Source organism: Pezoporus occidentalis, unplaced genomic scaffold, assembly GCF_034315485.1.
Source record: "Pezoporus occidentalis ecotype Australia unplaced genomic scaffold, CSIRO_AGI_Poc_V1 ctg238, whole genome shotgun sequence".
NCBI classification, from domain to species: Eukaryota; Metazoa; Chordata; class Aves; order Psittaciformes; family Psittacidae; genus Pezoporus; species Pezoporus occidentalis.
In genome coordinates, this window is record NW_026914264.1 from 297,700 (window position 1) to 440,488 (window position 142,789).

At 42.3% G+C, this 142,789-nt stretch overlaps 2 protein-coding genes and 3 long non-coding RNA genes across 9 annotated transcripts; 3 read left to right on the forward strand and 2 right to left on the reverse strand.

The window, feature by feature from the left end:
- Window positions 1-7,279: 7,279 nt before the first annotated feature.
- LOC134165347 (uncharacterized) lies at window positions 7,280-15,817 on the reverse strand. Its single transcript, XR_009965489.1, has 3 exons — window positions 15,334-15,817; window positions 11,005-11,108; window positions 7,280-8,024 (listed from the first exon to the last, which is right to left on the reverse strand). It is a non-coding gene; the product is annotated as an uncharacterized LOC134165347 (long non-coding RNA).
- LOC134165346 (uncharacterized) lies at window positions 7,964-18,206 on the forward strand. Of its 2 annotated transcripts, XR_009965488.1 has the most exons (4): window positions 7,964-8,058; window positions 11,107-11,233; window positions 11,617-11,721; window positions 17,712-18,206. It is a non-coding gene; the product is annotated as an uncharacterized LOC134165346 (long non-coding RNA). The 2 variants fall into 2 exon arrangements; XR_009965487.1 differs by lacking the exon at window positions 11,107-11,233 and having other exon boundaries at window positions 7,978-8,058.
- An 11,913-nt stretch (window positions 18,207-30,119) lies between these two features.
- Window positions 30,120-34,596, forward strand: LOC134165345 (uncharacterized). The gene is made up of 2 exons (XR_009965486.1): window positions 30,120-31,075; window positions 32,247-34,596. It is a non-coding gene; the product is annotated as an uncharacterized LOC134165345 (long non-coding RNA).
- Window positions 34,597-43,497: 8,901 nt separating this feature from the next.
- BMP2K (BMP2 inducible kinase) lies at window positions 43,498-90,269 on the forward strand. The gene is made up of 15 exons (XM_062622032.1): window positions 43,498-43,892; window positions 62,236-62,354; window positions 63,408-63,513; window positions 63,934-64,076; window positions 64,361-64,482; window positions 65,505-65,586; window positions 66,230-66,362; window positions 66,843-66,946; window positions 68,287-68,366; window positions 69,078-69,238; window positions 70,276-70,451; window positions 71,765-71,860; window positions 72,434-72,621; window positions 75,105-75,262; window positions 88,805-90,269. Exons 1-15 carry the CDS (start codon window positions 43,742-43,744, stop codon window positions 90,232-90,234), a joined length of 3,249 nt encoding a protein of 1,082 aa, XP_062478016.1. The 5' UTR covers window positions 43,498-43,741; the 3' UTR covers window positions 90,235-90,269.
- Window positions 90,270-93,055: 2,786 nt separating this feature from the next.
- Window positions 93,056-101,764, reverse strand: PAQR3 (progestin and adipoQ receptor family member 3). Of its 4 annotated transcripts, XR_009965490.1 has the most exons (8): window positions 101,515-101,764; window positions 101,284-101,446; window positions 100,240-100,395; window positions 99,389-99,586; window positions 98,021-98,111; window positions 97,547-97,695; window positions 96,735-96,963; window positions 93,056-94,940 (listed from the first exon to the last, which is right to left on the reverse strand). XR_009965490.1 is itself a non-coding variant. In XM_062622029.1 (7 exons), exons 1-6 carry the CDS (start codon window positions 101,697-101,699, stop codon window positions 97,553-97,555), a joined length of 936 nt encoding a protein of 311 aa, XP_062478013.1. In that variant the 5' UTR covers window positions 101,700-101,764; the 3' UTR covers window positions 93,056-94,940; window positions 97,547-97,552. The 4 variants fall into 4 exon arrangements, 3 of the variants coding, with proteins under 3 accessions (XP_062478013.1, XP_062478012.1, XP_062478014.1); XM_062622029.1 differs by lacking the exon at window positions 96,735-96,963; XM_062622028.1 differs by lacking the exon at window positions 93,056-94,940 and having other exon boundaries at window positions 96,472-96,963.
- Between the last annotated feature and the right edge of the window lie 41,025 nt (window positions 101,765-142,789).

Consider the following 142,789-nt stretch of genomic DNA (forward strand, 5'->3'; position numbering starts at 1 on the left):
GCAAGGCACTTCTCAGCCATGTGTCTGACCTAGTATGGGACACATGCAAGCATCAGGCAGTGCTCAGGTGAGCAGGCACACAGCCTGGAAGCCCCTCAGAGCATTCCAGAAAATATTCCCTGCAGGAACATGGGAAGACTTGCTGATGCAGGTACCCATGTTGAAACACTAAACTTCTTTGCTGCCAGGAAATTGCATTAGAGGGAAGGCATGTTCATGGCCATACTTGAAGGTCCAGGACTTAATCCACACCCTCCTGTTTTAGCATGTGCCTTGCTCAGTGTGAATTAAATAATGGAATCATTGCAGGTTCTTTTTAATAAAAGCCATCTCCACCATGTTCCCTATAGACTGGCCTTATAAAACAATTAACTTTGCTTGCACCAGGGGCTGCTGTATTTAACTCGGCACAAAATTCAATAGAACAAAATAAACCCTTGAAAAATCAGTGACAAGTTTCTCTTTGTGGGTCTGGCTTCCACCTTGACAACAAATATCCTTCTGTGCAGGGAATAGATTAAAAGAGACAGCTGAGTCTCCAGACAGCACGTGGGAAGGGAAGTTAACACTCTTTGCCAGCATTTTCCTGCTGCAGCTTAAGGGTTGGCCCTCAGTAGGAATATCCTCCCCATCCAAAGTGTGATTTGTATTTCTTCCTGCATGCACTCCCTTTTGGGGAAACAGCTTTGGCTACCAGTATTGTCAATTAACTTCAGCTTGCAGAACTGAAGACAAGATAATGATGCTCAGAAGAGAGCCAAGAAGGGGAGCTTTGCACTAAGCTGCACAGAAAACAAGAGGTCACTAACAGAATAGAATATCTATAACTAATAGAATAATATCTATAACACTAATAGAATATCTAACAGAATGTTTCAGACTGCTTTGAAAATCTTCCACACAAGCTTCTTCATGTCCTGTCCTCCTGTATGTCCATTAACATGTTTAGAAGTGTTCTTCCAGCAACACAGGTAGCTTTATTGGCATATTTTCTCCAGCATACTCCACTTTCCACCAGTTGGAAAGCAATGGCAAGGAAGCAGTTACCAGAATTACGATGACACAGGGTAATATGACATGACACAGAATTACCATGACACAGGGCTACATGACACAGGTCCCAGTTTAATTCCTGACTTAATATTGCAGAATTTAATGACTGTGTAAAGATCATTAGAGTGCACCCAGGAAATCATAGAATCACAGAATAGTTTGGGTTGGAAAGGACCCAAGGATCCTTGAAAGGATCATCCATTTCCAACCCCCTGCCATGGGCAGGGATGCCTCACACTAGACCATGTCACCCAAGGCTCTGTCCAACCTGGCCTTGAGCATTGCCAGGGATGGAGCATTCACCACTTTTTTGGGCAACCCATTCCAGAGCCTCACCACCCTTACAGTAAAGAACTTCTTCCTTAGATCTAACCTGAACTTCCCCTGTTTCAGTTTAAACCTGTTACCCCTTGTCCTATTACCACAGTCCCTGATGAAGAGTCCCTAGACCTAGAGCAAAAGCAAATGTCTGCAGGGAGCTCTCAGGTGAAAAATCATGCCAGCTAGCCGGCTTCTGGGAGAGAGGAGGTTTCCTTAATAATTCATATTATTCCATACTCTCCAAGTAAAGAAATCCCAAATCTCCCCCCTCTCCCTAGTACTTGCCTGCTGACAGAATGTACAACCTCTCGTAGTAAATCACCCCGACTTCCATCTTGCTTAGTGAATACTTCAGATTGCAGGAAACTTTGGTCTGCAAAGTAAAATGAGTCCTAATTGCCCCCTTCCCACACCATGAATACTCGGCAAAGGAAAAGCTTGATGTCATTACTGGGTGAGTGTCAGCAACTTGTTCAAGCAAGCCATTTGATAAGATGTAGAGCTTCCTGCAAAGTTGCTAATGTTTGGAGTAGTGCATTCCCTTCTCACAAGATGGGCATCTAATGAATTATCACTGAGGAAACCGGGTGATTACTCTGCCTAGTAAGTACTTTTGCTCATTGTAGGCCAACATCTGGATTGAGTTATTACTTAAGCCAAACCACTTTACAGGTTGTATCTAGAAAAACATGAAGATGTTACAAGACTGATGTGTTTTGCAATCCTCAGCTATTTTCTGAGCTTCCAAATTTATGCAAGTAATTTTTATATAAATATCATGGTCAACTTGACATAGATACATATTTCTGTAGCTGTCTTTCAGTAAATAATCTGTTGTTTATAGCTTCTGCATAGTAAAAAGATAGCTTATTAATAACAGAACGACCCACCAGCACATCTCACATCTCTCATTTCTCTTGATTCTTACTTTTCTCAACCACATGATTCATCAAGCTCATGTGTGCAGCTCTAAAAGGAAAGAAACCAAGGGACTAGCTAAAACCCATGTAAATTAAAAAGCTTTCAACATATAAACAGTAATGGGGTAGCAAAGCTCTCTAAAGGGACTATAGTCACCTGTTGGATACACCAGCTAAGAATTGTGGTGACAATTTACAGAGCAATCAAATCCTTACTTACAGCCACACTTAAACTTTAAATATATTTAGAAATACAGAGCTACCTTACACGTCATAGAAAGCAGGAATCTGCTTCTCAGCCATTTTATTAAAGCCCTTTTGTTGTTTTGTTGGGTGATATATTGAAGCTCAGCAGGCCTGTATAAAGAAGCAGCATGTACAGGGCACTTAAAAGAAGGCAAGCCAGGAGTTCTGGCCGTCAGCAGGCAGGGCTTTTCCCTCAGCAACACAGAGCACAGTCCCACACTACTTCAAACACCAGAAGCACAACAGGTCTCAGAAAAGCAACCACAGCAAGCCCCAACATAAACTTTACAAGACCATAATTCGAGAAAGCAACAACAGGGCTACTAACTGGATTGTAGTCCAGAAGCATGGAATAAGCTTTGCCTCTGTGCAAATTAGTGACATTCTTTAATGCCTGTCAAGTTTCCACTGTGTGGAAATAACCCTTAATTTTTTTTTATTTTTTTTTTTTTCAGAAATAAAAATGAAAATGTCTTTGTGTAATTTTAGATCTTTATTAAGCTGCTGTATTTAGCAGAAGATTTTTCCAAAGCACTTCAGAGCATTGGGACACTTCATTTCTCTTGGTTTAATTGAGTAGTCAAATCCCCAGACACCTTTAAGAATTATGTCTTTAAAGCTCTGCACATGCATAGGTGACTCTCAGCTGCAAAACTGGGAACACTTTCTCAGTTTATGAAAAGAAGTGACTCTATTCAAAACTCATAGTCAATCTCCTGGGGTGGGAGAGGAAGCACAGTCTTGTGTAAGTATGAAAAGAGAAAAGGGCAGTGGAAAGACTAGTAGAAGCTACAAAAGTCAGAGCGCAGTTACTATGGATTTCTGTTTAAAGTCTACAAGTAAAATGAGTTTCCATAAAAGTCAGATCTTGTTCACAGATGTCCATCTTTGGGCACACACATTCTCCCACAAAAGCAGAGCAAAACCATTTTATGGAGGTTATCTTTCATCTACTTTCTTTAAATATGCAGAGGATGTTTTTGCTATTTCATCAGAGAAAGGAAGGTTTGACTAATACACCAAAGCAAGAAAGGGATAAGAACAGCAGCAATAAAGTAAGACAGACACATGATATTCTATGTCATGATTTACAGGTGCTTTGAAAGGAACATGTCCTTTTCTCTGCTGTCTTAAAAGCAGAATGAAAGTGATGGAGGGGAGAGATTCTTCTGTAGATGACACAAAGTGCCAGGACACCTCCCATATGAGACAGGGTGAGAAAATTGGGGCTGCTCAGCCTGAAGAAGAGAAGCTGCATGGAAATCTCAGAGCAGCCTTCCAATATCTGAAGGGGGCCTACAGGGATGCTGCAGAGAGACTCTTCACTGGGAACTGCAGTGATAGAACAATGGGTGGTGAGCTCAAACTGAAACAGGGGAAGTTCAGGTTAGGTATAAGGAAGTTCTTTACTGAGGGTGGTAAGGCACTGACTCAGGTTGTCCAAAGAAGTGGTAAATGCTCCTTTCCAACTCAAACTATTCTGTGATTATATGACATTTGTCTAGCTGAAAGCAAAAGGATATTTGAGCAATTTGATTTTTCATGCTCCAAGATCTCTCCTCTCAGAAGCAGCTGGCATAGCATGGCTGGGTATCCTTTTAACTTCTAGGTTTATCTGCCTTTAACACACATCCTGACCTCCAGCTTAACGCATTCTAACTTCTTAGTAGGGAACACAAATGTCTCCTGTGGAGACAGCAGCTCATAGCATGTTGACGAGCAGATGGTGCTGTGGAATGACATCTCTTTGAAGCACAGCTTTGGCTCACTCAGGTAGTTCTATTCCTTGGTGAAAATTAGTGCTTACAGACTTCCTCAAGGCCTTGTTGAGATGCAGTCCCTCTACAGAAGTTAATAGCTATCCTATGGTTAAGTGCCCTGTACTGGTGCCAAACATACCAGTTCTGTACTTTCTGGTCTCACTGGCTTTCAGAAATACCCCTTCAGCTTTGTTTATGCATGGGAGAAGTTTTCTATGACTCATATAATGTTCTTTCATTTTCTTTTTTTAAAAAACTAGATGATCTTAAGGTTCTTTCCAAACCGAACTATTCTATGATTCTATGTTTCTATGGTTTGGGAACACTTCTGCACTTTATTTTATCACAAATGAGAGGACATTAACAAAGTGGAGCCTGGACAGGATATTTCAATGTTTTTTTAGTGCTCCCCAAAGTGCTTTTTACCTCCTCCCCTCTCAAGAAGCCAGTTGTGGACTGACTGCTCTGCTAACTTGACTGCCCATCCCTGTATGGTGTAAATATGCTTTCCTCATTATCTCTGTGCTCTCTTCCAAGCAAAGATAAACAAAAGTAAAGATGTGTGCAGTCACTTGGCTGCATGCTTAACTGCTATAAAGGAGGAGACAATTCCCCACATGTGAATGTGCTGCTTTCCCTTCTCCACAATTTATTTTGTTGTGGAAAGAAGCAAACCAGAACCTCAAGGAGCACAAATACAATACAGCCTCTTCCACCAACTTACTGTGTCTTGCTTGACTCTGTGGAGTCTGCCTAGGCCTCTTCGGTTCCATTTTGTGCCATCTTGTGGCTGATTTCTCCTGGACAGTGTTTCTTTCTTCCAATGCCAAAGTGCTGAGCCTGAGCTTTGTAAAATAGTTCTGTTTTCCAGGGGATGTGAACTTTCCAGTGTAACCTTCCTAAAGGCTCAGAAGATGCAATGTAGCACATGAAAAGCTTTTTATTCTTTTTTTTTCAGTGGATCCTGTTCTGCTAGTGCAGAGTCACTTGTCAAGGACAATAGCTGTTGGCAGAGCATTAATATGACAGAATTGGGTGTGCTGCCAAGGAAAGCAAACTCTTTTGTGCTTTATGTAATGTTTTGCTGGCCTGTCAGTTTGAGATCACCAGGGATGAACTGCAAACTGCCTTTCACTATAGGTAGAAAAAGAAAAAGACTCCTCAGCAAAATGGATAATGGACTTTGGATAACAGCAACAAAGGCAGGTTGGGTAGATGATGTGTTTGTGTGTGTGTCTTAGAACAGCTACCCTGTGTTGGAGGAGCTCTGCACGTTAGGTGAAAAAGGTATACCCTCTACAAAAAGGAGGTTGAAGTGAGGTTCTCTTTACATCAGCTTCTGAGAAAACTTGGAAATTATGCTGATTGCCTGAAATAAAGAGCCTTTCAACTTCAGAGATGCTGACTACAGGGCCATCTTTGTACTTGGAAATCCTGCCTGTTTGTTCCAGGGATCATGGGATTATCTAAATTGGCTTTAAGAAGCTGACTTGCTTTTGCACAAGAGATCTGGCATTTAACAAACTAAATGGACAGTTGCAACTGAAGTCCATGAAGTTTCAATTCTTTCTTGAGATGTCTGAGTTAGGAAGAACAGTGCTTATTGATTCTCATCCTGTCATTCATCCATGGGAAGTACCCATAAATGTTTGGAGAAAGGCTATGACTGAAAGGCTAAACTTCTGCAATGATCTTAATTCACAGAAGGAAGGAGCTGTGTGGCTGTAACCATGCCAATGCATTTGTGATACCTGTGACTTATCTCATCTGACATGCAAGCCTATTATACAAGGATTGCTCTTATCTCTAGACACTTGCCACTTCAAGCTTTTCCTTATTGCTCTCAGTTTCAGTCTCCTAACCCTTAAAAAGTCCCCTGCTTTCTCTCTTCTTACATGTGCACTAAAGTAAGGGAAGATAAATGAACTTCATTTCTGAATGGGAATGTCCACAATGGCGCTGTGTGATCCAGTTACTCCATTTTATCTTGGTACCTTTACATCAAAAGACTGTGAGCGTCCCGGGAAAATCAATCTGCTAGTGAAGTGTCAGCTGAGGCTTTCGAGGCTGTTGCTGTAACAGCATCCCCTGTATAGTATCCTGACGGCCAGACTGGAAATGATGCCAATAGCATCACTGGACAACCTGCTTCCAAACACAGGAAGAGCATATGCCACCAAATGATTATGACCATGCCCCATCTACTTCTAGAAACCACCTGAAATGACACATGCAGGCTGTGCATGTGAAATTAAAATGCATGTTCTTTGGGCTTGTGTCAGGAGGCTGGCTCCTTGATCCTGCTGCTCGTACATGAACTGCTGTAAGCTACAGCCTTCTCTTCAGGGAAAGGTGCACCAGTCTGTATGCTGCAGAACATGAGCTTTGGGTCCCTGAATCAGCAGAAAGCTGGATTTTTTTCTCCTCTCTCCAGCTCCCTCCCTTCCTCTTCCTTCCCCTCCTCTTCCTTCCCCTTCCTTCTCCTCCTCTTCCCTCCCCTCCTCTTGCTTTCGCTTTTTCCCTGTCTGGAATGGTTCTTGCTTTCTGCGCATCTAGTGTCAATGTGCTCAGTGTGTGAAGAGAAATGCAACTCCCCCTCTGTCACCCAAAAAAATAGCCCTCTTAAACACTGAATTCTCTGCACAGCAGAAGACCAAGGTGGTTTCAAATGATGAAAATAAACTTCTCTGTAGCTTCCAGTAGATTTTATCATTTCATTGCCAACCATTTTTTCCAGGTATTTGATTTGATAAGAGAAATGTATTGTTATAAACAGGACTCACTGGGACAAGCTGATGGCATCTCTTAGGTTCAGGTGTACAGAAAGACTCTGAGGTCAGAAAGCATGAAACATGCTTCACCCTTGTTCTTAACTGGATGACTTTTCTTTTAGAATAATAATGTATTATTTTAGAATAATAATTTCTTTAAGAATAGAATGCTATAATTTATTCTAGAATAGAATAAATAGAATAATAATTTATTTAAAATAAATGAAAATAATTTATTATTTTAGAATAATAAAGTTTACACACCACTGGATGACACACAACATGCTAACCGATGCGACCAGCAGACTGCCACCAGCTCTGAGGTTGTGCAGATCACTTTGTTTAGCCATGTCCTGTCCAGAAATCGTATCAAGACCTTAGAATGGAAGATTAGGTTACACTTACAGAGTGACTCTGCTGGTCTGATTGACTCTGCGGCTCAAGAGCAGAAGCTACCTTTGGGATGGAACCCCAAATCTGGGGAGGAATCACTTGACTTTCTGGCTACAGCTACCTGTGCTTTAGCCCAAGCACCCTGCCAAAGACTTTGTTACCTGCATAAAATAGCACGTGGGTGTCCGACAAGCTGGTATGAAGGGATGGAAGAAAGAGATTTTGTGTTAAGAGCCAAGAGCTTCAGAGAAAGAGAGAAGCTGGGAATACCACTTATAGGTGTACTGCACTAGGAGGCCTCAGAGGTGTGATTCAATTCAGTTCTGGTTTGCATTATTAAAAACATGCTTTCCACCAGAGAGGGAACTTGTGAGGAACAGCTTATGGAAGTGGAACTATTTGTTTTCAGTGTTCAAATGGGATGTGTTAGGGTTTCTGTTCCTCGTCACCCGGCATGCCAAACAAGCAGCAGCTATCCCTGTAACTCCCACCATGATTGTGTGAGTGCCTTTTTAAAGGCCTGGCTTCCTCCAGAGCAAGGATCAGCCAGGTGCCTGGGTCTGACCCATGAACAATAGAAAGGGACAAAGGAAAGTGAGCTGCTTTCTTGCTCTTTATTTTGTTTGTGGGGAGTCTGCTCAAGGGAAATAAAGTCTATTTGTGACTTAATTCTCTTCTCCTGTAAGCTATTTGTGTAAATTCTTGTTGGATATGGATGTAAGCTTGTGCAATGCCTTCAGCCTGTGCATCATAGCACTGATGGTTACTGCAGCTCGTTCTGAACCAGTAACTTTGCTGGCATGTATTTATTTTGGTTATATTTGTAACTGAAAATTGCTCCATTGAAACCTTAAATTGTGTAAGCAAAAGCACATCAGTGCCATAATCCTAAATTTATTTTAGGGGCAAATCCAATAAGGGCTACTGGTTTCATTACTGCTGGTAGCTAGTGCCTGCTACCCTTTCAAGCAGAGCCTGCAGGAGGCATCAGTTTATTCCTGAACTGGAGCGATTTTTAACCTGCACTAAGCGCTTGGGAACTGCTGGACTTGGTACTGAATCAGCTACAAGATGTTTGTGTATAGTGTCCTGTTTTCCTGAAGGAATGAGGAAAGTGGCCTTCAGCAGAAAATAATGAACCGTAGAGAACATGTGTACTAACAGGGATGTTGGCTCAGGCTTTACTATGGCTCTGAATTAGACAGTCACTCGGTGAAGCACTGCAAGAGATTAGTGAGGTGACACCTAAACCCGGGAATGACTAGTGCCTTAGAGCAGGATGCCTGTTAATGCCGATAAGTCATTATGGCAGGATTCTTCCTCCAAGCTCCACATAGGGCTTGTGCTGTAATTTATCTCTGGCAGAGGGACAGCTAGACTGTGCTTAACAGAAGGTAGAGATTGCCCTGAAGGACTTATGCAAACGACTTGTACTTCAAAGTAACAACGCTGCAGGGACAAAGCTAAAGGAGCTCAGAGAGACAATCATGGAGTTAGTCACACCCTTGATGTGCCCTTATCTTATCAGGATATGCAGATATAAGGCCCCTGTAGAGGCTGGCTAAGTGGCAAGTCGTTGATTGTGTAAAGACTGAGTCGATGGGCCTTGGTTCCTTAAAGTGAGCAAGTCCCGGAGGACTTTCATCCTAAAGCAGCTTGCAGAGTTCAAACAGCCTGCCCAGCATTAATGCTCCAACCAAAGAGTCTGGAAATACCTCGTCTAGCTTAAGACATTTCCCGGGAAGAGTGAGGACATGCATCCATCTGAAGCTACTTTCTGAGCAGGTGACTCTGAGCACAGGGATGAACATTGTGTGTTTTATTGCCACAGAAACATAGCCATCTGTCAGAAGTATAATTTTTGGCAGCCTGATATGGGATATCACTTGCCCTCAAACCTCCTACTTGAGCGAAAAAAGAATGACTGAGTATGGCACTTGTGAGAAGAGAAAGTCCTGGTTATCTATATTCTTTCAAATCAGCTCAGTTTTTCAAGTGCCCTCCAAAGACAGCCCAAGTGTCTCTTGAAACAATTGTGTGATCAACTCTTTAGTGTACAGGGCTCTCTCTAACTGCCTTGACCTTTGACAGCTGAGCTGGCTCAGCAGCTATCAGTTCTCTAGGCATTGTGCTCTTGGCCAATCACTAAGTCCAAGAGTCAAGAGCAGAGGGAAAGGCTCGACACTTGCTGCAGTGCAAGGTGCAGAATCACTTCCTCAGAGCTTCTAATTTTAAGGTTTCTAATTTCTGTCAGTGCAGGCTATCAAAGAGCTTCAATAGTTTACTTTTCTCCTGTTTAGTTCTAAGAGAAAAGGTTTTTCCCTTCTAGTTTCCTGAAGCAGTGAGCCCAGGATGTAGTGGCATGGCATGGCACTCGAGCAGTTAATTGCCTTGTTTTCCAATTTGCATGGGAAAAGGAGTGTTCCTCTAACATTATTGCTCTGTGCAATAGGCTGCTGTCTTTCCTGACTCTGCATCCAGCAGTAACTTCCTCCTTTCAGATAAAATGAAGTTTATCTACAGAATTCTTAGTAACTGGAAGCACAAGCAAGAGGGGCAGTCATGAGATCTGCTAGCATGAGCTAGCTGCACGCAACTGAAGCCGAGCATGCCTTCCCTCACCAGTGCCCACAAGCACAATTTCCTCTTCTAAAGGGGAGATTGACATCTGGGTCACCCAGCTCTGAGTTCTTGCACACAAGTTTGTCATGCAAAAGAAGTTTTAAAAAGCATGTTAATTACAATGCAGTGGAAGTGTTAACACTGTTGTCTCAGGTTTGGTTTGTATACTGATGGTGGGGTTAATAATGGAAGAACTTTGGGATCATGTTCTGCTTGTTACATTTGCATTTTGTGATGTGCTTTACAGTCCTTAAATTGCACTGCTTTAAACACTTACTGTTTGGTCAGGAGTCCCAAGGTCAGGGTTCTGGAGGACGGTACAAGTTCAGCTCTAAATTATGATCCGAAGGACTCCCCTGTACATGTGGGGCTATTTGGAGGTAAAGAACATTAGCTTTTAATTACAGAAGGGGAAAAAATGGAAATTTGGAGTTGATTTTCCAGTAGTGGCATGGACTGCCTAAATCCTCAGAACTCTGGATCTGCCTTTGGTGACCCAGAGGGGTGGAACCAGTTGCCAATCCTGTGCTCTTAGGTCTTCACCCCTCCACCCCCCACCCTTTCCCAACCCTCCCCCACTGAAAGAAATTATTGTCTCTAGGGATGTTCTGTGTTCTCAGCTTTTTCCCAATAATTTTTTTTCACTGCAATTACAGGGCCCAAGCCCCATGGTGGGCAATGGGAAGAGATATGCAGCTTAGTGCACTTTGGGTCACGGTTGTGGTTTACCTGGATTAACTCTGTCCTTGCTGCAGTCATATTCTCTACAAATGCTAATGGAACTGATGGTTGAATTCACAGTACTCAAAGGAGAACACATTATGGTTCATCGGAAAGGTGCCCAAGATGGGGAAGAGGTTCTGAAACTGCCTTCCTGACAGAACAGTGAAGCTAACAAACAAGCATGTTTGGATGGACCTTATCTGATATGGTGTCTTTAGGAACAAGACTGTAGGTGCCAGTGACTCAGGAATTTCAGTTTGGTTTTGTATTCCCGGGACTATTGTGTTTTCTTTGCAGATCTGTAACAGAACTTATCTCACTTAACACCGGTCTGATTCTGCCATTTCTTCTATGTGAACACTATCAGCTCCTTAAGACTTGTGTTTCTTCTGCTGTGGTAGAGCCTTAACATCCTTCTAAAGCAGTAAGCTGTCTTACAAAAGGTAATGAATTTACTTGATGGAAAGATAGTATAAATCAAACAGTGGCATTTTGGTATTGCTTTCCTATGTCTGTCTAACAGAAAAGGAGTGGCTTTGTTCTGATGGTAGAGCACCCTCATACTCATTTTCTGAGCCTGGTGTTAAAGAGTTATACATGACATTTGGTGTTGTACAGTGGATGCTCAGTACCTGCTACACGAGGTGCTATGCAAGGCAAATGAGTAATTAGGTAGGAAATAGCTGAGAGGTTCCTATGACTATGCTCCCACACTATCAAATGACCATTGCTCTCTAGTGTCTGACAAGCTGAGAGCACTTGAGTGGGGACTATGAAAGGATCTCTCTCTTCTCTTGCTCCTAATAGTAACAACAAAGGTGCAGGACCTTAACATCTTTGAGACAGCTGTCAAGTGTGAGTTCACTTTTGAAGCCATACTTCCTAAGGATTTTACCTCTGCTGGCACTCGAGGTGGGGACTTTGGTTAAGTCAGTGTCAATTCAAAGTGGGAAGAAAGCCAAGGGGCAGCTTGTACTTGTTCTTTTTGTGGCTGGGTAAGCTGGATTTGTAAATTACTGCAGAAGGAGGGTGAGGAGGTAAGAAATAAAAATGGCTCTAACCAGCTGGAACTGGATCTTTCCTATCTGGACAGCTACAATTTATCAAGCAGAAACAATGTGTAACTGTTTGCCTTGTGAGTAAACATGACTGGAACAAAGCCTGGCCTGTATGTGTGTGTGTGTGTGTGCTTGTGAACGTCCTTGCACTTACTTTACTGGCTGTCCACGTGCTGGTCAGTGTGTGGTTTGTATCTTTAATCAGAGACAAAAGAAGGGGGATGGGCAGGCAGCAACAGACAAACATAACCCTTCCTGTGCATGGAGACCTGCAGTTTGTCTGTGCTAGGCCTTTGGCGTGCCCAAAAGATTCCTGTATGTAGTTCCACAGGTTAGTAAAAGCAGAGTTGGCAAGTAAGTTCAGATGAAGTAGAACAATTATCTCATGGAGCAATGTAAATAAAGCAGCTATTCCAGTGTGGCTTATAAATGTGGCTAATTTGGTTCCTAACATGGTCATTAGGACTGCAAGGTGAGAGAGGGTGCGATTAGCAGCTTGGTGCTGCCAGTGCACCTTTATTCTGTGAGCACTGCAGCACTGTTCAGGTACCTACTATACCACCTACCAGGCTGGGGAGTTACTTTGCTGTCTGAGTAGTCTGAAATTCCCCTTTGATTTTGTAATAGCCTTACAGCTAGTAAGGCACAGAGCTGGGGTTACTGCTCCTCTGCTTCATTGGTCTTGGCTCACAATACAGTTACTCTGTTCTGATTGTGAAAGTGGTAAATTGAGGTTGATGCCTTATTTTCCAATGTCATTCTCAATTGTGAAGCCTGGAAACTGTAACAACATGCAAGTTGTTTATCACTGCTCCTAGGGATGGGAGGGAAGAATGAGAGGAATGTGTCCCATGGTGCCAGAGTGAATTGGAAACAGAAGAGTGAAGTTCTGGTGAAATGAAATAAATTAGTCTAATTAGCCTGTCCACTTAATTAGAGTTATTTTAGTTATTTTGTCCTGGTTACATGACATGAGAGGTGAAAGAGCTGATATGTGTCTAGGAGCATCTGGAAAACTGTGACATTATTGAGGGAAAAGCAGTGGTCAGGGAGTTAAGTGTAGGACAGGGAACAGGAATGCTGGAGTGAAAAAAAGAAGCATTGGGAATGATGGAGCTTGGATACTCAGTTTATTTTAGTTGCAGACAGTGAAGGATTTCTAATCCAGGGTGTCCTTCTGGATGCAGCACTGAGAATGACATGTAAAGGAACTGCCCTCTCCAGGGGTGCAGGGACAGGCTGTGTGATTAAGTCCCTGCAAACAGAGCATTCAAATCCTTGCTCATTTTCTGTTGGCTTTCCAAGATTCCCGAGGAAGCTGAAGCACTGCATTCTCCAGTTATACCTTAGCTACTCTGTTCTCTTAGAGCCTTTTGGTGCTGAGGTCTCTGCTACAACGGCAGTCTGCTCCTCAGTTGCCACTTTTCAGTTTGCTGTGACCATGGAAGATGATGCCAAATGGCAGCATAAACTGATCCCTGGCTAACAGTACTTGGCAAATCAACCCTGGAACTGATTAGGCTTTAACTTCACTTATCTGCTTAACAGCCCAGCTCTCTGAAGTAAGAGATTGGCACTAGTACCAGCAGGCTCGGGAAGGTGACACTGTATTGGCTTATACTGAGTCTATATCCAAAAGGTTTCCTTTAGGGGTATAATGAAAGCACTTGAAGAAGCTGAAGAATGAATGGCTTATTTTCTGATGTGCATGGGACTAAGCTTGCCAATATACAAAGGCAAGTGAAGTTTCTGAAGCCCTGTATGATGAAAGAAAAGCCTGAGAGCATTTAAATAGCCACAAGTATGCTTTAATGCTGTAAAGTGATCCCAGCACAAGTAAGGCTGACATACCTTGTGTGCACTAGCCTCAAGCCCAAGCTTAGTATCTTAGACCTTGGGTGATGCAGCCACAGTGCTCACGCAGCAAGTGATTAGTCTGTGATCCATCTGACATAGGTCCTTCACACTGTACTTCACTAATTCCCCCGTAGGTCAGCCCCATTCTTTAAGGCACTCACATCCCTTTTCCAGCCTGTGTGTTGCAGGTCTGGAGTTGTGCAGCTTGGGGATTTTGTTCGGCTGATCACTGTAAAAAAGTAAAAAGCTTTTGAAAACCTCCAAATCAAAAGAGGCCATTGTGTCAGAACTGAGATGGGGCATTGCCAGGCTCCTGTCATTGAGGGGATCAAGAGCAGGACAGGGTAGGAGTGGGACATGGAGAGAGAGCACAATGGCAGTTACTGGTGAGTCCTAATGAGGAGCAAGACTGTCTCCTGGCAACGTGTGGCAATCGGTGGATGGAGCAAAAGGAGCCTGAATGAGATGCCAGGGTCCATTTCAAGAGGTCTGGAGAAATTTGCTGTTCTCTTATTGCAGACCTGCCTAGTTTATTATTAACACTTCCTTGTGACGCAATCCTTGCTGCTACGGCAGTGTGGACAACAAGTGTATGTAGGGCACAGATCTGCCTGCAGAGGAGTTGGGCAGCACTTTTGCTTGGCCCTCTTCTGGACCCATTTCTTGGCTGTGACATTTGGTTGCCATGCCAACTTTTCAGCATTAAATCATAATCTAAGCACAGCAGGAGGCCCAAAGCCTTCTAAGATCTACTTCCTGTTCTCTCCCCGCTGACTGTATAACTGGCAGTGTGAGCTGGACTGGCTGGACACTTTGATGTCAGCAACAATGCAGATGAAATGACAGTTCCCTTTGGAAACAGGTACAAAAGTTAATGGGAGTTATGCCTAGGAGATTCCTGGCTTCCCAGCTTTGCCACCTGTCTGAAATTAAGCCCTCTCTGTCAGGCAGCTCAAAGCCTGCTCGGGTGGTGGTGAGCTAGGAAAGGCTTCCATTTCCCAGGTTCACTTCCCTCATTAATGCCTGCTTAGTATTAAGCTACTGCATAGATCCCCTCACAATTAAGACTATTTCTGGGCTACTAAAGACATGCTTCAGATTGTCAAGATTAAAGGTCTTGAAACAAGAAACACTACATTGGAAATGATGTCTATTAGATCATTAAAATGTTAAATATGTTGAATGCACAGTTCATGTTCATTTTCCTTCCATAACGGGTTGACAAAGAGGCACAGAGTTAGTAATGCTGAAATGCTCAAAATGAAGAACCTGCTCTGGAAATGACAGAACTGAAAAGGTGATGCTTACCTTCAGGGCTGAGAAATCAGATGAGTACTAGAGGGGAAAACTCCCTGAATTTTTATTAATATTGTTTGATAGATGTCTTCAATAACTACAGTCTGAAAGGTTGATACTGGCAGTACATGAATGTGAGCCCCTGGAAGAGGCTGCTTGGAATTTTGTCACAGCTTTTGGCATAGAAGAGTCAGGTCTTGGCAATGCCTGACTCTTCAGGACAAGGTTGCCTACTTGACTTTGTTAATTACTCTTCAGCTGTTGTGCAACATAATATGGTGCTGAAAATACAATGAGAGATCAGAAGAAATACCTGTAACACAGCATGGAGTAACCATGGTCTGGACTGGTGTGCATACACTGGAGATCAGTTTATCTGCACTCTTCTTCATTTTTATGGTGCCCAGGATATGGTCTGAGCAGTCCCTAAAGCCAGAGAACAGTCTGGATTACTGAACCCTGGTTTCATAGAATCAGAATGGTTACGGTTGGAAAGGACTTTAAGATCATTCAGTTCCAACACCCTGCCATGGTCAGGGACACCTCACAGGACACAACCTGCTCCAGTGCCTCACCACCCTGTCAAGTGCCTCAATACCCTTTGCTTCAGGGGACCATTTACAGGGAATGTGCTAGGGAAATACATATTAACCAATTGTGACTCTGGAGAGCTCCCAGTCCAAAGCAGCACAACGGAAATGTTCAATCAGTTTCAGTGTGTGGATCTCCTCACTTGCAGACCAGTGTCACATCTCCTAGTCATCACTACTTCTCTGAGTCATGGTTTCCATGTGCTTTAAACAGCAGGGCTGCAATAAAGAGGTAGAGACTGTGGAGAGGGAGGTGCGGGAGTTTTCTTAGTGAGTAAAAAGAAATGTCACCAAGCAAAAATTCCATCAGAGTTAAAAAGGAAGTGAGAAGGAGATTGCCTTTATGCAGCAGCTCTGTTCTGTTTTGCAGAGATGTTGGCATGATTACAGAAGTGTAAGGAGGATCAAAGAGGCAGTCTAGCAGATGACAGCAGCTCTTGCCAAATCCTATTTCTTTATAGCCTTTGTTTCAGGGAACTCTGACAGCAGTGCTAAAGGTCTTTACTTACCAGGTGGTAGGTTAAAGGAAAATTTGTCTTGCAGGCTTCACACTGTAAATGAAGTGCTCTCTTTGCCTGTGGAATGTGGTGTCTGCCTTAAAGTTATACACTTTTATACACCTGATTATAGGGACAAATTAAATAAATTTTCCTGCAGGATTAGGACTCCTAGACATGGGACCTTCTGGAGAAACAGAGTGATGGACAAGAAGCTGCAGGAGGCAGAACTCTCCTGTGGGAGTGTGCCATTTGAATGATTTGTCATTGGTAATCCATCACTAAAGCTAGCTTCAAGATAAACTCCCAAATCTTGTGGGGGCAGAACCAGACAGAACTGGCACATGCTTTAGCTAGAAGAAGTTATCATCCTTGGCATGTAAATCAAGGTGTGAACAGAAATGCCATGTTGAAAAGGAATCATGGCTAACCTAGATGTCAGCTACTGTCTTGGTGGACGGAGGAGATGACTGCAACTGGTTTGCCACCCATCTTGAAATGGGTAGGAAGGCTTCTATCAAACAGGCCCCGGGAGTTAGCAGCAGGCCTATGCCTTGCGTCACTCTGAGGTGGTCCATTCCCCATGGGAAAGAGGTTTTTCTTGATGCAGCATCATCTGTTATGCAATAATTGATCTACGTGGAGATCGGATGATTTTTGTTTTGTTAGCCTGAGGAAGGACTGTCTCTAGCTGGGTGCAAAGTGCTTCCTATACGTTAAGCTCCAGAAGGCTCTTTTGGAAAACAGCTGGTGAAAATATGCACCTATTTTGTTCCCATGTGCTTCCCACTGTCTTTGTAGCAGCTGTCCCTAAGGCTGTGAGCCAGCCCCACAGCCCCACTGCAGAATGCTGGAGAGGGGCAACTACCAGAGCAGGAGCAGAAACACTGAAAACCACCGACTGAGCCTCAATGATAATCACTTAGCAAAGAGGAAGCTCTCGTTGGGCAAGGGGGGGGGTGGGGGGTGGGGGGGTGGTGGTGATGAGATAGTTAAATCCTCCAGGAAGAATCACTGGGAGAAAGGACTGCCTGAGAATGTGGAATTACCTAAAACTAATAGGCTTTCTCTTGAGCTAGGGGAAAGGATGAGGAAGGGAAAGGTCGGGTAAATGAGGACGGTGGGGCTGGTCAAGGACCGTATTCTAAAAACACACTTGCGCTCTTATTTTCACTTGCAGAAAAAAGGAGGAATTGAAGCTGCTCACCATTCTCCGTGCTTCCTGTGGACTACAAGCTAAGTCTCAAAGGGATCTCACAAGCTCATCTTGTTTCTTCACCCACCCTAGAGGAGGATTAACTACACCTGTTTGTCTCACCTTTTATGAAAACCTCCCTTCGATGGAAACATCACTATCTCCCCAGGCAATTCATTCAATACTAATTACCCCTGCAGCTACAAAATTTGTCCATGCTGTTTAACCTATATTTCATTTGGTATAATTTAGGTATATCTTTGTCTGCCCTGATTGAAGGGATCATGGCTGCACAGACTGTTCTCTTCCATTTGCTGTTTCTGTAACTAATAGGCTATGTATTGACTCTTTTCTGGGCTATGTACTTTTCTGTGCTAAGCCAGTCCTTACACTTAATATTTACTTATAGGCATGTGGTCTCCAGACTTCTGATGGCTCTGACTGACATCCTCTGGAGTTGATCCTGTCTGTCCACACATTGTTTTAAAGCACAGTTGCTACTTGGACATAGAGCTCCTGTGGAATAGACAGGAAGGGCTACTTCATACTTCTGGCATCCTCTAGTCTTGTTTAACACAGCCCTTAGCGCCTGCCCCTTGTCAGAACCACAGATACAGCTGACTCAGGTCCCGTCTGTGATCTGCCATAACCACTTACGTCTTTTCTGCAGACTGATGGAGTGACTGGTCCCTTACCTTGCTCCAGGGCAGTGAATACTTCACTCTCGTCTGTACCTAGCTGCACTCTTCTGCTTCAAGTCACACTTAAACCTCATTCTATTCTTCCTGGCTCAGTGTCAGGTTTTAAAGGCTTGATGTCTTTTTTCACTAAAAGTATCACCCAGATTTTCTGTGGAAATATTTAACAGCACTGGGTAGGAAAACACCCCTCTGGAAAAAACCAAACCAAAACAAAAACCAAAAACATTTTTCTACCTGGACAGTAGATTATCAATAACTAGTTTTCTAGCAGCAGTTTTTGCATTCCCACTAAAATGTTTTCCCATGTACTGTTTCATTTGCTCGTTTAGAACACGAGACAGCCAGAGCCCAGGTTGGAAGGGAAATGCTGTCCTGTCCTCACATATCTGTAACCTCTTTATGGAGTTCCCAGGATATGATTCATGGCAGCTGCTGCTCTCCAGGCAGGGCTGTGCTGACTGACCCTCAGGACTTTAACCTGTCAGGATTTTCCTGAGGTGCAAGAACAGGAAAACAGTTGTTTGGGGAGCTGTGGCTGCCTCAACTCTTCATAGCCCAGCTAAACCTGATGGCAATTTTTGGGAGGCTACGGAAAAGCACTTCTTGGGCCACAGGACACATACCCTAACAACTAATTGGAAATGCTGTTGTGCGATCAAAGTGAGAGGTGTTCTTTAAAGATGGATATGCTATTATGCAGTGTACCAGGCCAGCCTGCTCTTCCTTCCCTAGAGATGTGAGTTAATACATGTTCTGGCACTTTTTGCTGTACTGTGATACTGGTATTATTTCTCCTAAGCTTAAAACAAAACCACTGTGTGACTGTCCAAAGTAAATGAGAAGACATTACTTTGCAGCTGGTTCTGAGACTGGTTTTTTGTGGTTGCTGAGTAATGGGTTCAGCATTTCACAGAATCCTTGGAGCTTTTCTGAGCCAGTGTCTCAGGCTCCTCTGGAAGCCAGTTTCTCTCTCCCAGGAGTCTGTTAGTGAGGAGAAAACCTTATGTGCCTGGCAAAGTGGAGCCCTGCACCAGTCTGCTTTGTCACTGGAGTGGCTCTGGGTAAGAAAAGGGAACATGTTGCTGCCATAAGAAACCCACTGCTTTGTACAGATCATTTATCACAGAGAGCAGTATAACTAAGGCAAGAGCCTGTCTATTTAGGGTGGCTGTGTGGGGAAGGAGTTAGGCTTTTTACCCTCTACCCATGCCCATGGAGCAGTAAGAAGGAGTATGCTTGTTATAACTTGTGTAGTAAGAATGATATTAACACCTGCATTTACACACTGATGGGTACTCATCTGGGATTCACCCCTCCTCTGGGGCTTCCCAAGGCTTTATAGAATCAAAGAATCATAGAATGGTTTGGGTTGGAAAGGACCTTAAGATCATCCAGTTCCAACTCCCTGCCATGGGCAGGGAAACCTCACATTAGACCATGTTGCCTAAGGCTCCGTCCAACCCGGGCTTGAACACTGCCAGGGATGGAGCATTCACCATTTTTTTGGGCAACCTGTTCCAGTGCCTCACCACCCTCACAGCAAAGAACTTCTTCCTTATCCTTGTAGGCATCACATATGTATACTTCATCTTTATTTCAGGAACACCTTTTCTATGCTTTTTCAAGGAATCAGTGCTAGGATTTCCAGAAGATTTTGCCCTAGCTGTGTTTATCAAGCTTAGGGAATATAACACCAGAACTTTGCCTGCTTCACAGGACTAGGAACCCTTGTTAAGCCTGGCAACAAATGTACAGTAGGTTGGCTGTTGTATCAATAAAGATGACTGTGAGAGGTGTGTGATGCAAACAATGCTAAATCTGGATGTACATTAAAAAAGTATCACCACTGAGACCTGGCTCTGCTGAGGGGGACGACTTTGACCTCCCTCTGTAACAGACTGGGGAGGAAACACCTGCTCAGGAGCTCTGGAGCTCAGAGGTAGGCTATATCCTCCCTTTTACTTTCTCTCCTCTGTTTAGTGTGTGTTGTTGTCCAGCCAAATGAACTCTAAGATAAAGCCATAAAGGAAGGAAGACACCTATGAGTTCCTGGCCTTCTGCACCCCACACAGTCCTTGTTCTGCTTGCTTTTGTTACTTTCCAACTCCACTGAGTAAGGCTACTGTTGACCTTAAACCTGCCCAGAATTAGGGTTCTGGTTTGGAAATTGCTTTAGGATCTTCTAAAGTACAAAAAGTGAAATCCAAATAAAACAGGTATTTCTGTATCCTGAGCTGCATCAAAAGGTGAATGACCAGCAGGTGGAAGGAGGTGATCCTGCCCCTCTACTCTGTTCTCATGAGACCCCACTCTGAGCACTGTGTGCAGTTCTGGTGTCCTCAACATAAGAAGAACATGGAGCTATTGGAACAAGTCCAGAGGAGGGCCACAAGGGTGATCAGGGGCTGGAGCACCTCCTGTATGAAGATGTGTTGGGAAAATGGGGGCTGTTCAGCTTGGAGAAGAGAAGCTGTGTGGAGACCTCACAGCAGCCTTCTGTTATCTGAAGGGGGCCTACAAAGATGCCAGGCAGGGACTCTTCATTAGGGACTGTAGCAATAGGACAACAGGTGGTCGGTTTAAACTGAAACAGGGGAAGTTCAGGTTAGATCTAAGGAAGAAGTTCTTCACTGTGAGGGTGGTGAGGCACTGGAATGGGTTGCACAAATAAGTGGTGAATGTTCCATTCCTAGCAGTGCCCAAGGCCAGGTTGGACAGAGCCTTGGGCAACATGCTCTAACATGAATCATCCCTTCCTATGGCAGGGGGCTGGAACTGGATGATCCTAAGATCCTTTCCCAACCCATTCTATGATTATATTACTCTATGATTTCTACAGCAATACTTGTTACTTTTAGTCCCGTAAGAAAGTGATTTGTCTTTTCTTTATGGGACACTCTTGGCACTTTCTCCCTGTAAGACTTATGATGGTTGCACACACCTTAGGTAACTGAGTAAGGAGGCTACAGGCTGATTTCCATGCCCAAGATAAAAGGTATCTGCCTCCCAGGGAACAGTCCTTTAATTGCAAGGCAATCAGCTATGTTATCTACTGTGGCTGATACTACCTTCTCTTTTCGGCAGAAAATGAGGTCATGCAGCTTTCACTTCCATTTCTGGAGGATTTTGTGTTTTGCAGAAGAAAAAATACCCTTTGTTATGCCAGTTAAAGAATGTGAAGCTACTGAGAGGAGTGGCAGACTGGTGTTATTGACTCTATCACTGTAAACCACAAATCTCATGTGAGCTGTGTTCCCTGTTCCCTGTTTGAGTAGCAGCTCTGGAAATCCTTTAATTAAGTTAGAGTTTGCTGGGGCATTTTAAATATGCTTCTTTCATGATGATGAAAAAAAAATTGAAAACATGAAGCCTACAAGCACAAAATCCAGCAAGCAGAGAAATATTCCTGCTTGAAAAAAAGAGAAACCATAATTTGGGTTGAAATTGGGACTCCCTGGCTTAACAATTACTTGCATACACAGTCTACATGCGTAAAGCACATTTGAGTCACTGATGTGAGGATGTGTGCATCTCAGAATGAGAGGAATAGACTATTGGTGTAATGCTAAGTCCTCTGATAGGATTTGCCATCTGCCCTCGAATCAGTCCCTCAGTGTGCAGTCCAGCCAAGAGAGCACACCTCACTCTATATTCAAGGGTTATGGCCTTGAGAACAGTCAGAGACCTGAAAAATTTTTTTTTTGCCAAGAGTAACTTCTAGTATGTAGCAGTGAGGATGTAGAAATCTGCACTTTGAAGCAGAGAGATGGCAAGTTAAGATAGTCAGTAGCATCAGGGCTTTTGATGTAGAGTAAAAGATTTCTTGATTTTATTTCTCTTTAAATGAAAAGAGGTAGCTCCTGAAGTATCTACAGAGCCTTTGCTTAAGAAGTCACAAGGGTACCCTGGCTTTAACCATGCAGAAAATGTTGTCCATCCCTTAGGAGCACTTGAGCACCCTAAAGCACTTGAGCACCCTAAATTACTTTGCTGAGGCTGGGCTCAGACCTGAGTTCCTGCTCTGTGACAATGTTCCTCTCTCCCCCACAGTTGCTTCCAGAGAAGAGATTTTGATGCCATTTCCAAGCTGACAGGCAGCTGGGGTGGCCAAAGAATATCTCTGTCAAAACAAGCCTAAGACCCTACCATGTTAATTTTCTCATTCATAGTGAAAGTTGTGCTTTATTAAATAGTTTCTCAAAAAGCCTATTTTTAGTCAGGCACCAATGTTAGCAGATCTTAAAATGCAGTCCTAGTCCTAAAAGAGACTGCCTAAAAAAGAAAAGGGGAGGAGGGATTCAAAGTGTTGAGCAGTAACCTGTGTGTCTCCCTCAAGCAAACCCCAGCATTGACAAGCAGAAAGTTTTCCTTTGTTTTTCTAACTGTCAGTTTTGGAATGTGGAAGCTGACATTTCAGCTAGGCTTTCTCACACATATCCTGAGAGAAAAAAGCCCACAAAACCTTTCTGAATTCATTAGCATCTCGCACAGGTGAGATGACAGTGGAATAAAATGCTGCAAGCTGTGAATAGCAGTACCACAACCTATTTATTCCTTGTCAATGTGAGATGAAAAAAGCTCACTCCTGTTACTATAAACTCTTCAGTTCCAAGAGGAGCAGGGAAGTAGGAGACTCTCCTTTTGGTAGTCAGCTGCTCTAGATGCTCACTTAGAAAATGATTTTGTATGGAAGCAGGTGTCAGACTGAAGCTGAAGTCCATGGTCTAAATAGTTTTTTGAAGAGTTATGCACATTACAACAGGACATGAACAGCTGATGTGCTTCTGACTGGGACCGAACACTTTTGCCTCCCACATGTTGTAGTTCTCAAGAGTTATTTCTGATAAAGGAGTTGTTCTAACTTAAAACTTGCTTCCAAAACAGTACCCCATCTGCAAACTGCTTGAAGATATGAATCTGATTGTCTACTCTGGAGATGATGTAAGATAAAATTTCCCCAAATAAATGGTGTCAGTTGCATTTTAATTCTCTTATTTTCACCAATGTGGGCTTGATGACTGATGGAATTGACATGTATTAAGTGTTTATGTAGATGTTTCTTTCTGACAGATCACTGGAAAAAGCCTCCAAGGAAATGAATCTGGCCCTACTCCTTTCAATGTCTTCAGGCTAAGGCAGGAGACAAGTATTTTTCCTCCTGTGAAAAGTTATAAAACAATTGGGAATCCTTGCAGGGGATCAAACACTGGAACAAGAGCATTCTTTACAAAGGAGAATTTAATTGCATGTCATCAGTCCGTCTTTGCAGCGCTGCTCTGGCCGACCTTTGGTTTATCTTCTGTCCAAATACAATACGGTGTATCCTGCTTGGCTGCACATTTACATTTGCACACGTTCTATAGCAATTAGCTACTTCCCTCTTTTTTTCTCCCTTTCTCCTTCCTTTCCTTCCAGTGTTAAGTTTCCCAAGTTGTCTGCTTCCTGTCCAAAACTCAGGGAATAAACTGTTGTAAAGCACTCTAACAGAAACAGGTATCTGAAACTACTGTGGTCTGCTGCCTTCCCAATGCTACAGCTCTGAGAGCACAAACCTTCCAAAGTAGCTGATCAGATGGAGCACTGCTATTTTTCAACTGTTTTCACTGTGTGTCAAGTCTTGACAGCAAGCCAGTCTGAACTGGCAGCAGAGCTCTGGAATAAGCCATGGGGAAAGCAGCAAAACACAGTCATTTATCTTTGAAACAAAAGCACTGAAGATGGAATGTCTGATTCTATTCTCATTTAGACTGGTGAGAAGCAGACACAACTCCCCTGAAACCCAGAACAGAAGTGCAGGAGGAAAAAAGTGAGCTCCTTCACAGTTTGCACAGCCAGCAGAAGTGAAACAGCAATTTTGTATGATACAGAAAAATCTGCCGCTTCACTGGGTGGGAGGGGGAATATGAAAACCCAAAACTTAATGTCCCTTGGAAAAAATTTTTAGATTGATTTGTTGGGTTTTTTTTTCTTTGTTTTGTTTTGTTTCATTTTGTTTTGTTTTGTGTTTGAGGTGTATGCCCCCTACACTGCTGGTGTAATTCTATGATCAGTGGGAGCTTCTCTGAATTGCTGATGGTGACACTGACAGGGTTTGGTTAAGGCTGTTCAATTCTCCTGGTATCAGGACTTCTTGTCTTAAAAAGCATCAGACTTCAATAATTTGCAGAATGCTGTGTATACTGCTTATGAATGAGTTTGGATGGGGTTTTCACCCCTTCTATCATAACAGCAATCCAGAGTAACTACTGTCTTGGGTATGTTTTGGTGTGAGATCAGAGCTGGAGCATGACACTTCCCTGTGTTCAGAAGGGTGCTGTTTTGAGACAATCTGATTGCCAGGACACACAAAGAGGAAGTGAGAAAATGCTGAGGAAGTAAAACGAGCTGTTGAATGACACAGATCTCATCAGATCTTAAAGGGAAACTCCAAGGTTTCAGAAGAGCTGTTTTGAGCAGCTGATGACTGAGAATAACACCTCTGATGCACAAGTCTGCTAATACAGGCCAGTACAGGGATGGATTTTGCACTTATTCAACTCCTCCTGAAGTCAGTAAATGGCACCTGAGAGATACAGATCACTGTCATTTGGATAGAGGCAGTCAGTGTCTGTGCAAGAAAGGGATGTTTTCCAGTGCCATCCAGTGAATTAGCAGCAGAAACCAGGTAACTGTAGTCTTGTGTCTCAGTAACCTGAGTACGGCATCTGCTGCTTACAGCTTTGTGATCTGAATCTGAGCACAGGATGTTGTGTGGTTTGCAATATTAGTCTGTTTCAGCTTTTGTGGTCACCTTATTATGTAAGAAATTGAGCTTTTCTCCATGTGTATATATGTACATGTGTGTGTTTATATACACACAAAAGGAAACTGAGTACGGGAGGAAAAGAAGAACCCCAAAGCCAATCAAGACAAATTAAAGCATAACCAAATCTTTAGTTCAAATATGCCAGGTGTGTTAGGTTAACTATATCGAATATTAGTGAACAGTCTTAAAGCAATTCTTGACTTTTGGGAGGCTTTAGTGTAATTTTTCTGGCTAGAGTTAAGGAATATGGTGATAGAACTCTGGTGGCAATGCTGTATGTCATCTTTAAAAAGAGAATACTATAAAAATCTTTCTTCTTTTTGTGTCTTGTAGGAAACTGAGCCATGTTTTTAGTGTGTTCCTAAGTCTTATGACCTACGCTAAAGCCTGTGCTGTATGACCCTTTCATCATTTTCAGCGTGGTTGCTTTGTCAAGTAGATGGGAACAGGTATGTCAAAAAGACCAACCACTAACAGGCTTTCTTTTTCTCATCTCCAGCATGGAGAAATTGGTGAGTTTTTTTCCTCCTCTTACAAAAATGCAGTTACACCAATTATGAAATGGGCACTGTGCTAAGTGTTGGACAAAGAAATGCAGAGGTTTTGCCTGAAAAAAAAGAAAAACAACCAAGAAAAGTCCCAAACCACTGCAGGGTGGGCACAGGTGAAACCAGGGGCACTTAAACACAAATTAAGCCAGAAAGGGAGCAGCAACATATATATGTTATATCCTAGTAAAGATTTCTTTACCTCTGCAATTAGGTGGAAGATGGCTTGACTGAGAAAAGGCTGTGCTTCAGGGAAGAAAAGTGGTGTAAGATGAAGGGAGGCAAGTAGGATGAAAAAGACAGAGTAGAAGACAGATGGGGATTCTGTTGTGCATCATGACCAGGATACTTCCATTAGGGATGAGAGAAATAGTTCAGCTGAAAAAAACATTTCAAAGATTTTTTTTTTCTTTCACAGCATGTCCAGTATAATTTGAAAGAAAATTTTGTTTTGTCAACCAAATCAGGAGCTGTGTGGTTCCCTGGGGTAAAACCCCTGGTGCTACTAAAGAAAAGAGGAGTTTTGCTTTGTCTCATCTTTGTGGCAGGCATGGGCATAAGCCTATTCTTAGGTGTAGGCTCTTGGATTAGGTTTGGCTGTCAGCTATGTTCAGCATATTTTGGAAATGCCTGCTTGACCCTGCAGGCTGAGCTGGGAAATCAGAGCTTGCTACTCTCTATTTATACTCTGTGCCTTGCAGGTCTGAGAGTGGACAATACACATGGTGAGAATTAAAAAAGGAAGAAGAAAACAGATCACATGCTTTAGACCTTTCAGACTAAGCAGTTGCATCTGAGTACTCACCTAAGCGAATACATTTCTACTGGTTTTGGCTTCTGGGGAGGGGATGTCTTTCTCTGAGGAACTGTCTGTGGCTTTTTGCATTTTTCAGTCTTGAACAAACTTCTATTTACAATACAAAAATAATAACTAAGCTGCACATTTTTCATTCTGACATGTGAAATTAAAAATAATTGTGCTTTGCACAATTAGGCCAAGATGGTAATGCCCTTCTGTTGTCTGGGTACATTTTTAGTTCAGGTTAAAAAAATTCCTTTGCACTGTGCTGGGTGGGTTGCAAAGCTGTCTTATGGACTTACCTCTGTTCCCACAACAGTATCAGTAAAGGCTGACAGTCATTTTGGCCATGTCTAGACAGTGGTGCAAGACATAATGTTGGCATGTGCCATGACAACCTTCCATTTGAAAACAAGGTCAAAGAGTGCTTCTGGCATTGCTGCAGGTAATTATCTGTCTGAGAGTTGACAGTAATCTCAACAGACACAAATTTTTATATGAAGTGTGTTCAATATAAGTATGTAATTTAACCAGCTATTTATTTGTTTTACTTGGTACCCCTTCCAGGGAATAAAGCAAAACCTGTTTTCTTTTACTCTGCAGTGTGACTAGAACATTGCCCAGTATGGCAAGTGAGTGATAGCACAGACAAGAGAAAACAGAGTATGTTTTCTTTAAGAAATATTTGGCATGCAAAACAGAAAGCCCTCTGTTTGAAACTCTGGCAGTTCGACTTACGGCATCTTAAAACGTGAAAACAAGCACATCAGCAACTTCCTGTTGCTGGCAGCAATGTTGAAAGGTAACTAAGAGTATGGAGAGATAATGCAATGCCCATCTGGAAAGCGTGCAACAGCTTCTTCAGAAAAAGCACTTTGCCTTGGAACAAACCAATCCTATTGCTGTCAAAAAGGAGAGAACTATGAGAGCAAATTGTAGTCAGAGATTCTGTTCCCATGGCAAGAGAAGGCATCTCCTCCTCCTAAAAACACATGACACTTCTTTATTTTTGCAGATTTTATTGTGGTGAGGTAAACTGATGCATAAAATGTTGTTTTTTTTCTCAGTGTAGGCCACCAGATCACAAACTTGTTAGTTTCATGTCACTGCAGGTTGTTTGTGGAAACAGGAAGAGTACCTGGATCTCCTCACTGTTAGTCCCATGCATGGGTCACCACACTAGACACTTCTGTGCCTTAAATTTCCTGTGTACCACAAACTGAGTAAGTATCTAAGTCTTGTCTCTGCAGCTAATATTTTTCCCTGAATAGAAGTCTAGTGACTCTGAGCATGAAAACAGCCTGGAAAGAGCTTGCAAGTGACTACTGCTTCTTTGGTCCCTCTTGCTGAGACCAAATTGTGAATTACTTTCAGGGAAGCAAGAAGTGTCCATGATGAAGTGCTTAGCCTCAGTCAAGATGAGGTCTGTAGTGCTGCTGCAGTTGTCTGTGACAGTTTTCATGCTGATTGGAACCTTGTGGGATAATTTTAATTGGCCTGGGGAGCCACTGGCTGATGGCAAATAAAAAAAGGCAGCATGCTTGACTGACCTCTGTGAACAGATGAAGTCTTTGTAGGATGACTCTTAGCACTGCTGTGGGATCTGATACAGTGGCAAATCATTGTCCAAGTCCTGTGGTTTCAGCTTCTGATGAGCACCTCAATTTGCCTTTGCTGCTGCCATTTGTAGCATGAATCCCCCTGGAGAGAGGAATTACAAGTTGTTAAAGGGGAACTGCAGATTAAGAGCAGAGAACGAAAAAGGGAGAGTCAAGATGAAGGGGTGGAAGTGGAAGGCAAAGTGCAAAACCTAGGAGAATACTAGGGAAGAAGAGAAACACACAACTGAAGAGAAGGATGACAGAAAAGGCTTGGATCAAATGTTATAACGTTCAAGAAGATACAGCTGAGAAAGAATAATGGAGGAGGAGGGGGAGGGAGTGATACTTGATGTTTTTTTCTCCTTGGAATGCTTCAGTAATGAGTTATCCTAAATATTCTTTTAAGGGAGACAGGAAGGGAACAAGAGGAAGGGGTTTCCTTAAGAAGATGGGACATTCGCTTTGCTGTCCCCTTTATGCACTTCTGATCTCCCATCTCTTCCCCACTCCCCATTATCAATGTCCTAATTATTCCCAAACTGATTGCCCTACCCACTGAACGGTTTCCCTCCTCCTTCTTAATGTTACAAGGGATTTTTCCCTGGTAGGCAAAACCATCCTGTCTGCACTTGTAATTGTGTCTGTGTTGTTATGGACAAGGGTCTTTTCATTCCAAGACTCAGTGAGCTATTTTGGCCAAGCACACTGAATGAAGCATTTATTACTTTCCTTCTAATGAAGTTTCCTATTACAGGACACTTCATTTTTAAAAAGCTGAGATTAAATAGCCCAGGAAATGTTGGACCAATATACTACAGAAGTGGTTGCTTGTCATGGTATATAAAATATTCCATGATGCTATCCCATAAGGGACATTAATATTCTTGCTAAGTCTCAGGTAGTTGAGGTTCAAGAGACATACACATTAAAACATACCACTTAAACTGAAACAAGCATTTTCAGATGAAAAGGCAGCATGGAAGGAATCCAGTTCTGGAAAGGACTTTAGAATCCAGAGAATAGTTTGGTTCATCTCTTTGGGAATAAACAACTTCTACGTTGCCCTTGAAACCAGGTTATTTTGGGAAGTATCTGTTTAGAGAGATTTGTGTAGGTGAAGTAAACTCACTTAATAATTTTGTAATAGCTTCACCGGGACTTGATCTTGTGGTGCAAAACACATGCCTAGAAATACAAGCACTAGAAATTAGCAGGGCAACACAACTTACTGGAAGTTACAGATCAAACAAGTGAAATTTGGTCTTCCATCTTCTCCTGGCTTGCATTAGGACTGGTTGGAGTGTTTCATCTGGAGACAGTGAGCCACTTACCAGCTTTGTCCCTTTTTATATGTCCTACTGAAGGCTTGCTGCATTTCAGTGCTAGGGGGTCTTCCAGAGGCAACTGTGCCAACTGTGCTTTAGCTGAGCATATGGACACAGACATGAGGGGAAGTAGTTTGAAGCCTGCTACTGCTGTCCTATCAACTTTTTTAAAGAAAATGGTGTTACATGAAAAACAACATACTTCAAGAATTTATCTGTGGGCATGTTTGTAACATGGTTGCTCCCTCCCCACCCAATCTGAGCCTAAGGAATCATGTTTAAGCTTGCATCAGCATGCAGAGCATCTCACAAGTACAACTACAGTATTACTTTCCCAGATGGAGTTCACTGACAAGTCAGGCAGAAAGATGTGCCTCCAGAGTCAGAACTGGAAGCAGGATTTGTATGTTAATATAAAATTTGGAAATAACCAGGTAGATACGTTGATGGTGCAAACATAAACTGCTGTATTCTACAGCCTTCTGCTGGTCTATGACACTGCAGATTTAATTAGCTTGATTAGGGATAGGTGAGAAATCCTTGTAAAATCCATGCCAGTGGTGTTTTGAGGTCTACAGTAGCAGTATGCCCTCACTGGCATGGAAGACACCTGCTGCAGGACTGCTACTCAGGTTTTATCTCTGGCTGTCTTTATACTGTTTTCCCAGGAGGAGGTCAGCTGAGTTTGTTGTTGTGTCAAAACCCAGTATCAACTGTAAAGTAGGACGTAGGCCTCTGGCTCACGTGGCAGTGTGCTTTAGACGGGAGGTGGCTCCTCCATCTGCCTTTATCACTTCCAGAGCCCTCAAATGCCTAGGGACCACTCTTCCCTATCTTCCTGAACACAGGTTTCCTCAAAGTACTGCAAAGCCGGACAAGAAGCAGTGTCGTCCCTCTGAGACAGCACAGCACGAGCACTTACTCCACCTTGTTTCCTTTCTTTATCTCATATTTTGTGCAAGTAACTGGGACTGAATTCTTAGAAGAAATGAGATTAAGCTGTGGAGTTATTAGTTCAAGTAACCCTGTAATCTTCTTTACTTTCAGCTGCAGGGCTGCTGTCTCCATACATTCTTATACAGAACTCAAGGAGCTATATGCTTTACCAGTGTGAGAAACTATGCTCCTTCTTCAGAAAAGCTCACCTAACAAGGGCAAGCTGCAACATGGAAGTTGGAGAGAAGACTAAATAGAGGATGCTGGACAAGTTAACAGCAAACTGGACTCTGAGACTAACTTGAATATGGAAAGGGTAGAGTTCTTACTTGCACGTATAGCATATTCCATTCCCCTTTATTTATTAAAGGAACTCCTCCTATTTGGATGACTTAGAGCTAATATGATATTTGTACAAACCTGAGCATTTTATATTTCCTATATTTGGGGAAAGAGGAGAGAAAGGGCATCTAATTTTTTTAACCTCAATGTTTCTTTTATGGAATCTGATTTATTTTTTTTTTCCATTTACATTGTGAGGAGAAACAGGTTTTGAAGATACTAAGAACCCATAAGTCTGCAAATAGTAGTGAATCCCTGTATGTATAGACTGTCTGTACAAAATTAATTTCTGCAAATTGAAAGCATGAACTTATATAAACATAAACCTCACAGCAGCATGAAAGACAAATAAAGCCTTACATTTTAAATGGGAAACAAATTAAGAAAACCTTTGCCAACTTTCTCCAGCTCTGCCCAGTTGGTAGGCACTCCAAATTTTCCTTTTGGAGGAGATGCTTGCTGGGGAATGAAGAAAACACTGCGCTGTGATAAACCAAGACAGCTGTTTAAATTGCTTACTGTAGTATTAAGCTGTTCTTTGTACTTTTGTTTTACTGTTTGTGCCTTTTTCTTCCTGTAGCTGCCTAACATTGATTGGTGTATGAGGATACAAAACAAATGGCTGGAATTATATTTGAACATGGCTTAATTCTCTACTTGAGGAGACAGTGGAAGAAGAGAAATTAGAGATGTGCTGCCTGGTTTAATCATTGTAAGTGATAGTTACAAGTAGCAATTTCTGACTTAAAATAATGCTGCACATTTGCCTGCCTTATGCAGACTTGAAACATTCTTTTAACTTCCTATCAATTCAAAGTGGACACTTAGACAAGCTACTGCTGAGCCAAATGATAGAATAAAGGTCACTGAGTTTCAGGGCTGAGTTAGATGGCTCTAGCTGAACCTCTCCCAAAATAAATAAAGAGAATTGATCATTACAGATATTTACTCTGAGAATTACGATACTCAACAGTGAAATTCCCACTGGGTCCCCCAGCAGTATTATATTTATATATACACCACCTCGGGAGGGAAAGCCTAAGAAATGGTAATGCCAAGTTGAGGCTGCCACCTTAAGCCAGTTCTTTTGTGCATTAGTGTGCCTTTAACAGTGTGACATACTGCTTCTCATCCAGAATATATTGGGCAATTCATTCTACAGTTTTAGAGACACTGTGTGTTCTGTACTTCAGAGAACATCAAGCCATTTTTTGTCTCCTTCATCAATGACAGGCAAGCTTATATCCTGTTTTTAATGATGCCGCACATGCATTTTTCCAGAGACAAAGGATGTTTGGGGAAGAACTGTAGAGCACAGCTCAGCAGAAGATTCCTGCTCCCATCAGATGAGGGTATTGTGGTGGTTTATCAGGCTGGTACTCTGTAGCATGTTTTTTACCTTCTCATAGGTTTTAGCTGTAGGATGCTACTATAAAGACTTTGTTGCTAACTCTGTGTTAGATGCCTAGTTCTCCCTTTTCTGTCCCAGGGTAACAGGGAATGTGGGATGACCATGTGCCATCAGTGTCCTTGGGATGGATAGTGGAGGTTGTCCTCTGGCCCTTGGGGTGGGGAGGGCCCCTGCTGATGCATGAAGGGTCATTCGCCCTTCATGACCATGGTTCTATCTCCACTGGCACCTTTCAGAATGCCCAGGCTTAGTATTTATGCACTGGAATATTTCAATGCCTGCAGATGTATGTGATCATCAGAGCTGAGAAGACACACCAGAGGATAAGCTGCACCCCATGAAGGGTTGACGCTGAAGGGTAAACTCACTCTCCTTTTTATGCTAAACGATGCTGATGAACACAAACACCAGTTGGTGCTGTAATAAGAACCTATGATGAACCTTGTGGGAAAACACTTCTTTTTGTGCTTTTGCAGAAAACAGTGCAATCCCTCTGGGCCCTCTGTCATTGGTTAGCAGCATTAATGATTCTGAACAGCAAACCCACATTTATGGGTTCTTTTGTCTCAAAGTTGTGCAACTTACCTCATTTCAGATGAGTCATGATTTCATTTGATAATAGAATGTAACTTTGAACCTCAGACATAATTGCAGAGAAAAGAAGAAAACCTGTGATGCAGCTAACTGTCCCCAGTTGTTCTCATGCAGGTTTTTAGTGTAGGCAGTACTGATTTCTGCCTTAAACATGTACACGTGTTCACCGTGGATATGGAAATGTTTAAGCTGACAATTTGTATTATGCTCTCTCCATTCTTAAAAAGCTGAATTTGTATCATTGCACAAATGGCAAGGTAGCTCCTCACATCTTATTCTATTACACAAGAGTTACATAGCACTAAAAGAAAGAATTTATTTTTCCTTCTCTGGTAAAGGAGGCAACTTGCAAAACTCTATCAATACAGTTAACATCCCACTTTACTTATTTATCCTTCATGACTGGGTTCTGCAAGAATAAAGGCCTGGATCCCATTTCTGTAGACTACTCAGAGGTCGTATCATGAAACTGTGACTTTTGCCACACAGTTGTCAACGTGCATCCTAATGTGCTTTTCTGGTAGACACAGGTGCCTTCAGTGGCAAGTCTCTGCTAAGACAAGCTAGGCTGTATATTCTTCCATGTATTAAAGCATTTTCTGTATAAAAGCATAGTGTTCACAAATGGAGTCATCTGCTCATCAGCAGCTAAAGTTGACAGAAGCATAGCTAGAAATTTCCATACCTTATCCAAGGAATAAGATATTCACTGCTTACTATAAATGAGAAAAAAGGAATTTTTGCAATGCAATGCACCAAATGTCACATCTGAGTGCCTAGTGTTACTCCTTGTGCAAACAAGTAATTGAAGAAGTGAAGGTGATTGTAACAATATCGATTCCCTTTACTGTTGACTTCCCCTACAAGCCACGTGGTTGCATGTGTTCCATGCAAAAAGACCACTACAGCTGAACCACGTTAGCAGAGAACCACAGTTTCAGCGGAAAAGTTGTTTGTATCTTGGCTCTGGACAGTTGTCCATTTTAATAAAGGAGGTATCAAAGGCACAACACGGAAAATGTGCTCAACTGTCCTTTGCACTTTAGCAACATCTCCCCCATGAGCTAGAACTACTAAATTTTTCACAGCTTCTGACTGCTTAGAGACCAGAGCAGTTTCTCAAGCTGTTTGGTGCACCTAGACCAGCAAGGCAGCATTAACAGGCACTGTAAACATTAGCTTCTTGCAGCCTACATTGCAAGTAAGCCCACCTCTGGTCATGCTCAAGGCTGCCATTGCCTTCTTTTGGGATGCTATTTCACCACGGATATTTAAGCACAGATGCGGCTGTCAGTATGCACTTCTTGGTGACAGAGAAAAGCGGGAAGATACTTGGGAAGGTTCTGCTTTGCTCTGTCACACCCCATGTTTTTTATTTCCAGGTAACTCAGAGTTATTAACTGCAAAGTACCTGGCTTCATAGGGACAGTGGGGCTTGAAAATGCTTTTGGAAATGACACTTAATGAATCAATGAATCCAAACTAAATGGAGCACAACTGTGGCTTTTTTTCTTTTTTTTTTTTTTTCTCATTTCTCAAGCAATAGATAATGTAGAAATCTAAGAGAACAGTAACACTATTTCCCTCAATAGAAGAATAGAAGACAAATCCCCCCCAACAGGTTTTGCTTTTAAGTAAATGGGTCATTTTTTGGAAAAATGTTTACTTCTCATTAGTGTTTAACAATTCCAGCACACAGAGTTATGCAGGCAGATAAGCTATTTAGGTAAATTAAAATATTTATACAACAATATTAGAATATATTGTGTATGAAGTCTAATTTAGTAACTGACACTGATTCATCTAGACTTTGAAAGCAAACCACAGCAGATGCTGAAAAGGAGAAAGTAAACAATATATATGGAAATAATGAAGACACTTTTCCCACCACCTGGAATGAAGCACTAAAGTTAATAGTGCTGGTTAGCAACTGAATAATTTACCAAGATGCTTGAGGTAATTATGCCTCTTCTTATTATAAAAATAGATCTCCTTTGCATATACCTAAGCTCTTAATCTCTATAACCTTAGTGGCAAAGAGTTCTACAGGTTAGCCCAGTATTCTTATACATACATAATATTATTTTTCTGTGTATTTATGTATCTATCTCTGTTGTTGTATATTTATACCTTTTTCCAGACACAGCTTAAACCATCTGTGTTTGAGTGTAATTGCCTATCTTAGCTTTCGAATACAAATACAGAGTGTGCTAAATAAATATTCTTATATTATCCATTATTGTGTATACCCATACCAGGGTCCTAGACTTATCGACATTGCCCAGTCCAAATTTTACTGACTTTCTTCACACACTCTTTTCCTGGGGTTTCTTATAGTGATGCTGACAGGTATCAGCTGTGGACATAGCTGCCTTTGATTTGGATGTGGCACTTTGCTGATTTAGTTTCTAGACATGAGAGTTTGATACAGGGCAGGATAGCAACAACTAAACAGCAATGCCATGCTACTCTCTGGGTATACCCACTGCTCACAGGGGAAAGTGGAAATGACCTCTTTGATCACAGATGAAGCACTGGAGCAAGAGTTTGAATAAAGATTTTGACTTGATTGATTTAATTCAATCAGTTTAGAAACTGCTTCAGCAGTGAGCACAATGAAGTGATTTAATTAAGCTCACATCTAAACCAGTGGTGCTACACTGGAGTGAATGTCAGCCCCTAGAATCCCATCACTACAGGCAGTGGCAAATACCGGTGTTGCATTCTTATCATTGCTGGGTGCTCCTGTCAAACCTGGTCTTGGTGCAGTGCACAACTGGACTATCCCGAAAACCAAAATGAAAGACCAAGCAGAAGTTAAGTTTCCCCTTGCTCCCACAGAATAAACAGCTGTGCCAACCCTTGATCCTTTACCTCCTATTTGCCTCTCTGTGCCAATGCTTCTCCGCTGGGGCATGTGTGGGAGAACAGCTGACACTGAATCAGCTCTATTTTCCTATGCACCAGCTCTCCAGTCATGTTGGTAAGAGTTGTAGCCGAATGGAAGCTACTTGTGCCACTGGGATTACTAAACTCAGTGTGGAGGATGAAGCATTCCCTTTATGCCCTAGCTGGAGCATAAAATTACAGATGATATTCATGACTAATCCCGGGGCTAGTTGGCATCTTCTCTCATTCTGTGTTTTGACAAATGGTCAGAAGTTCATAGCCCTGTGACTATGGACAAAATGAACTACAGATGAGGCAGCAAACAAACGTGTAGAATTTAAGTGCTAAAAACCTGTGCCTGGTCAGTTTGACGGTCTACAGGTGAGCAGGAATTGCTCATGAAAGATGAATCATTTACTGCTAGAGAGCCAGGCTCTGGTAGCTGCAGTCTAAAGCACTTACGACTTTTTGTTTCTTTCTGCTTTGCCAGCAGTAACAGTGTTTACACGGCCAGTGCCTAGGTTTTGTCACAGCTCCTTGGATTGCTTTACTCATCTCCTCTCAAGGACACTGCAAAGTCTTAATTCATTACCATTTGTAAAGATTAAAAGCGTTGCTATTATGTGGTGACACTCCAGTTGATAATGACTAGCTGTAGGCATTTAATTATGACTAGTGTAGGCATTTCCTAGAGGCTAATAAAAGGCTGGGGGGAAGTGATAGGCCAAGATCCTGCAGAGAAATTGTTATTGCAATAGTGAGCTGAGAAAAAAAAAATACAGGGTAAAAATGCAGAAAGGATTTTTTTTTTTTTTTTACAGGTTACATAATTTTATTGGCATTGGAAAGTCAACACATGCTCTGAAAAGAATGCATGTCCTGAAAGCTTGTCAGATTGTTTCAACCATTTTTCAACTTCCTAGCCAGGTTAAAAAGTGAACTTGAAAAACACTTTATGCTTTTGCTGGGTTTAGCTCACAGTCCCTCTTTCCAAACATATCCCATCACAAAACTTTATTTATGGGCCAATGTTGGTATGTCTGCTTCATGAGTTGTTCTTCCTTCTGCTGTTCACGCTGATTTTCATGTGTTATGAAAACTAACCTATACTACTTTACTGACTTTTCAATAAAAAATGGAACAATTTCCTTAGTCAAGTCAACATGGCAGCAGTTTAAAGGCCCTGTTCAACCAAGCACAGAGGAACACAAGAGTAAATGAAAGCAGCCAGCACATAGCAGGCTGGAACCACTGGTTGTTAAGTTCTGTGACATCTTTGTTACATGTCACATTAAACTGGATTGAGTTAGTGTTTCTTTGTCCTGAATGCATAGAGTTGAGAAGAATCTACTTTGCTCCATCACCATGCACTAGGGAACGTCATGTGTATCTACAACTCAGCTTTGGTCTTTTCTGAACTGATACATGTCTATTTACCCTTTTAAAAACACCCAAATGAAATGTTGAGAAGTTTAAAGCTTCTACAACCTTTTTGTTAGGGGACTGTGTTTAATTAGTTTTCTTCTATTGCTTCCTTACCCTAATTATAGCAAAGGTTTTCACTGTCTAGTTTAAATGTTCTCTCCTGTAAATTAAGACAAATTATTCTGTATTCCTAGTAGTAAATATTGAGAAACATCTATCATCTTCTTGTAATTTACAACCTTTGCATAGCAGAAAATGAACTTATTCTTTTCTCCCCTTCTCCAGAGGCATAAGACTTGTTTAACCTTTCTTCAGAGGATGTATTTTCTAAACTCCTTATATTTGCTGCATTTCTTTGAACTAATTATGTTAAATAACTTGTCTTAATGTTTCCATCTCAAAGTTGTATATTGTTTCCTTCCTAAACTGTCCATCTTTTCACTGCATCAGAAAATGTGGCTGTTAAGTCTGACTTTCAGAAGTCATCAGGTGTCCTGTACTCCTTTATCCCCAGGTGTAAGTATTATGATACTTAATGAAGTTTTCTGAAGTCCCTCACCTGTGCTTTGCCACTACTACTTTCCTTACACAGTGAAATTGTTTTGTGACTGCTTTCACCCAATACATTTCACTCTTCTACATTTATAGCTACTTTCACCATACTAATCAAAACCAGATCCAACATATTTCTTCCCCTAATAACCTTCTCTGCTTTCTAGAATAGAAAGTTATGCCCATCTTGTGCCAAAAACTTATCTATCCTATTTAGTATGCACTGGGGCTGCAGAGCATGAGATAACAGTCATTAGAATATGCAATAGCTCTGTCACTGTCTTTTTGCACAGTGGAACAATGGACAGCCTATTTCAGGAAAGTGTTGCAAAATTATAAACAATTATTACAGTATTTCTTTATCTACTTAGATCTGGCATAAACTTGCTGCAATTCTCTTTTCTCCATTTTTCCCACTACTTCTGTTGTGGCATGTAACTTCAACCACAATAGCAGCAGATGAAATTCTTCCTTAGCCTGGATGCAAATGCTTTTGGCTAAACAACATCCAAAAGTCTTAATGGTTTTTCTAACCAAACAAAACTAGAACTGGAGTTCACACCTCCACAGTCCTTGGAACATACATTCAGCTAAGAGCTTGTAAGTGGAAATAACCTGTTTGCAAAATTAAACAATCTATAATTAAGATAAAAGTATTTAGAAGTGGGCTTTTACAGATACGAGCCAGCCAGCAATGGCATCTGCAGCCATTGCTGTTGCACCATTTTGATGCTTTAATTTGCACCACCACAAAGGCTGCTCAGTCGTGATCCAAAAGACATTCTTTCTTCCTAGGCACTCAGTTCCAAAGATTTTTTCTCTCCCTTTGAGCTTATAAAACTATATAAAGAAGTAAGTATTTTTAGCATAGGACTGATGACCAAAGATATCATTGTAGTTCTCTTAAGACCAAAAAATACACAGGGAAAAAAAGTCCACTGCTCATTTTATAGAACAACTGTAACAGTAAAACCTATCTCTGCAAATAGGGTAAAAAGATGTGAAATAAAATGATTTCTTGAACCTCAATGGCTGTGGCTTTTTTATTACATTTTACTGCTACAAGTAATTCTGGGCATACCAATGCTTCTGGGGGGTTTTGGTGATGCTTGGATTGGGTTTTTTGCTATAAAATCATGTATTTACATCTCAAAGGGACTTAAATAAAGGATGCTATCTTCCAATTTGTATGGTGCTGAAATTAAGGTACCACTCAGACCTGATGTTTGTGCTTGACCTTTGCCTTTTAGCCTTCTTTTTACCTCAAGAGCAGCTGCAGTAGCAGGAGAGTAGTACTAGTGTTGGAATCTGTGCATTTTAGTTTTCTTGTAACAAAGTGTAGCTTTCACACATGGGAAAGTTGTGCCACATTCAGACCTCTTGTGGACTATCAGCAGTTCCTTTATAAACTGTGGAATGAGGTTTAAAGACTGCTTAGAAAGGCCACATGTTTTGGTCACATGCATAACTCTTTCAAGAAGAAAATAACTTTCTGAAACTTACTCATTAAATAAGTTAGAATGGTGGCCTTCCTTCATAAGGCTGCACAGCGCCCACTTCATTTCTATAGAGAAACCTCTTAGACATCTTTAGGACTGCAAAAGTTAATTGTTAAAGCAAGGGTAAAACTAGGTTTTGTTTGTAAGAGAGAATGAATTAAAACAGACTGCTGGTGAGCTGGGAATAACTAGGCACCTGGAAGGGAGAAGGCAGGAGAGTTTGACTTCAAGAGGTCAAATACAGATCAATACACTCTTACAAAGAAGCAGCAATATGCTGCCCTATCAAACGGAGGAAAAGACCTTGTCATCAGGACGAACATAGGAAACTGTTTTCCAGAAGGGAAACAGACTATTAGTAACATGAAGCAATTTACCAGGTCAGGATGCAAACAATTCTGAGCTTGTAATAACCTCTTTCCTATTTTTTTCCTCCAGGATTTCTAGCTAGTACTCTTACACACGCATCAGCCCTTATGTTTTCCCCACTTGCCATTTCAGTTTTGAACCAGCTGAGGGTTGTCACACCAACAAGCAATTTGTACTTTCTTTGGTCCCAGTGCTGGCTGTAGCACAAATGGCTGAATCTCATGTTGCAACAAAACACTCTTGACCTCAGTATCAATGAGCACTGCGCTCTGTGTCATCACAGCTGATGTCAGCTATTTGTACCTTAAATATTTTCACCAGCATGCTCCTCAGTTTGTTTCCGTTTGAATGTCAGAAATGTTACTTAGTTGTTTTCCACAGCTCCCTTTGTTTCTGTCCCGATTAGAATAGCTGACAGCAACGGAAAGGAATTAAAATCTGTCTCTGTTCACAAGGTCAATGCAAAGCCTTTGCCTCTGCTCAGATATTCCAAACTGGAGGAGATGACAGAGAATGCATTTGATTTCTAGCTCATTTGTGCTATCTCTCTGCATCAAGTGATTTCAGTCTTCTTCCTTACTTTTTTTGTGGGCTTCCCCCCCCAGTCAACATACTTTCCATGCCAACATTTTTCACAACCTATCAAAATCTTTATGTTATTTTGTATACATAATTAAGCAAACAAAAAAAGCCTTTCACTGCTACTACTGCCTCTGAGATGCGGAGCTGGGATACGATTTGATGCTAGAAAAAAGCAAAAGCAAATCAAAACCAGTCGTCTCCTGGGGTTTTCTTAGCTTTTAGTTCATCATAAACATTTTGTCTGGTCTTAGTAACTGTGTCTAAAACAGACTGCATCAGGGTCAGCTGCATGAAACTAAGATATGGCATTTGCTAAGATAGGAAGATTGTATGCTACTTCTCTGTGTAAAATGATGTTTCTCAAGGCTCGGAAAACAAGCATGCAACGAGACAGTAAGAGTGGGGGAAAAAGAACGAAAACTGCTCATTGGGAAAACCTTCTCTCTGGTAGTGCTTTATTCACACTGACTGAATGATTACACGATAGAAAAGAACCCTCACATACCTGAAGGAGAACAAAATTTTGCTGCACTAATCACTGAACACTTGAAAGTATATGTTACAAATAAAAAAAAAGAAAAAAAAAAGTTTTCATGTGTAACCAACATATTTCTAGAAAATCAGATTTCTTTCTTTTCTAACATTCATTACCTGGGTAATAAAAAGAGTTTGTTCAGAAAAAGCAAGAGACATTTCCAAAACAGCACTCACACAAAGAAAGTTTTCTACTTCTATCTTGCCTTAATAACTATTTTCTGTAGGGGATATTAAATGTTTTTGCAGGAAGCTGTTTTAGTCCCATGGGACTGATTTAAAACCAATTTATGTATTGTACATGGGAAAGATTTGTGAGTAGAGAGAGATATAAGGAAAGAAATGCTTAAGAAACAGTAATCAAGGTAAAGGCATTTGATCTATTCAGCAGTTTTAAAGATTAATCATCACGTTTCAAACTCCAAGCACATGTGAAATATCTGATGTTTTATTTTCAAGTAATGTTCTTACCTAGAGCTTTCCTCCATAAATCCTCAGAGGATTTTACAATGGAGTAAGAAAATACTACTAAAATAACTAATTTTATATATGGAGATGAAGCAGCAGACTTAAAGTTGCCTTATCCTGTTTTATAGATGGGAACTTTTTTTGTCTACTGAGATGAGGCAGAAAGGTTGAGGCTCTGGCAGTCAAGAGTCAGGAAGGGGATCTAGATTTCCAGCACTCTGAATAAAGTTACAAATACATTATCTGACCCAAGCTATGGCTCTCCCTGTCCCAACACCATCTTCTCCACCTCTGTAGTTGATCTCTCCTCACTTCAGGATTCATACTTTTGATTTTCTGTTTTTTTGTCGCTGGATTTTATTTCTGACCATCTATTGTTTCACACCAACCAGAAAGTAACTGCATTTGTGGGTACTGTCAAGTTTTTACAGCTTTTTTCTGTTTTGTTTAGGGTTTTTTTAAGTAATGCAAAGACCCTTCTGATCTGTGTGTCACACTGCCAAGCATGTGTTACATTGAATAGGTTGGTTTCACTGCACACATTCCAGATGCAGAAGACTGAAGCATCCCTGCTCTGCCTGAACCAAACAGGAGGTTTCATTTCAGCAAGGGAGGGAAGAGTTTATTTTGGGTTTCATACCCTGAGGGCAAGAAATCTCACAACATTTCCTTCCTGGAAATTAATACAAGTTCTAGAAATGCCAAAATGTTGCTCTGCTCAGGTGCAGAATCAAATCAAAGTCAGTGGGCCCGTTCACATACTCAAAATTATCACTCATTTACCTGCTTGGAAGACTGGGCCCATATTTTTTAAGTGATCTGTCAAAATCTGTCTCTTCATTCACCTGTACTTAATAAAAGGAAATCCTTTACAGGAAACCTCCTCAAACATGCTGGAGTCTTACAGAAAAAGACTATTTGGATGTCAAGTTTGTGATTCAATGGGCTGTGGAACATTGTAAGGTCACCACAGTGTGGCTCGTTGAAATTACTCATGAGAGACCAGTGAGTTCTGCAGCCATCTACATGTTCATCGCCACAACTAGGTGTGCAGTACTGATATACTTGTTTGCCAGTGATGCCTAGTAGTTGACCTCGACATCCCCTAGTATGTCAAGACAGAGATAGTACCATTAAACCCAGTATAACAAGACTGCTTATGCTGTCTGGCCTATAAATAACTCCAGCAATAATTCAACCTCTTACTTTAAAAAGCACAAAAACACATGAGTGGGGATAGGAATCCCCAGAACAAATAAAAATTATCCTGTTGACCTAAAAGTCAATCCTACCCTAAAAGTTGCAGTGACTTTTAGAAAATGCATTATTTTTTCTGATTTTGTTACTCACTGGTACTAAACTTACATGCTTTCAACCTAGCTGCATTCTTCTCAGAGGCCTAATTAAAAGCATCTATGTGAGGAGTGTAAGCACATCGCACTGTAAGAATGCTCTCATTAATGAAATGCTGCTGATCATGCCATTCCTCTCACAGCACTTTGCTCCTTTCATCTGCAGTCAAAATACCATTCTCTTCTAAGGAAAACTGTGAACTGGAGTCTCTGTTCTTCTGGAAAGTTGATCTCTTACTGAAAGGATGTCAATGACTACAGAAACGGGACTCCTGATGTGAATAACTGTATCAGTGCTCTCAATGTACGGCAAGTTGTCACTTCATTAGAGCAATACTGTCATTTTGTTACTGACCAAAAGCAACATGATTAAGTCAAACCTGATTCAGTTATTGAAATGTCATCCAAAAGATTTAAGCTTCTGAATTCTCCAGAAGTTTTACTTAATCAATGGCTGCAACTGGTACCCATTGAAAACCTAGGTATTCAGTGTGAAAGGCTGTGTGCTGTTAAATTCCCACTTTAAATGCAAAAAATGCAACTTCATTCTTTCATACAAAAGAATGACAAGAGATCCCGTGTAAATTTTGGGTTTATTGTATAATTTGGAAATGGAGACAAAAAATGTGTGAGTACCTCACATGTATGTGCATGGGGAGACTACTCAAGGAGAACAGGCTTGGCACAAAGCTACTTTTTCAATGACTCTAATCCCTGGTTTTGGATGACAAGAATCACTGTTTAAGTACAAAAGCCTGGATGTCACTGACATTTTCAGACAATTAGAAATCTGGTTTTGGTCTGAATGTGGACATTTGAGATAACTGGTTTGAAGCTTAGGGTGTTTCCCAACCGTTGTGCCTAGTGAACTGCGACAAGTATCACCTTATCATAGCCACGCTAAACACATACCTCGCGGTCAGCAGCTCCCGGCCATTTAACTGCCCCCCTCAGCGCCCTGAGGGTGCGCGCAGGAAGTGGGAAGCGGGAGGCGGCGGTGAGAGCACGAGCGCGCACTCCATTCAACTGTCACCGCCCGCCCTCCCCCCTAATCCTTGGCTCCCGCTCCACGTGCTCGCCCGGCGCCAACAACCTCACTTCCGGCCGGCGGTGTGTATGTGTGTGTGTATGTGTGTGTGTGTGTGTGTGTGTGTGTGTGTGTGTGTGTGTGTGTGTGTGTGTGTGTGTGTGTGTGTGTGTGTGTGTGTGTGTGTGTGTGTGTGTGTGTCTGTGTGTGTGTGTCTGTGTGTCTGTCTGTGTCTGTGTCTGTGTCTGTGCATCCGTATGGTGTTAGGGCAGCTGCTGCCGCACATGCGCTTTGGCGCCTCTCCCTGGCAAGGCGGCTCCGGCCGGCGCTGCGCTCCTCCCCGTGTCCCGGGGCTGTGGCGGGGCTGTGCCCGCCCCCTTCCTCCCGCTGCCTCCTTCTCCTCCTTTCTTCTTCTTCTTCTTCTTCTTCTCCTCCTCCTCCTCTTCTTTTTTTCCTTCTCCTCCTGCTCGTGCGGCCGCTGCGGGAGCGGGCGGAGGGAGCGGGTGAGGAGAAACTGGGCGGGGGCCGCGGCCGGCATGTGAAGAGGGGCAGCCCCCACCCCGGCCTCCTTTGGGCAGCGGCCGCCTCTCGCTTCAGGCGCGCCGCCTCCCTTCCGCCCGAGCGGCTTCTTCCTCGCCTGCCCCGCGCCCGTCCCGCGGGCCCGGCGGGCCTCCCTCGCCATGAAGAAGTTTTCTCGGATGCCCAAGCCCGAGGGGAGCGGCGGGACAGCGGGTGTGGGCTCCGGCGGAGGCGGGGCGAGCGGCGTCGCCTTAGGCAAGGTGTTGGCTGTCGGGCGCTACCAGGTCACTCCAGAGGAGCTGCTGGCGGAAGGTAGTGGGGGGAGGGGAAGGGGGTGAGGGGAGGTCTGGGGCCGTGCGCGGTGTTCCCGGGACGAGAAAGGGAACTGTGCGGGCCGAGCTCGGCTGTGGGGCTACGCGGGGGCCGCGGCCCCGCTCCCCTTCCTGAAGAGCCGCTTACCCACTGTAAGCCGGTTAGGGGTGCTTTGGTGGTTCTTTCTTGTTTCGGCTGGTGCCTGGGGCTCCTTGGTGGCTTAGAGGGGAGTGTCCCGGCGTATTGTGGCGAGTCAACCGGTCGGAGATGTCCGGGGAGCAGGCCGGTCGTTCCCTGGGTCGGATGAAGCAGCTGAGGTCACTGGTGCCTCCGGTGGGGAACAGTAATTCTGTAGTAGGGGTTTGCAGCTAATCTGAGGAGACAAAAACAAAAACCAAACTAAAAAGCCAGAACAAACAAGCAGAAAACAAACCTCATGGTCTTCCTTGTAGGAGTGCAGTAGGTTTCTGGCAAGGGTCAAGAGTGAAGTTGTACTGCTCGCAACTTCTGCTGTTGAGTATTGCTGGCCTCCCTCCCCCTTGTTGCAGGGTGCCTGACTGATAATTCTTTTCGATAGCTTGCGCTTCGTGTCCTTGGACCTCCGTTGGGTCTTCAGAAAAAGTTGTATGAATTCAGATAGTCGTGTAGCTCGCTGGAATTTGTTCGTTGGGTGACTTTAATAGGCGCTGGCGTGGGCCGTCATCAAAACAGCCATGTTTGAGTTTTACTCGGGGTGGGGGGTGGGGTGTGGGGGGGGGGAAGCATTCCACCCTTGATATCTCTCCTAGTCGATGGCAGCCCATGTTGTAACGTGTAAAGTATAACTCACTTCCTAGGTCACTGAGCACAGCGTAGTCCTGCATACTTCGTAGTGGATGGATTCTGCAGCACTACAACACACAGCTTTGGATGTTGTGGGTAAAATAGCTTATTTTTACCTGTTTTATGTCTGTGCATTGCTTAGAGTAGTTTATCCATAAATGTACTTGTAAACTTTCATTGCTTAGGCACATTCCTCAACAAAAATTTAAGATCCGGTTTTAACAAGTGCATGCAAATACTATTACTGTTTAAAATGGAAACGTATGGGTACTACTTAAATTGTCCTTGCTATCTGGAAAATGTTTTAGTAGAATTATGAATTGGTACTTAATATTTAGATTGCTGTATTTTGTCTTTGGCTTACAGAAATGAGGTCAGGGCTTAGCCAGCTGCTTACCTGCTTGCCTAAAAGATGAGTAGTCTTTGCTGACAGCTTCTTCAGAGTCGTTGTGATCTGACAGAAGGTCATTTCTCTGCAGGGCTGGTCGCAGGATATAGACTTGTGAAATTATGGAAATAGGCTCCTGATCAAATGGAGGAGGTAACACAAAAACAATGTATGTAGTGGAAAGGAGAAAAAAATGTAGTGCTTGGTTCAGTTGAGCGTATTATTGTTTTCTTAGAATGTGTTAAGATATTGATATACATAACTGAGCGGGTTTGTTTGTTTGGGTGTTTTTTTTCTTCTTCTTTCTGTAGCTTGCAGAAACAAATTCATAGCCCAGAAAGGCCTGGGAGCAGGGGGAGTATGAATTTTACCAGAGTGTTGTGCCAGTTGTCTTCTGTACTTTGGAGTATGGAAAACTTAGAAAGTTTTTTGCAGCTTTTATATGGTCTCTTAAATATGCATGCCTCAGGCCAGGACTGATGGGAATTGGGGCAGTGTAAATCTGCTGCAGCTTGGGAAAAGTCTTCAAAGATGACTCCAGAGCTGTTGGGTAGGGATGACCTGAAACGGCCTAAGAGGAATAAAAAAGAGCAGGTACTAGAGCTGCATGTTTGAAGTGGCTGGGGAGTGAGGGAGCCAGGGGCCGATTCTCTTGCAGCTCTGTGACTGTAATGTGTGTGGGGAGCTGACATGTGCCCCATGAGGCTAACGGGAGGGTCATGGTGATGAAGGGCTCATGTGGTGCTTTGGTACTTACAACTGACCATGGTAGTGTGTGAAAGAGAATTGCTTTTTATCTAGGGATTACTTCTCAACGGTCAGTTTTTCCCTTGACTTAGTGACACCGAATAGTAAGTAATTGCATGTTACTGAAGTTATATTAGTCATATTGGAATGTGTTATTAATACTTAACACTTAAAAAATCCTCTGCTTAATACTCTTCCTCTTTGTGGGGAAGGAAGGAACAAACCATTTTAACCCTAGTCCCTTTGCATAAGGCATTTTTTTTCCCTTCCTTTTCTGAAACCCAGTTTTACTGAGGGTCTTAGGCTTGTCATGTAGTTCCTATTACTGCAAGAGGCTCATATCAGAGTTTTATGTTGTGTCACAAAATGTTGTTAATGAGTTAATGAATATAATGAACATAAGCTTATTTCAGAATGGATGTAGAATGTTCTCTCAGCAGTGCTGTGGTATTGATAGGCGTTTTTACTAGCTGTAAGAATTAGTAGCATTATGTCTACTATTCTGTCAGATTCAAATGGTTTAAAGACCCACCTCCCTCCCCTTCAAAATTTTGCTTTAGGAAGCTAGCTCTTGATTTTGCATCTATTTTGCATAATTGTGTATAATGCTGTCTAAAGTAACTGCATCCTTTTGTAGTAAAGCAAGTATAAGGGTTCAAGTGCTGTAGTTAGATGAAACCATCTAACAGCCTACTTGTTTTAAATGAATCTCTTCTCTGGTGACTTCTTAACCTTTGTAACCTGATGGTTAGTATGTTGTTGGATGAAGGTATTTGTTTTTAAGGTTTATTTTGCAGAGGTGGGGAAAAAGCCAGTCAGTTTTGGTTAAGGCTTGAAAATGAGTTCCAGTCCATTTGGAGGGGACTGTAGAAGTATGTGGAATAAATGACTGATGCAGGTGGAATTAAGGCCTTCTCTTTGTATCTTGTTGTTGAACAAAAGTACGTGCAGTGCATCTGAAGTTTGGGAAATTCAGTCTGATAAAAATATGGAGAATTCTGTTTTGAAAGTTACAGTTAGTGCATGGGGAGCTCTAGTTATGGTGAGTCTAATACTGGAAAAAAGACTTTCTAGTTCACATTTTGTGATAAATGCCTTATGTGGCTAGCAAGTAGTTGTAAATTTAGTGGGCCAGTGCTACTGGACTTGGAGCCATTTTCAGCAAAGAACCTTGAAGTAAAGGGAGTAGTGTCCTAGGAACAAGCATGAGGTTTTTTTTTTTCCGTTGTTGATTTGCCTTTTTTGGTCATGTTTTAGGAATGCTATGGCTGTGGGTGAGCTTTACTGAGTTGGATTTCATAGGATTATCCAATAATTACTGTTTGCTTATAAGTGCTAACCCTAGCTATAGATAAGGAATAGCCTTATGTGCTGTCAATATAGCACAAGAGGGTGATGCTCATGCCCCCAAAAAGCTTTGTGTTTGAGGAAGCACTAGGTTGGCTGCATTTGGTGGAAGCAGAATTCTCCTGTCATTAAATCTGTGCTGCTATTACATCCACCCACTGCCCCCGCCGCTCCCCCCCCCCATTTTAAACCTTCTACCAGCAAGTACATTGCTTACAGAAGTGGAGGCAAGATGCTGGAGACCTGAATGGAAAAAACTGGGTAATTCCCTATGCAGCTTGCTCTCAGAAGTACCCAGATTGAGTTTAAACTAGTGGTAGGTAATGTTGCTGTGTTCAGAAAAGGCAATAGGCTTCTCTTCAGCTTTTATGTGCATCTAAACTTGGTTGGGTTGGAGGGGTTGAACATATGTTGCTGCTCGGGCTGTAACTTTCTCTGTTGCCTTTGCCTTAGCGTATGTGGTAGGAAGTTGTTTGGTAGTGGTTATACTATTGTTGTTTTTTTTTTTTTTAATCATTGTGCTTGATAAAATGGTGAGTTTGGAGCAGTGTAGTGTTGAGCCTTCTGTATGTTGTGTTCTGTCTTAGGAAGGTGTTGTTTTTCTTAGTGATTTTACATCTGGGCCTAGAGAGAATAGCAGGAAAGAAGCCATTCAAGTGGTGGTTGCATTTAAGTTAATGAGTTCATGTTTAGATAACACGTTTGCTTCATGTATTTGATATGATGGTTAAAACTCAGTTTTCTGTGAAGAGAGACCTCTTGATAGGATAAATGAAAACCTTGTATCTTCCCTTTATAAAATTGGGAATTCTTTCTCCCTTCTTTTTAAGTCATCTCACTACAGTCTTTTGGAGTCATTACTGGCAAACTCGTGAAGCAATGAGCTGCTTGCAAGCTCTACCATTGGTGGTACTTGGATTAAGCATGCAGTCTTTGGAAGTACTTGATGACATTTATTATTCAGTTGTTCTTTTGTTTTCATACTGTTCAGTTGAGGCCTAAGAAAACTACAGCCTTAATGGAGAAGAACCCAGGTCCTGTTTTGTGTGATCCTGTGCTGTTTGTGGTTGTCATGTTGTTCCATTTTTAGAGCGCATAAGGTTCTTCATGCCCTTCTAGGATGCTTTGGTAAGTTGCATTGCAATTAACCTTTCATACACTGATTTTTAGGTCTTTAGAGTAAGTTCTCTTGTGGGGATTTGCAACTCTGGTAGCTGCTGTAAATCCTGAAGCGTGCTGCTGTACAGCATACACTGCTTTATCTCCTGTGAAGATGTGGGTCATGGGTTGTGCTTTGCTCTGAAGAGGTGAGTGAAGTGCCTTTGTAATGGATGTTAACTTTAGTATCTGAAAGACTTTAAATGTGGTGTGGACCAACTTTGTACCTCTTGAGATTGATTGTACAGTGGGAGAGCTTATTTTTGTGGTAGGTATTATGAGTACAGCTGGTGCATGGTGAATTCTGTCATGATGATGTGGTGTGCCACTGTCCTATATGGTAAGCTGAGATGTTTGTTATTGGCTTTCTTCATTAGTTTTGAGGTTAGGTTGCATGTGACTTGCCACTGCTGGTAGTAGCTGCTGTTTTACTTTCAGTTGGAATCTAGTTCACCTGTTCAGGTGGATTATGAGCTGGAAGGTTATCTGGAAAGATTTAGTTGGGATTGGTCATGTTGATAGTGTTTTTCAGAGTGTAACATCACTGAATCCGTGTTCACACGTGACTAAATGTCAAGTCTGTTATTTTGTCTGAAACAGTTTTGCTTGGATAATATCTGAGTAGCAGAAATGGTTGGTTTGAGTTCAAAAACTAAAGGGGAAAAAAAAGCAGCGTGAGTACTTGAAACTTTCTGTTTTTCATTTTGTCTACGAGTATGACATAATACATGTGAAGTTCTGGCCCACTCCCAATGATGGTCATGGTTGCCTTGCTCCCACCTTAAGAATGGCAGGGTTGACATGCTGACAGAGTTTTGATGTCTGGGTAATGCAACATCTGGAGCCTGTACTGTAGCAAGCACTTGAGATTAATCTTTTGGGCTTCTCAAGCCTATTGAAAGCAGCTAACATCTTGAAACAAGAGTGCTGTGGTTTGCCTATTACAAGATGTGGCTGTGTTCTGTGTCTTAAAAAAGAAAGCAATCCAAGGAAGCAATTTGGATATTTGCATGTGATCCTGGTCTCATCAATATGCAGGTAGAAATTTCTTATATAACGGGGTGCGCAAAATGAATGCTTTAACTTCAGTTTTGTTATCTAAGTGTACTGACAACTGCAGTGGTACTTCTGGAGAAAAGTCATTCTTGCTGTGTTCTCCAGAGCTGTCATGTGCCTTTTTTTCAAAGATGGAGAAATTAACAGTTTAGAAAGCATCCGCAGGCTGACAAAGATGTCTGTTGTACAAGTAAGTCCAAGTTCAGCTCTTAGGGATATGTGGCCTAACACTCTTTGATTGTCGGGTTGCTAGTCTTGTGTCCCCTTAAGGACTCTCCTTTCTGCTTTGCAGTATGCACCAACATGTAATATTACACCTCTGATAATTGCATGTAATTGTTCTGTTCTTTTTCAAGAACATTATGAATTTAACTTTTGTGTGCCCAGAAGTTGTTAAATACTGAGCATGTACTTTGGAATCTAGTAATTCTGAGCAAAGTTTTTGGGATAGTGGCCAAGAGTTAAATGATTATAAATAAGCAACTTATTTGTAGCAGTATCGTATGATGCACAAGCTGAAGCCATCTTTACTATGCCAACTTTTGACTTAAGACAGATGTAACAAACATGCTATCTACTTGCATTTTTTTCTTAGAGCTGTGTTTTGATCAAGTATTCTGATGTTACAGTAGTCATAAGAGGTTCTGTACGCATGCAGGTGTGTTTACTATGAAGCTCCTGGACATCCTCAAAGTGTAAGGCAGTGTGTGAAAATGGAGGATATGTTGGCTTTGTCTAGGAAATACTTAATCTGGCTGGAAAAGAAGTTGCGCAGGGTCTCAATTTGGGGGTGTGTATTCTGTTGGTTTTCTTTTTTTAATTAGATCGGTGTTTTGCATATTAACTTGGAAAAGAAAAACTTAGTAAGCTAGTAAAAGTAGAATTCCTTTTCAGGCAGGTGTTAACTAGAAACTAGTGGTCCTTGGAAGAGGATTTTTATTTCTATGGGCTGTTAGCGTAGTATCAGAGCTGTCAGTCATTGACTAGTGTATTACCCATATGCAAGTAGCTGTACAGTTCTGTACGTGGAGCACTGGAGTTAATGCCAGAGATGGGACTTGGTATTTCTAGAGAAGTGTAATTACAGGCTTACATTCCTTTTGTATCTGGGAAGAATGAGCATGTTGTATATGCGTGTGTTAACAGTGTGAACTTAGACATCTTTCTAGTTGTAGACGTTAGCTTGTTTTAGCTGTAAACGTATGCTGTCTGGTGAATGGCTTCTTGCCAAATAGATGTCACATCTGGTTCAGAGGAGAACTGTTGAGGTAATCACATTGTGGTTCTTGTCTCTGGCACTGTTTTGGTTTACAGTGTTCTTTATAAGACTTCATTCTCAAAACTGTTGAATTTCTTAACCTTGGGCTTTATTTATTTTATGTCTCTGTAATAGTCTAGATGAATAGGTTACCAAAGCCCAACAAGTTACTGTTTGGAAGCAGAGCTGTATTAACTGACACTATGAATGCTCTATGCCTGCCAAAATGTGGGGTGTAAAAGTGTCAGAAAACAGGGGGTTGTAGTAAACAGATTTTATTCTACATTTGGAACCAACCAGGAGCACAGACATGATTAGTCACTGAACTGTAACTTGATTACTTGAGATGCCTTCCTCTTGCTAAGAAATTTAGATTTGTAGGGATCTGTTTTGAAGGGTAGTTTTCCCTTGTGTGTTTTTATAGGTTTAGCTTAAAAGCTGTTAATACACTGGTTGAACAGCCTTTTCCTGAAAGGTTGGGAATATTTGCCTATTTCTAATACCTTAAGGTAAAAGTCTAAGGGTGATTTGCATATACCAGTGATGCAGGTCTCATCATCTCTAGTCTGTCCTTGTGCAGTGGTAGAGATGCTATGTCCTGGGTGTTGCTGTGCAGCTTAAGCAGTCAGGTGGTGAACATGAAACCCCTGTTCTTTTGAAGGGCTTGGTTCTGTTTTCTCTCTTCATCATTGTCTAGCTGCTGACAAGGAAGGAAGATGAATTCCTCTTCTCCTGCTTCTCTTGTTGTCGTGGGAATGGATTTCAGTCTCTTGAGTGTTGTCTGCTGGTTGAGAAGGTAGGAACCTTTCTGTTCTCTGATTCATGTGTTCCTTGCTCACACTTGTCTAGGTTAGTTACCTTTTACTAGTAACAGAGGGATGTCTTGGATGTGGGTATGTCAGTTGTGAAACTGGGTCTCTGAACAGAAGCAAGGTGGTGGAAAATGCATGGGGAAGATGGTTAACAACTGGAAGCAAAGGTCTTACTTGTTCTTGAGGGTCTGTTTTACTTAAGTGGGAATATTTCTTTTGGTTTGAGTAGCAAAAGTCATGCTTTTCTTGAGCAGCATGAACACAGATGTTACAAATTATGGAGTCCGTGTTGCGGGAATGAAAACTAAATAAATTGGAGTGTTCTCCCTGTAAAGGTATGATAGTCTTTTCTTAGCCTTAATTCTTGTTGCATCTGCCTTGCCACTTCTGACACAAATGCTAAAAATGGTTAAGAAATTATTTTGTAGACTAATATGAGAGAGAATACCTCTGAACATTCTTTTGTCTGGCTCTTGAAGAGTTGTCAAAGCTGGTATCGATCTGAAGAACATCACATCCACTTAGGGAGAGTCATTCAGCAGATGGAGAAACTAAGGAAGATGAAGGGTTTTGCCCCAAGTAATACAAGTCTGTACAAGAGGTGCTGGAAGAGTCTGGAGCATCGTGGCTCTGGGATGGTTTCTTCCTCATTGCTTCTGTAATAGGCTATACCTTGATTGCCACATACAAAGAAAGGAATGCTGCTATTGCAGGGCTTGAGGAGGTCTTACTTGGAATAATGTATATATTGGGCTTCCTTCCAAACTTGCATGTTATTTTAATGGATGGATTTGTTTGTATGGTGCCTTGAAACTTTAATGTGCAAGTCTCTAAGAGTTATGTACTAATATGTAAGAGTGGTTCAATTCTTGGCTTAATTGTTGTTCTGTTGTGCTGATTCATTTTACTTGTTTTTTTTTTTTTAATGTGTTATTTGCACCGTGATTTGTATCTGTGCATGTTGGCTTTCAGTAACAGTTCTAATGAGATTATCTTAGTGTTAAGCCACTTTTATTATAAAACAAAAAATAGTTTTAAAAGTGTGTGATTAATATGACGGTTATGTTCTTCCGTAATTCCTGTAGGTTGAAAAACTGAATATAATTTTTTTTAGCTGAAGTGTTGCTGAAAAACTGTGGGGTTTTTGATTTGGTTAATTACTGAATCACATGCAACTATGTGAAAAGAGCATTTCTTTGGAGAGCAAGCTGTGGAGGAACAGAACTTGTAGCTAATCTTCATTTAACTGCTAAATGTACATGGGCTTCATCTGTGCTCTTTAGGAACTCTGGCAGCACAAAGTGCTCTTTTGGATTGCAGTAGTGTAAACACAGGAGAAGGCGATTTCTTGTAGCACTTTGGTTTTGAACTCTGTGTCTTAGATATGGAGGAAATAAAGAATGAAAGGTACTTAATTGCTGACACATGTATAGTGACCTGACTTGAATGCAGCATGTGTTGCAGGAGTCAAGAATAGGAAGCGTGGATGAAATTTGTCATGTCAGTGTTGGACATGACATCAGTTCTGTTCCATGTGTGATGTGCAGGAAAAGAAACTTTTTGAAAAGAAAGAAGTGAAGTAATTGTATCTTTGTGAGCTGCTGTCTCTCCATAGACCTCGGTAGCATGGCCTGTGTCTGGAGTCCAGACATTGGCCTTAAGTTCTGTTTAGATGAGTAATTGCAGGGTACTACCACTTGGCTTTTACTTAATGAGAACTCCTGAAAGCAGTGGGAGGCTTATTTGCTCTCAGAATGAGCTATCCAGAAATTCCTTAGGTGCTCTGAAGATAGAAGAGAAAGCTGATACTGTTATCAGCTGTATTTACTGTTCTAAAAGCAGTATTACGATACAGAAACTCAAAAGCAAACTCCTGTGCCACATCTAATTCGGTTTGGTCATGTAGATGTCTTCAAGTTCCTCCGGTCTTGGTTTGAATTTAGTATTACCAGCTTTGTGCTCTCTTGAAATTATTGTCTCCATTAAACAGCTATTGTACTTCTTCCTCAGGACTTGCTGTTCAGTGAAGCTTCTGTTGAATTGTATAGCTGCATTTGTAAGAGGGAGTTTTACTTGAATGTCTTCTGGCTTTAGGTGGTAGATGGGTCCTAATGTTTTCATTGTCTGAGACAAAGGCTTCCAGACTCGTCTGTTTAATGAATAACTGCCTTGTTCAGAGTTACTGCTGTTGACTGACTGCCTTCAAACACAGTAGGTGTATCAGGTATTAAGTGATTTTGATAACCTTGACTCTGATACTTGGACTCTTGTTGCCATTGCAGCGTAGTTTGCTTATTTAAAACAATCAAGCTGCTTATACCATTTAGAAGTTTCAGTGTCTCTTTGAATCCTCATGTGTCACAGTGTGAAGATTGACAGTATTGTTACCGAATGAAGCTCAAGTGTAAGAGGTGTAAAATAATTCAGATAACAGTCTTAATAAAGAGATGTTTTGTATGTGAATTGAAAATATTCAAATATATTCAGTGTGTACCAGATAGAGCTGCAAGACCCGCCTGCCCCCCTGCACATGCTGAGGAAATATTATTGCCTAAAATATTTAATTCTGTTTATTGGTATAGGCAGGTTGAATCTCAGTATTTTGCTCTTTAATTTATTGATCTCCTGTTGTTTGTTTGGCAGATGGGTCTGTATCTGCTCCTTTGGTATCCTCAGAATTTAAACAAAGACAAATATTTGCAGACGGCCAAAGATGAGGTGAAATAATGAAAATTGTTACACTCTTTGTCTCAAATAATAATATGATATATCTTTAACAACTAATTCCAGTCAGTTAATCCAGTTTTGATCATGCTTGTGTATGAAAAGCTGTCAATGAGTTTAGTGGTGATTACTCTTGGATGTGAAGATGTGAGTCAGGCTCTGTAGACCCTTGTGGCAGTGGAGAGGGACACGTTTCATCTAGATAATGTGGTATGTGTATGGTGTCTTAGAAAAATAGTAAAGCAGAGACTCTTGTAGGACATCTGCCTCAGTCTGGAATACTTGTACATGATGAATTGCTTTGTTCATCTCTGCATGGCCTGGTGACTGTTCTGTTTCTGCTGCAGTGGAAGGTGGCACATCTCCAAGGTGCCATGGAACTTGCCGTTTTGCCCAATCTGGACACCTCATGCTTTGCCTTATTTCTGTGCCATGGGGATTTTGTGGTATTGAGTGGGCAAGTTATTCCTGTTCGAGGTTATAGATCGGTTCTCTGACTTTATGTGCTTTGGATTCTTATGCTCGTGTATTTAAATAGCAACGTAAATTCTAATACTAAGGAAAACTAAAGACAAATTACAGAGCAAGAGATGAAGAAAAAGTTGTGTTAGATCTATTTTGATGGGTGGTAACATTCTGTGACAGTGGAGTTTACTTCTAGAAAACCTGTGCTGATGCATATTAGGTATATAACGTGTCTGTACCCACTGATTTAACCATTCTGTAACTCCTATTTTGACACTTGTTTATTATATTGGGGTTAAAATCAAGGTATCAAGGTGTGTTTTGGTTGGTTGTTTTTTTTTTACTTTTAAAATAAATGGTTGTGTGCATTAAAAATGCTTAGCAAATGCCTTTTAGAGCTGGCTGTGAATGAAGCCCAGTGATTGCAACTTTGTTGCCAAACTTTACAGATATTTCTTACTTTCTGTTAGTATAGAAAATGGACCTGTTTAATACTCTAGTTTCTGTTACAGCATGCTTGTGGAAGGCTTGTTCATCTTACATACTTTATCGTTGAGAAGGATGTTGCCTGATGGGAGGGAAGAGAGCAGAGGCTTTACAGAGAATAGGTTTTTCAGAGTTGAGGCAACTTGTCGAAGTGTCAAAGTATATAAGCTTTGCTTGGGTTAAAGCTTCATAATAAAAACGCTAGTACCTGGTTTCATCACTGGTTTTTGTGGGTTTTGGTTAGGATTGCATGCTTTACCAGTTGATCTAATGATTATTAAATGGTTAAACCCATCAAATATTTGTGCATTTGACATCTCTATGCTCTGCCTTGAAACGTAACTTTTTCTTTCTTTCCCAGCAAGCACATCAGATGAATTTTGTTTTTTCCAGTTTGGTACCTGGGCATGTCTGGTGCATTGGTGTTACTAGATTAAGAAAAATTCAAAAAAATCTATAGCAGAACTTAGTCCATCCTTCCCAGAGCACAGTAGTAACTGAGTGTCTTGGCTTCCCAGAGAAGCTGTGGCTGCGCCATCCCTGGCAGTGTTCAGAGCCAGATTGGATGGGGCTCAGAGCAACCTGGTCTAGTGGAAGATGTCCCTGCCTGTGGCAGGGGTTTGGAACTGGATGAGCTTTTAAGGTTCCTTCCAACCCAAACCATTCTGTGGTTCCCAAAGTAGTCTCAGGTACTTACCTCAAAGGTTTCTGCGGAGTTGGACTGCAGTTGGTGCTATGAGAAATCAAGTGTGAGAAGGCCTACAGGGCTGCAGGCCACTGAGCAGGTAAAAGCATTCTGTCACGTCCCATTGGTATTACTTTTACAGCACTGCTTTCAGAACAGATGCTTGTTTGAAGATGGCCCTGTTTCTTGTCTAAACTAGCCCTGATATTCAGATTGTCACACAGTGGGAATTTGTGTGGGCAGTGGGAAAAGCAACAGCGGTATGTCCCCTTGGAATGCATTGTCTGCATGCTTAAAATAAAGTGGAGGAATATTGAAATCTAAAATGCATGTGTGTAGAAATGGATTATTTTAAAATTAGGGAGCTGTTTCTGCTCTTGCCTTCGGGAGTGCTGAGCTCTTGAGTTTGCAGGCAACATCTGTCAACTGCTCTTTTAGGTGGAGCTGTGTCTCAATGTTGTGTTTGTGACTGAGGCATGGAATATGCTTTACTAAAAACATACAGAAAAGTGTATATAAATTATATACATATACACACATATTCACGGTATTATACAGTTAGTGCATCTTCTTAAGCAGAGGAGCTGCAGGAGTGGAAAGGCAGAGTTGTGGTCAGTGGCTTCCTTGCCCTGTAGAGCTTTTGCCAAAAGCTGAGTGCTTGAGCAAAGATTCTTCATAAGGCTTGAAAACTGCATTGTAAATTTCGATTGGTGTGTAGCTTCTCAATAATCAAGTGGAGTTTGGAATCTGATTTAACACTTGCAAGTGTGTGAGTTCTGTGTGGTTTTGAAAGGTTTTGCTGTTTAGATATAAAATTTGAAGAGCTGAATAGTTCAGGCAGAACCAGAGTATTTGTGTATGCTTTTAGTCTATCACTCCCATAAATGTGCCCGCAGTAAAACATCTGTCCTGATAACAGAAGACAGTTCCTCTGTGGAGGAAGGTCTTCCTCTGTTGCAGGAGGGATGGAGTTTCTGCTAAGTTGAAGTGCTGTGCAATTATCCTCATAGGATGCCAATGAACATACGGAGTTATAGCATTGTAGCAGGACACCACGAGGAAAGAAATTGAGCAGCAGGATGGCAAAGGGGGCTGTGTGGCACAATAGTCTTATCAGGATCATGGAAGTTCTCCCTGAGCTCAGAGAACGTGCTGTTTATTGTACACTCTGTGAAGATGGGATCAAAACTGAGCTGCAGGAAATAGCTCTTGGCATAGGTTCATCTGCAACTGTGGCGGGAAGAAGTTTACTCAGAATTCCTGGTGAAATAGCACATCAGTGTGGTACTTACTGCTTACTGAGAAAGAGCCTTTCCCAGTGCTCTCTATGGAAGTGCATGTGGGTGTTAAGAGATTATTTTTTTTTTGTGAGATCATGCTTTTCTAGTAGAGGAGGACTACTTTCCCCGTTTTCTTCATAACTGTCCTGCTCTTTTGGACACTGGCTTTGGTGTCTTGGCACCTTGTAAAGCTGTTGAAGTCAGAGGTTTTCTTTTCTTTTCAGCAAAGAGTATGAGCTTAAAGCGTTTAATGAGGACTTCCTCCTGTACCCTGTCTGCAGGGCTTTGAGGGGGACTGGTCTAACTGCATTTTGCATGGATTCAGTCCATAAAATGGTTCATCCTTGTGCATTGGGCTTCCAAATTGTGGTGCTCAGAGGCTTCGTGATTTTGGGGGGTGTTGAGCTTGTGAAGGAGGGTGGCTCTGCCTGCAGGTCAGCCTGGTTGTGGGAGATGATTGAGACATCTCAGTGACTTTTGGCTCCAGAATTAACAGTGAGTAGTAGATGTGTGTGAAGTGATCCAGGCATCAAGTGGTATACAGTAAGAGAGCAGAGAAAGTACTGCTAAAGGCAGAGGTTTATTCAGAACACAGATGAGAACACCTGAATTCTTGTTGTATGTTAGATGATCTAAAAGGCAAAAAAAGTCAGATACGGTATTATAACTATTATCATGCGGATGGATAGCCATTTTCTTGTAAAAGGGAAGCGGGAGGGAAGGTTAGCAGCATATGTGTGGGTAGATGGTTCACTGGGAAATAATTTACATTTTGATCACTTTATCCAGCTTTGTGGAGAGAGGGACACACGTTTATCTCCCTGGCCAAGCTGAGAGCTAAACTTGCAAACTTTGAATTAGAAATAAACTATCTTTGAGGTTACTGAGCTTTATTAAGAACAACTTTACACAGTGGTTGTGAAGCCAGTTCTGGGACTATGCTGTAATGTCACAGTCCCAGAACTGTTATGTTGGCCCTACAGCCATTCCCAGGGCTCACAGCTCTAAGGGTTAATTTTGTACAAAACTGTCCGTTGTTTGTTGGTTTTGGTTTTTTTTGTTTTTTGTTTTTTCCCCTTAATGCAAAATGATGCTTAGTTGTTGAGGAAGCTACTAAATATCAAACTGTCCAGATTGTATAGGTAGGTAAAAACCAACTAGAATCTGTTGCTTCCCACATCTATTTCTTCATTTCAGGTTTCTGAAATGTACATGAAAGCTGCATGTAAGGACCATACCTGAAAATAGGCTTTTATGTAATGATGAGCTTTCTAAAAACTTTTCTTGGGTATGTATTTCTGCCTAAATGAAAATAGATGTTAAAACTCAGCAGCTCTGTAGCATGCATTTGTAGAGGAGCTTTTATACCTTCCTGGTTTTGAGAGTGGCTGTAGTAGCTGCTGTTCTTAATTCAGCATTGACAGGTGTGGGTAGTGGTTATTGCATATTACTGTACAGCTAAAACCCTTCTGCTAATGAAGTTCTATTGTTTATCTGAGATAGTATAGAGTCAAATAGTTCACCAGTTGGAGCACACTGTAAGTAAAAGACTGTAAGAGATTCAGTCCCTATGATTCTCCTGCGGCTGAACCACGGACAGCAACTGAGCCCTGCACAGCCACTTCCTCACTCTGTTTGCTGGGATGGGGAGAGAATCAAAAGGGCAGAAGTGGGAAAACTTGTGGGTTGAGATAAAGACCGTTTAACAGGTAAAGCAAAAGCTGTGCAAGCAAGCAAGCAAAGCCAAATATGGAATGAACTGAACTGGTGTTCAGCCATCTCCAGGAAAGGAGGGCTCCGTCACATGTAACAGTTACCTGGGAAGACAAATGCCATCACGCTGAATGTCCTCCCCTTTGTTCTGTTCTGAGGTGGGAACAACATCCTGTTAGCTCTTTGTGGCAAGGTCTGACAGTAACAGAGCTGAGTCTTGGTTGTGAGGCACGTGTAAGTGGATTTTCATTAACCCACAGCAGCAAGGCTGTGGGGTGTTCTTGTTCATGTGGGCCAGTACAGAGTGGCAAAGTGCAGCATGCTGTCATCATGCAAAACAAGGCTTCTCTGTACTTCTGCTTTGCATATGAGTCTCTTCAGAGCAGCAGTCAGTCCAATGTTCAGGTCTGGAGTTTCTAACTATGTTAGAGTCCTTAGTCACTTCTGTATTTTCTCAATTTACGTTTGAGCTCCTGAGGATGTGAAACAAAGGAGAAAACATGGCACTGTGGTGCCTGTGCCTGGTAGCCTTGTGTTCTGTTGTCTTGAATATGTTAGTGCCAATTTTTAGCTAGTATCTGACAAGTAAGTTCAAGGGCTTGCTACACTATCCCTGCATAAGAGCTTGCCTGAATATCCTGAACCAGGACACAGTTTTTGCCAACTGTGTCCTGGGCCTTATCAAAAGGAGCATGACCAACAGGTAGAAGGAGGTGATCCTGCCACTCTGCTCTGCTCTCATGAGACCCTACTTGGAGCACTGCGTGCAATTCTGGTGTCCTTGAAGCTGTTGGAGCAAGTCCAGAGGAGGCCACGAGGATGATCAGGGGCTGGAACACCTCCCATATAAAGACTGGCTGAGAAAATCGGGGCTGTTCAGCCTGGAGAAGTTTCATGGAGACCTCAGAACAGTCTTCCAGCATCTGAAGGGAATCTACAAGGATGCCAGAGAGGGACTCTCCATCAGGGACTGTAGTGATATGACAAGGGGTGATGGATTTAAACTGAAATGGGGGAAGTTCAGGTTAGATATAAGGAAGAAGTGTTTTACTGAGGATGGGGAGGCACTGGCACAGGTTGCCTGAAGAATTGGTAAATGCTCCATCCCTGTCAGAGTTCCACGCCAGGCTGGACAGAGCCTTGGGTGACGTGGTCTAGTGTGAGGTGTCTCTGGCCATGGCAGGGGGTTGGAACTAAATGATCTTAAGGCCCTTTCCAACCAAAACTATTCTATGATTCTGTGAATATGTACAGCACTGATTATTGTGATGCTTTCAGTGAGAAGTTTAACATCAGAAACAACTGAAAACATTGAAAATTTAATTGTTCAGGGTTTTGCTGGATTAAGATTTCCAGAGCAGTGGTGATTAATAATTTTTTTGTAAGTATAAATACAGTTGCTAAAATTTTGTTCTCAGTTATGCCACTTGCCTCTTTGACGAAAGGATTTTTATAGAGGTGATATTTGCAAATGGAAAACCGTTCAAGGTCACCTATCTCACTCCTGGCAAAATGGGGAATTGGCCTGCTTTTATGGCCCTTGCAGAGTTCAAGTATTGGTTAAGATTGCCACCTAATGGCAAGGAAAGTAGTTGGCTGAGTATTTGGATATTTTTCACTAGTTACTACTGATTGGTTTTACCCAGTCATGTCTGCTCCAGTTACATAAAAGATACTAACCAGTTTTCAGGGAAACTTGAAATCCAGCTTTGTCTTCTCCTCCTAGTCATAGAATTTTAAGGCTGTTAAACTGGTTAAAAAGACAGGAAGTGATTTTTGTCTTCTCATCATTAGACTTCTGTGCTTTACCAAGTACTGCTTTATATTTTTGGTCAGGTATTGGTGCTTTAAAAAGTCTCCTCTGAAAGAGAGGTTAGTACAAAAAAATCTTCTGTCAATGAAGGCTGGTGTTAGGGGAGTATATAAGATCATTTCAGCTCCAGCTGGAATTTGGCATTAGAGCTTGAGTAACTTAAGTGCCTGTGTCCTCTTAATGTTTTGGGGAGGCCCTATATAAACTTGGTTAAGTCTAACAATTCTGCAGAATTTAGGGTGTTGTATTAAAATTGTCAGTAATTCTGTTTTGGAGAGCATAGCATCTCACTTGGCTAAATGAGCAATTAACTTAAAAAACAATTAAATATTTAATCTTCAAGAAAAGTTCCTCATAAAATTTAGCTTCTTCAGTTGTAAATTATGTGCATGTTTATTCAAGCACGTGAGACTTGTGTCAGATTATACTTAATAAATGCTGTTTGCAGGTTACATCAGGAAACATGAAGCATGTGCATTTCACTTGGCTGCCTCATTATGAGGGAAGTTAATAATTTTAATTTACATAATTCTGGCCTGATTGTGGCCCTGAGCATTTGCACCAGTTGGAAGTTCCCATGGTAATAGTTGGCTTACAGCAGCCATTTGAGAGAAAGTATTGTTTGAAAGTATGGACTCTTCCATAGGGTGGATTTCCTAATGGCAAAGATGTGCCTGAGAACTTGGGGAGATAGGAATGGCATCTGGTGGATGCCTCCAGCATTAGCTAAAGATAACAGGAGATGAATAAAACTTGAGAGTTGTGTTTTTTCCCTTTAGTTTACCTGTTTGAAAGTACTTTCTGTGTGTAATTCCTGCCTGCGTGATTTTTCTGTACTAGTGAAGAGAAAAAGAAGAACCTCATACTGGGGAGCTGGGAGGTGGGCTCAAGTACATGGCTCACCGTTGCTGCTGCTGCTGTGCTAAGAAGGCTTTTGATGGGTCTGGTTGGGGGAAAACAATTAACTATGTGTTGAAGATGGGTTTGAATAAAAACCCTGCTTGGGAATTGTTTGCTTGAACCATCTGTGATTGCAGGGAGGTTCTACCTGTCTTGAGGCTATGCTGAGAAGTTGCATGACTTCTTTGGTGTCTTTCCAGAGTTTCTGTTTTCTTAGTATTTTCATTTCTGTGTTGTGAAATGTAGGTTCAGAGAAATAATATTAACCTTTATCAAGTATTGGGGGTGTAGTAATTTTGAAGATCTGGAGATTGCTTTCACTTTGAGGTTTCTGGATGACTGTTAAGTGCTTCAGGGTTGATACCTGAATACATAAGAGTTTACTCTAGGCTTTATAAATTTATTTGAATTTGAAAATACTTTTAAAATATTTTGTTCAATGTGCTAACAAAATAGCAAAATTCTTATGTGTTTGTGGTGTGGTTTTCTTCTCCCCCCCCCCCCCCAGTACTTGATCTCTGTGCAACTGATTGAGGCAGCAGATTTTTATAATTCCCAAAGTCCTTGTTACGCCTTGCTCAATGACTGGTGTAGACTTTTTTATTCACTTCTTAGTGTGTAGTGATGTTGGCTAGAGGAATAACAAAAACTTGGCTAACTTCATTTGCTTGTAATTATTTTTTTTCTAGGTGGCTTCTCAACTGTATTTCTGGTACGTACCCACGGTGGGATACGTTATGCACTAAAACGAATGTATGTTAATAGTGTGCTGGATCTCAACATCTGTAAGAGAGAAATTACAATTATGGTAAGAAGCTCATTATTTGTAACTGGAGAATGTATTATTTTGCAATGTATACACCAAATCCCTCTTCAATAACAATGGGTTTTAGACCACCTTTTGACTTTACAGTCCTGATATTGCATTTTTAGCTTCAGAAACTAATGCTGAGTTCAAGGTTAGTGTATGATTAGCTTCTAAAGCAGTTACAAAATTGATGCCACTGCCTATTTGGTCAGTACATCTGGTTCCCAGGCAAAAGAAATTCCTTGCAGTTCTGCAGCGTCACTTAAATTCTCAAGGCCTCTGTATGCCACACTCCATTACCTGAGTGGTGCTCACTAGGCAAGAGAAAATACGTTATATTGCCTTCTGTCAGATACTAGGAAGAGTGTTTGTCTTCATTTCCATCTATTTCTACCTTCGCGTTTTAATCATAGCAGCACCTATGTAGTTACGTGATTGAAGAAGTACTTCTAGGCTTAGCCTCAAGTTACCTGGTAGGCAGGCGCTCTGTAATACAAATGGCAACACTTAAATAGTCGATGTGAAATAAACATAGTTTAATTCCACACTTAAAATGGCTCTGAAAACTTGTTGGGTTGTTTTTTTTCTTTTTTGTTTCCCTTGGGGACAGCTTCAGTTGTTTGTGTGTACTAAATTCTAATCATTCAGACTGCAAAAGTTGTGCATTCGTTTAATAACTGAGAAACTTTCTCACTTCAGCTTAGGATGGGCACTAGTAGCTTGCTTCTTGCATATCTCCCACATACCAAGGCTGTAGCTACTGCTACTTGCCAGTGCTGGCTTAGAGTGGAGTAATTGAGATGTTTTTCCACTGTCCAACAAGAAACACCTAAATGTTCATTTCTGAATAATGATTGTGTTTGGTGTGCAGCAGTCGCTGGCATTGCCAGCAGTGATGAGCTTATGTTCTGGGTTTGTGATGGTACTTCAGGAGTACTGGATGTGGGGCAGAGGCTAACAACTAGAAATCATAAAGGCTTGTCTGAAAACCTGTACTATCTTATTTGTTTGTGCTTTTCCATGCTCAGGTGTAATGTGTATTTTCTTTTTCAGAAAGAGTTGTCTGGGCACAAGAATATTGTGAGTTATTTGGACTGTGCTGTTAACTCCATAAGTGACAATGTTTGGGAGGTGCTCATTCTCATGGAGTACTGTCGAGGTAAGAGTCAACTTCTTTGTTTTTAGAGTAGATGCAGGGAAAATGTTTGCATTGACCACCTGGGATTTATATGTGGAATTGTTCCCATAATACAGACCTTGAATATTTGTATCTCAGAGCTGGAATCCAGATAGTTCTTTGTGTTGCACTGTTACTTAGGCACATAGATGTTGAACACTCTAGAAAATGTATCAGTTGGTTTCACATGGCTTTGTAAGCAAGTATGGTTCTTGAGACAGTCATTCTTCTATCTATAATGGTACAAGAGTACACGCATAGAACACTGAGTTTGTTTTATTGAAATACAGTGACTGCGGAAAGCTTTGTTGCATCTTATTTATGGGCTTTTTGCATATCCTTAAGTCATTACTTCTGTTCATGATAGGAGCTAATAACAAAAAAATTGCCTTGTTTGTTTAGCTGGGCAAGTTGTGAATCAGATGAATCAGCGTCTGCAGACAGGCTTTACTGAGTCAGAAGTAATGAGAATATTTTGTGATACCTGTGAAGCTGTTGCCAGGTTGCATCAGTGCAAAACACCTATAGTTCACCGGGATTTAAAGGTATGAACCTAATAATAAGGAACATATAGGTTAAAATCAATGGTCTACTTAAAAAAGGATAGAGAATACAGGAGGTATTTCACTAAGACTGACTTGTAATTAAAGAAACACTTGCTCTTGGTGGAGAGACTAAACTGTAAGACATCACTTACTGCTAATGCCAAGTCTTTCAACTGATTTTACTGATAACTTCCATGTTTGTGTGTGAGAACATATAAAAGTTAACTTGGAAATGAATGCTGTGTTTTTCATTTGATGTTTCTGTGTGTTAATTTCCTTTGAAGGTGGAGAATATATTGTTAAACAATAGTGGCAATTATGTCCTCTGTGACTTCGGCAGTGCCACTAACAAATATCTTAATCCTCAAAAAGATGGCGTTAATGTGGTTGAAGAAGAAATTAAAAAGTAAGTTCACTTTTAAGTGGCTTATTGTAGGCAATGATTGTGCTGGCAAACTCCATGTGTTCTTCTGCAGCATAGTTGTATCTTACTAATGTGAGTTAAACTTAATTGTTGAATTTGAACTAATGTTGACATAAATAGAGTAAAACTATTTGGTAACATAGATTTCTTCCATTTGCTCACAAATGGTTTTTGCAAAACTGAGACTGCAAAGAATAAAGCTGTTTGAAAAAAAACATGCTGTTCTGAAAGAAGTCATTCAAAAATATGTCTGGCCACTGACCATATTAGGAGTTTGGTGTTTTAAATTAATGCTATTTTAGTACAGCTAATGGCATAAGAGAAAAAGAGCTGATGCAAGTAAGCATTAGAATTGGGTTTATGTAGAGTCTTATTTATAGAGTAAGGTAATTCTCTAAGGCTGAGCATAGAAATATTTTAACTTTTATTAAAAGCATGCTTTTGAAAACATGTATATGTTTGGGTTTGCCCCTTTGGGCTAATTACTGCATAAGATTAAATACAGGCTACTTGTTCTCAAGTTATAGTGATAAGAGTTTTTTGGAGTTTTTTCCAGTTCTGAAAATCACTTTGACTACCACTGTAGTAATTATTTTGAGATATTAGTTTTTTGAAGTATACATACATATTTCAATATGTGGTGGAAAATGCTCTTGTAGGACTCCTCCATTACATCTTCTGAATGATTGGCTAGTGCAATACTTAAGTGTAGTGATTCTTGCAAAAGTCTATGTGCTAGGGAAACAACATTAAAAGCAAATTTATGTGACTCAATGTTTATTATTATATATGCTAATATTATGTTGCTACCCCAAATATTCTCTGTGGTGATGCAAATGCAGTAAGTGACTTGGACTGCAATTCCAGGCACGTATCTGAAACTTGAGTGTGAATGGGGGGTGTGTGTGTGTGTGTGTGTGTGTGTGTGGCAGGTGCAGGAAAACACGCTTTCAACTCCGGGGCATGCTGTTCATCAGTGTCCTCTTCTACTTACTTATTTCTAGATATACAACACTGTCATACAGAGCTCCTGAAATGATCAATCTTTATGGAGGAAAACCAATTACTACCAAGGCAGATATCTGGGTAAGCAAGAAATTGGGTACTATGAAATACGGAGCTAATGAAGAGGGGGGTGTGGGAAGCTAAAAGTGGCATACACTAAATGAAAAACTAATTATTTGAAAGGGAAAGATGCAGCTTTACAATACAGAATAGAGGTATCTTTGGTGCTTAGCTCTCCTGTCAATACAGTGAATGCCATGTGTCATGTTTAGTTTGAGATAAGTAGGACATGATTTAAAATTTGTTTCCTTTTTGTCCACTCCAGCTACTGTTTGATAGTTACTAGTGACTTGGAAGCCTGTTGGCAGCATGATAGGGAAAGGTGTTTGTATTAGGTAATGTGCAGTGAAGTAAATGAATATTAAATTCAGCAGAAATGCTAGTGTTATTGCTGGGTGATATGACAATGTGAATGCAGCTTTGGGGTACTCTCTGATTTTGGTAATTTGTTGTTTAGCATAGGAATCTGTGGGAAAGAAAGCCTTTCTAGCGCTACTTTATATATCAGCTTGTCACATCAACAGAGTGTTTCAGAATGTGGCTTCTACATAACAGTGGAAGGGTCAGCTGGTAGCTAGGATGCAGTTTATTTCTTGCTGGTGCTGCTTTATTGTGTTTAAGTCTAACTGTCATCCCTTTACAGTGCCTGTATTTGTTTCTACAGGCACTTGGCTGCTTGCTTTATAAACTTTGTTTCTTTTCACTTCCCTTTGGAGAAAGTCAAGTTGCTATTTGTGATGGAAGCTTTACTATTCCAGACAATTCCCGATACTCTCATAGTATACACTGTTTAATAAGTAAGTATCTAGGCAGCATGACAATTCTTTTGCTTTCTAAGTCAAATAAAACACAGATCGTTATAAGAGATGATGTAGAAGCATAGCCTGATGTAGTTAGATATGTGAATCATCTCTTACCTACTTTGAATTTTGTATTAACCCTAGAAAATTCTAGCATCATGGGTTGGTTATAAGTGGTTTTTCTCTGAAGCTGTTAATTACTACTTCAGTTTATCTACCCTTTCTATAACTGAGTGTCAAAATATCAAACATCTCTAATTGTATTTGACCCGAGAAACTACTGATTTGACAAAAAGTATTAAAAAAACCCAAACACAACCCCCAAAACAAAACCCCTACCCAATGTAACAATAAAACTGATTTTCTATGGTAAGCTCATTTGGCAGAGCTGATAAATTTCTTCCTGCTGCTAGCATGCTGACTTAACAGGCTTTTTGATGTCCAACAGTGACAATTTGGTCTTGCCAATTTTTGCAGGATATATGCTTGAACCAGATCAAGAACAGAGACCTGATATCTTTCAGGTATCTTACTTTGCCTTTAAACTTGCCAAAAAGGATTGTCCAGTATCTAATATTAATGTAAGTAATAATAATAAATTGTAAGTCTTTAATGTTGTCTGTATTTTTAGTGTATTTTGTAGGTAGCTTTGAGAAAAGTGTTATCAAACCATCTGAGAGATTACATCGATTTCTTCATAAACCTTGTTCCTAAGTATAAATCCAGTGTAAAACACAGCACACTTCAGGCTGCTGGTGCATACCTGCAATATTAGCTCTCTAAACAAGTAATCTTTTAATTTGGAGGGCATAGCTTCATAGATTATGTTGATTATGCAGGAATACCTGACTTGCTGTCTTAACCATTATTCATCTCTGGTGTCTACACAAAATACACTCGCTACAGGTCTTGTTGACAATTGAAGGTTTAATGTTGTAACTGTAGTGTCAAGAATGTTTATGTTTGTTCTCGACTGACACCTTTTAAGCATCCTTAGGAATTATGTTAATCCCTTGGAAGAACTACATTGAGCTAGAAGGTGAATGGGATAGTGCCTTAGTTGGTCTGCAGTCCTACCCTTACTGTCCATGTGAGGCTGAACTTTCTCTCCAAGATGATCTCATTCACAGATCTAATTGTGGAATTTGAGGGCACATCACTGAGTTTGACAGCAGCTTAATTTTTCCAGGGAAAGTCAGAAGTATGCCTGTCTTCTCCTAGACTTTTCTTGACTAATTCCAGTACTGATAGTAATCTTCAGAAGCGATTTTTGATAATTAACTCTCTCTGCTATTTGTGACCAGGTGTAGATTTGCATCCTTTTTGTAAGGAGGTAGTTACGTGTGTAATTAGTGATGCATCTCCTCCTCCTTCTCCCAGAATTGTGATTTCCGCCTGCCCTGGCCCTCCCCCCCACCCTGCCCTTTGGTAAACTGTGGTTTAGGTGAAATGTAGTTTGTTCAGGAACTTGAGAGAGATGCTGCATGGCTTTTTGGAATTAGCGTTGTGGTGGAAGAGCTGAGCGAGCTGAAAAACTGCTGTTGGTACATGCAAAGCTTAGGCCTTAGTTTAGTTCTTGAACTTGAGGAAGAAAAAAGTCTTCTGTGCAATCACAAGAAGACATTTAGAGAAAATGTTTTACTGTTGTTGGTGGTTGGTAGTGTGTAATTGAAATAGTTAACTGGTCATGGTTTTGTTGTACTTATGTGACAGATGAGAGAACAGAGGTACTGTTAAATTACAGCACTTCTAATCTACAGCCTTGTGAATTCTGCATGAAGCCTTGTAATGTGAAAAACTTGAACCCAAGTGTTCCTCTTCAGTTTGTAATGATGTTTTTCTTTCAGGAGTTTGTTTGTGTTTCTGTTTGTTTTGTTTTGTTGTTTTTTTTTTTTTTTAATTCAAATTTATTTTTCCCAAGAATTCTCCTGTCCCTTCAACTCTCCCTGAACCCATGACAGCTAGTGAGGCAGCTGCTAGAAAAAGCCAAATAAAAGCAAGGTGAGCAGTGAATGTGGCTTCACTTCTTTTTGCTAATATGGTCAAGCAAAAAAAAACCAAAAAAACAGAAAAAATCAGTGATGAATTAGTTTTTCTTAAGCAGTTGTACAGTTCTAAAAAATACCTATACTATAACCTGATAATGGGATTAAACCTCAAAAGTAGTTTGGTTTTGAGCATCTTTATTACCCTGGCAGACTGTTATACAGCTCTGAAGTACCTCAGGGAAGATGCACATATTTGGAGCACTTTATAGGCGTTACAACTGCTAGAGGCAGTTTTTCTAGCAAAAAGTAGAAATGAGTTGATTTAGCAGATTTTCTTAACCTAGTTTCCTGTGCATATGAACAGTAATCATATTTCTAGTCTTAGGATTGCTGGCTCAAACACTGGCCCTAACTTCCACTCAGTGCTGTGAACTGAGTGAGGAAAGCTTACACAGAGAAATTTCATGTAGTGTCATGGTCCTCTTGGGAATAAGGCTGTTGCACAGTTCTGTCTGAATCATGTTCTGCAGCAGTCATATATCCTATGGCTGCTGTGGGTGGTGAGTGGGAAGCTGAGGAAGCAAATTTTAAGTTATTAAAATGGAGCTCGGAAGTCAAGTAGCACATGGTTAAGACATAATTAAGCTATTAAGAGAAACTGTATCTGATTTGAAGAAAGTCCTTTTTTACCAAGTCTCTCATATGGGAAAACTTGCCATTTCAGAATAACAGATGCTGTGGGACCAACAGAAACCTCAATTGCACCACGACAAAGACCAAAGGCCAATTCAAGCACTGTCACTTCTAGCGTGCTGACCATCCAGAGCTCAGCAACTCCAGTCAAAGGCCAAGTTCCTGGTGAATTTGGTAATTGTGGGCAAAAAGGTAATATAACAAAGTCTAAGTGTGGACCAAAATAAATGAAAAAAGCATTTTATTTATTTTCCTTCTTGCTCTAGTAGGGATAGCATTTAAAACTCCAATTAATCTGTTTTTTTTTTTTATCTGCCAAAAAACAACTTTTGTGCTTTCCAAAAGACTAAATGTGCGAATAGTAAGCTTGACCAGGTGCCACACAAACTGAATGCAAATGGTTGAGAAGAAAAGGGCGTTCTTTCATTGTGCTTAACACTGATTTTGACCTAACTTTTCCACTGTGGACATGAGAAGTTCATGCTCAGTCTTGGTTTTCAAATAATTCATGGAAACTGCTGAGCCAATTCAAATTCTGTAATAAACTGCTTTCATTGTAGTAGGAAAAATACTTTCCTTGTACCTCAAAAAGTCATGAGATACCAACAATATGTTGGTGGTGTTTGTAGTCTGAAGCCATGTTAAAACTTCACTTCTCTCATGACTGACTGATGCATTTCACATTGCACTGGGAATGCAGTAGAGGGGCAACAGGGGAGTAATTGAGGGAGAATGGGTTAAATGAAGTGAAATGGGTTTTCAGTAAATCCTTTGAATTTGTCTTTATCTCATTCAGAAAGAGTTATGGCTCTGATCAATATTCACTTAAATAGTTATATCTTGAATACTTTCCCAGTTGCAGTTGATGTTGTGTGTCTACTACAGTACAGGAAGAATGCCTTAGGCATGGTATTGGGAAGGCATCCAATCAGTGTCCCAGGTGTAAACAAATTCTACTAGACAGTGGAGCATTAGGGATTAAGAAAGTAGAAGGTACAACTTCAGTGTTAGTACAGCATAAGTCTTGAACCCAGCTTGCTTTGTCGTGACAATGAAGGAAGGTTCCCACAATTGTGCATTGACAGGCCTGCAAGTATATTGTCAGTCTTGGAAAAGATGCTGTTAAACTGTTTCACCTTGAAGCCTTATATAAAGCAGTTAACTGCCAGTGAGCTCTCTAGCTAAACTTTAGAGATCAGTATGTCAGTAGTGTTGTCTGAATATCCCAGGAACAACGGGACCAGGGAACAGACAAAAAATCCTGCAGTCCCAAGAGACCAACCAGCACCCCCTGCAGCAGAACAGAGTTCTCCAGCAGCTGCAGCAGGGTGACTGGAGGCTGCAGCAGCTGCATCATCTGCATCACCAGCACCAGCCTATGATTCAGGATGCTTATATTCAGCAGGTACAAGTTGAATCGGTTTGACACACCTCTAAGAGACACTTCTTATGCCTATTAATAATGCTTTAAATGGTGTGCTAGTTGAATACATCTGCTGTTGCTGCCTAATTTTTTTTCCTGCTATGAGAGAGAGCAAGGGATTGTTGCTCCTGCCCCTTCTTTTACCTCTGATTTGCCTCTTCATAGGCATTGTACTGCTTATCCTTGGAAGTTGCTTTTGCAGTTTGACCCTGAACCCTAGCTTGCTTTGAATTACCCCTGTGGCCCAAATACAGGTTTTGTATATGCATAAATGTGCTGGAGATAAATCACAGAATGGTTTGGTTTGGAAAGGACCTTAAGATCATCCAGTTCCAACACCCTGCCATGAGCAGAGATGCCTCACACTAGAGCATGTTGTCCAAGGCTCTGTCCAACCTGGCCTTGAACACTGCCAGCGGTGGAGCATTCACCACTTCTTTGGGCAACCTGTACCAGTGCCTCACCACCCTCACAATAAAGAACTTCTTCCTTATAACTAACCTGAACTTCCCCTGTTTCACTTTAAATCCATCACAACTTGTCCTGTCACTACAGTCCCTGATGAAGAGCCACCGTCTGGCACTCGAATGTTAGGGATTATCTAGGTGATGATGTTACACTTGCAGTATGTGGTTGTACGTACACCATCTGAGTAGGATTTTGGTTTTTTTTTTGCTTTTTTCAGTTTCTTTTGGTCAGTGAAGAGCTTCCTTTTTGTAGTTGTTCTCTCTGCCTGGATGTTTAATGGGTACCACATGTGGTGACACTGTCCAGCTTGCATGCCATCAGGTGTAATTGCTTAAGTTGTGTAGCATAAATAACTGTAAACATTGCAAAGGAGTAGCAATGTCAAGCAAGAACTTTCACATCCTTCCAAGATGCCTACTGCTGTGGCTTTTTTGATTTTTAACCCTATTGAGAAGCTGTGCTTCTTTAAAGCACAGCTGATGTGTTTTCCAAAGGGGCTTAGTACTGGTGAAGATGGCAAAAGCTAGGATGGCAGTTGGCCTGCCTTAGAAAAGGCAGTGCTGAATATGTAGTTTAATTTTTGGTTAAACAGGCTGGTATTAATTGTGGGGGGAGGGGGAAACAAACCCAAAACAGAAAAGCTTCCAAACAGTCATTAAAATGCAAAGGCTAAATTGGAAGCTGATTCTTGATTATGTGATATCTTAACTGGAAAATGCTGTTGAGTCACAGAAGTGATTTTAATTGATGCTTCTTCTAAATATCTGGGTATTTCCAATGGGGGGGATTATGACTTATTAAAGCTGTTTTCTTCTTTCTGCCTATAGTATCAACAAGCAATGCACCAGCAGATGGTCCAACAGCAGCTGTTGATGCAGTCTGTGTACCAGCAGCAACCTTCCCAATCTCAATACCCTGCCATGGTATGTCAGGAATAGACCATAAATGGTACAGCTTTAAAATACAAGCTGTGTTTGGAGGTCTGTTGTGAATGTTCAGTAAGAAAAGTTTGTGAGTAGTTGTAATGAGCTGTGGATTTGGTTAAATAGTGTGAAGTTCAGCATCTAAAATAAAAATTCAGCTGGGGGGGTGGGTCAAGTTAACCCAGAGTGATAGAAGGCATCAAATCCTACTTTAAAAGGAAGAAAGCTACCTGGCATAATAAATTTCTAAAGAAATTGTCCTGAAATTTTGGTTATTAATATTTAAGAATAGGGTATGATGAAAACTAATGACTTAGTGCTTCAGTAGGTTACAATAATTGCAGAAAGCTAAGTGGCAGTATGTTGAAAGAGAAAAATGGTATCACTGACTTGTTACGGCTGTTTTTCACCTGTATAATGGACAGATCTGGCTTCTTGCTTTAGCTGAAGCTACTAAGCTTCTCTGGAGTGTGGTGGCTGTTAGAGCATTTGGCTGTAAGAATGGTAGTGTTACTGAGCAGAACAGTTTTACACTGGCCTGTGTGAATTTTAGTAACACAATCATTATCTTAGGTGCAGCAATATCAGCAGGCTCTGCTACAGCAGCAGATGTTTGCTCTGCAGCAACAGCGGTCGCAGCAGGCACAATCTCCTGAATATATCGCTTCTCCTCAAGATTTCTCACCAGCCTTAATCTCCTACCCTGGGTCACTGCCAGTGTGTGCTGGAACAGTGGCAGATTCTCCCTACCCTCTAAGCAGGCAAGTATTCTGACATAGGTGTACCTAAGGGTTACTTTACTGCATGTATTCTTAATTGTGATGAGCACTGCTGAATCCTTTCCTCAGAAATTACTTGCTTCAGTAGGAAGCAAGTTATTAGGAAGTAGTGAAAAGGAGGAAGTGTTACTTAAGAGCAGTTGGATAATTGATATTTAATGGTAAAGGATATTTTGGGCAGAAAACGGGACACAACTTTTTAACAGATGAATCTGGTACAACTTCTTAAAGGACCCATCTTCCACTTTTTCTTCTTCATGGACTTATTCCAGGAGCTGACTGCTAACCACTTTGCTTAGGATGGTCAGTTGAATGAGGTTGAGTGTGTGGAAGCCTTTCTTTGAAGAAAGGCCTTATAGCGGGCAATTATCTGCTAGGGCTTCTAACTCTTGTGCCTGTTAATCAGAGGTCTGACTTAAACACTCCACATCATGGAGTATACCTCAACAAAGAGACAGTCCATTTGCAGGGGTCTGCAGACTTATGTTAATAAAGAATGTATTGTCCATTAATTCTTATGAAAAACAAAGTGTAGAGTAAAAGACCCCTTCCATTACTGATTTTAAAAATAAATCACAGCTTTGTCCAGTTTCACTGATGCTATGAACTAGGTTATAGATCGATACAGGTTCCTACTCTACTATATTTAGAGAGAAGTCCTCTGCAAGTGTAGGAATGCTGCAGTCTTTGGTGCAGTCAATTGTGAGACAGGCTTTCAGTGAGTAGGGTGGCTTAGGTGTTTTGGGATGCTGCTGTCATTCTTAGTATCTACTAGATTACAGTGTGTTGAAAGAGTAAAAGGCAAGTTTTTTTCCTGCTGTAGGCTGGGTTGATATAATATGTATCACTGTGACCACTTTGGCTTCATCTCACCAATTATGCAGTCTAATTCTTAGAGAGTGTTGTCCTGCACTTCGATGCCCATATTTGAGACCTACCAGCTGTACTTTGGTCAGGTCAATTGCCAGAGTACTTTGGGCAAAACTGACTTCTGAAAGGGATTCTGTTCCAGTCTGGCAGTAAATGTGTGTATTTCCAGTTGCTCTTCTGTGTTTTTGGCTGAAGATTTTGACCCTTATGTTCAGTTTCAAGTCAATGACTGAGTTAGCAATGGTTTGCAATGTATAAAATTGATCTTGCAAACAAGAAATATGATTTCCTATCTTAGAATCATAGAATGGTTTGGGTTGGAAAGGACCTTAAGGTCATCCAGTTTCAACCTCCCGGTGTGGCCAGACACCTCACACTGACCATATTACTGAAGGCTCTGTCCCACCTGGCCTCAAACACTGCCAGAGATGGAGCATTCACCACTTCTTTGGGCAGTTTGTGCCAGTGCCTCACCACCCTCACAGTAAAGAACTTTGTTACATCTAACCTGAACTTCCCCTGTTTCACTTTAAACCCATCACCCCTTGTCCTATTGCTACATTCCCTCATGAAGAGTCCTTGCCTGGCATCCTTGCAAGCCCCCTTCAGATACTGGAAAGCTGCTCTGAGGTCTCCATGCAGCTTCTCTTCTCGAGGCTGAACAGCCACAACTTTCTCAGTCTGTCTTCATATGAGAGGTGCTCCAGCCCCTGATCATCCTCTTTTTCCAACAGCTCCATGCCCCTTTGGAAGGGACTATGAGTTTCTTTTCCCTTGACATAGTACAGTGTGTTGCACTGTATGTTGTCCATCTCACAGTAGCAAGAGCCAGTAGTCTTTGGGACAGCAGAACCCAAGCTGACAGGAAGAAGCCCCTTCCCCTTTGTCTTGTCTTGAAGAGATGGTTCCTTTGGAGATGGGCTGCAGCTGTGGCCTGCAGAACCTGGCTGGGCACACAGAGAAACTGGTTAACATGCAGGAGCTTGTTGATTGCTGCTTTTCTAGTCCCCTTCAGACCAGTAGGTAAGCGGTAGGTATAGTTTGCTAAAATATACATGAAAGGAAAAACTGATCTAGTCAAAAAAGATTTCCTTGGTTGTGTAGATAAGGCTAACACAACCAGGAGCTGTTATGTCAACTGGTTAGTTACATCAGTGGGATGGAAGTGGGATTCAAAGATGCTTAATGTGTCTGCCAAGAAAAAAGTAACTTTAAAATGAAGAGAGCTACTTAAAACTTAGTAGGCTTTTCTGAGGCACACAAGGGCAGTCTCCCATGGCAATAGAGAAATGACCACAGGTGAAATACAGTTTTTGCCCTTGCATGTCACCTTGATGAAGGATTCTGTGCTTTAGCTACAATTAATAGAGTAGAAGGTAAAAGTCCAAGGGTTGTGTACAGAAATGATATGCTCAAACCACATTTCAAGCATCGTTTTGCTCTTAAATTAGCTTTCAGATGCTTTTGGGCTAAGCTGTTAAATGCGTATGTTTTACCTGTGTGTAGTGTTTTGGGATAGTGAAACATGTCATAGATTGTCACCCTGATAATCCTGTAATGTTTCTCTTTATTTGCTTCCATGATGGACTTTACAGGTCAGGTATTCCTGATGCTGAATCAATTGCCAGTTACCCAAAGCAGAGCATCAGTAACCCACCTGATATGTCAGGCTGGAATCCGTTTGGAGAGGACAATTTTTCCAAATTGACAGAGGAGGAGCTGCTGGACAGAGAATTTGACCTGCTAAGAACAAGTAAGGGACGCTTGAAGGCTTATTTTGCTTCACAGTAAATAAGGGCTCTGTAGTTGCTCAGCCCTTCCAACGAGGGCCTGCCAAGGGCCATTCAGGCTGTGTACAGAACATTCTTTCTGAGCATTTGAGGGCAGAGTTGGGCCTGTCTCTCTCCTTTCCCTTTTGAAAATGTGTGCAATAGGAACTCACAGTCTAAAATCAGTAGTTACTGATTCAAATACTGCAGAAAAGGTAATAGCTCATAAATACTGCTTGTGTCACCTTGGTTGTCAGAGGCTCTTAACAGCAGAGGTATGTTGTCAAACAGGAGAAAAAGTTTGGCTGCTTGCTTTATTCATTTCCAGCTTTTTTTTTTTTCTTTCAAACCAGAGCAGAAGATTTTGTGGTTTGGATCTGTCCTTTGAAAATGCCTGAAAGAAAATTGATCTAATACATTATGTTAATGTTTTGTAATGTCCTTTTTGATGAGTGGCTAAGTGTAAGGACTGCTTTATTGTTCTGATATGACAATAGTTGAATAAACTTTTTGCTCTTAAATTCAGTTATCTCCATGTTTTTTACTTCAAATTAATTCCTTTTCTTAATTGCTTAACACGTGCTTATTTTGGATGCTTTCTAAGTGCCACATATATCTTTTAACCATGCAAGAGTTTAGACTTGAAGAAGGCTTGAATAACTTAAAGCTAAATGCTGGGAACTGCTGTCTCTAAATCTCCAGCGGAAAGAACAGTTAACTACCACTACAATTCCATTCTCCAGTTTTTGTACTGCATGTATGAAAATAGTCTGGAGTTTTAAAAGACTGAATCTACTTAGGCATGATTTTGGCTCGGCTCTTAGTAAAGGTAATTTGATGCATGGAAGAGCCAGATGTGACAATAAACTTCATATACTGTATCAGAAAATAAATCTGACAGCATAGTTCTGCTTAGTAATAACCACCATTAAGGCTTTTTAGTCACTTGATTACAGAAAGTGCAGAAATTTAAAATGACTCTCTAGACCAGTAGCACACTAGGTGGCAGGCTTGGTCGTGCATACTATGAGGTGTAGTTCCAGCCTCTTAGGCCTTCTGGCTTGAGATCCAGGGAAGGGGGAGTGTTGCTAGTTTTAATCTTGGAGTGTGTGTGTGTTGTGTTTACACATAAATACATACATCAAAGACTTCAAGACTTGTTTTTTGTGCCGAAGAGGTATGAATTTGCAGAAATATATATATTTTGTCTACTGCTCTTTTCTCAAACTTAGGTGGATTAACATGAAATTGGGGGATTTATTGCACAATTAAGGCTTATATCTATAAAATTGTCTTTAATTGTATACTACTTCCTGGAGTTTCCTCAGATGTATTTGAAGGATCGAGGCTTTATTCCCTTTGGATGTAGGTTATCTCTTATGAGAGAAATCTTTTGTTTACTACTAGCTAATTTTTTTTTACTCAGTTTTTGAGTTTACTGTGAATCATTTTGCCATCTAGAGAAAGGAGAATTGAAGATACAGGTTTAATAAATGCTTCAATCTGTTACTAAACCTGGTTGCTGTCCTGTACTTTACGACTCATGTACAGCATTATGCAAGTTGTCTTTCTGTGATGCGGTGTGGTACTAAGTAGCATTCAAAACACTAATCCTTTCTTTCTGCTTCCTAAAGCCTGGTTTGTATTGTTAAGCTGATGCTTTATCCATAAATTATTACTATTTTTAAATCTCAAATATTTCTAAAGCTGTTGTATTCCTGACAGTAATACATGAGTAATGAAATCTACACAGCCTTTGTTAGAGGATCCAGATGTCATGAGTTTTTGTTAGGCTGACATTACTGTTGGATGTCATGCATTTAGTAGCTAAATGTCATAGTGTGTGTAGTGATGTATATTGCTGTGCTGATTAATCAGTTTGCCTTTAAAAAGGGAGGTAATTCCTAGAACAGAATACCTTCTTACACTTTGTGGAAATTTTCATATTAAAAAGATGACAGTTGCAGTAAAATGTAATGTTCAGTTGAATGAAGCTTTCTAAAACTGAGTGCTTTTGTGGAGAGCTTTGATATGGAGTTACACGATGGGAGTTTCTGGTTCTTGTGTACACTGTTGTTTCTTTGGTTTTGTTGTCATCATTTGTATTAAGGATGATCCAGAAGCAACACATGATGCTGAGATTCCGACATCATTGTGAAGAAATGGATTTCTTACAAAGAGCTCCTCTAACCACTTCATAGTCTTTGCAGAGTTGGGAGCCAAGAAAATGAGTTGCCTTTCTCACCAGGGCAAAAATACGGCACAGCCTTCACACTGAATTGCACAAAGATGCTTATTGGGTCCAGAATCCTCTGGGTGCCTCAGCAGAGACATCTATGGGTCCAAAGCCTAAAAGCTTGGACGTCTATGGGTCCACAGCCTACAAAGTCCATCTCCTTTGCAGTACGTACAGTATGAAGGAGCTACCTGAGCCATCTGTGCAAGGAAGAGCTGTGGTTCTTAACAGGCTTTCTTTGTGCGTAAGTGCTGCTTGTACTTCTGAAAGTCCTGAGAGCTGTCTGCTGAGGAACCTTGTGCCTCTCACTTACATGGAGACAGCTGGATTCCTTGTTCATGGATTTGAATAACTGCACTGTTCTATAGAAGAGTCTGCTGTGTGACACGGTGCATGATTGTGTCTCTGGCAGCAGTCTGGGCTGTGTTTGTGTGTTTGCTCACTGAGGTGGGGAAGAAAACTTGGCTTTTTATTTTAAGGAGGTGGTATCTGGAGCATAATACAGTAATACTGACACTCCTACACATCTGCTTGTGTGAAGCTGGAGGACCCATCTGTCTATCTCTCAAACACTCTCTGATAGAGAAGTGGATCTTGTTACAAGGTGGGCAAATGATGTGCCTCAGAAGACTGAAAAAGTGGTTCTTCCTTTTCCAGTAGCCTTAGAGCTGATGAATTGACAATTTTTAAATTTTATTTTCAAGGGAAGTGTATCCTCTTACATATATACTTGGTTGCCATGGAGGAGCTGAAACCTTCTGTTTACTCACTTTGCCTTATTTTTCTTGTATGCTTAGCACTTGAATCCATTTTGTTTTCCACTATCCCTGGCCCTGCTGTTCAAGCTGGGAGATCTGATCATCATCTGGCAGCTTGAACTTGCATGGTCTTGCATGCCAACATTTGCATGGACTCTGCAAAGGGTAGTTGTTGCACCCTTAAAAGTTATTCTAGAGTTTGGCCTGCAAACTGTGCAGCAGTCAACTGGGTTTTCCCCTGGAGGCAAGACAGTAAGGATAATAGAGCAAAAGCATCTTTGATTCAGTTTGCATTTATAAAGCAACACACACCCGCAAATAAAATAAAATGCCACCAAACCAACTCAAAACCCCAAACTGTTCCTGAGGGGAGAGTGCAGTGTGACTTCAGAATCGGGAACAAATGCTGCTCTTGGATGTGACACTCACCAGTTTTCTGTTGTCAGGGCTCAAAGCTGATTGTATAAAACATCCAGCTACCAGTTGTTGGTGCATCTCTGCTAGTGTTCTTGGCCTCATGGCTGTGTCACTGCAGGATAATCTTCATGTTGGTTAGTTGCTACCTATTCCATTATGTGTATGTTGAGGTGAGAGCAACTACTTAAGCTCTACACTAGGAGCGCCCAGTTGGGATTCTATTTTATGCCAGCAGTAGAACAACTCTCACTTGCATTTCTTTGGAGAGTCTACTGGTAGGTAAAAGTCAAGTCACTTTATGGACACTTGAATATGAACAGAACACTTTTCTGTGGAAAAAATGGTGAATAATTCCAAAACTCCTGGGCTTTGTACAGAGGGTTAATAGGCATCTGTCTGAGGGAGATGGGCTTGCCATCGTTCCTGGTGGTTGTCTTAGTAAAGCCTACTGGTTTCTGTGTTGAAGGACTGGATAGAAGACATGCAGGTAGCTTGATATGTCAGTAGGGTGCAGTTGAGCTGCTTCTCCACAGTGGCAAATTGTCAAGAAGGTTGTGCTGCAAATGGTTTGGAAGATCAGCAGCTTGCTGTGGGAAAGGGGGAAAGTGAAAAGCTGTGTCTTCTGCATAGTGCACGTAGGATGTTTGCTGAAGGTGCAGTATGTTGTCTCAAAATATGTTGGCTGATGGGCGTTCCAGGACCCTCCTGAGTTATGGTGTGGTGGTTGAGCTGGATGGGCTTGATCTTTAGTTGACAGCGATGTTAGAATCTGACCTTAGACAGAAAGACTTGTGTTTACCATTCCTAGTGCTTCAAATATCTGTGTTAAAAAACGTTTTGTATGTCACTTTATAAAAGGAAAATAAAATGAAATTGTGTTTTAAGGGTTGAAGATGGTACAAAACTGATGCTATGTTTCTCTATATTATGACACTCAAATTGGTTTTGATTACTAACAGATGTTACGTGCTTAATAAAAAGTATTCCCAGCTGTTTTGCTGTGGTTGTCAACTTTCCTCTTTTTCTGGCAAAGGCTGGCCAAAACTGCGATAAAATGGATGATTCTATGTTTGAACTAAGTGTAGTGCTTTTGACTTGAAAACCTCAAAAACACAGAGGTACAAAACCTCAAAAGCACAGAGAGATACCTTTTGCATAGGCATAAGACCTGCCATTTTTATTTTATGTTTTGTTCTGTTTTGTTTTTGTTTTATTTTACAGGCAGGCAGCAGCCAGGACAGGACAGGACAGCATCTTCAGATAAGAATGTGGAGCCACATTCTGTTCCACAGAAAAATCCTCCTGAAGATCCCTTTGGTTCTGTTCCTTTCATTACTCACCCAGGCAAGTTACATCTGTAACATCACTACCTCATATATATGCAGTCATATGTATGTATCTGTTGAAGTATTTACATCCAGTTAAATGACCAAAGAATGATGCTGCCTTATGACAGTAAATGAGTTGAATATTTTTTTAATAATGTTGATTATCTCAAAAACCCACTTCTGCACCCCCAGCTCCTGGTACATGTACAGTGTACAGACGAGGTAGTCTGCACAGTGCATTTACATTGGACCAGTGCAGCATGAATCACTTGCATAGAGCTAGAAGTGCTTTTGCTAAAAGCAAGTTACTTACCAAGACCAAATCTTGTTATTTCCCTGTAGTCTGCTTTCAACTCAAGTTCAGTTCTCCAGCTAAGCTAAGACTGTAAAGCTTCTGCTGCATTTAATGTATAGTTTCTGTCCATATCGAGTCTAAACAAATTATTTTGTGATCTATATTTTGAGGGGAGAGGGGGATTTATTACTGTATTTCAGCTCAGCTTTGGTTTGGCCAGGGATGGAAGTAAAAATAACACGGTGTGTGAATGTTGTCTGTGAACATGCAACCATGCCTCATCCTGCAGTTTCATTGCCAGTTTTAACATTTGCTTGGTCGACCCTTCAGTAATTGCTTTTGATACCTGTAGCAGACTGGTACTTGTGGCAGACTCAAGCCTACATGACAGTTAAATGGTAGAAGGAACTTCAGTAACTTACGGAGCCACTTAGACTCTTCCTAAGTTTTGCTGAGAGTGCTTGTGTGATAAAGGTGCCTTAACATGACTCGTAAAAACTCTTCTAGTGGAAGTTCAAAAGCTCAGATAACACGCCTTAAAATAAATCACTTTAGGTCAACCTAAGTTAGCCTCTCTATTTCCTTTTGCTTTCATCTTGCATTCCTGAAGGTCATGTACTAGGGCTGCTTAATGCTCACAAGTCTTCTTGTGAAGAGTGAATAGGATAACACTGTTGTATTCTGCAAGGTAATTTGTGAAAATACCTCTGCATCCGTGTCTGCTCCTGTTGTTAGGAAGACTTGAATTGATTCTAGTTAGTATGTTACTCCATTCCAGTTTCTCCTTTTCTTCTGTTTGTTCATAAAGGAAAAGTTTGCGTTTTGTCTTCTTGATATTCAGTAGTTCAGTACAATGTGAAAGCAGTTCTGAAGTGAAAGAATGTTTGCTCTGTTGGTGCAGTTTCTAGTTTGAAAGGGTTTTACCCAGGAGTCTTTATTAAGAGGTTGCTTTATTGTATAAGTGAGCCTAAATTACATGCCAAAGGAACAGTAATAGTTATAATTAATCTGAGATGGTGACTTAGTCTCCTGTTGTGAGTATTCATAACCATGTGTCATGGGATGATTTGGTTTCATTCCTTGCTTTAAGTCTTATTGCTCATTGCTGTTTTTCAGATAGTTACAATATAGTTTATATTGTAAATGAGTGGCTACACTGTAGCATGTTGCATGTTTTATTTTTGTTACTTGGAATCCAAATTTTAATTCTTGACATACTAAAAACCAAGGGGAGATGCCTTTTCAGGAAACAAGGAAAAAAACCAATTGAGTTATGCCTGAAAAGAAGACTTCTTGGAAAATGTTGAGTTGCTCGTGAATTGTTAGCTCTTTTACTGGAGGGGGAAAAAAAGGTATGTTTTTCAATAGCCTTTTTTCTGCTGACTTTGGAACTAGAGTTTAAGTGTACATACTGGCTTGATTTCAAGGAAGGGATTTTTAATTGTGTTAACAGCGAATTACACTTAGCAACCAAATCAGATTTGAAAAATGTTCAAATCTGAAGATCTGTCTGTTAAAAGCTGGTTTGTTTTCCCCACAGAATTCTTCAAAATGTCTTGCAATGAGCTGTTGTAAGACAAGGAAGAAAAAGGGAGCAGTGTTGACTTAGACATATTTTATTTCTAGTTGAAGGCTGTCTAGGACAAACTTGGCAAATGTCCCTAAGATTTAATATTTCTTCTTGTACTTCACGTCTTTGTATAATATGTTCTTTCTGGTTTGTTCCTTGTGATAATAAAAGATTTAACTGAGAAGTAAGCTGCATGTGTACCTTACTCAGGGTGTCAGGGGGATGGGCCTGAATAGGAAGTGGAACAGAGGTTTAATATCTTGAGCACAATTCTGGTCTTTGGGTGAGAGCCTGTCCTGATCTAGTCTGAGCAGAAGTTTCACCTCCTTGCTAACGATGCAGATAACAAAGCATTATCATTACTCACCCAGATTTAACTGTACTGAATCTTGACTGCTTGAATTGTGATGATTGGTGTTACCAATACGGAGTATTCATAATAATAAGAAAATTCTGCTTCATTAAAACGATGACAGTTTCTATTGAAGAAGTGTTCTACTGTATTACCAACCTTGGAGCTGGAACTCTGGTCTTTCTGCTTTGGTTATTTTTGCTGTGCAGCATGGGTCTCGGGTTCATAAATGTTGTTATGGGAATGTAGCTTAGAGTCATCTAGAGTACTTATTTTGTTTCTTAGGCCTAAGGGTTCTCTGCTAAAAGCAGTTAAATACAAAACTAATTTCTGTCATCTGAGTGAGACAGCAGCAAGAAGAAGGAGGTGGTGTATCATCTTTTGACTTAACTTCACATGAAGTGCTGGTAGTCTAGCAACGTGCTAGCAGGTAACTCTTACATGTGTCTCCGGGAAGGTGATGCAAGGGAGATGCAGAGGGTGACGTTTGAAACCTTTTATCATCGCTGGAAAGAAATGTGGGATGCTGCAAGTGGTGAGCCCTTGGGAGTTTCCCTGTGGAGCTGAGAGGGCATTTCAGGCCACTGCTGCTGCAAGGTTCACTGGGAAGGAGAACCTTGAGCTGGATGGACTAAGGATGGACCAGTGTCTGTGCCTGTTCTTGTAAAGCCAGAAATGATAGCTGTGTCACTTGATGTGCTGTGCAGAGGGCAGTGGTGGGAAATGAATTAGCATACTATTGGGTTCCTCATATTGGAAAACAGTTGATCGTGTAGAAGCACTTACTGTTAGCCACTTGCGGTGTATATACTAATAAAAGTGTTTTCACAAGGACTGCATGTAAACTCGCTATACACACTATTTTATGCGTAAATGTGGAAAATAGTAATGACTTAGAACTTGAAATAGCTGGAAATGAAAATTGGCTTGAGAGAGAATTCCAGTGCTCAGTCTGGTAGAAATGAAAGTAACCCTGCAAACACATTGAGAAAAAGAAAACACAGCTGAGTAGCAAGTTAGTGGAGCCTTGAGGACAGGAACCAAACATGTGGAAAACAAGATCTGTTTCTTGAATGCCTGAAAAACTAGATGGTGACACTGGAAGAACTGGCTCCTGTGGTCAGCATTTTGGAATGGAAGCTTTTGATGCAAGTTTGTGTTAACCAGCTGTGTTGTAACATCCTTTGTTAACATTGAGTTTCAGAAACTCTGAAGACAAATTTTCTGCTGTTTTCAAATTAGAAGAAGGAAATGTCATCAGTGTAATATACTTTGCTGGGTGGTACTCAGTGGCCTTTTGCCATCTTATGTTAGCTTACACTAATAGTTTCCACTGTTTTTTCTAACAGTGGAAGGTAAGGTAACCCCTTCCCTGTCACTGCATGCATGTTTGCTGTGCAGAGACTGGGGATAAAAAGTAAATTTAGTTCTGTAGCAGCTTCTTTGGGACTTCCAGGCTTCCTGCACTCGAAGACTTGATTGTGTCTTCATATGATCTTGGTTTCTGTCTTGGAATAAGAGCACTTCTGTGGTGTGATATGTAATCTGCTACTGGCAGCTGCATGGACTGTGGTAGAACAATGGAAACTGGCTGGGGACTTGGCCACAACATGGCCTTGAAAGGACTCTGCTGCAGTAGCTGATTGTGAGCATTCACTGTTAGACCAGGGAAGTGTGTTGTTCTGGCATGAAGAAACATGGCTGACAAGTAATCATGTGGTTACTTTTTCATGTACTACTTCTAACTCCGTTTCAAACCACTGCTGCAAATTTCTGTGCCATGACTTTTGGAGTAAGGCCCTTTCCAGCCTGAACCAGTCTGTGATTCTGTGAACAGGCTCTGCATCAGATGAGGTATAGAAGATGGCATGAAATCTGCCTGACAGAACTTTAACTGAAGTACAACTCATTACAGTTGAGGAAGAAACTGTAAACGTGAGAACAGAAGAAATGGAAAGGCTTGTTGAAGGCCTTTTCCTGTGCAACACTAAACCAGCTCATGTCATCAGCTCATGTTTAATTTGGGTATTTATGTACTAGAGCTGCTTATTAAAAGATGCCCAGACCTGCAACTTGATGTGGCTGTTGTACAATGTCCCAGATGTAGGTAACTTGAAAATTAAAAGTAAGTTCATATCAATATGAATGAAAATACTGCTCAATGAAAATGCTGTGTATGTTATTTCATAACCTCTCCTTGGCTATGGTTTCAAGTATTCATACTATTTGCTGACTGCTGGTTCAGGCAGATAATTTTTAGACTTAAGCTTTTCTAGCTAGCATTTCAGAAGTAACTCGAACTTACTCACACATCAGAAGACAAAATCTGTGTGGGCTTCGCCTAGGGCAGTGGTGCTTTGTCACTCCAAAATGATTATTTCTTTCTTTGTTTCATATCTTAGGACAATCATGATCACCATTCACTTCTGTTGTGTAACACTCTTCAAGCTGTAGACTAATTATTTGAAAGAATATCTAAGCAATAGCTATTTTATTCACTCCTTTTTGTTCTTGAAAATAAAGGTGGTAAGCAGGGACTTAGCTGCCATGTGGCCTTGAATGGCCTAACCACTACACTATTCAGCAGCTGCTGCTCTGGCTGCTGTCAGAACAACAGTGCAGATTTAGTTGCAGCAGGTCTGTAATCCTTGGGCCTGACATGTGGCAAATTGTTGTGCAGTGATGGTGGCAGTATGTTACCAATTCCAAGGAAGCTTAAAGCTCCTCGCCACCCCCCTCCAATGCCCTAAAATGATGAACCAGCAGAAGGCATGTAATTACTGCAGTTGTTCAAGGGAATTCATCCCCTTATAATCGGATGTCTCGAAAAAGAACATCAGAAGAGAAAATTTCCTTGAAGATTGGGATCATCTTATATGATTAAAGATGTTCCACCTGGCTCGCATTTGGGCAAAGAACAATTGTCTCCTAGGGCATATAAACCTGATTAGAAGTGTAGCAATCTGAACAGCACATTACAAACAGATGTTACTCAACATTCCGTAGCATTTTTCTATAAATACGTATCTGAACATATACATCCATGGCAGTGTTCAAGGCCAGGTTGGGCAGAGCCTTGAGTGACATGGTCTAGTATGAGGCATCCCTGTCCATGGGTAGGGGGTTGGAACTAGATGATCTTGAGGTCCTTTCCCACCCAAATCACCAGTCTGTGGTTCTATAAACAGGCACTGCATCTGATAAGGTATAGAAGATGGCATGAAATCTACCTGACAGAATGCTTCATTTTTGACATCTACTTGGTCAGAGCATTAAATAGTCATTGGAGACCTTTTTCCTTTTGGAGCATTGTTTCTATTTGTAGTGTTCTCTGTGTTTGTGTAGTTTGCTAACTTCTTTAGAAGAGGGGGAATGGTGGTCTGGAAAAGGCAATTATTGTCATAGGTTTAAAACCTATAGCTTAGCACAGGATAGTGTTGTTTTGTTTTGTTTGGATACCAGTTTGCTGCTGTTTTCTCCCTGTTACTGGGACTAAACCAAATTCATTGTGGATGAGATGTGGTGGCTGGAAAAATCAATATCCTTGCAATATCTCAAAGTGGCTTTAGAATGGGGATACTTGAGAAGACTTTTTCTCATGCGTAGGAACAAACATTTACGAATACACAGGCTCTGTGTCTACTATAGAACAGGAATCTCCAGCAAGGGGGATTGCTCAATGAATAGTTCCTGTCTTCATCCCAGTTTCCTAGATACAGTAGTAGACTTAAGAGAGGAAATACAGGATACTAATATAGATTCCTTAAAAACTAGGCTGTCTGCATGACTGATTCCCTGAATCTTTTGCTGCATATTGTCAGTAATGACAGTTCTAGGTGTGTCTATAAAGACCTGTTGCAGTGGCTTTTGTGTCAGTATGAGTACATTGTGTATGTTTTGGGAACCGCTTTAAGGGTTTTGACATGTGCTGTCAAGTCCTGCTTGATCTGTGTTCTGTCCAGAGAGATCTGCTACTGTGAGCTAAACATCCTGTGGCTTGAATCACTTGTTCAGTTAAGTCAGCAGCTCTTGGTAGTTGGGGTTTTGCCTTGTTCTTTGCAGTTTGTTTTCCAGTGAACATGACTGTGACAGCAACTGAAAAATATTTAAACCTTTTAGGAAGTCAGGTCTATTAGGTATACTCTAATTCAGTTCTTGTTTAAAAGAAAATCAAAACTTGTTTTCTGCATACGTATTACATACAAAGGTCTAATCATTGCTTGGGAGTGCAGACTTGTGGATATGGCCCTACAGAAAAGGCTTGGGGGTCTTTTTGCCTAAGTAATGTTAACATCTAGCCTAGAAATACTTCCTTTTTCTTCTCCTTTTAAATCTAATTGCTTTTATGTTAACGTTAGCATCTCAGTAAATATTGGGAACAGCAGGGTTTGGAAGCTAGAGGGTTATAGAGTGCAATGTGAAGGCTGTACCTTAGGGAAATCTAAAGTAAGCAGCCAAATAATCCAGGTTCTAATTTAGTGGGTAAAGCAAATTTGTAGTGTGTAAAATTACAGTAGATAAGAAGCAATCTGACACCAGAAACAAAGAAGAAACAACTCAAAGCCTTAATCACTGGATGGTTTTAGTCATTCTGGTCATCTTGTTTTTAAATCCATACATAAAATATACTGCTGAGCAGTTTTTATTTTAAGTGTAATTGCAACAGAGCAGAATGGTGACTGGATGAAGAAATCAGCTGTTAATTCCTTTAAAAAAGGAAAAAATACTTCCTGTAAAACCTAGTATTCTGGTCTAAACTGGAGCATATAAAGAAATAATCTGACTTGGCCAGGAACTTGCCTATTAATTTTCTTGTGAAAGCAGAAATTACTTGAGAAATTATGTTGGATGTTGTAAGAACAAGAGAGTAAGAGCTGGATTCTGGCTGAGGATTTGTTTCAGGGAAATAACTGGTGTACACATCCATTCCCAGCTTTTTCAATCCTATGAACACATGGAATGGATTACATTTCAGTAGTTGTTTTTCCAAGCTGTTTTAATTTTGGATAGGTGAGAGGGTCAGCAGTGTAGTGCTGTGCTGTGGGCAGAGCTTGTTAGTAACTGCTCTAATGAGGAGCAACCCGTGCCTCAGGTTTATGTCAGGTAGGAGAGGTGTAAGAAGTAAGTACCCAGAACTCGGACTGTACCATTTGGTGCAGCGTGTTGGTACGTGGCTGTTCCTAGCTGGATCACCATGAACTTGGTGCACTTGTCAGGCAAGCATAGGCTGTGGAAATACAATTGGTTTTGCTGTTGTTCTGGTTCCCAGCTGAAGGTTGGGGCCCACATAATACTCAGCCTGGAGTGACTATAATACCGTCTTGCTTCAAGGATCCAGAGAAACTACTGAAAATTTGAGTGCAGAGACGTCAATTATCATTGCTGTTACTAGCATTAATTGTTCACCTACCTGAAAGGAGGTCGTAGTGAGGTGGGGTTGGTCTCTTATCCCAAGTAACAAATGGTAGGACAAGAGGAAATGGCCTCAAGCTGCACCAGGAGAGGTTTAGACTGGAGATTAGGAACAATTTCTTTACTGAGAGGGTGGTCAGGCATTGGAACAGGCTGCCCAGGGAATGGTGGAATCACTGTCCCTGGAAGTGTTCTCAAACCGTGTAGGTGAGGCTCTCAGTGACATGGTTTACTGGCCTTGGCAGTGCTGGGGCAAAGGTTGGACTTAATGATCTTAAAGGTGTTTTCCAACCTAGCTGGTTCTTCAGTTATGCCTTCAGAAAGTTGTGTGGCTGCCTTGTGATCTGTGTGCTACAGAAACATACATCTCAGGAGCAAATATGCTTTCCCCATCGAAAACCAAGTGTTTCTTCCTTCTCTTCAAATAAAAACCTGACAGTTAACACTCCTGAAAATATCTTTGTGCAGCAGCAGGGCCCCAACATAGGGAAGAACTTGTTTTGCCTGAGTCTGAGTGCCATATGCATGCTCTGCATGGTCTTGCTCACTGTTTTGTCAGTTGGTGCAAAGTATTTCTAAGTCAACCACCCTTCAAAAGTCATCAGTGAATTGTTCTTTTAGCTCTAGTTTTCAGATAATTATTTACTATATGTATATAAAAAAAAAAGGAGATAAAAGTGTCAGAGTAAAATAAATAAATTCCCTTCCTGTAGAGAAACTGGGCTGACAGATCCTGTTCAGAAACAAACAAGAACACTCTGCTCTCAAACTGAAGTTAAAGCAGTAGGGTTTTTGTTTTTGTCTTTGCTTTTTTTTGTCTTTTTTTTGCTTAGATTGCTACACTAGAAGTTAGAAGGGGCTAATTGTGGAGGTTCAGTGTCACTAAGGGTTTGAAGCTGCATTGAGTATGTCAGTATTGCCTCACTTACCTGACTGTATGGTAAAAAGCTTGGCGCTGTGGGTCAGTCTTGAAGGATCTCTTGAAAAGGCACCTTAATAGTTTTCACTATTGTTTCAAATGTTAGATATGGGTTTTAGCTCATTTCTCTCAGCACAGAATAGGTGTTTGCTCTGTATGTGTGGCTGTGGAGTGTGTGGAACAAGTACTGACTTTGAGTGTATTTCAAGTTGTGTTTTGTGTTTCTCTTTGACCTGCAGGTTCCCCTAGAAAACCAGCTGATAACTCGGCTGGTAATCAAGGAAATAACTTAGGGATGCCAACCAAGGCTGGAAAGCTGAGCCATGCTTTTAGAGATCCCCAGCCAGGGAGGAAGACTGCAGAGGGACAAGTGACAAAAGGTGGCGATGAGTCAGAGAGTGATTTCGAATCTGATCCTCCTTCTCCCAAGAGCAGTGAGGAAGAAGAAGAACAGGAGGATGAAGAAGTGTTGCAGGGAGAGAATGGAGACTTCAATGATGACAATGATACAGAACTGGAGAATTTAGGCCACCGACCTCTCCTCATGGACTCTGAGGAAGAGGTGGAGGAAGAGGAGGAAGAAAAGCAAAGTTCTGACTCTGATTCTGGTCGTACTAAGCAAAAGTCTGTGGAAGAGCTCCTGAGTGGTAGGTTCAGAGATGGTATTAGCAGTGGTGAAATCAAAGAACCCACTTCAATGCATATGTCCTTGTCTGAGGTGCAAAGTACTGTAATCCCGGTGAGCCCTGGCCAAGAATTTGATGTGTTTGGGGCAGTGCCCTTCTTTACTCTGCAGCCCCAGGCAAGAGAAATGGACAAAGATGTCTCTTCTCAGGCAGCTTTTCCCAGCCTGAGCCAAGAGCAGGATGACTTTGATGTTTTCACAAAAGCCCCCTTCAGCAAAAAGGTGTCTCGGCAAGATGGCCATGTGGCAGGAACTGAGCCTCTGCTCTCTCCCACCTCTCCACGGAGCCTTGATATTTTTGGCTGCACCCCATTTCAGCCTTCCCTTCTCCCCAAGACTGGTGGGAGTAGAGAGGACCTGTTTGGGCTGGTTCCTTTTGATGAGATCACAGGGAGTCAGCAGCAGAAGATGAAACAGCAGCGTAACCTGCAGAAACTTTCTTCCCGCCAAAGGCGAATGAAACAGGAGGTCTCAAAGAACAATGGGAAGCGGCACCATGGCACCCCAACCACCACGAAGAAGGCTCTGAAACCCAGCTACCGCACCCCCGAGAGAGCCCGCAGGCACAAGAAAGCTGGTCGCAGGGACTCACAGAGCAGCAATGAATTCCTGACCATCTCAGACTCCAAAGAGAACATCAGCGTTGCATTGACTGATGGCAAAGATCGAGCCAACCCTCTGCAGGCAGATGAAAGTCTGCTGGATCCTTTCGGAGCCAAACCCTTCCATCCACCAGACTTGCTGCGGCATCCCCAGCACCAAGGTTTTGGTGATGGCTCTGGGGATCATGGAGCAGTGGTAGTGGCTGGCAGACCAAGGCAGAGTTCCTTGCACAGAGCCATTCATGGTGGTGAGGGGCTGAAAACAGATGACTTTGGTGCAGTACCCTTCATAGAACTGGTTGTGCAGAGTGCGCAGAGCCAGCAGCAACAGGCACTCGAGTTAGATCCCTTTGGAGCAGCTCCATTTCCTTCCAAACAGTAAATGCTTCCAATGGGTTTCTCCCCTGCTCTGCCTCTCCGAGTTACTTACTAGAGGTTTTAATTAGTGGAGTAATTTATCTGTTACAGGGACCTGTGTTGTACAGTTTGTTCAAGTTCAAGGAGGCAGGGACAGCTTGTACAGTGAAACTTGAAACAATGGCAAATTCTGAATTTTTTTTTTTTTTGGTTTGGTTTTATTTGGTGTTTTTTTGTGTTTTTTTTGTGTGTGTGTTTTTGGTTTTGTTTTTTTTTTTTTTTAAATTAAAACTGATCCAGGAGCATCATTTTGTTGTGGCAGATGGCTCCTGGAATGAAAAGAGAAATTGGATATGAATAAGACAGACATTGTCTGTGACTGGGCCCTGGGACATACTGTTATTCTGCACTTTTGTGTTGCCTTTTCAATCCTCTGTGATATGCTGGGGTGGAGGGGAAGGGGTCAGGCAGAGATCACACAACCAACCTTTTCTGTATGTACAGGTAGGTTACCACTGTGGTGCTTCACGTCTTGGTCGCAGTAGACCTGAGAACCAAAATCCAGCTTGATTTCCTGGAAGCAGTCAAGTCTCCGATTCTTAAAAGAAAACTAGCTTTATTAATCATGAAAATCAAGAAGTCACGTCCTCAAGGGCCTGTGGCCCAGAGTTCCAGAGCATGGCTATGGCTCAGGCCCTAGCAAACACCTATGCAGCTGCAGAGATGAAAGGCAGATTTTTTTTTTTTCCTGTGCCTAAATGTTCAATTTTTATTTGTATTTTACAGTTAAGTGCTGTTAATGTAAAATAGCCAACTGGAAGTGTAGAGTTAAAACTGAAGATACATAGAATATCTCTTTGTGAGATGAAAAGCCTGAATGTGGGGGAGTAAATCAGCAGGGATGCAGCCAGTGTTTGCAGCATTTTGGAGACTACTCAGTGCGCTGAGGCTGGTATACACCGGACGTCATTTGGCACATACGGACTTTATCAGATGACTTGTACAGTTGTGAGATGCAACCATCAGATTTATTTGATTACAAATTCGGATTTGTGTCTGAAAACACCTTTTCCTCTCAGATTTTTATTGCCAAGAAAACGTGTATTGGTTCAAATCAGTTGGCTTTTTTAAAACAATTTTATGAAAGGACTAATTTCTTTTAAGTTCTAATGAATCTGTTGCTGTACTTAAGCATGTTTTCTAAGAAAGTTTTGCTAAATGCACTGAGCTTTGAAGAAACTCTCTGCCCCCAACTCTGGGAGCAGAAACAGGAGGCAGCTGGACCAGTGCACTGCATTTCACACCACAAAGCCTTACAGGCAGGACCCCATCCTGCTTCACCAGACACCTGGTGCTGGGAGCATGTGTTACCCATAGGTGAGGGGAAGGTGATGTGAACAGCCGTGTTGAGGACAAGTTGTTACCATGCTGTTGAAGTGGGTGCTGTGTGTAGGTGCAATGGCTTTTTCTCTGCTACCCTGCAAGTTGTGCCAAGCACGTGTGACTCGAACAGTCCATTTGTCTGCCTTTATTCCATGGCAGTTCTACAGAGGAAGTGGAAGGAGATGGTTCCTCTGCTCGACTCAACTTTATGTCCTGCTCCGCTGAATGCTGATGAGTGGATAACTGGATGTTTATATACAGAGGACATAAGTGTTTGTGGTAGTGCATTCCCATGTCATCCCCCACCCTGCCTTTCACAGTGAAATATTTAGGGTTGTACTTGATTTTTCTAGAGAGTCTCCTGTGAGTTATCCAGGTGTCCTGAGATGTGTGATGGTAGGGGTAGATCCCTGACAATATTTGTTGAAAACAACACATAGGAGCAAGTCATTTGTCTCCTTTGGGGGTTGGTTTCTTAAAATGCTCCCTTGAATATATGTGAGATTGCTTCCTCTGATCCTGGAACTGGAAGGTATCTCGTCTGTATCTGTAGGTCTTCATTACCTTCATCCTCCTTGGTTTTGTGTTCTCACAGGGTTGATATGAAATATTTCAGTTGTGCTTGAAGGCTGCCTTGTTCAGGCTTAGAAGTTAAGCTCTTAAGAGGTTATGAGTAGAAATATTTCAACTCCATTTGCACAGGAGTGTCCTAGGCTTTACTACTGCTGTTCTCACCTGCCTGTTTGGTGCCAAAGGCTGTAAGAAGCACAGGCCAAGTTTTGTAGCAATTTCTGATACTCAGGTTAACTCTGATTTTCCTTGTTTTCTGTTCTCTGTGTGCTTATGAACTGCTTTCCTACAGTTTCCTTTGGAGCTGTTCCTTCTCTGCCTAGATAGCTGTTGGAACAGAGTGATATGACAAATGGAGCAGATGGGAGAAAAAAAAAAGATAAGAATACAACAGGCAACTGACCCCTGGTTTTTAAATGGAGCTTTCCCTGGTGGAAAAGCAAATGGCTAAGGAGGCCCTGAACTTGGAGACAGAGGAAGGGAACAGTGTGTGTGGGGCTGAGATGTAGCTCCACTGCCCAAAAGGACACCCAGGGAAAAGGTTTAGTGTGGGCCTTAATGTCTATGTGAATGAAGAGTAGGAAATGTGTTTGGTTTTTGTCTGCTCACCCTGAGACTTCAGGCTGAGGTATGCTGCAGGTTTTCCTCGCGTGGCTGGTTGGTTTGGGTTTTGGCAGAGGTTGTGTTCCAGCACAGGAAAGTGAGGATGTCAGCAGAAACTAGAGGTGAGGTAAAAGCGAACTGCAAACCGGAGTTGCTCTTAAAACTGGCAAGTTTTTCAAAAACATGCAAGTTGTGGCTGATGAGACTTGCTTTCTAATGGCCTTAATAAACCTTGTTCTGCAAATTCTAGTTATGAAACAGGTTTTTGCATAAATAAGTTTTATTTCTAGAGTTTAAATTACTGTATCCTTTCTTGTGGCTGAAAAGAGATCAACATACCTGGCGAAGTTGATTTTGTAGGGTATGTATTGTTTATACACAGCTAAACCCAAGTTTGGGTTGAATTTCAGCCAAGATCCACTGGTCAAATGTGGTCCTGTCAGGGAACACAATATCCTTCAGCCTTTGTTTCTGTGCTTGTGACCTTACCTTTAGTATAGGCAAGACCTTGCTGCACTAGACACATACCATATGAAGCCTTCACATACCTGTGAAGACAAGAATGGCAAGGTAAGTAGCTGACCCTTCCCTTCCAGCTGACACCACTTACTGATTTTTATAGCTCTCCTTTCAGCACATTGAATGACTGAACCCCAGGCCTTTTAGAATCAGCTGCTTGAGAGAGATTCGATTGAAAGATACGAAGAAGTCCTTAATGATTGTGGTTTTGGAAAGAAAAGGTAGTAGTGTTTCCCTGCAGACTGTCCCATGCTGCCAGATGTGTGCAATGGCTTTGACTGACCCGCATCACCATGAATACCATGTTGGGGGGATGGAAATTCTCATTATTCGGGGTGTTCAAACTTAGAAAAACCAAGTACTGTGAAAATAAGTTGATATATTTGCTACTGTGAGAATAAGAGTTTATCTGGAGTTTTTTTTATACTATATTGTGTATTTTTATATATGAAAAGTATATATAAAACATACACATATTCGCACACGTCCTGTATCTCTTGAAGTAGCTGTGTTTTTAGTAACAGCAGCCACAATCACTTCTGTGTGACTTGAGGGAGTGATCAGGAGTGAAAGCACCAAGAGGAAAAAGAAGTCGGAAGGGTGGCTGCTGCATTACTGCTCCGTAGTGCTTATTTCAAAAGGAAAAGCAAAGAAATTGCGTGTGTAGCTCAATTTGTGACTAAGGCATCACCTAATATGAAAAGAGCATAAAAACTGTTTTTAAATTGCTGGCATTCAGCTTTTAAGTGCACTTTCCTGAACTACACTTCCACTTCTTGTTAGATTTCAAGTTTCTGAAGCTTTTTTGTGTACCACTAAACAGAGAACTTTTAACTTTTTTTGTGCAACTGATGTATGTCATGAAACACTTGCAGTTGTCAAATAAACAAATGTGGTAACAGTGACTTTCACATCTCGTTAGAAGTATTCACCTTCAGTCTGTAATTCACTTGCTGTAAGCGGTGCTGCTTCTTCTGCTTTTTGTAGCTGCAGGATCCTGTCACTCTTCAAAAAATGTTTTAAGGTACTTTTTTTAGTTCGCTGCCCAGCCAGCTTTCTCTGTCCACCTTGTTAAAAACCTGTTGATCAGATTCTAGTTGCAATTCGTTAGGTTCAGTATTACTTGCTAATGCCTACAAAACACTGTACCACTAGTAGAATACACTACATGCAGTGCTGGAGTAGTGCAGTTGGAACACCCGCCCTGTGCCTCCATGCTGTGGGAATTCAAGAGCTGGTCCACCTGTCTGTAAAACACAGGGGAGGTGACAGATGTTGTGTGGTTGAGCAATTTGCATCTGTGGCTCTGCTGTGTGAGATGCAAGAATGATGTTACTTCAAGGGAATGGCCAATGAAGTGGAATTTATTTACAGGTTCAGTACATACATAGAAGACCATCATGCAGCTTGATAAAGTTCAGGGTAATAAAAATGTATATCTTGGCAGTCAGTTTCCTGATCCAGTGAAAACTGCTACAGTAGGTAAGAGTTGACATAAAAATACCTTAGAACTATCAAGTCAGTATGCTCTCAATACACAAACACGTTCTTAAAATTTATTTTTTTTTTCACATGACATTGGAAATCGTTTTTTCTACTTGCCGGTTCCTCCTCAGGCTTCAGCAGTAGTAATTAGTGCACTTAGAACTCGCTTGGCTGTCAAATTAAAAATAAATAAATAAAAACAGTGTTTACACTGAAAGGCTCAAGGTCAGGGAGCTGATTCTCAAAGGCAAAGTCAGTTCTCACTACTTTTTCCTGGAGTTGGAAAAACCCCACAACAACCCACTGAACTTAAGAGATGGTTGGCGTTACACTCCAGCACATCAGGAGAGAAGTTGGTGTCCTGCCTTCTCCACCCCTAACTAGATTTCAGGTGCCTGACAGTAAGATTTCATGAGTTTTCTGCGTGTCACTGGCACAGCCCTGACAGGGAAGGCTGGGGGGAGCTGGGCTGGTGAAGGCTGGAGAAGAGGCAGCATTGGTGGACCCAAGAGCAGCCTGTCTACCCCGAGGAGGACACTGCACCAAGGCAGCCCTCTTCCCCTCCCTGTGAGCTAAAACATGGTGGAAATCCCTCCCTAAAGGGAAGGGAACAGCAATGACAAAGGCAAGAGTGCATTAAGGGCTTCTCGTGTGTTACAGAGCTCTTAGCATGTTGCCTTAAGGGTTTACTCCCCTGTGTTTTGGCCTCAGGAGTAAGAGAGCTTGTCTGAAATCCTGCCAGGCCATATCTGCGTGTTTTAAGAGGGCTGGTGTCAGAGGATCACAAAAGCTGAGAAGTTTGCTGAGATGCTCTCAAAGGCCACCCTGCAGGTAACAAGGGCAGCTGGGACACTTAATCTCAGACCAGAATGTTTCTGCCTGGCATTAAAGCAGAAACAAGGTTATCTCCTGCTTTCCAACACCAGCCATGCTGATGCCACCTCATCCTTCCAACAGCTCTTCTCCTAAACAAGCCACATGGTAACAGCACCTTGAGGCAAGCAAAGGACTCTCCACAGGGCTAGTGCTGACTACTGGCTGGATTGTGTGAAGAATCAGCATTTGCTACCACTATTCAACTGGACTATGAACACAAGTACAACTGCTACACAGAAGCCGCTTAAAAATGCTGATTCTAATCCCCAAATCCAAATAATTCCAATCCTGTTGGAAAAATGGCACCCCTCAGGTTAATTATGCTACAGCTACTAATAACCTCCGCATTCTGTGTTTCCCTAATGTTTGTAAGTTATAAACTCCCTAAAGTTTCTAAGAGTTGGTTTCAGGACATTCTAAAGCCAAAGGCAACGTTTTTACTGCAGCAGGCTTATGGCAATCAAGTTATTTTCGGTAACAGATTCTGCAAGTACAGTACTGCACATCCCACAGTAAAAGGCCAACAGACAGTGATTTGAATCCCCAGCAGGTTCCCCACTTGGGATGTGTTATTTCAGCCTATTAAACAAATGTAACTTTAATTCTTAGCAACTCTGCTGATGAGCACACAGGTTTAGCACTGCTCCTGAAGTACTTTAGAACACTTGATTCCAAATTGCTGGAGGGATCTAGAGAGATCTCTTGAAGTTAATGGCACTATCTATATTGGCAAGTTTTAGGATCTGAAAGGAAGGGGTGGCTGTGGTGGATAACACCTGATCTTATCTCCCAGAAAAAGAAGAGCTTGTCCAAGGAAGTAAAAGAGATACTCAATATGTTACTGTGCTAATGCTGAAGAAAGTCATTCAGATAAAGATGCTGTGGTTGCAACACGCTGTACCACTGTGATTTAGATCCAGCACCAAGCCCCCCAGTTACTGTGGGCTTACACGCACACAGCCAGGAGCTGTGTCTTGATGATGCACTTGAACCAAACCTCCGTACTGGGTTTGTGGGCTGGGGAGCTCAGCAGGTTTCACTCAGTTCTGTCGTTTTTGTCTCCCAAGCAGAACAAATGCTGAGTCTTACAGCCCATCTTTCCATTGTCACACTCCAGGAAGACCTATTTTATACTGGAATGCAGAACAGGAAGGAAATGCAGCTCAGATCCCAGGCCACGCTGTTCGTTTTTTCAAGCGTCACCATAACCCAACAGCAACCAGGCAGCAGTCCAGAAGTCAGAAAAGGAACTGCCTCAGTGCTTCACCTCGTAACAGCTCAGCAGGTAAGGTGCAGACCTCAAAGTCAGAAATTTCATCTGAAATACAGTGGGAAACCAAGTTCAGTCACCATCTATATGGAATCACGGAATGGTTTGGGTTGGAAAGGACCTTCAGATGATCTAGTTCCAACCCCCTGCCATGAGCAGGGATGCCTCACACTAAACCGTGTTGCCCAAGACTGTGCAACCTGGTCTTGAGCACTGCCACAGATGGAGCATTCACCACTGATCAACTCTTACCCAATTAACAAAAAATCCAGCTCAATACTTAGTAGACTGAAAACCTGACAAAACCTGAGGACAAGACTACTTGGGAACAAAGGCTAATGACAGTTTGAGGCTATTACATTGTGGAACAGAGCTGAAAGGGATCTGGCAGAGCCCTGTCCAGTCTGCTCTAGGACTGTTCAAGGATACTGCAGCCTCATGTAACACAGCAGTAGAAATGAGCAGGCCCTGGCCTCAAGATCACCACTTTTTTCTTTACCACAAGTACTACAGCAGCCATCATTTCCTTTGGGGAAACTAATGAGGGAGATTAACTGAAACTTGGGACAAGAGTACTTAACCCTACGCTTGTTAGAAAACCCTATTCCCAGTAGTATGAGAGCCGCTGTACCTTCACTCACAAGCCTGGGCTATACTCAGGACAGGGCTGGCTGTGTCGGTATTGCATGATGTACACTGTGGACTGATGCCACCAGTACAGCATCACCACCGCAAGGATATGCCACACTTGGTGACTTGAGCCGAGGTAGTTCAGCTGGCCTGTGGGCAAGAGAAAGGGCAGTGGTCAAGTCATTCCATTTGGCAATAACTCATGCTATGCAACTAGCAATCGGTCTCCTCCAGACCTCAACTACACAGGTCACTTGCAGGGAAGCACCGCAGTTTCTCTAACGAACTTGATCCCAAGTTGTTGGTCACCTTTGGATGCAAGTACACACAGTGTTTTACTCTACAGAACACTTCATGGGGAATGTGGTCACTCTGTTCTCTCACAAGAAGGTGAGGACTCATAGCAAGGACTGTGACACTGCAGGAAGCTAAACTGCAGAAAAAAACCAAAACCATCCAGAAGAGAATTTCCTACCTGGGAAGTATCTTTCTGGAACTTTGGAAACATAGAAGAGAAAAGCTACAGCAGCGATGAAGTACATGACAACTACACGCGGAGCAAACTCCTGCAAAAGAAAAGGAAGCTCTCCTATTCTTGTAGAAAGTAAAAATAGCAAAAAATAAAGTCCTTACAAATGAAAAAGGCATGACAAAATTGCATCTTACTTTACTGCCTATGTTATCTACAGACAAAATCCAAGAGGAAAGCAAATGCCCAAGTACGAGACAATCTGAATGGGAAGAAACTTGTTTTATTATGCCCTCTCTGCTTCAGTACATAAGCTACTTGGTATTTCTGCAGCCTGCAGACGACATCTCTCAGTCAAAGGACATCTTCCAGTACACTGAGCTATCACAGGATAAGTGAGACTTCAGTGGAAGATCTCATTTACCAGTTGGGATTCTGCTATACAAGGAGACACTAAATGGGGGAAGATGTGGGGGGGACAACTACAGTTTATCTGGTTTTGCAAAAGCCAGTGTCAAGTGCCCTGTCTAAAGACTACGTATATTCATAAATGTTGCTCTTCCACGCTGAAGAGTAGCTCTGGACTAGGCTAAGCCCCAGCAGAGGCCCAGTGACAGCCCTCCAGCAGAACACAAACAGAATCAAATAGGTTGGAAAAGACCTTTAAGATCATCTAGTCAAACCTTCACCCCAGGACTGCCAAGCACAGTTACTACTCACTCTGACAAAATATCTTTTTTTCAGGACAGTTAGGTCCACTGGGGAGCTGCAATATGATTTTAGGGGTATTCATATTGGGGCATAAGTTACTGTCTCCAGCGGCACTGTGCTGGTTGTTCCCCAGAGCATAATTCTAAGTGGCAATAAAACAAGAACAGGAAAATAGTTCGGTTACTTTATGGTGATGTGAAATGATGGCTGTGTAAGAGATAGAGAGCTGAACAGGCAAATACTGATTTTTGCTGCCAACCTAGGCGACAGAAGAGGAAGTCAGTACTCAGTCCATCAGTGTATCTCAGTTCCCCTGTCTCCTCTGGAGCCGTGGTGGCTCCACAGTCTATTCAGCTCTTAGATCCTGCCCCTCTCCCTGGGGTGAGCCAAGGGAGAATGTTCCCACAGGGTATGCTCAGTTCTTCAGGCATATATGCCCAGTCACCCTTGCATCCACTTTTCCTTCTCACAGTGCGCTTTTACATCAGATCTATTCTACTCAACCTGTTCACTGCTTCTCAATAAACTTCTAAGTAATTGCATTTAGATTGGATGGTCTGAAAGAAGTCTGTGCTGCTTCCCCCTCATTTTTCAAAGTGTAAGAGGACTGAAGGAAAAGCAAAAGGTAAAAGGGAACCTTATTTCCCTCTTTTTCTCTTTTACCTGTACAACAGATGCACCAATGCCGCCGTTGAGCCAAACCCAGTGGATGGTGGGAATGATTCCATATCCAGACACAGAGCAGAAGATGATGGAGCGAAGTCTGTGCCACTGTTGTGTGAGGTAACTGGGATGAATCTGAGCAAAAAACACTGCCAAGACCATTGCCAGCACAGTGATTAAATATACCTGACGCCAGTACTGAGAAGAAAGAAACAAAAGCAAGTTTGTGAGTTTTCTCATCAGGTGTAAAAGTAAACTATGGGTAGAAAGCTCACAGTATGAAATATAATGATATATCAAATCTCCTGTCACTGCTGTGAGCACCAAGAGGAGTTTGAATGAATGGACTTGTGAATTGACTGACAGGGAGGGGAAAGGATTCTGTCCCCCAGGTACATATGTCAGAACCCACCTCTCCCTTGGCAGACTCCTTCAGCTGCAGGCATGGATGTAGTCTAGGCCTTCAACAGGGAACCTGTTTTACTTGTCTTCTATTAGATCAAGAGAAAATGAGCTTGTTTCTGCCTCATGCAAGCTATCTAACGGGAAATGATGTTTGAATTACTTGTGATGGGGACACATCCCATCATCAGTCTCAGGCCTGTGACAAAGACACGACCTGGGACCTGTACCCTGCCTTCATATGAATTCAGGTATTTTCTTGAGGCTTATAGAAATGACACCTTGAAAGGAAATCTCAGTTTGCACATCACTTCAGGTTGTGGAGTTCTGTCTGAAAGGAACTGGCTTCGGTTTCCATCACTGCCTCCTGCCTACCGTTCACCCACTTCCTACAGTGTGGAGGCTATGCCACTGAGACCACAGGAACTAAACAAGCACTTCAGACTTACATTACTACAGTAAAATGCATAAAAGACGCCTGATACATAACAGCCCAGGATCCCGACGGAAATTCCTGCATAATCTAATGCCATCCATCGCCGGCTGGTCTTCTCTGAGCGGTGACAACAGAAAAGATGATATCCTACTGAGCAGAGCATGCACACCTAGGCAAAGGTTCAAACAGGGATGCATTAATGTCTTAAATATTAACAGGGGCTACAATAAGTTTAAGCTCTGAACTTTAGAGCATCCTACTGACCCCCTACACGTTTTGCAGTGCAACCTGGTGTAGGCAATTATGGTTCCTGTCCGTAATCGCAGAATGGTTTGGGTTGGAAAGGACCTTAATATCATCTAGTTACAATCCCCTGCCATGGGCAGGGATGTCTCACACTAGACCATGTCACCCAAGGCTCTGTCCAGCCTGGCCTTGAACACTGCCAGGGATGGAGCATTCACCACTTCTCTGGGCAACCTGTGCCAGTGCCTCACCACCCTCGCAGTAAAGAACTTCTTACTTAGATCCTGAACTTCCCCTGTTTCAGTTTAAGTCCATCACCTCTTGTCCTTTCACTACAGTACCTGATGAAAAGTCCCTCTCTGGCATCCTTACAGGCCTCCCTCAGATATGGGAAGGTTGCTATGAGGTCTCCGTGCAGCTTCTCCAGGCTGAACAGCCCCAATTTTCTCAGCCTGTCTTCATACAGGAGGCGCTCCAGCCCCTGATCATCCCCATGGCCTCCTCTGGACTTGTTCCAACAGCTCCATGTCCTTATGTTGAGGACAGCAGAACTCTACACTGTGCTACAAATGGGGTCTCACGAGAGCAGAGCAGGAGCACAGCATCACCTCCTTTGATCTACTGGTCAAGCTCCTTTTGAAGGAACCAACACATGGGTGGTTTCTGGGCTGCGAGTGCACACTGAAGCCGACTCGTATTCAGTTTCTCATTGACCAACACCCCTAAGTCGTCCACAAGGATGCTCTCAATCACTTTTCCACCCAACCTGTAGCTGTGAGCCCTCTTGCCAATGGCTCTCCCCAGCCCCTACCTGGAAGCAGAAGAGGCAGACAGAGCAGATGACGAAATCCTCCCGGGAGGCTCCAGCGGCCGGCAGCACAGCCGTCAGGTCGTAGATTCCCAGCGTGAAGAAAAGGACAAAGCCGAGCAGGTGGCTCCAGATGTTGACGGTCTCGTTGGAGAGGATGAAGAGACTGTGAGGAGACACAACGGGGGTGAGCCGGGGTCTGGGCACGGGACGGGTCGGGGGGTGTATCCTCACCTCTTGAGGCAGAGGCGGGAGGGTAGGTAGGCCCGGTAGCCGTCGGTGATGTAGGGGTTGTCCTTCAGGAAGACGGGGATCTGCTCGTAGGTGTAGAGGCGTATGCCACGGGGCACCAGCACCGGCCAATACTGGTAGCTCCCCAGCTCGATGTAGTGCGCGCTCCGCAGCAGCTTCTGGTGCATCCTGCCCGCCGCACCGGATGGGACCTAAAGCTCCCGGCCCCCCTCCGCGGGGACGGGACCTCAGGGGCACCAGCCGGGCGACGCTGGCAGCGGAGCAGCCGCGGCGACTAGCGATGACGTCACAGCGCCGCGACGGCGCCGGCGCTGTATCGGCAGTGCGCGGCGCCGGGCAGCTGGCACGCGGGGGCGCTGTTCTCCGGGGCACGTGCGGCGGCAGTTGGCAGGACGCCAACACCCCCCCACCTCCTCGGGTCCCGATCCCGTCAGGGCTGCGTGGCACCGGCTCCTCCCGCCGCAGGCTCCCCTGTCCCGGAGCGGAGGTACTGCAAGTAACAGCACTGCTTGGTAGTCATTGTGGGTACAGGTGATGCGGCCTTTACAGCTCTCGTAGTGTGCTTTGTATAGGAAGGTCGCTGTACGTTCCTGCCAGTCCTGTCATGGGAGGTTGTCTAAAGGAGATGGTCTCAAAGGTCCCCGCTGAGCCTTGTCTCTTCTGGAGAAGAGAAGGCTCAGGGGGGACCTTATCACTCTCTACAGCCACATGAAAGGGGGTTGCAGTGAGGTGAGGGTCGGTCTCTTTTCCCAAGGAACAAGCAATAGGACAGGAGAAAACAGCCTCAAGCTGTGCCAGTGGAGGTTCAGATTGGATATTAGGATCAATTTCTTCACCGAGTGGGTGTTCAGGTGTTGGAACAGGCTGCCCCGGGAATGGTGGAATCACCGTCCCTGGAAGTGTTCACAAACCGTGTAGATGAGGCCCTCGGTGACATGGTTTAGTGGTGGCCTAGGCAGTGCCGAGGTAATGGTTGGACTTGATGATTTTAAAGGTCTTTTCCAACCTAGTTGATTCTGTGATTCTGATTGGGAATGAGAGATTGTGAAACTCAGACATTATGTAATCTCTGGTTAATTAAGATAATAATTGTTAGGTTGGTTGGTTTGTTTTGTCTGTACACTCTATGAAGTACCAAAAAAAAAAAAAATCTTAGTAGCGAAGAAGACTCTTCCAATGAGGCCCTGGTACAGGTTGCTCAGAGAAGCTGTGGCTGCCCCATCCCTGGCAGTGTTCAAGGCCAGGTTGGACAGGGTTTGGAGCAGCCTGCTCTAGTGGAAGGTGTCCCTTCCTATGGCAGGGGTTGGAACTGGATGAGCTTTAAGGTCCCTTCCAACCCAAACCTGTGATAGTCTGTGATTCTATGATTTGCTTGGCCTAAATAAGTAAAGTTATTGGTTGGTTGTCAGTTGCTTTCAGGTTTTTTGTTTCCTAATTTTAAAAAGAGTCAGCAGTAATTCACTAGGTGTTGTCTGGCTCTAGTTTTCAGAGTTGGAATCATCTACCTGTGCCTCCTCTTCAGCCATGTGTCATGCAGAATTCTTTGACGGTTTTTTGTCTCATTAAACAACATGTGAGACCATTTCTCCAAGGCAGAGTGACAAGTATGAAATGTTTTCCCATGGAAGGGAGGTTTGTATTGTGAAGGAAAAGATTCAGGGTGATCAAGAGTGACAGTAAAGACCAGGTGTTCAGTACAAACATCTGTGCTTCCTCACCCCCAAATACCCATGTTACACTCTTTGGTTACCCAAATTAAGTTAGTTTTGGTCAACAGCACCTCTCAAATGTATCTATTAATCAATCATGCACTGAGATCTCTCAAAGTCAGTGTTCTGAAAGCTGTATACCTCCTGCCCATGCAGACCTGCTGACAGCACCTTGTGCCTTCTTCCTCCTCCTCAGCTGTTGTGCATGTTGCGTATGGCTTTCTCCTGCATGTACTGCAGTGCTCGGGAGAAACCCAGAGGAATTGTGTTCACTGTAAAAATTCAGCAAGGATTACCTTTAAGAAACTTCCTTGTGTTCTCCCCTTTCTGGGTTGTAGTTGAAGCATGTCTCTGAACTGTTCATTCCTATTTTACTTCGTTTCTGTCTTCTTTTCTGAATAGTTTCGCTGTTTCTGTTTGGATGTTTTTTTTCTTTCATGTGAGCTTGCATTAAGAATAATTTAGAAAAGATACCTAGAGAAAATGCATTCCAAAAGAAGATTCTTATACATAGTTGTTCTGAGAGGAGGGGAGGGACCCCTGGCTATATTTAGGATGAAGCACAGGATATCCCTTCTTCCTGCAGCAGGGAGCCCAGTGTGATAACTCACCTCACAGAGTGCTGCAGAGCTGTGAAAAGCTAAGCTCAGGAGGTGGCTCAGCGAGTCCCACATGTAACAGGGTCACAGAAGGATGAGAATTCAGATACCGGGGATTCCTAGAAATGCAGTCTTAAGAGGCCACAAAGCTGTTGTCTGATAGAGAAATAATTTGACAGGCTATTGATGGTTTTGTTCTGTGTCCTGGTTTGATCAACCTGGTGTACTTGGCAGCTAAAATTCCTGAACCAAACAACTGGGATCAAGCTAAAAGGAATGATATATGTGTGGTGGCAAAATTTTTCCTATTAAGTGTCCCACTGGCTTTTTTCTTTGCAGTGCTCACTGGGAGAATGAGGGGGGTAATCCAGGTTTATGCAGACACATGCATTTACAGGAATAAGAATATAGCTGCCACATGAATTAAGGGGAGTGAATCCTGCCCATCCTGAGGAGCCTCTCACTGTGGTGAGCCTGAGCAGGGGCAGTCCCACTCCTGCCACCTCCCACTGACAGATGAAGAGCATCAGTGCTCACTCCAGTGGTGACTCACTTTGCTAGAGCCAAATACAGCATAGAAAGTTGCTACCAAGTTAAAACCTTATTTAGCCTTAATTGTCCACTGAATCATTAGCTCGCTGAGAACATTATACCTGGAAAAAACACTTTGTTTCTAAGCCCTGTGCAATTTATATGAAATCCCAAGTGCTTCAAAGAGTTCAGTCAGAAGGAATACGAGGAGCTGACAGCACTTTTTTTTTTTTTAATAAGAGGAGCTTTAATTGGCTGTTAAGTTAAAGCTTTGAAGCTTTGAGAGGGGAAGTGTTATAGGTTAAATTAATAGGGGAAATTGAGAAACAATTAGGGCAGCTTTAAAATAATTATTTTCACTATTTATTTTTAGCTTATTGAACAATTGTGTCGAATGTGTGATTGAAATTAGCCATCTGTGCAAGATAGCTTTGACCTAAATTGACCTTCCTGGGTAAGTAAGTAGCTTGACCTAATTCCTGTACTGTATCCCTAATTTTACTGCCAGATAAGGTTAACTGGGAGCGACTGAGAGGTTTCATACTCTGCTGCTGAACGGACGAAATCACCTGTGCAGAGGGAGGGAGGGAGGGAGGGAAGGCTTTCAAAGGAATGGTGGAGATCAGATGTGAGCTGAAGTGTTTCTTGTTAACCCAAACTAAGCACTGTGGGGTTCCCTTCTGTGCTCAGCAGCTTGCCTGGACATTGGGGCATGAAGTGTAACCCATAATTGCTGCTTAACTGCTGTTTGAGGAGGATGTGGGGAAGGACAGCACCTTTAGTTGAATTAACTGTAATCTGACGCTTTTTATGGCCTGCTCCATCCTGCTATGTTTGTTTCATGAAGAAACAGGGGGCAAGTGACTTGGAAGAAATATTGAAACAAAATACCTCAAATGTTCATGACACCATGGGAGCAAAAGAAAAAAGAGGGGTGGGGGTGTTCAATTTTGAAACTGAAAGGGTGAAAATAATTATCGGTGCTGTTTTTTGAGGCATTGAAATATTTTTCTCCCCTCCCCTTTCTTTCTTATCAGCAGGCCCACCGCAGAAGTGCTCTGCCGAAGGAGAGGGGCTGGTCGCAGCGGGCAGCGGCGCAGAGGACCCCGGGCAGATCACGGTCTTTGGCCCCGCTTCTGCCTGGCTCCTGCGCGACTCCTCCCGCTCCTGCTCCGCTCTTCCTCCAGGTGTCAGCCTGGCACTGCCGCCGGGCGCTGCCTCTGCTCTGCATCTATCTCCCAGTTCACGGGCTTCCTATCCTGGCAGGGCCATGGCAGTTCGTGTCAGGTCAGTGCTGGTGTTCCTGAAGTGGCTCGGTGTTTGATCCTCCTCTTCTGAAATGTCCGGCAAAACACCTCCTCCTCATTTTTTTGCATGTGGGGATCTGGCTTTTCGAATGTTTATCACAAGCAAACAAATGGGAAGTGCCTGGGACTCCATTTCCCACTGCTGGAATCTGCTGCCATGAGAGAATTCAGCTTGCTTCAAGTTTTCCAGAAGAGACAGTTTAGTGCCCAGGAGGAAAACCTGTTACTGGTCTGAACTTTATTAGGACAATATATTTGGGAATGTTGATTGAAGGTATCACTTGTGCTTACAGCTGTGTCAGTGTATAGCTCAGTTTTGTTTGTATGTGATTAAAAATAATTATGTCTTCCCTGGGGATGGGAAGGAGGAGGTGTAGTTCAGAATACTCTGTTCAGGAGTATGTTTCTATGCATAGCCTGTGAATAAAATACAGGTACTGATTTATGTTTGTAGAGACCATTTATGTGTATAAAGCACTTGTGGCTCTGTATTGGTGTGCAAAGAAGGCTTGCAAAGGGCCATGTACAGAAATCCCTGCTTCCTGACAGTTACATCAGGAGACTGAGAGATTTAAAGCCCTTTGTCACGTAAAACAGATCGATCCTGTCTCATCCTTTCTTGGAAGTAGCCAAAGCATCTGTGAAATTAACTACCTCGTGTTGGTATGCAGTGGAGTTGCATTTAAGGAAATAAGGTTCATGTTTTCATGGAAGTCAGAGTCTTTGATAGAATGTGTGTGGGGAAGCACAGAAATCCGGGACACCCCCAGTCCACAGACTCCCTTTATGAGAGAGCATTAGGAACATGAGTACCTTGTGTTTGAGAATTAGAGTGACCGTATTCCTAAGCAAGCTTGATTTCAAGACCCTCTTCCCTGCAGACTCAGCTTTCTTCTGGTCACTCTCTCCACTAGGATTTGTGTGGTATATGATTTCCTATAGCGTGTTCCTCAGCGTAGAGCCTGAGTAGCTTCCAGGAGTGCCCAAAAGAGACAGCTTGACATCTGCTATGGGGGTTCAGGCTTCCTCTGCTCTCCCTGTGGAGAGATGTATGTGTGATGTGTGCAGTCAAGTGACTTGTTTTGGTAGGGCTCTTCCTTCTTTTTTATTTTTTATGGTTTTTTTTTGCATTTTTGTTTCCTGATTCAATCCCTCTGGCTTCCAGATCCAGCTTCTGAATCTCAGCATCTGTCAGTGGTGCAATAAATTATCTTTGGTGATAAGAGAACAGCTGCCAATAGCAAAAGCAAGGATGACATTTGGGCTTTTTCCTGCCACGCGAGAGCTCACAGTCAGCAGAAATGCACTGTGCACACAATGGAAGAAAGCTCTTCACCTGCCCAGCCTACTGTTTTTTTTCTGATTTAGCAGCATCTTTTCCCTCTGTGTTAAGCAGATGCACATGAAAAATTGTGCAGCATAATAGAGTCCTGAACCTAAAGAACTGGAATTAATTGACAAATGGCTTTTTTTTTTCTGGATAGGTTCTGAAGGTGAGAGTGGTGAGGGAACATTAAAGGAATTTTTTTTTTTTTTTTTTTTTTAGAGAAATTAGGGGATTTTCAGGTAAAGAAAGAAGCTGTTTGGGAAGCTGCTTAATCATGTGGGATGGTGTTTCTGAGCACAACAACCTGCTCCCAGTGAAATTGGTAGGAAAAAAAATTAACTCCTTCCTGTGGAGTCCTGAATTTTAGGAGCATAGTTTGGTTTGGTTTTTTTCCTCTTATTTAAAGGTCTCTCTAATTTTGGCTTGCCTATAAAATTTTATCACAGCTGGAATTCATGCCATGACAGAAGGCATTTCGAGATAAACTGTTTTGACCACAGAGATTTTGTTTCTCTAGTTGTGGTGAGTTTAGTTGATTTATTTATAATGACAGTGAAGCTCCAGGAACTGTGGACAGCTTTAGTCAATATGGTGATTTCACTCTTGGACAGCAGTGTGTGTTTCTGACTTTATAAAGTCAGAACCAGACTGTTCCTGTGAAAGTCCCCGTGCCTGGTCAAAGTCTGACAGCAAATTTTCCCCAAGGGGATCATGTTTCTGAGACACTGTTAAAAGTCAAAATAGCCTTTCTGTAAAGTAGTCCTGGAGTTGTGGTTTACACAACTGTAATGTCTTGAGTAGCTTCTCAATCCAATGTGAGGGAGAAGAGAGAGTGGTGTTGAAGCCTGTTTTGAGCTGTGTTGTCACTCAGAATGATTTCTGACTGTCATGGGGATTAGGTGCTTTTTCCAACGCTGCTGTTGTAAATCCATGCCACTGCTGACTGACTTCTGTAGGTATTTAAATCTTGTTGTAAATATGACAGGAGATACACAGATATACGTTCTCATTAGGTTCTTGTGAGAATTTGTATGCCTAAATCAATGTGACCGTTTTCCAAATCCCTTCCAAATGTTTAATGTACTCTTAAATTTGATCTGTGAAGTGCTGCTTTAATGCTACACAATGCCTGGCGGCTTGGCATTTGGTATCATCTTGCTGCACTTACTTTTGACTTGATTTTTCTTCATCTGCCAAGATGAGCACATACAAATCATGGTTGTTTTTTTTTCCTGACTGTGCTGCTAAATGCCAAAATCTCCACTAAGTAGCACTGGTATAGTTTGAAAGTTAGAGATGTCAAAATAAAGATTTGCCTTGCCTTCGAAAATGCTTTGGGACAGAATGATCTGGGAAACAAGGAGGAAACGATTGTCTCATTTCACTGATGGCACTGTGGATTTTGTTGCCTATCTACCAGGATTGGATTTTCTCCCTCGCTAGTCAGTTTGTCTTTGGAAAGTTTAGGTTTTCCTCCGTTATCTGGATTGCTAACATTGGAATCCTGTGATCTTCCAAGTTAGGTGTGGTTCATCTCCCCTCTTTCATCCTTGTCGTCTGTCTAGCTTCTTTTAAGTCATTGAGACCTTTAAGTGCAAAGATGTATGGAGGAGACAATGTGTTAGGAAACGCTGGGAAGTCAGTGAAGACTGAAGTACAGTAAAACTACAAAAATCCTGCCACTGTTTTTAATATATTATTTTGTAACATCATTTATTTGTCTACTTTTGGTGCTAGTAGATGTTTCAGTCCCATCGTGATGTGAGGCTGGGAGCTCTGGAATGCTTCTTTTCAGCTATTAATAAGACTAAAAGTTCTCTGTGCAGGAGAAAGGAAAGGGAGCCAATAGCTTGCTTTCCTGCCTCATTTTGCCCCTTTTTTTTCCTCAAATAATTTGGCTGTTTCCTCTGTTAATTCTACATATATAAGTGTTATATATATATATATAATATATATATAATATATATAAGTTATATATAATTCTACATATATAAGTGTTGATTTAAGTTTTGAACACTAAGCAAGGTCCATGCAAGATAGTTTTAGTCTTTGAAGCATTTGTTCTTTTTTCTCAGTTGTTCTCCAGTTGCTTTTCCTTTGCTGTTTCCTTTGGTTCACAGACCGTGCTTTGTACTGTATCATTAACGACTCATCAGCATAGCCCAAAAGGAGTTGCAGAACCCTTGCATTTGACCAGCCTTCAGAATTCTGTTATTCTTCTGCTCCTTTTTCTGTATCCTTGGAATAAAGGTAATACCATGTCTGCTTGCGATGCCCTACTTGGGTGCAGTGAGGCAGTGATTTAGCTCCTTATTCATGCTGTACACATTAAGCCATAAGGAGTTAAGAGTTCTTTTGCTCTTGCCCAAAGCTCATCTTTGTTCTGTGTCATGTTTTCCTACAGTCTGCAAAAGTGATGGTTGCCTTCTGATGGTATTCCTGCCTCTGAGTGCCTGGTGAATTGAAAGCTTTTTACTCCACAGCAGACACAGCACTGGAGCTCCTGTTTTGTCAGCTTCTACTGTGTCACTGGGAAGTGATCTTACAAACATTTGAAGTATGTTTCTTCCCCTTCTAACATCTTTTGATTCTTGTAGACGTGTTGAACATACGGGAGCTCACAGCAAACCCGCTGATCCATACTGCTGGGGAGGGATTTAGAGTGCTAATTGGAGTGCAGCATGGATACTGTGGAGTGATAGGAAGTGAGCAGAGCTCAACAGCTCTCTTGCTTGTCCTATGGCCATGTGTTATGGAGAATGATCGGGCTTGGCTATTATGGGTGTTTCTGGCAAGCCAGGATTTTTTTTTTTCAGCAGCCTTGCAAGGAGTTGAACAGCCACAGATGCTTTCTCCTGACTGGAGGTGGAAGTTTGAAGGGCAGCTGAATTTGCTAATGTTCATGCTTTGATGCAGAGTGTGAGAAATGTTGATGAGGCATGAGGCAGAACAGCTTGCTCTATTGCTGCTGTATTGACTCTGCAGTGCTGACAGTAAAAAAAATGGCTTTGCTACATAAGCTTAGTTAATATATAGAGCTTGGAAGACAGCTAGGAACAGCTATGGGCCATGGCCACAGTCTCTCTCTGTCTCTCTCTTTTTAATAGTCACTTCCCTGTCCAGAGATGCACTTTAGTTTTCAATCACTTTAGTATCATTAGGAAAGGTTGACATTTTGGAAATATTTGCACAGTATAAATACGAATAACAGTATCCATTCTTTGTCTTGCAAGGGGATGCACCCTGAGGTCAGGATTATTTTCCTGGTGTTTTACAAGTGACAGTTTTGTTTCAAGTGTAAAACATGATGTTCTTTTTGCTGAGGAGGTAGCTCAAAGCAAAGGCTCAGCTGGGGACCTTTAAAATCAAGATATACTGGATGGGCTATGCTTTCTTAGGTCCTCAAGGCATATTTGTGTTGAACTTCCCAGGTGAAATCATATCTCAGCTTAATGTTGGTATAGTTCAGATCATTTTCTCAATAATGATTGCAGATGTGCTACCTGTTTCTAAGGTGGGGTCAGGTGGTAAACTTGGTCACTCACAGGAATGCTCAGTCATTCCATCAGTAATCCTGCTGACTTCAGTGGGAGTGCTTGTGTGAGAGAGAGACTTCCACCCATGAAAACTGGGGTTCTTCCTCCAGAGGACTAAGGGCTGTCCTTACACAATGCAGGTGGGTGAGTGGTACAAGAGACAGAGGTTTTGATGGTTTTATTTAGCCTCATAGTATTTGTCCTTGTGCTTTCCAAGTGAGTACATGCTTCAGCTCATGGAAGAGAAAAAAAAAAAAAAAAAGACCTGCAAGTTCATTATTATTTCAATATAACTTCTGACATGAGGAGATCAAGCAATTATCTCTTTTTTGAAATGTCAGTCTCTTGCTGTCAGCATGAAGAGACCAACTGTGGCTCTATGTGAGAGCAAGTTTCTGGGCACATTACCTGAGGGGCACTGGTGAGTTTCTTTCAGGTTGCTGGAATGGGTTGTTTTGAGGGGCTGTTTTTGTTTGTTTTTTTTTGTTTGTTTGTTTGGGTTTTGTTTTGTTTTGTTTTGGTTTTGATGGACTAGTAAATTTTTAGGGTGTGAACTTGTCAGACAGGCTTGCCAGATTTTCAGCAGTCATCCCAAGTGGACTGCCTAAAAAAGGGCTGGCACTGCATCACATGGAATGACCGATGATATGTCATATATTTTTAATAGGCAAATGTTTTAATAAGCATCCTCTCTCCTAAAACACTGGATTTTGAAATAGGTTTTAGCCTTGAGCCATGTAACTACCCAGCTGTGAATTTTATAAGGCAACAATCTCCACATCATTAGATGTTATGACTGATATGCCAGCAATAGCAACAGTAAGTATTGCCATGCATTAGAAAAGTTTCTGATAACAGTTAAAGGAAGTGTAGCTCTGCTTGGAAGATTTTCTCAGCTCAAAATTACAGCAATTTCCTAAAATGATGAAGACAGGCATGTACTTTCTTCTACTGTATGCAAGTAGCTGTTTATTCAAGCCAGCCTGATTTTTGTGCCTGACAGCTTTAGTCACATTGCCTGACAGTTCTTAAAATCAAAATGATTTTTCTTTTCATGGGATTTCTACATCTTCAGCCTATGGAAACACAGCTGAAATGTTGCACAGTGAGGCAGATCAGAGCCCATCTCTATCTCCCATGGTTCTGTTGGTTCATAGGGAAAGCCTGCTTGTTTGTTTGTTGGCTGTTTTTTTTTTTTTTCTTTATCCTGAGTTGCAGCAGTTATCCTGTTTTATTTAGAAGCATGTAGGACCAAATCTCAAGTTAAAAGATGATGACCCAGTGGACCCCTCTTTGGGCAGACCAAGTCCCTCCTCTGCAGTGACTTTGGTGCATGGTCAGTAAATCACATAGCCTGTTCTCCTCTGCCTAAACCTACTACCAAGTTACACACTGCCCCTCTCAAAAAATGGCATGTTTTTATCATGTCTTACCTGTTGCTGAACTGCAGAGTGGAATCCCGGTGCCTTTTTGTCTGAAAGAGAGAGTGGGAGGTTCTGCTTTATCTTTTACTTTCTTTCATCCTCTGTGAATGGTAGTGATCCTTTACATGTGGCTAAGAGTTTAAAAAATTGAAAAGCGATGGTCTTATTTCTGAGCTTCTTGCTGTTTATGGTGGGATAGAAAAGATGTATTTTCTGTGATTTTGAATTATTGAAGTTCACTGACTGGGGCATTCCTTTCCAGAAAATAACCTTTTTTTCTTCAAACAGAAGACATTTTGTTCCAAGTCCAGTAGTCATTCACAAATTCTGCATAAAGTGTTTCTTTTAATAGTTTACAGTTATTTTCAGGCTATAGAAGGAAGCAACAGGCTTTCTGCCCTGTTTGTTTAGGACAGAAAGAGAAGCACAAATGCTGCTTGGAAAATGGGAGCAGAATTAATTTCAGAGCAGCGTTAATCTTTTACAGTGAACATAGTTTCATTCAACATCAGTGCTGTCATCTAGCTAATGAACTGGATATATAGCTGGAGTGAGCAGTGAAACTGTTGAGTTGCATCGTGTCAGGTTTTTCTTGTGGTGTCAGTAGAAGGTACTTGTGTTTCTAGCAATGCAGGAAGAAACTTTTCATTACTGACCACATGGTGATTTTTTTTTTCTACCAGGTATCCAGATGATAGATTTTTTTTTTTTACAGGGCTGGTATGTCTCTGTTTTTGGTGCCTAGGCTGAATAAGAAGACCTGTTGTTTTTTTTTTTTTTTCACAAGTACAAATGCTTCTTCTGAGAGTGTCAGTTTTATAGAGCAAGTTAGATGTCATGAGGACTCATACTGTTCCACCTCTCCCACTATGAATAGGGCAACTTTGGGCAACACATCACTTTCTGTCTGAGGGGTTCTCGGATATGATATGATAATAAGACATGATAAAATGGAAGCACTGAGTAATGGCTTTGGAAAATGGGGTCCTAGAGGAACATTATGACTGGTTGCTGTTAAAGCAGTTATTTGAGATGATCACGCTCATATGAAGAAACCGACCTTTAGGTCAGTTTCTCAAAAAAAAAAAAAAAAAAAAGAAAATCTGAAAGAAGCAAAACCAGAATAGCCTTGAAGAGCAGTCTGAAAATTTCTTGTACAGCTCACATCTTTCTTGCACTTAGATGGATGGTGGCCTCCCTTCCAGAAGTGAAGGTGTTGCTGTTACTCTGTACTTTTGCCATTTTCTGTTGTGGTGCCCAGGCAGAAGAGAAACCAGAGATCCTGGGTGCTAGCTGCTGTAAGAGCAAATGACAGCCAGCAGCTTCTCTCCCACTGGGCTGTCAGTCCAAAAGACCTGTCACAAGAGCATTAACGAAGGTCTTTAAAAGATGTGAGAGCCAAAGTCACTTAATCACAATGCCTCAGGGAAGACTAATAGTCTTGTGCTGTCCTTAACAAAGGAGTGAAAATAACTTTGCCTTACACTGTGCTACAGGGGAAGACTTTGGAAAAGCACGTCCAGATGTGCTTGTTAGTTCCCATTTCATTTTTAGGTAATTCCTGTCTCTCCTATTTCAGAGCTGGTGCCAGCACATCTACAGACCTAAAGCACTGTGGTCTCTAAAGCTCTCCCAGAGAGCTCCCTCACCTTAAATGATGAGAAGGCTTAGTGTTCTGTAGGCCTAGATTTTCACTGACCGGCATAAAGCCTTCCTGCAGGTTATCTTATGATGGGACCTTGTTTCTTGCCACTAGCGAGGTTTCACTCAGTGCTGTATCATTCCTCTCCCTGTTCCTTGTGTGGTGTCTGTAAGGAGCAGTTAGTTGAACAGCAAATAAATCTGATTCCTTTTAGAGGCAAAAAAGGAGTTGGGTAAGTTGCAGCTTGTCTTTGCTTTGATGGCTGGGTCTTAGGCAGTGATTTCCATCATGTTCTCCTTGCTGCTGTCACCCTTCATAAACTCCATTCCCAGGGACCTGACAAAGTTGCATGGCACTTGACGGTAGCGTGACCTCTGCACAGGGGAGTATTCCTGCCCAGCTGCCTGGCTTCACTGCGTTTGGGATGGGGAAGAGCTGGGGAGCAGGATGCTCTGCTCTGGCATTGCTTTGAGAGATTCTGGCAGAGGGGAGTGAGTGGGCAAGGATGGAACTAGAGGCCGTGCTTTTGCTTCTCCTGTGTTAATGCCAAACCGGCTTTGGGGGTGGAGGTGGAGAGGGAAGGGGCAATGTGCCAGGTGAGACAGCAGTGACCTTCCCATGTCCCATGTGTTTCTTTGGTCAAACGTGGGCTGGGGAGAGCCGTTTGCTCTTGAAGACAAGGGCTGGGAGACCCTGCAGATGGGTAAGTATTCCTAAGCAGCTGTCTCTTTCTCCCTAGCACATGAAGTAGGGATGGGTGAATTCTCTTCTTCCTTGGAGGAAGAAGAGCTGCATCTTGGTTTTACAGTACACGAATACTTGACTTCCAGGGTAAGCCAGGGTGGCAAATGCTTCCCAGTGCACTGTTTGGATTCCAGGAGGGGAGCACTGCAAACTATAGCACAGTATTTGCCCAGCCTCCACGTGGATTCGGCTAAGTCTTGAAAGACTTTGTGGGTTATGACATTCCCCTAAATGTGCTGAGCTTTCTTTAACCTTTCATAAAACATTGTGATCTTTATGGACTGTATCATATTGTGCAGTAATGTGCTTTATTGTCCACAGAATAAGCTTTTCTTAAAGATAATTGGAAAGCTGGAAATGGCTGCTATCGGCTGATTTTTTTTTTTAAATACATTATTTCTGAAATGGGCCTGGTGTAATAATGACCCTATCTGTTCAAGATTTAAGATTTGTCTTGGCAGAGAAAATTGATCCATTTCACCTTTGTCTAATGGAAATTTTTATCTGGGATTATCTGTTTATGTAAATGAATGTTCTTCTGAAAAGAGAACTTGAGGGGGCTGTAAATCTCAGTGACATTTTAGTTTCATGGGGGGAAAATTGGAAAGGATTCTAGTATTTATCTGGCTGAAATTGGTTATAAAAACAAAATTATCTTCATGTTCCTGCTGCATCTGATGTTTCCTGGAATTTCATTACCTTTTTGAATAATGCAGCATTATACCACATTCAGGATTCTCTGCCATTAGCCCCGAAATTGTTGGGGGGGGGGTCACTTCTAAGCATTGTAATTACCAAGCAAAGGCAGCCTGTTTGGGGCAGGGGGATTCTGATTCAGTGCCCTAATGGGCACCAATTAGCACAGCCACATTATTCATAGCTTCTGTGTGGAGCACTGAGAATACACCACATGACAGTTTTTTCTTTACCAGTTGTTTGGGTTTGGTTTTTGTTTTTTTTAAATTGAGGAGTGAATCTAATTACAGGGGAAAATGTCTTTGGCTAATCAGCTTTTGTTTACATTTTGCAGAGCAGGACTGTGAATGTAGCATTTGAAGTAAGATTTTGTACATCATCTTTAAAAGTAGTTTCACTCTTAAAGAGATACACTAGTGGGTTTGCCAAGTTTCCTCTTGAGATCTAGATGCCACAGAACTGACCGGGCTGGATCCTTGCTGGAATAGCCATGCTAAAACACAAAATCTGGCTTGTGGTGCTAGCCATGAATGTGGCTGTCGACCATAACTGCTGTGAAATACTCCCTCTTTGCTGGCACTCAGTGAGACTGACAAAGAACAGAGAGCTGAGCTGATTCTGTAACTATTATTGTGTTTAAAAAGGCACTAGACAAGAAGATGCAGCTTTTTGGATTATTTTACAGTTAAACCAGCTGAAAGCTGCACATTGTTTCACATGAAGCAAAGCTACTTTGTAGGTATCTTTGCCACCTTTGCAGACCGAAACAGATTTTGATTTTGACATGATGCATGACCGAAGGGAGAAGAACATACACCAGACATGCATTTAACATCTGAAACTTTGGGTTGCTATCACTTACAATCACACTGCTGCTTTCCTGGAGCAGAGAAGTAGTTTGTATCTTCAGGCTGACTTCAGGGTGACTTGGGCCAAAGGCTTCAATGAAGACAGGATTTCCTCTCTGCAGTTAGAAATCACAGCTGTACTTTGATGGTGTACTGAGGTGCATCAGGACTTCTACAGTCCAGACTAGCATAGCCATTAGTACTAGAAATCATAATAAACCCAAGTTATTAAAAAGGGACAATCAGCATGGCTTTCACTCTGTGATATCTGGCAGATTTCTCCATAATCTTCCATGTCTTAATGTTGCTTTATTTTCTTTCTATCAAACTTGAGGCGGCAATGTTCCCTCCCCAAGTTCTTATCTTCTGTGACTTTCTGCTCGATGTTTCAGGCAGTCATTTCAGTTGGAAATATACATTATTACCAGCTCATTAAATCCAAAAGAAATGAAGTGGAAAATTACAGAACTCTGTGGATTACAGTGCACCCAACTCAAAATAGAAGCATGTGATTAAAACCAAAATGTGCTCCATTTAGAAAATGGATTAATAGTTCGGGGCCCAGCAGGCAAAATATCATGTGAAATGTGTTTTCAGAGTTGGACTAATGGAAATGAAATCTCACTAAGGGTGCTCAAGGTGGGCCCTCTACAAGTGCAGGACTTGCCAGTACCCATGCTCCAGGAAAAAAAAAAAAGGAAAAGATGTATTTGTAGTATAAAGGAATGTAAAGTAAATGTAAAGTTGAGAGAGGCAAGACTTTCCTTTGCCTCCCTTAAAATGTAATGCACATCAAGTTCTTGGCAGAACTTTGAACCCTTATTTGTTTTCTTTGAAGTGAACAATAATAACAACAGTGAGAAATAACAAGTAAATTTCCAGGCAAAAGGTGTCTTTCATTTTCTTTTTTTTAAAGTGTTTCCTCTTTTTTTGCTCCAGTTTATGTAGCCTAAGCAGAATGAAAGTAGGTGAGGCGTGAAACAGGTCTTTTCCATCTTCTGTGTGTCACTCTTTAGTACTGAAGAAGAAAACAGAGAGTTGAGAATGGGGAAATGTGAAAAGACAGGCAGGTATTTTGCAGTACAAATAAAACTAGAGCTTGATTTCCTTGTGGCATTTCAGCACATCTTCCAGGCTTTGTAAGCTGTTCCAAGGTTTGGCTAAATCTCACTGTTCCTCATAAGATGCAGAAAAAAAGAATTTTACAAAGTCTGGAATGAAGTGTATTAAACGCTGAAACAAAAATAAAGATCATATAGTTAACTGTACAGGATTGTTCTTCTGGTTTGACCTACAACAGTTGTACATCAATGTTTAAGTGCTGCTATTAGCTTGTGCTTTGTGTGCGAGCTTGAACCACAGAAACCATCCAGAGGAACCTTGACACGCTTGTGAGGTGGGCTGATGCCAACCTCATGAAGTTTAACCATGCCAAGTGCAAGGTCCTACACCTGGGTCGGAGCAATCCCAGGCACAGCTACAGGTTGGGCAGAGAAGAGATTCAGAGCAGCCCTGCGGAGAAGGACTTGGGGGTGTTGGTTGATGAGAAAATGAACATGGGCCGGCAGTGTGCACTTGCAGCCCAGAAAGCCAACCGTATCCTGGGCTGCATCAAAAGGAGTGTGACCAGCAGGTGGAAGGAGGTGATCCTGCCCCTCTACTCTGCTCTTGTGAGACCTCACTTGGAGTATTGTGTGCAGTTTTGGCGTCCTCAGCATAAAAAGGACATGGAACTGTTGGAACAAGTCCACAGGAGGGCCACGAAGATGATCAGGGGACTGGAGCACCTCCCGTGTGAAGATAGGCTGAGAAGGTTGGGGCTGTTCAGCTTGGAGAAGAGAAGGCTGCATGGAGACCTCATAGCAGCCTTCCAGTACCTGAAGGGGGCCTATAGGGATGCTGGAGAGGGATTCTTCATTAGGGACTGTAGTGGTGGGACAAGGGGTAATGGGTTAAAGCTTAAGCAGGGGAAGTTTAGATTGGATATTAAGGAGGAAATTCTTTCCTGTTAGGGTGGTGAGGCACTGGAATAGGTTGCCCAGCGAGGTTGTGAATGCTCCATCCCTGACAGTGTTCAAGACCAGGTTGGACGAAGCCTTGGGTGAGATAGTTTAGTGTGAGGTGTCCCTGCCCATGGCAAGGGGATTGGAACTAGATGATCTCAAGGTCCTCTCCAACCCTAACTACTCTATGATTCTAAACAGGGTTTTGACATGACTGAGGGGACAGTATTGCAGAACTTGGTCAGAATTTTGGTTTTCCTTAGATGTGATGGATCTTGTGTCTCCCTGGCCTCCCTCGCAGAACACAGTATGCCTTCAGCTCTGCTTCCCTTCTCTGCGGCCTCCAAGAGCAGTTAACACACAATGGGGAAAGGATAAAGGCAAAAAAAAGTGGACCATCTGTAGATGCAGATGGGATTTGTGGATGGTGTGTAAGTTGCAGTCACTGAGTAAGCAGAGATGCCCAAAATATGTCATCCACATTGACCAATCAGGTTGATAAGGGGAGCATTAGCCTGCTTGGATGCTTGTGGGTCTTCCAGGCCCACCCCAGCAACTGTGTGATCTCACTGAAACTCAGGCTCTCTGTCACTTTTCTTCCCTGCAAAGCCAAGCTTCTTTCACTTCAAAAAGAGCTCATCAAACCCAGTCTGTTTTCCATAGAAAGTTTTTTATTTCTGTTGAGTGTCCCAGGTACATGTTGTCCTGTGTCAGGAGAAAGAAGAGCCAGCTCTGCAGTGCTGGAAGATGGTGGTTTGCCAGAGCTTTCTCTCAAAACAGCTTTGATCAGTGCTGAAGGGGCAGGTGGTTTTTCTGCACACCCATGGGCTAGTGTGGCTAGATAGAAGGTGGGAAGAGGAAGAGTTAGCTGCTGGTATGTGAATTCCCTGCATGAGCACAACCTCAGTGAGGGTGATGAGCTCATGCAGAGGTCCCTCAGGTGGAAATTGTACTATCAGGATCTTTTTAAAACCTGGACAGTGTTTCAGGCATCTTCACCATGGGGATCAGGCCAGGGCTGGCAAGAGGATGGACGCTGATCCCTTAGCACATTTTTCATGTTCATATGCTTGCAATGGCTTCTGCTCACGTGAAAAAAGGCAACCTGCGTTCACTCCTATATGGGAGCCGTCAAGTGTTAAATGTTCAGGACAGAAGGTGGGACAAGGCTTATAACATGTCAAGAGTACTGTCCAGGATTGTTGAGTTGCTGAGTCGAATTATGTGCCAGTTTGTCAGCTATAGCCAAACCTGATCCCAGACCTGTCAGCTCTGCAGTGGGGTATCAGAATTTACTTGAATGATTTATATCAGCATAAATGAGATCAAAGCAAGCCATCAAGCATAGTGAGTTGTAAAGCTAGTTCAATACACTGTTGGTTGCCAAGTCCCTGAGAGGTTTTTAGGGTGTCTTGAGTACGTGATATCTTTCTAGTGAACTCTCAGTAAAAGAAAAGGTGTGGAGAGGAGGGTGGAAAGACAGGAGAGGAGAGTGCAGTGCAGCTGTTTTTGCTGGTGTTTCTGTGAAGCAGTGGGCAGACACTTGCCAAATGCAGCTGGAAAGAAGCACCAAGGGGAGGTTTTGCTACAGGCTTGGTTCCATCAGAGCAAGTTTTCTTCAGGTGGGGCTTGAGATTCAAACCCCCATGATTGCTGTTAAAGGTCCATTTGGGTCGTTAGATCTTGACAAAGGAAAAATGCCAGCTCGGGTCCTGCATGGCATGCCCACACAGCATGCCTAGGCTCTAGTTAAGCATATTGCATTTATTTGCTCAAGTATCCAAAGACAGCTTTTATTTCAGAGAGGGCAGTTGTGACTGTGGCAGTTCAGCCTTGCAAGCATTTTCTCAGTTTGTGTTTCATGCCACTTCTTTTAAATGGGCCTGGTGTTTTGTGAGCTGTAAAGAGTCTCTGAGCCTGCTTATGCAAGACTGCAGAGCAACAAACCTCCTTGTAATGCCTTTCAGGATGGCTCCATTTATATTAATTGTGTCACTGAAAATACTCCCTTTTACTTAGGGGAGCATAGTCTGCCTCACAAATCATCCAGATAAGATGAACTGTATCCACAGCTGGTAGCATTTTTTTTTAAGGTATGGATTTTTTCTCTGGCAACTTTAAAACAGCACCCACTCTTCACTCTCTTGCAGGAGCTGGTATAGAAAGCTGCTGCAGGTTACTGGCTGGCTCTGTTGTTACACAGCAGAAGTGGTTAGAAACAAAACCATGAGTGTGGCCTAGAGCCATTCAGAACTTTCTCTTTTCATTGCTATTACATTACTTAAGGGTAAACTCAGGTACCATTGTGTTTGGTGAAATATAGCACAATGACCATGCATTTGTTTGTGTTACTTACTCTCTGCTAGGAACACTGAAAGTGCAAGGGCCATCACTGAAATGTCCATCAGGGCTGTCAGGCAGGTTTCGCCTCAGCGAGTGTTTTGTGTGCCTGATAACCATGGGGATGTGCTGTCTGCATCCATGTCACTCATTGCCTGGCCTCCTGAGGAGAGAAACAGAGGCAGCGAGGTGAGTGGACTGATGGAGGGTGGGCAGTGAGAGCTGGGGGCAGAACTGTTCTCGACCCCTGGGGCTGCCAGTTCACATCAGAAGCTTTTTGCTTTCATAGAATTATAGAATCATAGAATGGTTAGGGTTGGAAAGGATCTTTCTTGTCTACGTGGGCCTGTGATTCCCAGAGCGCTTGTGTACAGTCACCAAGCTGTCTGCTGTACAGTCACCAAGCTGTCTGCCTGCCCCTGGCTGGCACTTGGACTGACAATGGTGGTTTGGCACTGCTGTCCATTCTTCCCTGCTGACTTGGACTGAAGGTTCCTCCTCACAGCCTGCTCTGATTCAATCTTCCACAGTCACTATGAGTCTTCTCCACTCCCTCCAGTCTTTGGCTTTGGGCCCTGTTCCATGTTGGGCAAAAGGCTGTAGAGCAGTACCGATGGCAGCAGACTGTGTCAGCTTCTGGGTGTTGCTGTCCCCTCCCACTCTTTCCTTCTCCTTTGCTACTCATTCCACCTTCCCTGGGTCTGTGCTTTTCCCCTACCTCCTCCAAAGCCCCCCTTCTCTTCCTCCTACAGCCCCTTCCTCACCCAACCAAGTCTTAGGTTCTTCCTGCTTGTAATTTGTCGCTAATCAGCTGTCAGTGTTGGAGCAATGATGAGAGGTTCATCTCTTGCTGAGGGTAATGGCCTTAAAAGTCACAGAGTCAATGTCAATGGGATCGCTCCAACTCAATCAGAGACCTGAATGAGAAATGGCCCCCACTGACATTAGCACTCATTTTGAGCCCAAGCATCTGGGCCCTAGTAAATAACCATCAGTGGGTGGGTCTGGGGGACAGGTCATTAGCCCCACAAAAAATAAATATCGTTTCCCTTGATGGCTGCGAGTAATTTAGCTCAGACGAGGAAATTTCACCCTAGATTAAGTATGATGAGCCAATATCAGTCAGAGGAGGCCAAACAGTGAGAGCTTGATGAGATTGAGGGAAATTTATATGCAGCTGGCTGAATGCAAGATGAGTTTAAAGAAATGATGTTCTCTTCCACTCTTTAGCCATGTGAAATGCCAGGCACTGTGTTCCCTGCAACCCCCTCTCCACACTCCCAGGGCTCCACCAGCCTGTGGGCAGACATTTGTGCAATGCTTGGACTATCCACTGCCATCCCCAACAGCACCAGCCTCTGCTTCCAAACAACTGGCTCTCACACTGACAGCTTTTGCATGTGATGCCTCAGAGTCAGAGCGGCCTCAGCTTCTGGAGAGGAGCTTGCCATGGCTGTGGGCTTGCACACACATCACAGCCATGGCCAGCCCTGCAGATCCAAAAACAGCAACAGGGCTTAATTGCTCTGGAGGCCCTCAAGGCCCATCCCTGTTCCCTTTCCTTTACACAAGGGGCATAATAAGCCTGCCCCTGTATGTTTGCTCTGTATGTGCTTTTTTTTTTTGTTACTGATGTAACACATCAATCTAGGACATGATATGCTCGATGCCTAATAATTCCACCCCTCCCCAGCCCCTCTTTAGTGGGAGCACACATTGGGAGTCATGTTTTCTGTCTGCTGGAAGCAGCAAGCAGGCAGCTTCTCTGTCCCTCATTGGCCAGATGTATATACTAGAGCTGTGGCTGGAGGCTGGGGCTTGTCCCACTTTGTGCCCTGAATACAGACCAGACACACTGCAGTAACTAGTTCAGCTCTCCCTCTTTGTCAGGTCTTTTAGCTGGACCCTGTGGGTGGCTGGGACAGGAGCGTAGGATGAGCCCAATGAGTTGGGATGTCAGAGGAAAACTGAAGCGGGCCAAGAGGAGACAAAAATCAACAGACACTACATGAAGAAGTAGGTTATTTTATTGTAGGTATGAAACAGGGATCTGTGAATGGAAGGAAACAAGAGGCCTTGCTACAACCAGTACACCTGTTGACTGCCTCTTAGGAGGCCAGTTTCTTGGTGTTAGAGCTAAGAACAGGAGTCAGTCTAGTTATGTGGGAGAGCTGGGTTGCTTTGTCCTTTATTTCTACCTACCTGCTGCGTTTCCTTGTGCCTGAATGTTTGTCTTACTTGGCTTATGTTTTCTGTTGCCCCAGTTAAATACTTCAGCAATGACAGGCCAACAGAAATAGCAGCTGGACTGGGAATGCTGAAGGACATTTACATCTTGCAGGGTTTCCATGCTCAACCCCCATATATGACCGTCAGTCATTTATATCATTCATGCAGAGGAGTATCAAAGCCAGTTTTATCATAGCTGGCTGTGTGTCCCATTCTTATCTCTTCTGCTTCCCCCACGCGCCTCTTGTGGAGGAATGTCCCAGCTTGCACAGCAGAGCTGGTGTGGATTTTTGAGGTTGTTTAGATATGTGCATGGTGGCCTTAAGGCTGGCAGAAAGTCATGTTCTTAACAGTGGAAGGAGTTTCTATCTGACTCATGGAAGTTTCTGTGGGGAGCAACTGAAATATGCTTGGTGTATTAGTTTATTCCATGGTTTACCATGTTACTTTTTGATAAAAAATAGAATTGAGTGTTTTGTTCTAGAAAATGTGCTGAGATCTTAGCTTTTTAACCCACATCAAGGTAAAAACTATTTATCTATCAATCTGACTATTTTTTATTTTATATATATATATAAAATTATTGGAAACTCCTAAGGCATGGAAAATCTGCTATTATTATTCTGCTATTATTCTACTGTTATCACATGAATCAGAGGAATAGGAAGAAGAAGAGGTGAATTCTCAACCCCAGACCTCAACTGAGCTACGGAATATGCAAAAAAAATTTTACCCACCAACCAGAGGAGCACATCATCACGTGGTTGCTCTGATGCTGGGACAATGGGGATGATGGTCACGAAATAGAGATGGACAGGTTATTAATGAGACTTCCCAGCATTGTGATGACTTGGAATAAAGCTGAAGTGAAGATGGATACTTAATCAATGCAGGAGAAATTCTTACCAGCAGTGGGCAGTGGGACTTTCAAACATTGGGATACACATTTAGCTGGTGGTATAATATTGTTAGCTGAAGAGAAAGGCTGCTTATAGGGGAGGAAGTGGAACTGGTGTTTTCATCTAGGTGAAGCAGTATACCCAACAGAAATAAATGTGGTTACTGACCTGGGACCTCTTTGTAAAGGTGTGGAAATTTTTGTATACTTCTAGCAGCAAATGGAGCTGAAAAGTCAGCCCTAGAACATAGAGGATGTGATTTTGACATTCAGATTCTTGGTGATGATGTGAATGTGAGCCTCTCTTCTCTCTAAATGCTTAATGCTTGCTTTGCACATTCTTTGCCTCTGTCTCTTGAATTTGTCCAGGTCTTAATGTAGCAGACATGTGGGTTCTGTTGCTAAATATTTTTACATGTAGTTTACACACAATAGCTTTTTCTCTCTCTCCTCTCTGTTCTGAAGAAATCAGTTGGCAGGACTTCTTGGGCCTGAGCACAGATCCCTTTGGAGGGTGCTGGTCTGTGTTTGGACCTATGGACAACAACTGTATCTCTGAGGATCAGTGCCTGGGATGGGTCATAGTTATGTGGCCTGTCTGACACTCAGCAGCAGTGCACTGGTGGTACAAAGATGGCCCCGTGCCTGCGCTGCTCCCTTGCCAAAGCAGAAATTGCCATTCCTTGTTTTTTTTTTCTGCCCTGGTGCCCTCTCCCTCCCTGTCTCTAATCATTCTCTGTGCTGCAGTATCTGTCTCCTGATCTCTTATGTTGGTGCATGAGCAAATTGATGAGCATAGCATTGACAAAGTCCTGATGGTAGAGAGGTTGATGATGAATTGGGGGCCATTATAGCAGGTATTGTGTGTATTCTACCAGCTGACACTGAACTTCCCTTCTAATGCCAGTTGCCTTCTATCATCTGGTAAACGGATTGGATGCAGACTTCTCCCAATTAAAGGCAGTGAGGTCATATACTTCCTAATTACAAGCTAGCCCATTGTGTCTAAATGTGACAGACGTGCTTGGGAAATTGCTTTTAATGCCTAAATAAACATATAAATGGCAGATCTGAATCCTAATTGCAAGAGCTCAGTCTCTTGAATTCTGCACTGACTTTCTGATAGCCACTTGTCCTGCTGACCACCCCCCTTTGGGGTGCTTTGTTCTTTGCATAGCAATACTGTTATGTCTCATCTGGGCCCTCACCCTTTCTCTGGGACATTGGTGTTTTACAAACATGCCGCAGGATCACACAGTGGAGAGCAGTGCAGCCCTCCTAGAAGAGGAGGAAAGGGTTGCAAAAAGAGAGACAAATTAAGTCTACACCTGCAGCCAGAGTAAGTGAGTGACCAGGTCTAGGGCAATGCAGGTAGCACAGCACAACAAAGGATACTTAAATAGAGAAACTCTGAGTATTCTTGAGGAATCACAAGTGACTGCCATCACCATCCAGATGGGGAGATGTCTCTGCATGGGTGAATTCTGCTCTCTGGTATTTAGGAAGAAATCTGGACTGTTCCCAGACAAGCAAAACCAGTCACTCTTAATTCAGATCACAAGCATAATGTTGCCTTCCATGCTAAAACTTTGAGCAGGAGAGGATAAGACCTATGCAGATAATCAGGAACAATCTTTTTAAGATACATGTATGTCAAATAAGACACTTAGTGCTGGACCAATGGCAATGTAAGTGTTGTGTTTTATCTGAGGCCGAAGGCAAAAAGCTCGGTTTCCCAGGCTGCTTGCTACTTACTGCTTATATTAGTTTCTATTGGTAGTATTCCCTGCAGGATTATCTAAACTGGCTAAAGCCTCAGTTGCCATTTTCCTGTGTTTTATAATGGCTGATAATATTCAGTGCTCACTAACAGTCACAAATGCCTGCTGTGCCTGGCTCTGTTCTGCTTCTGCTCTGTTCATTCCCTAGGGCTAAGTTTGTATCTGAAGGTTTGACTCTCAGTAAGGCAACTGAGTTTGTCTGTGAAAATCAGTAACCCTCCTAATGATGTCCAGAATAGGTGATGCCATTGCAGGATGAATGTGGGCAAGTTTTGGCCATAGTCACAACTTGTTCTCCAGCGCTTGTGGTCTCAGCCAGCTGCTTAGATGTCTGCCAGGCTTGAGCAGGATGGCTAACAGGCTGGAGGCCATGCCTCCAACCATGTGCTTTGCTAATGTACAACCTGTTTTCTTTGAACCAGTTTAGACTGACATGCCACAAAGTCCTGAAGCTTTCACTTGAAGGGTCCCTCCAAACCCAGGGATTCCGAGTCCTTCCTGGCTCCTAGACACATCTGCCCAGGTATCTGCTGGGAGCAGAGCTGAATGTATGTTTGTTCCAGCCCTGTTTTCCAGCAAGGTGTCATGCTCAGTGTGGAAATGCCAGCAGAATCATACAGGTACCTTGAGTTAAACCTGAGCAGAAGGATTTTGTGACAGTACAACAGGGGAAAAGTTTTGGGGATTTGAAGCAAGGAATAGGTGAAATGCTAAAGTCAGAAAAGACTTGGGTGAGGAGAGTGGGTATTGTCTTTGTCTTGTGTCATTCATTCTCAGTGTCTGATTGTCACGTGAGCCATCCGTAGTGTATCCTATTTGATGGGTGCACAGCATTTGCTGGCTTCAAAATAATACATCATCTAATCAAACTTTCAGTTGTTCAGAAGTTGTTCAGCTGCCTTCCCATGAGCAATGGGGAGGTGATGATTTTAAATCAGTGGAATTGGTAATGGACATGGTGAAATTTGTGGTGAAGACTGGGTCCCAGGCTGGTTCAGGCAAGGAATATCATCTGGTCCATTTGAAACGCTGCAGCAAGGCAACGTCTGATGGATCCTGTTTTAGCATGCCCTGGAATATGAATAAAACAGAAGTATGTGCATGACTTTAAGACTGCAAGCAGCTCTCTTGAAACCAGTGCTGGAGGTTATATGCCTGCATAAGCACCCAGCTGGACTGAGGCTTGACCTGACAGATATTTTCCTGTGGAACAGATCAGCATTATTTGCCTTGTGCTTCATTGCCTGAGTCATTTAATGCTGCCTGAACAGAGAGTGCTGTCTTCCTGCCCAGCTGTAGGGACAAGCTCTCTGGTGTGGGGCCAAGATGATTCCTTTTGCAAGCCGTTTTTTATCTTGTGAACTGATGGGTGTCAGACTTACAGTGGTGTCAAGACAGATGTGAAGTGCTTGGGACTTGCAGTAATGTACTGTGCCCTGTTGTTTTATGTTGATAGCATGCTGGTACAATTTACATCAGCTATTCTGTCTTACCTTGAACTTTAAGGTACAGCAGCTGTTTATTTGTATTTATTTACAGCACTATAACTATTTGGGCTATGCTTTTGACAAGCACTCACATATTCCGTGGTGCTCTGCATCCTCTTGGACTCTGGTAGACCAACGGCAAGACTAGCGACAAGACACTTGGCAGAAAATGGCCAGCTTGAGCTAGTCAGAGATGAGGTCAGCTCTGAAGGTTTGGGATACACTGCTCTTGAAATGAGATGTTCGTTCTCTCCAACCTGTGTTTTTTCCAGCTACCTATTTTCACTTGCAGAACCTTAACTGCCTTAAAGAGTGTCAGTGCTCTTTCATATGTGGTTACAGTAGATAAGTATGCACAAAAGTTACTGGTCAAGTGGAAGGTGCACAGTCTGAGTCTTTTTTGTTTGCTTTTCCCCATGAGAAGCTGGGTTAAAAGTTAAAAATGTGAATAAAATATGGGGGCATTCATAGCTAGGTGGGAGCTGTCGCTGAATCCAAGCTGCTGTTGAATCCATTGCTGAATCTGAGCCCTAGATCAGGTGTGCTGAAGCATGAAATGAAGTCTTTATTACCCCAAGATGTGTGCTATGTACTGGCATGGGAGAAGGGCTGTTTGCTGCAGCTCTGCAGAGGATTTCTGTCCTTTGCAAATGATATGACATCAACGCTGTTTATTTGGCATGAGGTAAGGACATTAAAATGAAAACCAAGTCTTGCCAGTAAGGGCTTCATTCCTAGGGGGTAGATTTAATACCATAACCAATCCATTTTAAATAACCTAGCTGCAGCAGGCACAGAGTTTTCTGGGAGATGAGGAATGCTCAGGCAGGCAAAATAAGAGCTCTGATCTCTCTCTAACTTTTTGTAAGGCTAGGTGAATTCTCTGCAAATACAGGATGCTCTTTTCCATGCTGGATGTATTTTCTTAGCAGTAATGAAAGTAAGATTTCCTTGATAACTTTGGAGATGAGTCTTCTGCTGTGCTGCGGACTCCTTGTGTGAGCTTGGGTTAGTCACTTAGGTCAAAATCCTCAGGTGTATTTACACATTGACAGTGGTTTTCTGTGGCATGCAGAGGCTGAAGTGCCTTTGACAGTCTGGGTCCTACTCTCTTTAGCTTCATTTCCCTGGCATACTCGAAATTTACCCAGGCAATCCTGCTCCTGTCTGAGATCTGTGTTTTCCTCCCTCATCAGAGTGTTATGACAATAAACGCAGCAAAGATTGCAAAACCCTAACTTGATAATAGGAGCCATATAACTATCTGACGTGGATAAGATGCTCTTTTGTGCATGTGGCTGGTAAGAAAAAGTGTTATTTATCCTTGCAGCATCCTCTGAGAGTCAAAAACTCTCTCTGGGCTTCACCTTTAGGCTGATTACTGTCAGCCCCGCAATCATCCTCTGCTTTATTCCCACATGCTGTAACCCACACATTAACTGTTTTTCTCACTTGAATTTATTTAGTGGCCACTACCTCCTTTTCTGCATCATGTGTAGGACCCTTGTTTTTATCTCTGCAGAGCCCCATTGTACAAAAGGAAGTTTGCTGTTTGTTTTCAGTTCATATGGTCACTCTGAGCCCCACTTGACCTCTCAAGTACAGACTCTGGACTGAAAATCAGGAATTAGCAGGCTTCATCTTCTCCTTTGCAACCAACTGTGAAGAGCGTCAGCAGGAGGTTGGCTTCAGGGAGAGGCAACGTATCGGAATGCATTGCAAAAGACACTTTGTGCAAGAAAACATGGCTAAGTAAATGAATTATTGTTTTTATTCCTGTAGCTGGAACTTGTTTTCCAGCAGGGTTGGAGGGCCCGAAGACCCTGCTGAAGGAGAGACCTCTCTTGGGTGTTGTCTCATGCAGATATTTTCATTCCCAGGTGTCCCATTCTCTGTGAGTGGCACTCATGAATCCATTTTCCTATGCCCTGTCTGCCTTCTCTTGAGTGTGTCCTGGAGAGCTCCTTACCTGGGATAGAGGAAACAGTGGGTACCACTGGTCATGAGTCTTACTCACGCCAACAGTGAAGGTTGGTGGTAGCCATGGTGGTGAAATGCTGATGAAAGGGATAGCATTTGCACCTCTGGAAGCAGCTGAAGTTTTAGCAATAAAGGCAAAACTTGGCCTGTAAGTGACAGCAGGCTCCTGTGCAGGGAGTTGAGAGGAGTTATCTGTAAACTCTTCCAGCACTGTATGAGTTTGTGACCAGACTCAATGTTGTAGACCATGCCCACTCAGGGATAGATAGAAGTCATTACTGACACCACCATCAGTGTGTGGATGCTGGGAGAGGGTCTATCTGATATTAATTCTACCTTACTAGTGTAAGGCTACATTATGGTTGGGTATTCACCTGTTTTGTTTCTGTATTTTCTCCTATAACCGATCTTTCTTTTCTAAATGTTTTCACATACTTCAGTAAATATATTTGTCTTGTATTTATTACCCTGTGCATGTGTGCTGTTTGTTCTGTTACCTATTTTGAGTGCCCTAGAGAACACTGTAAGTTTAGTCTTTCCATCCAGAGAAATTGTTTCCAGTTTTGGATCCTGCAATGCCTGTTTTAACTCCTCATGCTTGACAATAGTGTAAAAGCAACTGTTCAACTCAGATCTTGATCAGTTCAATTTTCAAAGGAATGCTTCAGAGCATGCTGTTGGTTTTAAGACATTCAGTCCCAGTGACATCTTTATGGCTTGCTTGTAAACAGAAAGGTTTCCAATAGAAAACCCCTAATTTGGCCAGTTTCCCTCTACACCTTCAGGCTGGATTCTGCAATCAGATACAAACTTCTTAATAAAGCTGTTGTCCCCAGGCTGAGGTTTTACCTAAGCAGGTGCTATGTGAAGTCTGAGTATTTCAGTGCTTGTCCCTGCAGCAAGCAGCCTGCTCAAAATGCAGGTTACCAAACATTGAATCCAATAGCCAGCACAGAGGAAAGTATCCTGCAGAAGGTAAGAGGTCTCAGCTAAGATATTCTTAAATTTCAAGTGCTGCTATCGGCAGGAGAGCATGGTAGTGCTGTCTCTACATGTCAGCTTTAGGAAGAGACTGCCTGTCTCCTGAATCGCTGTCCAACCTAACAGCAGATCATCCTGTTTTTGAAATGATGGCATTTTAATCAATTGGAAAAAGCAGCTTGAACTGGCAAAGTTCCTCTTCTTTCTCCCCCATTTTTTCTCCCCTTTCCAGCACTCTTTCAGTGCAGTGAAACCATGGCCAGAAAGATTTTGCAGAGAGCAGTTCCAACAATATTCTCACCAGAACCCAAACACCCTCTGCTCCTTATTTCTGCCAGCAGCAAATTTTTAAGAGTGATTTATAAAGTCTCAGGCCTGGGGGCTTTGTAATGGAAATGCTGACAGACCCTTAACTGTAGCATTGTGAAATGCAATGCTGTAATGCTGTGACTAATATTCATGAATCCGCCATAATGCTGGGTATTATCACTCATTACCATTGTAAGAAAGGGGTGATTAAACTAATAGTTATTGAGAGACATTGCTGGTGACAGGAGGCAATGATTAGAATGAACTGACTTCAATATACAATTTAGAACTGGGAATAATGGGATGTGGCAGGAAGCCAATAAGTGAACATGGCCCACAGCTCTGATCAATGAATTACTTTTTCTCCGCTTTACAGCAGTACATGGTGTTTAATGAAAAATCAATAGCCCCCTGTAACTCAAAACCTTAATCAATCCTTTGACATGAAGCTTTCCTTTTTTTTTTCTTGTTTCCCTTCCCCGCCTCCCTTCCCAGAGAAGATGTCTTCAGCTGACCACACAGTTCAATTGCAGGTACAGTACTTCACGAGGTTCACAGGAGGAACCTGACACAGATCTGCTGCAATTGATACCAGCTGCAACAAGTATATTTGTATGGAAATGAGGGTTGTATGGATGAGGATGGACTTGGTCAGATGTGGCTGCAGCCTCGCCATCCTCCTGCAGGTCCACAGCTAAGATTGGAAGGTGAAATGAGAACTCTTTGCTTCTGCTTTACCCTCTCATCACTAGCCACAAGGAGTTTTATGGCTATTAGTCCCATGTAGGCCCAGGGCAAGTTGAGAATTGTTGGCCCTTGTCTTCAGGCTGCAGGCACTTGTGCAACCCAGAGTTAAGACACTGTGCTGTGCTGGTCCTCCCATTGGTACACACTTGGTCAAAGCAGGTCCTTCAGATTCAGCAGAGCTCTGTTGGTTGACACCATTGGATCTGACCTGCTAAACCTCCACTTCATGTTAAACCTCACTTCACTTTAATGTGAATTAATTCAGCTTTGTTTTGAGGACAGAGATGGGGGCACAAGTGGGAGAAAAACACTGCAGTTGAGTTTCTTTCGGTCAGATAAGTCAGAGCCATGCTTTTGGCAGGTAGGTGGGTTGTGTCATCAGTGCCTTAGACCTCCTGTGCCTGTCAAGGCTGTCAGAGGGGTTTTCTGTTGGAGTTTTGCTGTGAAGTAGAAGAGGTGTTGCTGGTAATGCCATCTATCCAGGGTCTTACTGGGCTAAACTGGTAGGAGGTGCAATGTTGGGCTTATGTGCAGTTGCTTCTGAACAGGAAGACAGTCTGGTGTGTTTCAGCAGTGCCTCGTCAAAAAGGATAGTGAAGCTGATGAGCAGCATGTCCATCCCAAGGATAACCCATTTCTGTGAACCAGTAATAAAACCCTACTCTCAGCAGAGTCTGGAAAGGACAGATTTTGGAAAGCTACGGTTTTATTTGAGAGCTACTTGAGCAAGGGTTTGTTCTTTTTGTGTGTATGTGTCTTTCTTCTCCCTTGCTGGCTTGCTCTAGTCTTGTCATCAACTACCAGAATCAGACATCTTCTCCAAGGAAAGAAAATGAAGCATCAACAATGGCAAAGACCTGTGTACTGCAGGATTGTTCTTAACAGCCTGTTCCTGGCTGGTTTACTCAGCCTACTTCTAAATGATTCAGTGACAAAATGTCACCCTTTTTCATTCCAAGAAAGCTCATAAATGGGAAGGTTTTCGCTCGTAACTTAAGCTCTAAGATACCATCTCAGTATAGTAGTTTTGGTTCCTCCTCAAGCACTGACTAAGCATTTTCATCCTTGATGCATTAGAAAGATAAATGGCTTAAGCTAAAATTTACAGCTTTTCTCTGGTTCCTCACTCCCCAAACCCACCCCTACCCCCCTTCTATTTGTTGTAGCACATGAAGGAAAGAGAGCTAGCATGTCTCTTGGGTTTGACGGCTCCCTTCTGCTTCTCTGTCTTCTGTGGCCGCTGCTTTGCCTGTTAGCTGAATGGCTGATTTCCTGGCACAGAGACAATGCCGGTCCCTTGGCGGGGAGCTGTGCACACGCCATATTGCCAAGCAACACTTTCCCATGGGTTGTGTGTGCCACAACTCTTGCTTGGTGTCATGTGTTGCAGTCTTTGAACTTTTCTTTCCATCCAGTGAAACAGTATATGACTCAGGATGGGAGAGTGAGTGGGTAGAAATGGGATCTTGGTGGCAAATACTAAGATGGAGGGACCAGGTTTGCTTTGGGGCATAGCCTTAGTCAGAAAAGCATGTGTGTTTTGGTCTGTTTCAGAGCTTTGGGTGAAAGATGGACTGTAAAAGAACATTCCATGACATAAGCATCAATTGCTTCCCTGTCCAGTGACCTGCCGGGCTGGCATCTGTCACTGCACTTTGCATGCCTGGGCTGAACATGGCAGGTATGGCCCTGTAGGCAAGCTGACCTTAGGGGAAACCCAAGCACTCTGACAGCTCTACACTACTGCTTAGGTTCCCCCTCTTCATTCTTCTCTCAACAGTGCTTTCCCTAAAATGACTGGTATTCCCTGTGTAACATCTTACTGGCCTCTTTGCATTGAAAATGCAAGTCTTGGTTTGAGGAAAACCTCCTTGTATGTACAGACTGCTATAAATTCTGGTAGCCTGAGTAGTTGCACTGTTGTGCTGTGTCCATGCAAGCTAAGCAGTTTCTGCTGTGGTTTCTTTTCTCTCCCCTAGTTCCCAGAACTTCGTTGCTGTTTATTCTGAAGGAGGACCGGACAAGGGCTTTGAGATTTGGCTTCAGGAAAGGTGATGCCTTTGACACGAGAAAAACACAAAGAGTGAAGCCAACTTCCCTCAAGAGCTTGCTCCCTGCTGCCACCAGAGCCACATTTGTGGCTACGAATTGTCCACCTGGTCACTGGAATGGTGAGTACCAAGTACCACCTCAAATGCAGCAGGGAAGAAGTAATAATGCCACTAGTAATGGCTTTGTGGGTCAGAGAGGCAGTGAAACTCTCAATCTGGATGTGGCAAACCTCATCGTGCTGATGGAATGAATGAATTTGCAATAACACTGCAATTGCTGCAATGGCAGCTTGTCAGACGGCTGCTGGAGCAACGAGAGCTCTCAAGCTGTGGTAAATACACTCTGCATCACAATTCTCTAACACACTATGTCCTATCCCCAGCTCCTTTGTTAAACAAAGAGAGCCAGCTCCTTGCTGGTGTAACTGTGATAGGGCTGCTGACTTGGATGCACGAGGGCTGAAGTCTGGCCTGCTTCTCTGAAGTCTTGCCGTCAATCTCTTCATCTCATCTCATGCCATTTCAAGATGAACCTGTATTTGTACCTTCTGCTGCGTGACTTAATTGATTTCTATTTTTTTTCCTAAATACTATTTGTTAATTCACATTGTGTATTTGGCCGACCAATTATATGCATGGCCATATTGTGTGACTGTAGCAGTCTGGTGCAGTGCAAGGAATGCCACATCATGTGAGACGCTTCATCTCCATGAGTAACCTAGTCACTGTAGTAAATGAATACATGAATACAGTACAACCAAAAGAGATTAAATGCATTGACCGGTTCCTCTAGTCACCACACAAATGTCATTCTTTTTTAATTCTCCCCCCCCCCCGCTTCTTGTTTTCCTGACACCTTTTGGTCCTCTTTTCACTTCTCCCCTTTTCCCTTAAGTAGAGATGACACAGATCAATACCTTTGATGGAAAGTAATAATCAGGCCTATTAAGTGACAAAGGTTTACTCTGTAACAGCTGTGCTGGCGGGAGAGGAGAGCTTGTCTGACTAATGAATCATGAAACAATCAGGCAGTAGCCATTTGTGTTTAGATCTGTAAATATGGTGTGGTTCAAGTGCCAGACCATCTCCAGCACTCCAGCTGGGGGCACAGATGGTCCACATTCAGAACAGCACAAGTGTAAAGAAAAGCTTCCCCCCCGCCTTCCCCCTCTCCTCCTCTGTCCCATACTGCCCCTCTCAAAGGAGCAGATCAGCTCGCTTGAGGATAAGCTTCTGTTGGGGGCAGGAGTCCTAACATTGGCCTTTCTCACTGAGCAGCTCCCAGCAAAGTCTTTGCTCCATTATTTGCCCAAGGCTAAAAAAATGCTAGGAAAACCCTCCAATCCTATATGCCATATAGAGATCCAAAACTCCTACATTTTGGACTTTTTTTTTTCCTTGCTTTCTACCATTTTGATTTCTTCTTCATGCTGCACTGACAGATTTCCTTCTGAGAGGCATGATGATGTCAACATGTTAGGTCCTAGAGGGCAAGCAAGTGGCACATCAGGGATTCAAAGCTGAATCGCAGGAGCATGGGCCCAAGGGGAGAGATAAAGTTGTCAGGAAGTCCACGCTGTTGCCACTCTCTCGACTTGAACTGAGACTGCTGCCTCCAGTGCTGGCTCTTGGTGCAGCTCTTGGCCTCTTGCGGGAGGCTGGGACTCTCACGTGACACTGAAGATGCTTCTGATTTCCCCCCTATCAAGAGCTGGTAATGAATCTCTGTTCAGAGTTTTCTCACTGCAAGGCAAACAGCAAATCAAGTGTCCCTCTTTATGCAGCATAAAAAGGGGTTCCATGTTGACAAGTTTCACTGTGTTAAACATGGTGAATTAGACCTGGTTTGCTGCTGTCTTTTACACTGATGGCACTCCAGAGAATCCAAACAACGGGGACAGCATCATACAGAAATAACAATTTCAGGCCACAAAGGTCTCCCTTTAATTTGCGTGTGCTGGTGGATGCTTAATTGCCATTGCAAGTAAGCTGACTACTCTGGAACATTCTTTTTCTTCCACAGCATGTATAGGTGTTTGTATGTATGTGCACTTGTGTGTGTTTCTAATTATGTGCAATACATTTGCCTTCTGTCAGCTCCTTATTCCCAGCCCTTTGGAGCCATACCTCAGTTAGGCTTAGTGAAAGAGGGTGATGCTGCAGTGGGGCTGTTGCTATTGCACATATGTATTCTTTGGACAGGCTTCTGATTTCTTTTGCTGCTAATGGGTAATTTAGCAGAAGATGAAACAAAGAAATAGCTTTACGTATGGCTTACCAAGATGCACTGGCTGGTAGAAACAGGTGAGCGTACAGCTAACTGATTGCCTGGGAGTAGCCCTTTTTGTGTGTCTGAGACAATGTTTGCGCAAATATATGTCTGTCTCTATCAGGCAAGGATTATGGGATGTACTTGAAAGCATTTAAAAATGGTTTTGTTGTCTTTTTGTTGTCTTCTAACGGGGGAGATGGTGGTGGGATACCATTGTCTGCATAGGTCAGTGAAAGGAAAGGATGAATGATGAGCACTGTGATCTGTTCTTCAAACCTCTCTGAAGAAGGCAGTACTGGCAGAAGTGAGGGCATGACTTGCCATTCTTATTTTAGTACTTATTTTGGGAGTATCAAGTCAGCTAACATCTCTGCTCTCTGCTGATTTCTTTTACAGATTGCCACTCCCCCAGAAACTTTCTGGCTGCTGAGGGAAACATCCTTCTAGAGCATGCCTTTCCAGCGGGTCCCGCCTGAGGCTCCAGCTTTGCCTAAGCAATCCTGAATGATTTTGCGCTTGTTCCATGCTACACCTCCTGTGATTATTCCTGCTCAGACAGCACTGCACTGCAAGCGTGAGTCAGTGAATGCATTTCAGTTGTTAGTAATTTATGCTCATTTCACTCTTGCTGTATAAATAACAGGGCACAAGGCAGTGAAGAGACACATCCCTCTTTTCATGTGAAAAAAGCAGATAAGTTTTCTGTGCTTGCATTCTAACTGCATCTGACCCTCTTGGCAGCCTACATGGGCCAGAAACACATAAAGCCATGTGGTGTCCAAAACCTCCCGGGTAGGTCACCCCACCAGCTGCTTGATGGTTGAGACATGTGCAAAGAATGGAGCACACCACAGGCACTTGTCCTGTAAAGTTTGCTTTCTGCTGTGCAGTAGGAAAAATATCTGAGGGGCTCAGTGAACGGATTTCTGCTGGCAGGCCCACTAGTTGAAGTTGGTCTTCTCTTCCCTACAAAGGGTCAGAATCTAGATGACATCATGAGCACTCCCTGCTCAGTACAAATGACCTAAAGTGTGGTGGAATTCAGTCACCTGTGTTTTGGACTGCCTGAGGTGCACTCTGTGAATTTAGTTATGCTAAAGGACTGTACAGACCTGTTTGAATTGCATAAATGTCAGCAAAGGAGGGTGATAGCTGGCTTGGCTTGAGATGGGTTTTTGTTCCTCAGTGTCCTAGTGGGTGGCTGGTTTGGACTCTAATCCTCTTCTGTTGTGAGTGAAAAGGGGTTTGGTGCTGATGTTACTGCAGACCAGCATGTCTAAGTGCAGTCCATTCACAGAAAGTTCCTGAACCCAGAAACAAATATCTGTATCTCAACTGAACTGGGGAGGAGTGTATTGCACTTGGAAAAATACTTTAATTCAGATGCCTTTATAAAAAGGCTATTTGAAGTGTAAAACGAGGCCAAAGTAAGCAAAAAGCACTAAAGAGAGGCAGGAAGACAGCAGAGTCTCTGAGGTTCTGGGTAGCCATATGGCCAGAGGTACAGCTTCTTGTCTGACAAGGGCTCGGCCCATGACGTTTGCCCTTGCAGGGCTTTTTCACGAGTGTTTAAAAGTCCCTCATCCGTGATAACTCAGAATGACATAGTCTGAAATAGGGATAAAGGGCAAAAGGGGAGAGGGAGTGCACCTTTTTCTTTTTCTTTTCTTTTTTTTAAGCCATTATTTGGAGTGGACAAAGAAGCAAGTTTGCCAAAACCCAAAGAAATACAGATTTTTTTTTTTGACTTCAACAATAGTACTATTCTTTCCAAAAATCACATTATGTCCCACCTCATTTGAGCTGGTGAATGGTTGTGTCATGCAGGAAGGTGGATGAGAGAAGAGAGCCCCCAGACTCTTTCAGCTAGATCACTGCAATCAATAAAGCTCACAAAAGTAATTATTCTGTGATTTAAGACCTGCTCTTCTGTTTTCAGTATTATTTGCTTGCGCTGATCAAAATGCTTTGGAGAACAAAAGGAAGTTTAAACTCATGTAAAAATAATTTCTCCAGGAAGTGGTTTTCATCCTGCTCTTGTTCAGTAACCCTTCTTTCCTTTCTTCTTCTTCTTCTTCTTCTTCTTCTTCTTCTTCTTCTTCTTCTTCTTCTTCTTCTTCTGGGGAGGAGTATAATTTCTTTTTCTTTTCCTCAGGAGCAAGGCTTAATTTTGCATTTTGAAGGCATCTTCATAGAAAACGTGACTGGGGCCATGCACAGCTGGCTTGGGAAAATTGAGTTTCAACTGAAACTTCCCTGCTATTATCTTGACAATCTTCTTATTATCAAAGCATGCAAATATTAGGTAGGACAATGAGTGCTCCCAGCAGGGAGGAACAGAGCTTGGCCATCAGAGGAAGGGGGCCACTAACAATTGTGCTCCCTGTTGCAGGAGCCATAATAATTTAATATTCTCATACTGGGAGTCTCCATATTCTTGGGCCTGCAAAGAGCCACTGAGCATGTTGTTTCCTTTTGGCCAAACCACAAGGGCCATTCCTTGAACATTTTGCAAGACTTCAAATAGAGGATCATGCTGATAATGACTTCAGGGCAGTTTTTTTTTTTTTAATTTTATTTCTTTTTTTAGCCTAGGAATAAATGATTTAACTATTAAACTCAGCCAGGCTTCTAGCTTTTGAATATGATTTATTTCAAGGTTGTGTTAAACTTGTTAGTAGATGAACCATTTTTCTTCTTTTGCCAACCTGCTTAGCAAAAAATAGGGAAGACAGATTAGCTAAATGTCATTGACTTGGTGTATTTGAAGTGTCACATATTGTAATCATTAACTCCCAGCTGCATTATCTGGGTATGAGGTTTAGTTTTTAGGCTGTGTTTATTCTGGGCTACTGAAATACATCAGCATATAGCAGGAGATGTTAAATGTCTCATTTTAAAGACAAATAGCTTGGCAAATTGGTCAATTAGGTGATTTTAACGGATGTTCATGTTTCTTTGTACAAATGTGCTAGCTCCTACAGGAGTCAGACATCAGGACTTCCATCTTCCTGGAAGACAGGCCCTTTGAAACCAATTAGTTCTATATCCACTTGAAGTCCTGTTCTGATGTGCAGAGGAGGAAGTGTGCAGAGAGGGGGCTAAGCCTGTCAAAGCTGGCTACTTGAGGTGAAGTAGCACGTGAAGCAACAGCTCAGTCATTTCCAGCTCTCAGAAACCTGTTTGTTGCTTTTAAGTAGAATACCAAGGAAAGAGAGTCCTGGGACAAAACTGCTGTCTTCATTAGGGCATTGATTTACCTGTTTAGAGTATCAGAAAGCTCAATAGCAATTTTTATTGATCAACTGAACTAAAGGAACAGGGGTGATATGTGAAGAATTGCAGGCAGTAGCTGCCGCTATCTCGTCATTTAAAAGCTGTTATGGGGAGTTACCTCTTTCTCTTCCTCACCTTATACTTTGCGTGCATGTCTGCATATACAGAGTGCACAACATTTTGCAAGTAGATATGCACCTGGAAAATGTTAAAGATAGTTTAGGCAAAGTTCACCAAGAAATATAGTGTTACAGTTTTAAACACATGCTGGAGATTCCCATGACCACAGGGGTCCTGCCTCTTGTTTAACAGCGTGGTGGTCTGAAACATCAAGGTCAGAGTGCATCTATTGGTCTGTGTATCTATTGTCTGCATTTCTAACTTGGGCTGGTGAAAAGGATTATCATGTCTGAGACAACCTTCTCTTCCAAGCCTGCACCATTTGAAGCCTGTTCATGAATTATTATGGGGAGATACTTATGCTGGGTGGCCATTTAGAGACAAGGAAGAAAGGCCTCTTTCTCCCAGAGTGGGTACTGGGAGCAAGGTTTGGGTTAAGTTAGCTGGGGCACCGGGGTTAGCACCCTTGATCTTCTTTTGTTCAAAATTGTGGGATTTTTGGCATGCAGAAAGCCAGGGTAGGGAACGCCTGCATTTCCACAGGGTTTACCAGTGTCCCGGCAGCAGGGATGTCAGCCTCTGTCTCTACAAGATTGCTGTTCTTTTTTATCACAGAGGTAGGACTTCTCCTACCTTTGTGAGAAGAGTAGATCGCACTGACCGAGGTGAACATGGGCTTGCAGGAAGTGGGGTGATGGAGACCATGTGGAGAAGCACTTGCAGAAATGTGTCTTTTTGATATGCCTGTTGTCATGAAGAAAACATTTTGCAGCTTGTTCTTGTGAGTTGCCAGGTTTGCCTATCCCTGTTTGACTTTGGAAGTCAGTGAAGGCATAGTTGGAAAAAGAGAAGGGGGTAGGTTGTTGCTGCCAAAGAAAGGAATGCTTGAGGAAATTGAAAAGCAGCATATTGCTTACAGGAACAGATAATAGGCCCTTTTGTACCACTGACCTTTTCCCTTTGTTACTGTCTGTAACTGAAAACAGTTTCAGGCAGGAAGTAGATTTTTAGCTATGGATATTGAGTGTTGCTTCAAGGAAGTCACTGTGGCTGTCTGCAGTGTCCCCGGACTGCCCAGTTCTGCAGTCCTATGGTCAGGAGAGTGTTTTTTTTTTATGTATTTATTTATTTTACTCTGTGTGAACTCTTCACAACTTGATGGGGATAAGGAAGGCATTCCTCCTGCAGGCAGGTTTCTCTTGCAAACCATCACAGCAGATACCATCTGAACCTGCTGTCTCTGGCTGGCTACTGTGGCAGGCAGGATAGCAGGCTGAAAGGACCTCAGCACTAGCTTGTCAGTTTCCACAGCCTCACAGCATAGAACAGCAAGTTGAACTTATATTAAACTCCCCACGGAGACTGTCAGGGTTGCATTGCAAATGAGACTTGTGCAGGTACGTTGGAAGTTAGTTGCATTCCCTTGCAAGTGACTTCTGAGGGGGAAACTTGCTGTATACTGATGAGGGACACAAGGCTATGTTAAATTGGTGCATTATACTGCTCATAGCATGTAAATTGGGGTACAGTTTGGTCCCTTGGGTCCAGTGGTTTGATCCCGTAGCAGTGAAAATTAGGATGGTTGATCTCATTGTAGAGTGAGAGAATGCAAGAGGAATTCAATAAGGCTTACTAAGGGATTTCTGTTTGATTTACCCCCCCCCCCCCCGCCCCCGAAGTAATTCTAGACAACAGTGAGTTTGAAAAACATTCCATGTACTTAGACATCATAGTGATGAATTTGGTGTAAGCATCAAGGGAAGGCAATGTGCAAAGGATGAAAAAAGGCACCCTAGGCTTACATGCAACCAAATCACATTAAGCTGAAAGAAAATCTGTCCTAGTGCTTGAAACATAGACCAGGATGGAGGGAGAGGAGAATTGCAGCAAATCTGACATACTTTTGTGAGTGTCTTCCAGTGGGGTTTGGAATACATGCTGCTGCTGTGAGGGTGGTGAGGCACAGATTGCCCAAAGAAGTGGTGAATGCTCCATCCCTGGCAGTGTTCAAGGCCAGGCTGGACAGAGCCTTGGGCAGCATGGTCTAGTGTGAGGTGTCCCTGCTTGTGGCAGGGAGTTGGAACTGGATGATCTTAAGGTCCTTTCCAACCCAAACCAGTCTGTGATTCTATGATTCTATGAGCATGTGAGAATGACTGGAAATTCCTTGAATGTTTCTCAATCTGCATGTGGAGTCTGCTTTGTAAATCATGGAATTGTTTTCAAATCCCCAGCAGATGCCTAAGGCACTGCTGGCAGGGTAGGGGTTAACTGGGACATCACCTCTGGGTCCCACTATTTGGGCTCATTTGCCATGGTGTGGCTTCCAGCCCATATCAGAAACTTGAAGATGTGAAAAAGATGGAGCGAAACCAATGCAAAGTGGGCTTAAAGTGACTGCTCTTCTAAATTACAACTGCACAACTAAATATAACCCGAAAGTAGAATTTATGCTTTGCACTCCTCTGCTTTTGTATTGTGGTGAGAGAAAAGCCAGGAACTCAACGGGCTGTAACTTTAATAGGTCATTCCAACCAGTGCTTACCTTTACAAAATCTTGATAATACCAAAAAGACAATGCAGTGATCAAAAGCAGTGATGAGATTTTTTAGCAGCATTAACCGTCATGACCTAGCAAAATGAAAGAAAATGGTTTAACAGAACTGTCAGATTCAATATAGCTAATAAAGGCATGGATAAATGTTTATTACATACTGGAGACAGATCATTTCTGTACAGAAATTGAGGATGACCTTTACTGATAACTCATATCTGCCTGATATCCTGAATAAGAAAAAGAGAGGGGGAGAGAGGGCTGCACTATGGCTGATATTTATGAAAGGTGGAAAAAAATTACAATTTGCAGATGATTATTTTTAGGCAAGGGCTCTCAAGAAAATAAAGATATGGAACTGCTCATTCTGCAGAAGAGATTTCAGTCTCTGGCTTGGCTGTGTCAAACTTAATGAGTTTGTCTGACCACAGGGGACTGTTTAGGAGACTTGATTTTCATACATTTTGTATCTGTATATATTTGTGTGTGCATGTGCCTGTGTTCAGGGGAGTACAAGTTGAATTCATATTGATTTTTCTCTCTGTTTAGGATGTTCCACAGTTACTTGGGTAATGCTGCTGTGAGCTGTCTTCCTGCCAGCCAGGTTTCTAAGCTGAGTTGAAAGCAGACTTCCAAGAGAAACCAGCTTCCAAAAACTTCCATTATGAGTCAGTGGTCAGACCTGCGGAGGAAAATCGGAAATTCAAGCCATTTATTTTGGACTATAAATGCAGTGTAAGCTTTTTGAGGCAACTTGCTCTCTTCCAGTTCCATACAAAGAAGCACTTGAATATTTGAGGTACAGGTAATTGCAGTGCTGAACCTGTCAAATGAGGCTGCAGCAGCCCCACCTTATCTGACAGCCCTGCAAATATGGGAGTCAACAGACAAGTCACTGGGCTGCCTAAAGCACCAGGGGGGCAGTAACCCAGTGGGTGGGCTAGCAGATTTCTGCCCGCAGGGAAATCACTTTAAACACAGCCTTTTTTCCACTCTGCCTAGAGTTCAAGCACTGAAGATGTTCTCAGTGTGATGCAGAAATTCATATGCTGAAACCACAGCTGTAGCCATGAGGGCTGGCCTCTTCCAGAGCACAGGAAGCATCAGCAGCTGCCTGTCAAAAAACTGCCTGGAATGAGATGTGAGTGAAATCAGAATCAGGACTACTATGTGCAGTTGATCATAAATAATGCTGTCTTGGTAATGGTTGCAATTAGTTATGAACTTAAATCATTTCTAGCATTTCCATGTTGGCCAATTATGCTACAGAAATTATCAAGTAATCCATAGCACATTAGTTTTCTGTAATGCCATTGTTCAGAGGTACTCAGGTCACCAGATCCTCACCAGGATGAATTATCATTGCCCTCTGAAGCACAATGGTGCTGTGCTGATTTACACTGGCTAAAAAAAACTGTCGCTTTGTCTGCTGGAGTTGTAGCAGGAGCTAGTTGAAATCACAGCTTTGCAGGGAGACTCTTAGGACCCACCTGTATAGAAATAATAGTAGGTGTGTTTTTTCTCTCCCTGTGCAGATGACTTATTAGACGACAACAGTAATTTCTAGGTCTGGTGGTAGTTCAACAATAAACTGAAATTGTACTTTAATAGTGCAATTTAAAGGTAGGAAAAGGAACATGTAATTAATGGTTTCATCTGACTTCAGAAACAGAGAAACATATCAGATAAGGACATTGCTTAAACTAGTGCTGATGGGCAGCTTAAAACTTGCTTATGGACTTGCCCTGCAGCTTATTCAAATGCCTTTAGGTTTGATCTTACAGGGCTGCAAAGGTGTGGTAGGACTGTTGTTTGCTGATGGGCAGGTATGGTTATTGTGCTGTGGAGACACCTTGTTGTAAGCCT

What these genes read in the sequence shown, in the direction of transcription:
- PAQR3 (XM_062622029.1), bottom strand. Translation starts at nt 101,699, where the DNA reads ATGCACCAGAAGCTGCTGCGGAGCGCGCACTACATCGAGCTGGGGAGC. An exon ending in TCCCGCCTCTGCCTCAAGAG is followed by an intron (nt 101,447 to 101,514) that starts GTGAGGATACAC and finishes GTCTCCTCACAG; the next exon opens with TCTCTTCATCCTCTCCAACG. An exon ending in TCTGCCTCTTCTGCTTCCAG is followed by an intron (nt 100,396 to 101,283) that starts GTAGGGGCTGGG and finishes ACCTTTGCCTAG; the next exon opens with GTGTGCATGCTCTGCTCAGT.
- BMP2K (XM_062622032.1), top strand. Translation starts at nt 43,742, where the DNA reads ATGAAGAAGTTTTCTCGGATGCCCAAGCCCGAGGGGAGCGGCGGGACA. An exon ending in AGGATGCTTATATTCAGCAG is followed by an intron (nt 70,452 to 71,764) that starts GTACAAGTTGAA and finishes TTCTGCCTATAG; the next exon opens with TATCAACAAGCAATGCACCA. An exon ending in ATTTGACCTGCTAAGAACAA is followed by an intron (nt 75,263 to 88,804) that starts GTAAGGGACGCT and finishes TTTGACCTGCAG; the next exon opens with GTTCCCCTAGAAAACCAGCT.